General features: G+C 39.4%; 5 protein-coding genes, 2 long non-coding RNA genes and 1 other non-coding gene across 19 annotated transcripts; 5 read left to right on the top strand and 3 right to left on the bottom strand.

Moving 5' to 3' along the window:
• The first annotated feature begins 16896 nt into the window (after positions 1-16896).
• Positions 16897-18371, top strand: crhb (corticotropin releasing hormone b). Its single transcript, XM_032552113.1, has 2 exons — positions 16897-17104; positions 17491-18371. The coding sequence occupies exon 2, from the start codon at positions 17512-17514 to the stop codon at positions 18040-18042; it is 531 nt and encodes a 176-aa protein (XP_032408004.1). The 5' UTR covers positions 16897-17104; positions 17491-17511; the 3' UTR covers positions 18043-18371.
• Positions 18372-20631: 2260 nt separating this feature from the next.
• On the bottom strand, positions 20632-27365 carry trim55b (tripartite motif containing 55b). Of its 2 annotated transcripts, none has more exons than XM_032552111.1 (8): positions 27104-27365; positions 26471-26640; positions 25306-25486; positions 24037-24132; positions 21469-21702; positions 21357-21379; positions 20882-21006; positions 20632-20792 (listed from the first exon to the last, which is right to left on the bottom strand). In XM_032552111.1, the coding sequence occupies exons 1-8, from the start codon at positions 27221-27223 to the stop codon at positions 20632-20634; spliced, it is 1110 nt and encodes a 369-aa protein (XP_032408002.1). In that variant the 5' UTR covers positions 27224-27365. The 2 variants fall into 2 exon arrangements, with proteins under 2 accessions (XP_032408002.1, XP_032408003.1); XM_032552112.1 differs by having other exon boundaries at positions 25306-25483; positions 27104-27223.
• A 1219-nt stretch (positions 27366-28584) lies between these two features.
• trnay-gua (transfer RNA tyrosine (anticodon GUA)) lies at positions 28585-28670 on the top strand. The gene is given in 2 exon segments: positions 28585-28621; positions 28635-28670. It is a non-coding gene; the product is annotated as a tRNA-Tyr (tRNA).
• Positions 28671-38938: 10268 nt separating this feature from the next.
• Positions 38939-70097, top strand: pde7a (phosphodiesterase 7A). 8 transcript variants are annotated; one of them, XM_032551293.1, is made up of 13 exons: positions 38939-40055; positions 55841-55901; positions 58874-58906; positions 61865-61951; positions 64275-64438; positions 64540-64603; positions 66257-66453; positions 66543-66674; positions 66782-66873; positions 66956-67100; positions 67207-67303; positions 67421-67501; positions 68249-70097. In XM_032551293.1, exons 1-13 carry the CDS (start codon positions 39918-39920, stop codon positions 68458-68460), a joined length of 1503 nt encoding a protein of 500 aa, XP_032407184.1. In that variant the 5' UTR covers positions 38939-39917; the 3' UTR covers positions 68461-70097. The 8 variants fall into 8 exon arrangements, with proteins under 8 accessions (XP_032407184.1, XP_032407183.1, XP_032407187.1 ...); XM_032551292.1 differs by having other exon boundaries at positions 61862-61951; XM_032551298.1 differs by lacking the exon at positions 38939-40055 and adding an exon at positions 41600-41727 and having other exon boundaries at positions 61862-61951.
• Positions 49061-66813, bottom strand: LOC116711787 (uncharacterized). Its single transcript, XR_004337329.1, has 3 exons — positions 66700-66813; positions 60436-60447; positions 49061-49071 (listed from the first exon to the last, which is right to left on the bottom strand). It is a non-coding gene; the product is annotated as an uncharacterized LOC116711787 (long non-coding RNA).
• A 957-nt stretch (positions 70098-71054) lies between the features above and the next one.
• mtfr1 (mitochondrial fission regulator 1) lies at positions 71055-81335 on the bottom strand. Of its 2 annotated transcripts, none has more exons than XM_032551301.1 (8): positions 81240-81335; positions 80448-80553; positions 79163-79261; positions 73945-74078; positions 73238-73473; positions 72872-73109; positions 72597-72783; positions 71055-72055 (listed from the first exon to the last, which is right to left on the bottom strand). In XM_032551301.1, exons 2-8 carry the CDS (start codon positions 80481-80483, stop codon positions 72008-72010), a joined length of 978 nt encoding a protein of 325 aa, XP_032407192.1. In that variant the 5' UTR covers positions 80484-80553; positions 81240-81335; the 3' UTR covers positions 71055-72007. The 2 variants fall into 2 exon arrangements, with proteins under 2 accessions (XP_032407192.1, XP_032407193.1); XM_032551302.1 differs by lacking the exon at positions 81240-81335 and adding an exon at positions 80923-81195.
• Positions 81336-81987: 652 nt separating this feature from the next.
• On the top strand, positions 81988-91058 carry armc1 (armadillo repeat containing 1). Of its 2 annotated transcripts, none has more exons than XM_032551568.1 (7): positions 81988-82071; positions 83382-83593; positions 84159-84250; positions 85322-85514; positions 85977-86093; positions 86218-86292; positions 88182-91058. In XM_032551568.1, the coding sequence occupies exons 2-7, from the start codon at positions 83432-83434 to the stop codon at positions 88371-88373; spliced, it is 831 nt and encodes a 276-aa protein (XP_032407459.1). In that variant the 5' UTR covers positions 81988-82071; positions 83382-83431; the 3' UTR covers positions 88374-91058. The 2 variants fall into 2 exon arrangements, with proteins under 2 accessions (XP_032407459.1, XP_032407458.1); XM_032551567.1 differs by having other exon boundaries at positions 81995-82285.
• Positions 91059-117308: 26250 nt separating this feature from the next.
• On the top strand, positions 117309-119143 carry LOC116712356 (uncharacterized). 2 transcript variants are annotated; one of them, XR_004337518.1, is made up of 3 exons: positions 117309-117522; positions 117681-117742; positions 117823-119143. It is a non-coding gene; the product is annotated as an uncharacterized LOC116712356 (long non-coding RNA). The 2 variants fall into 2 exon arrangements; XR_004337517.1 differs by having other exon boundaries at positions 117309-117742.
• Positions 119144-121896: the final 2753 nt, after the last annotated feature.

Below are 121896 nucleotides of genomic sequence, written 5' to 3'. Positions count from 1 at the left end.
ATTCAAAACTGACCAAAACATCAGCCAGACAGCATAGGTACTGAGAAGTGGTCTGTGGTCCCAACTGCAGAACCACTCCTTTATTGAGTGTGTCTTGCTAATTGCCAATAATTTCCACCTGTTGCCTATTTCATCTGCACAACAGCAGGTGAAATTGATTGTCAATCAGTGTTGCTTCCTAAATGGACAGTTTGATTTCACAGAAGTTTGATTTACTTGGAGTTATATTGTGTTGTTTAAGTGTTCCCTTTATTTTTTTGAGCAGTGTATATATATAGGCTATATATATATATAAATAATTTTTCATTACTCAAATGAGAAAATAGCTTACACACTATTACACACTTGTCGTCTTTCTACGTCTCCAGCAGGAAATGCTTTTGCACTGTTTGGCTTTCATTCACTGAAGCGCCGTGTTCCATCTGATGTAGAGCACTTCACGCACCCTGAATAGATTTTGAAGAGATCCATGAGGGGGAAGTAACTTTGTTCCCCTGCCACTCAGCAGAACAACTCACAGATCAGTCAACGGGGATGAACGAGGCAGACGAAAGCTGCTCATTAGCTAAAGGGCAGAAGTCACCTTGCTCCACTCACCCTCAGGGCCACTGTCACACATTTCTCGCAGCGCGCCGGTGTCACCGGCATGCTAAGCGTCCCCGGGCGATCCGATTCGCGACGGATCAGGGAGTCCGCAATGAGGATGATCTGAACTCATGTGTCCCTCAAAGAGATCTTTGGCAGACTATTTGCTTTGTTCTCCATACAATGTTTCTGATTAAATGTTGCTCACGCACCGCTTGCCCCGCTGCCTTGACTCCCCGCAACAGCTTGTAATTGCAAGCAGCGTTCCCCCCCACTTGTTCTCACTTGTAGCTCGACAGAGGCCGAACTGCGTCTTGATTTCATAGGGGACGTTCCTACGATATAAATAATATGGGTCACATTTATCTGAGCCGCAGCCCTCGGGTCTGAGAGTGGCTGCTTTGATGTGCAGATCTCATCTCCTCACTTTTCCCCAGAGTGCACTAGAGTCTTATAAAAGAATTCAGGTGGAAAACACTCAATGTTCCTTTAAATCCTGTTGAGACTTTAAGTTTAAGCGTCTCTGCTGTTAAAAATGCGATTTATGCTCTGCTTCGCCGTGTGAGACAACTCCCAGGTGTCTTAACAAATCACAATGGCAAGTGACCTGCATGAATAAGTTGCATTAGCGGAGAAAAACCATTAAAGATAAGTGGTCGTGTGCCTCGAATATGCTGACTTGTGTGAAATCGCTAAGCGGATGCTGCGCCTCTGTCAGTCATTCTCAAGAGAAATGCAGGTTGTGACCTTCTTACACTCAAAGATCCGATGTATAGGAGGGAGGCCTTTCAGGAAGCATTTCTAAAGCTGTGGACAAATGAGAGAAAACAGGCGTAAGAAGCTCAAAATCGGCCCTCCAAGCAGTGGCTGTCAATATCCCTTTCTTCTGGAGCTTTGGATCTCGGCGTGCAAAGCAGATTTCCAACACCTTCCACCTTCAAAGGCAGCATTTCTTCCAGCGGATAACACAATTTCAAACTGATACAGCATCTCAAAAAGGCTTGAATCGGTTTTTTAGAAAGCGCTCTCCGTTTTATTGGGTCCCATTCTGTGCGCGTCTGCCGGGTAAGACGTGACGTTTCAGAAGGTGCCTCTCCTGCTGTTCTGCTCCCATTTCGGATTCACCAGGAAGAAGTGAGGAAAAGTCACAAAGCTCGACTTTGATCGCACCGACAATCTAGTCGGTGGTTCCTCCAAGGTTTATTTTAAACAAGCGTTTCAACAAATAAAGCACAAGTCAAAGCGGTTGTGTTAATTCTCCGAGTTATTTTGGGGGGAATCTCTCCAGAGCGCAGATTTGGTGGGGGTAATTTACACATCTGTTTCATTTGCCCTCTCTGCAGAGAGTTATGTGGAGCGAAAACCCACGGCGGCTTCAAAATAAAACAAGACGAGTCACTTTCACATGCTTTCAAACTTGCAGCGGATCGTTTTATGATTCTTTACGTTTTGTTGCAGCCAGGGAGAAGGAGAGCAACAAAGCAGCCTCCTGATGCAGTTGTGTGAAACACCTCAGGCTACAGTCTCTGCTTGTGGTTGGTTGGGCTCCTGCTCCCTCTGCATTGTTTGGAAGTCATTGCCTAACCAGGTTAAAGTGAACACTGTCCACCCTGCGGCTGTTTGTTATGCTGCAAAGCTCAGTCAGGCAGATCGCCTTGCAAAAAGTATTCATATCACTTAAAATTTGTTTACTGGGTGACGGCAAACTTTGACGTATTCTATCTGGATTTTAGGAGATAAAACCGACAAAAAGAAAAAAACTAAATTGTGGGATGATATAAGAAACAGAAAAATCTTTTTTTGATGAAGAGTTGCAAGATCTGGACAGATAAAACCACCACTTCAGCTTTTTGGCCAACAATCAAGACACCAGTTGTGGGGGAAAGCACTATCCTCTCAGTGAAACGTGGTGGTGGCAGCATGATGCTGTGGGAATGCGTTTCTCCAGTCTTGGATGGAAACTTGCTAGAGGCTGCAGAGGACTTCAGTTCGTCTTCCAGAAGGAAAGCAGCCTCAAACATTTGCATAGAGATGAAGTGGAGCAATTTAGTGTCCAAACTTTTTGTCACTTGGGCCAAATCGTTAAGTCAAAAGTATTATTAAAATTAAATATATACAGTAAAATCAAGCAAATAGTCTGGGTTTTTTATTTTTTGGTAGCAAAGAAACCAAAAGAGAGTAAAGACACTCCTTTTTGTCCTTTTACTCTAAGCAATGTTGACCCTTCAGGAGGTAAATACAAAAGCATGCCACACTTTTCAGATTTGTACTCATTTTGAATACCATGTCTCCGGTTCCTTCCACTTCACAATCACGCACTAAAATCACTTAGATTCCCAATAAAGTACTCCGAGGTTGGTGGTTGTAACGTGGCAAAATGTGATCCAGTTCCAGGGGTTGTGAATACATCTGCAAGACATTGTCAAAAAGACTGACTGGTGTCTCTGGTTCCTTTAAAAAGTTGGGCTGAAAAAGATAATGACTGACCTGGTAAATGGTGTCAAAGGAAACATGAGCAGCAGTTGTTTTGGGATAATCTTTAAACCCAGACTGCTTAACCAACCGTAGCATGTCCATGTGAGGGCTTCCTGCTTGTGCTGTATTGATTTGTTTGGGTTTTTGAAGGCGCCGTTAAAGCCCTTGCAGAGAAAGAGATCTTTGTACAAGACGGAGGAGAAATATTGATCTAAAAAGTATCCAGGGTAGTGTAGGGAGGGTTTGAATATTTCTGTTTTATGGGACGAGATATTTTAACCCTGGGATTCTTTAGCAACGCTAACGTGTTATGTGTAAATAATGATCTGGATGGCAGCATATGTGAACAAATTGTTCTGCACCAGTGGTGCATTTAGTCATACAAAATTCACACCGACTTCATTTTAGATGGCTGGCTCTTACAATATGCTCTAAAAAGCTATTTGGTTATTATTTTCAATGCAGAAGGAACAGGATGGAAACAGTTTGACTCACAAAATGAAAAGACAGCTTTCAATTTCCCATCAGGGGATTTCATGCTGCTGTTCAGTGCTGAATTTACTTTAGATGTAAATGTTTTGTGTAACAGATAAAATTGTTTGTGTTGCTTGTTTGGAATGTTGTTATGTTTTATCTATTCCTACAACTTTAAATCCTAAAAAACGAACTTTTGTGCAATTCATGTTGGGAATTACATCTTTAGTTAGCTTTCATTCTCTTTTTCTGCTTTTTGGGTGATAGACCAACACTAAGTAGCACAGCAAAAGTAAAAGAGAAACGATACATGATTTTGAAACAATTTTCTAAATGAAAATCTGAAAAGCATTTGCATTCAGCCCACTAAAGTCTCTCTCTCTCTCTCTCTCTCTCTCTCTCTATATATATATATATATATATATATATATATATATATATATATATATATATATATATATATATACAGTACAGACCAAATGTTTGGACACACTTTCTCATTGAATTCAATGAGAAGGTGTGTCCAAACACACCTTCTCATTGTGTTTGGACACAATGAGTACTGTATATATATATATATATATATATATACATACTACAAGTAGGGAAAAGTCTCTGAGGACATGCTTTGCACATCTAGAGTGTGAAATTTATACCAATTTATATTTGCAAAGTAACTCAATTATATGTTTATACTGAGATTAAATTACATACAGATGCACTGTTTATTAATCAGATTAGTCAGATGAAGGCAAACTGATGGCATTTTAAGGGTATTAGAGTGAAAAAAAGGCTGAACATACATCCACACCACAATTTTCAGGTTTTTAAAAAAAGTTTAAAAGCATACATATTTTCTTTTCTACATTGCAATTTTGAACCACTTTGTGTTGGTATGCTACATAAAATCCCAGTAAAATTTAGTGAGCTTTGTGGTTGTGAATGATAAAATGTGAGAAGGATATAGCAGTATACTTTTTCCAAAGGCATTCTACTGTATATTTAATGAAAAACAAAACAAACAAACAAAAAAAAATGTGACTAACATGTAACGCATAGTTGGGATGCACTTTTCAGCGAGAATTCGATCAAAGAGGTTTCTTACCTCTTAAAAAACCTCCCAACTCTTGTGCGGTTTGCAAAACTTGAAACTCACAGAGGGCGATGATGACTTCCAGCTTGTTGAGGAATAAAAGATCGGTGTGTTGCCAGTTTCCAATTCCCTCAACTAATTAACATTTACATAAGTGCAGGTAATGAAATTCATGCTCTGTGATGCTGAAAGGGGTCAAGGAGCTTGGGGAAGCCCATCTGAGTGGACCGTCGCCTGTGTGGGAGTGATGTGTACGGCCCAGTGAGCCGAACACATCAGGAGGGACTGAGCGGGGAAAAACACAATCTAATTACAAAACGCTGGTCAGGGAACAGCTCAGTAATCAAATTATAAGTTTTTTTTTGTTTTTTTTTTTAAATAAAAACTTCTACTGTTGATCACTGAATGTTTGCGTGCTGCATCTTGACCAATTGAAGTAGCAATTAAAACAATAATTTTGTGAAAACACATATATACAGTATATATGTAAGAAGTTTTAAAATATAATTAATCAAGCATTAGTAAGTTGGAACAATAATTAGCAGGTACTCTAATATAATGGCCCAATATTAATTTAATGTTTTCTTTTATCAGAGGATCTAGCATGAGAAAATAAAATCTCCCGTAGTCGAGCACTTAGTGAGTTTTTTGAAAGCAGCACTGTAATTTTAATTGCAGGGACTCATGAAAGGTAATGTAAATTGCTGTCTCAACGGGGCGAGACAACAAAGGCAACCTTTAGCCCATCTGACATATACTATTTCCATTTTTTATTTTCAAAAGAACTAATAAGGCAAACAACATCTCTGCCTGTCAAGAGTGTAGAAATTGCCATTAAAATGGAAAAAGTGGCAACAAAACTTAGTTTACTTTGCAATTTGATTGACATCGATATAAATAGAAAATACCCTGGAAAAGTTAAGACACTTAAAGATTTACTGATGAGAGGAATTTTTAGAAAATGTTAAAAGAAAACTTGCTGCAGAGAAACCGGAGAGGCGTTTTCAAAGTTTAGGAATGTTGTAGAATTTGGATCTTACAACAAAAAGCAGATTTAGATGTTGGAGCAGGATGCACTAAGCAGCTTATGTCGCACACAGAGGTCAGTGTTCGCTAGCTAAGTGAAACTGTTAAATGAAGAGATTCGTGGTTACTTAACTTATTCAGCATATGATTCAAAAGTGCAAAACTCGACCAAGAAAAGCCAAAAGTAGGGTGAGCAGATATAAAAATAGACCGACTTAGCAGAAAGATGCAGCCTGTGGAGCAAAGGGCTGCAGAGGAGCTAATGTATGCAGAAAAACATCGGCGCATCAGCAACATGACGTCACCGCATCTGCAAACGCAGCTGAAGCAGAGATGAGTGACGAAGTGGAGACAGGATGTGGAGAGAAGAGCTTCCTTAAGCTGAAGACCGTTATTTAAGCTCGCAATGCTTTCATGTCAATTTATTATTTTTATTTTACATCTTTTAAAATGACCATTTTTTTCTGCTTAGTAACAGTATTTCTCAGTTTAAAAAGCAACCGCTCTGCACAAACACGTATTTATGCAGATACATTTTATTTTGTAGAGTGATGAAAGAGCTTTGCCTTATGTCCTCTCATATGACCAACAGGATTGTTATCATGTTACAAGAGGTTTCAAAATTATTAATGCCTTTTTAATTGAAAAAAAGAGAAAAATTCACATTGCAAAATCCAGTGTATTTAATTGGAAATTAAACCACAGACCAGCACAAAGAAGCTCATGCTATAAACGTGTAGTCGAAGGGAAAGTATGCAAAGTTTTAAACACTTCATTTCCTGAGTCAGTCTCATATAAGAACTAACTACAGCTGCAAGAACTTGTACATCTCTAATAATCCCTTTACACAACCAGAGATTAATGTTTTAACCCATGTCTCTTTGCAATATGGGATGTGTCTGCAAACCTTTCTTTTTCTTTCAGCATGATGCTGCCACCACCATGTTTCACTGAACAGAGGGGAATTTTCCGAGTGATTAGTTAGGTTTTTTTTTTTTTTTTTTTTTTGCCACACATTATATTTTTGCATGTAGGTCAAAAAATTCAGTTTACCTCTCACCTAACAAGAATGCCTTCTTCTACGACTTGCTATGCTATGCTTGAGGAAAACTATTAACAGGACGTCTGGGCTTTTGTTCAGTAATGCCTTTCTTCCCCTAAAAGCCCTCTTCTATAAAGACCAGACTTGTGGAGTGAACAATAAACAAGAAGTGCATAAAGGCTGGAAATAGAGGGGAGCAGATTGTTCTTAGTTAACTGCAAATGGTTTCATTTGTAGAAAAAAATGACTTTCAGCAGATTTATGTCTTTTATAACATATAAACTTATTTTCCACATTGGAAAATGTTTAACGGTACCGTACTGGGAATTGTGTAAAAGTTGAAATGTATTCCCTAAAAGGGAGATGACTAATTTGACCCTGATGATGCCACAATTTCAAACATCTGCTGTGAAGAATGCTTATAAATATTTGCTTAAAAGGCCTTTTCCTTTAAATTGGTCTCGTCTCGCTCGTTTCTGCCTCCTGACGACATCAGGTTGTGCCTTCTGTCTACATTACTGGTGCTACAAACACATCAGATGTGCTGTACTGCTAAATGCTTGGACGACCTTTCATCGCTGCTTGATGAAGGTGGGTGAAGGGGGGGAAGTGAAGGACGCTGGAGCTTCTGGCACATCACCTATATGTGCTAGTTGCATCTGCTCATCCCAATAAACGATGTCACTCCTCAGTCAGCCAATACCTTCCCCTGATGTACTTCCTGCACCAGCTTGATGTCTTTGCGTCTTTTCTGCCTCGAATCACACGGCCCCTCGCTGCATCCACACACCACGGATCCCCTGGAGGGCTTAACCTGCCCCTTAACGGTTTCTGACAGAGGCAACCCTTAGATTAATGTGTGTATCTCCGATGATTGATTCATTACATTAGTTTTATTCAGCTGGCTCAGTAGATTGACGCCGAGCCCTCAAAGCTTTTAAATTACAGCCACTCAATTGAATTAATCACAAAGAACAAGGTGCGCTCCAACGATGACGCGCCGATGCAGTTAATGCTCTCAGCACCTGAGTATGTTTATAAAAAAACATATTTGTTGCACAAGATTATTTAAAGCACATTTTGATTTCGCTGTAAATCGTGTTTCCTGGCAATAATTCCTTTAGGGTACTTTAGAGTTTTGATGGTGCTTTGCTTGGTTTCTGTTAAAGAACGGGGGGATCCGCCTCAGACTGCTGCTTGTCAAGTGCAATCTTCTCATCTTTGATTTTGGCCCACTGCTGTTGTGTGATCAGTGCCTGCTAGCACCTTATGTAGGATCAGAGACAAACCAAAGCAGGAAGAATGACACCTACGCAAGCAATTATAGAAGAGAAATATACTTCTCAGCTTACAGTAGAAGACTCTCACCCATCATCTGAGCTCAACCAGATAAACAGACCAAAAAAAAACTGGCAAAGTATGAGTCATTCGCTTTACTCGTGATTGAAACATGCACAGATGAGGAGGTTAGTTATGTACAGTGTCTCTTCATTGGACAGGCGCCATCCCAATTACCCTCTAATGTCATAAACGGCAAAATAAAGAGTATATTATCTGCACTTCAGCTCTCAAAAAATGACTTTCAACCTAGTTCGCCGCTCCGTGGCTTTATCCTCATTATGCTATTGTAAAAATACAAAAACCAGAGTGCATCTAATCCATCACAGTTATTGCAGAGGCCACTGCATCTTCACTGGGCTGCATCCTGTGTTACACTGCGATGGACATGCATTCATTTAAAAGGCGATGAGGCAAATGCCCACCGAGATCGTCTTAGAAGTCTTAATGTTTGGTGCACATGACATAAAAATGAGAAAACGAACCCTTCTGCTCATGCACGTACATTGAATGAGAACCGAACAAACTTTCAGTCAGTTTTGTGAGATACGTGCGTTATTCAATGTCTGATTCCATCTAAACCAGAAAGCTAACTGCAAAAAACCAAAAAGAATATTTAGTTTAATAAAAGGTAAATGAGTCCACAATGGCAGGGAAAATAACGTTTTTCTTAAATTTCTTAGTGCTTAGCTTCCTCTTTAAACACAAAATAATACTTCTATAAAAAATATTTAGAATGGCAGCTAAAAATCACTGATATCAAAGCCACTTGTCAGTGTGAAAGACTACTGAATACAATGACTATAATAATTATTTGCCATGTGCATGCGGCTAAAACCAGTCACAAGTCATTAACAATTAATAAATTAATAAAGTTTCGTGGTGGTAATAATTTGTGACTTTTCTAGCTTCCTCCATAAGCTAGCTGTGCTGTAGCACTAACACACACTTTAACAAAACAAAGAGTGTGTTATTTTTATTTATAATAATGCTACACAATAATGGATGCTGGTCTTTGAAGATGACCACTAATTATATGATACAAACTATTACTGAGACACTAGCTGTGATGCGGTGCTAATGCTAGCATGAACAGAAACAACTGAGAAAATTAAGTTTTATATTTAGTGTTTCTATTTATTCCCTATTGATATTAAATATAAATATACTATTTATAGCATTATTCTGTTCTATAATGCTGCCAGGGTGAACTATGACAGTTTTATGACCATCTCTGCTTAAGTGTGTAAAGCTCGCCCAGGTTATGGGTTTATATCTTTAGCTACATCCTCATGCTAATGTAACTTAAAAGTGCTAAACCACTACTGTAACATTATGCTAAGATTTCCCTCTTACACTTGGTAGAATTACATAAATCCTCTATTTCCCAAGAATAAATGAATCTTAAAAAATGCCCCCATTGCCGTAGAAACTTAAATTTAACTAAAGAAAAGTACTAATTGCAGACAAAGCCGTGTGTTGTCTGCTGATCTTGTTTGCCCTTACATAACTTCTCCTTCGGAGCGGGCCGCAGATTGCTGTAAGACAGATCAGTGTGACAAACATTCACAAAGACAGGAGAAAACCCACTCAGTCATTACAGCCTTCACACGTCTGTTACGTGAACGAGGATCAGCGTGTTGAAGGGAAGCCAACGTCTTTAAGGTCACCGTTGCTCGGGGAAAGCTAAGTTTAGAACAAAGTTGCTTGAAAAGATTTCATGTTCTCTGGCAATTTTCTGTCATTTTGAACCACATGGTTCTGTCCCTGTCGATAAATATATTTTTTCTTTAATTTTGAAAGGAGGACAAAAGTTTTTCCTTTGTTCCTTTCTCTTTCTCTCTCTGTACGGCTGGATACATTTGATTAAATTATTCACTATGAATAAGAATAATGATATAAAGATGGGAAACCATGAAGGCTATTTTGGCATCCACAATTATACAGTTATGGTTTTTATAAAGAAGAAAACTAGGTTACAATCTTGCTAGAATGGCTTTGGCCTAGTTTTCTATGTAGTCTAAATTTTTTCCCCACACTAAACCAGTCTAAAAACAAAAAACATAAGATATCTCACTGACCTACTTTGTTTATATTTCCTAGAAGTTATGATATATTTCTAATGAAATCATGCATGGATCATATGGTAATTTTTGATTCATAAGAATCCTGTTTAAAAGGATCTTAAGCAAGAAAAATATAGCAGAGGAAAGGGACTTTTGCACATGGTGAGCAAAATTTTCACATCCTCTCCCTTTATTAGAGCAAAATGGAGTTCATTAAAGATCCAGCACACAAAACTGCGATCATGCAAATCTGATTTAACATTGTTAGGCTGCATTACAACAGTACAGAACAAGAAAAAAACCCCTCTAATTTAGAACTTGACCCATCTTTGAGCGATGAAATTATTATTGGATAATAACCAGTTTTTCATGATCAGGTTGAAATATATTCTGTGTTTTACATTTTTCTTAACAATAAAAAAATCACTATAGATATAATTTGTGAATCAAAAATGTAATGTGCAATAAATTAGAATATAGATATTTATGAGTCTTTAAGCAGGTATTAAACATATACCTTGTTTTTTTACATATTAAACGTTAAACATTTCTGTTCAGAAAAATGCTTATTTTGTTGGTTGTAATGATCTTAAATGTCATGTTTTCATTAGCTGTAATCAGAAGATCGGTAACATTAATAAATCCTCGAAAACATCCTTCTGTGTTTCATAATTAATCTCACTGAGGGACTTGAGTTGTAAAAGTAAACAAACTTTCCAATGTTTTTCTAAGTTACTGAATATGACCACAATACAATTGAACATCATCAAAAATGAATTCAATAATTTCATTTAAAAAGTGAAACTTGTAAAATAAATTGATAAAATGTGCAGGAGGTGATGCCTCGCTTGTTTCGGGTTGCTGAGGTGTTCAGGACGTCCAGCCTTCAGCTCGTGTGCGTCATTGGGTCTGATGTTTCTCATTGTCCTCTTGATGATGCTCGGTAACAAACTGGGTGTTCCGCGGTTATTAATACGGGTTGGTGTTTTTATCAGTGCGGGCGCACGCTGGCTCCTGATGGAAATTAAAATCAGGTTTTCAGGTTGTCATTAAAGTGGTTAACAGAGGAAAGCACGAAGCGCTCTAAACGTTGGCTGTGCTGATAACTCAGTGCTCCATTAACTGTGGAAACGTCATACTTTAGCTACAAGGATTCTGTGTCTCTCCACGCTTCCTGCAGACTCTGGGATCTTGATTTCCAACTGAAATGCTGAATTCATATTAATCTAAAAAGAGAATTTTGGACCAATGACAAACAGTCCTGTCTGTTTACTCCTCAGATGTTTCTGATGGCGTTCAGAAGTGGTTTAATACAATAATTCTTTTCTTTGCTGAGAAATTCTCTTAAAGCTGTAAATTTTTCACCTCTTTCAGACAGTTTTTCCATCCACTCAACATTCCTTTAACATAGACAGATCTCATAACAGCCATTTTGCTTAGCAACATTTTTTTTTTATTTGTCTTGAGTCTTTCCCATGATCTTATAGGCTTTACCATCACATTTCTATGTAAAGAATCTATAATTCATCTTGCATATTGTTCTTAAAGACTGAATTAGGGTTTTTCATCGGCTACCAGACAAAATGATTGAAACAGAAGACTTGAAATCTATCACTTTAACTCTGAAGTAAATTTTTAGATGTACCTGTATCCAATACCTGTATAGCTCTTGTTGAGGAAATTACCTAGAACATGATGAGGATACACTGTTTCCCTGTGCAACATGTTCCCTCATTAAAGCGACCACATTTACCACAGATACCATCCTTGTGTTGTACACAATAAAACTGGTCCTGAAAGACTACAACATTTAATCCTTTTTCAGTAACCTTTTATAAAACCGACACATATGGTCTTAAAATGACTGCAACCTTTATAAAATAAAAACCACCAGTTTAAGGCTTTAAAAAAAATTGATTGTTGTCTTTTTGGGAGCTGGAAGGTGGAAAACACCAAAACACATGTAGCAAAATGGTAAAGTAAAGACAAAAGGCATTGGCTTTGTTTGGTTTTTATTTTTAAAACGACTCTGAAAAATGAGAATGAGTGTACACGCTTATCTCTCTTTTCAGAAAATCCCTTTTATTTAAACTGAAGATTGATGTTTAGTTTTAAATAACTTTCATTTAGATTCCAAAATGAAACAATTCTTGCGCTTCCTTACATTTTCAAAAAAAAAGAAAAAGTTTTTTTTTTTTGTTTTAGCTCAATGCCTCCTCTGGGTATTCATGTGAAATAATTCAAAAGTTTATAATTATACTATTAACTGTGGTTTCAGTGGAAACAAGTATTGTTTTTTTCCTGGCATTAATTTCACTTTTACAACCTTTGTGCGACAGGATAAGCAATTGGTATTCTTGACAAAATGTCAAGGAAACCTCAGACATCTGACCTACATGATAGACTGTTAGAGGCTGGATAGCCTGCAGTAATATTGACTCGCTACAGACAGTTCTGGTTCTGATAAGGGGTGTGCACAAACTGCTGAGCTGTGTGCAAATTTACAGGAGGAACAAAAATAAACGCGCTGCTGCAGAACCATTTAGTTTGAAATCCTCTTTGCACTATTAAGCTCTGTAACAATATAATATGTTCAAAAAAAAAAAAATCCATCAGTTTAATAAACCGTTAAAATCAGTCTTAAGGATGTCTTAATGTGTTTTTGTTATATTATTATTATCATTACTGAAAGAAGAATCAAGATACTTGTCTAATTAGAATTTATTTAGAAGTATCACAAAGTTTATTCAACACAGACAACAGTCAGTCAATACTAAGATCAAGAATTTAATTCATAAGGCATCAACTAGTATCTTTTCGCTAATTATTACCTGGGAATAGTCATATTTAACCTTAATCTAATTTTGGGTTGAGGTTCCTTTAAAGGGCTTTTTTTTGTATAACCCTTAAAGCTTCTGGTAGATCAAGAAAAAACACAGTCGCTGTGTTCCAGCAGGTTTCCTGGTTCCTGGTTTAGAAGTGAACTCTGTTCAGACAGAAACACCTTTAGAGCTGAACAAAGACTGACTGAGGAAGAAGAACCATAAATCAGGAATGCAAGTGGTTTCTAGAAAATAACCACTGGTAAGTTAGTGTCTACCACAAGTTAGGTGGGCACTAACTTTTTACTGTTCACCCAGTAAGTCAGAGTGATTTCTCAATGACTGAGTCCCGTTCTTTTTACCACTCCCAAGCTTGCTTTGCTTTGTTTGACCTTTTCTATTAATGCACTTTCTTTAATTTGGTCAATTAGGATCAAGTAGATATAGACAAGTGTGGTGTGGGATTTTACTTCATTTAAATCTTTAGTAAATTGTTCATTTTCCTCAGATTTTTGTTTGTTTTGAAGATTATAGAAAACCACATCTGCTTAATGAATGCTATGCTAAACATCCTGGAAAGGTCAATAATTCATCTTTATATTAATCAATTAATGTCTTTATTGACAGATTATGAGACTGGTTCAATTTTTCATCGTCAGTGATTAGTTCATTCTTCACTAGAATGACCATAGTTTAAAATGAATTAAATTAGTCACAAGCTGTATATGACAGGTTAGGGGTTTGGTTTACAACCAGGTTTATAACAGTAAATTATATTTCTGGAAAATGCTCCACGTGTTTTTCTGTAATAAAAAAGGTCAAGTGTTTTGCTAAAAGTTATATGACTGGCCTATAAACCAGAGGGACACCTGAGCTAAAGGCCTCAGGTCAGGTAGTGTCAAGCATCAACTCTGCTGTCACAGTCACCATATGCGCTTCAGCACAAAGAGTGACTGGTTAATTAAAGTTTTGTTACAAAAAGTCGAGCACAGCGTTGGAAATATTCAGTAAAACACGACTGAATTCAGGTGGGAATGCTTTCAAAGTGAAAAGCTCTTGTTCTTGCATTAAATCAGACACAGAAAGGCAAATGACCGATTAATAAATCAGTCGCTTTGGGAAACTGAATTTGGAGATTTTCCTTTGTAAATTTGATTAAACCCAATAAAGTATCTTGATTGGGTTAGGAATAAATTAAGCTAAAAAAAAACCCATCCCTATTTCCCACTAAAGCATTTTTCTAACACAATCATCTAAGAGACTCCCACTAACTGAGGAAACAAAGGGATAAAAATTTAATCCTGAGTTTCCGGCACAGGGTGTCACAGGAGAGGATTTTTGTCGCAGTGATCAGTCCATGGACAGTGATTTGAAAATGAGGTGACATGAGATGTCCACAAGCAGCCCCTCCCTCATCTGCCGGTGTTTTATTTGTGTCAGGCAACATGTGCTTTTTTCCTGATGGGACTTGACAACAACCCCTTGAGCATGTAGATTGACAAAGTGAGGAAACTGTATGAAAAACAGTTTTACAGAAAAGCACGAGTTTTGGCTATTTGCCGGACTGAAGCACAGAGGTCTGAGTAAACAAGTCTAACAAGGAAAAACAGCAGGAATGACATTAGACGAGCAAGTTTTGCTCTCCGTCAATCTCTGAAGCATTGAAGGACAATTTCTAAACAATTCCAAATGTGTCACTTCATGAAGAGAAACATTATTCACGATCAGGAAACCTTTAGGATACCATAAGGAGTTAAAGTCCCAGTAAATCCGCCAGGAGATTATTGTTAGTTAAATTAGTACATGCTTATGGGGTGTGATTTGGAAAAAGTTTGAAAAATATAGAGTGAATATGAATTCGACCCCTGCAAGTAAATATTTTGTGCAATCAAATCTCATAGTTGCATGTCTCTTACCAGCGCTGCACAACTAGAGAACGACATTTACGTACATTTCTCCTTTTAAAACAGCTCATGCTCAGTCAGATTGGATGAAACAACATCAGTAAAAATTTGTTTTAAAGTTTTGTGAAAGAGGACTTTATCCTTTCACATTGTGCTTTTTTAGGAAGCAGACTGTAATCTGTAAAAAAAAAAAAAAAGCCACGAAGGTGACGACCATTGCTCCTATTGGACAGAAATGATCACAAACCCAGTAAGGGAAACTGTTATGACAATTGGTCAAAAGCAGCTAATTCAATGGAGGTTTAGTCTTGTGATATTTCTACTTCTGGAATGGCATCAACGAAACAGAGCAGCAAGATGCACTGCTAAGTAGAAATTGGCGGATTGCACAGAATGATTTCTGTATAATCAGTACTTGCATAAGCTGTGATAGCAACACCAAAGACCCCTTTTTTCCCATAATTCCCAGCAACGGTGGTTCATGAAGCTCCAAATGGACGCCCACGTCCTGTAATTTATTCAGATCAAGGCTGGTCTGCGTTCACTCCAGAAGCGAACAGCACCAGAGTTCATCTGGAAGCGGACCTCAGAAAGTGGGAATCAGTTCAGTTCTGGGTTTGTTTGATTGTATTTACAACTGAGCAAAAGGTCCGCACCGGGAAACAAACTCTGATCCGCCTAAAGCGGACCAAATACAGCCAAAATTAAATTTAGGTCAGCACTTTGACTAGGCCATTCAAATCAATGAACAAACTTTAATCTGAAGCCTCTCACAGGTTTTCATCCAGCACTGACCTGTCTTAAGCCTATTTCAGCTTCCCATCAACTCTAACCTTCTCCACATCATAATGCTGCCACCACCATGTTTAGCTGTAAGGTTGGAGAGTTCCAGGTGATTTGCAATTGTCCGTGTGGAGCCAAGCAGGTCGCTATGTACCACATACCACATGTTCAATGAATTATCAGTAAACTGTAAATGGGTCTCCTAACTCTTACTGACACTCTTTCATAAAGGCCTGATTTGCAAAATTATGCAGTACTTTGTGTTGATATGTCTTATGAAAATCTTGTCTTGTGCTACACGTACAAAAAAAAAACTAAAAATCATATTTCCTCCACAATTTTGTCACAGATTGGCTGCTTCTCCTTGAAAGCACAGAATCCATTGAATCACTTTAACCCCTGCATATATGTCTGGAACATAATTTTCCTGATCAAAATGTCTGGGCTATTCTTTAGGAATAATGGGAAAAGTTATATCACACTGTTAAGGTGACTTACTAAAAGGATTACATTTTGCTGAGGTGAAAAAGTGCCAACTTTTTCCAACTCTTTCGAAGCCACACACTTTACCATTAGCAACCGGGTCGAATCAGCAGAGGTATTACAACATAATCGAGAAGAAGAATGAAACAGCAACACTTCAGATCGAAATTATTTAACATTCAAAGCGAAGCTCCACATTTCGAAAGCAAGTTTTGGTGGCAGGCCCCCCCCCCCTCCTACCTTCCTCTAAAACAAGGTGGCCGAGTCAGGAAGGTGGCGAGGTGGTGACGTACATATGTGCAGCAGCAATGAATCACTGGAGCCAATGTCTCTCTGTGAGCCTGAGGTGTTTGCAAATGCACATTCATTAATTGCAGCTCAGGTCAATTGAGGAACTGCTTTAGAGTCATTATTTTAGCGCAACAAGCAGAAATAACCCAATTTGAATGCACCTGTTATATAGCAGGTGTTCGCTTTCGGAATATTTCTATCCATGCAAAAACGTTCGATTATCAAAAGCAGCAAACCAGCTAACTAAACGTTGAATTAATTAGATGGTTATTAAAAAAACACATACCCAATTTAGAGCTTCTATTGATCCAACATTTCCATTAACTTCTAAGCAAAGTGGTCTTAGAATTTCCAACTAACCCTTTCCAGTGAGAAATGCCTGTAGGTGTGGCACCTATTTAGGCCTGATCTTCAGGCGCAGAGGGGGGGAGGTAAATGCTCGTGCGCGCGCATGCTCACGTATGACTCATCCCATCCGAACTAAAGCACTTTGTCAGAGGCGTCCATTCACGTTCAACCCCTGCGAGGACGCGCAGAATCAATCTGGGGCTCTCAGCAACGCGCTTGTAGTGACGGCGGCTATATATAAGTCCATTCAGCATCTCTTCTCCCTTTAAGTAACTATATACTTGTCTCTTCGGAGAAGTGAAGGAGGGCGGCATTTCGCCAACTATACCTGGCAACCTACGCGGCTGTAGACTTCTGGACTACCTGTACTGAAGGTAAAGAAATTCTTCTGAGTTTTTTTTTCTTCCTTCTGCTTAATACTTAACTTGATATGTTTCATATTCTCATTTAAAACAAAGATAGATGCCTATCAACTCATTACCTCTGAATTTGTTTGGTTCTTTTTGAATTTTTAACATCTCAGTAGTAAATCTTAACCAATCGAGGTTACGCATAGATTTAAAAAAATACTTGATCATTTTTTTTTTTTACTCTAACATGAGAAGGTATGATTATTATTTAGATAGAATTTATTCACAAATGATAGATACATTAATTGGAACACCAATGGCTGTTTTCAGGTGTGTTTTCCGTGCGTAATTGTCTCTTTACGCAGCAAACAGGAATCCTAAATGCGTTTTTTTCTTCCCCCTCTTCCCAGATTTCCAGCTGAAATCCTGACATGAAGCTCAATTTATTCGGCACCACCGTTATTCTGCTCGTTGCCTTCTTACCGCGCTACGAATGTCGGGCTATTGAGAGCCCAGGCGGTCCCCTGCGCATCCCCGCTCTCCAAAGCCAAAACTCCGAACAGCAGCAGCGGCAGCAGCAGGAACAGCAGCAGCAGCAGTCTGGCCCCATTCTGGAGCGCCTCGGAGAGGAGTACTTCATCCGGCTGGGAAACGGGGACTCTAACTCTTTCCCATCCTTGTACTATCCCGGCGGATCCCCATCCATCTTCAACAGAGCGCAGCAGCTCCAGCTGACGCGGCGCCTCTTGCAGGGGAAAGTTGGCAACATCAGAGCGCTCATAGGTGGCTTCGCCGACCGCGGGGACGAGTCGATGGAGAGGGGGAGGAGGTCCGAAGACCCACCGATATCCCTGGACCTGACCTTCCACCTGCTGCGGGAGATGATGGAGATGTCCAAGGCGGAACAGCTGGCCCAGCAGGCGCAGAACAACAGAAGGATGATGGAGCTGTTTGGGAAATGAAACCATCTCTCCAGCCCGCCAAAGATCTCAGTTCCCTCTGTTTATGTTTTATTTTATTTTGTTCTGCATTTATTAGCACAAAAACATGCTGTGTGCAATATAGTGCTGCTTTATCACTCTATAATTCATAGCTTTAACCTAAAAATGATGGAGCGTAAACGGGCTGGACTGGTCCGGTTATACCTTGCCATTTTGATGTTGGTGTCGAATTTGTAGAGTTTCAGAAGACGCACTTTTCTTTTCGTTCAAATATAAATTTGTATTTTGTTTTAGATTATGAACCGCTGTATTTATATTTATGTTTGTTAATAAACTTACGTGCAACCAGCCATTTTTTTCTGTTGTGCAACGACACGTCTTATATTTATATTTTTAAATAAAAAATAAACAAATGCAAAGCTTACACTTCTCTGTCAATATCCTTGCAGGAGTAAAGCTCCAACGAAATGTGGGAGTCAAATCTATTTTCAAGATTTTAGACATGTGCAGCTTGAATGATAAATCTAAATTATACGGATTAAATAGTAAAACCAAAACACAAACAAAAGGCAACAATTTTCAGATGGGTGGGAGCTCCTGCAGGTGGAAACGGTAGAGTAATTCCCTCTGCAACCTCAAGAGGCATTTCTCATTATACCATGAAGAAGCAACCCGAGCTCAGATATGTACCACTAATGAATGCTAAGCACAATATGTGTGCCTGTGTTGATCTCTGACCTTAAAGAGGCAGGATACACCGAACAAGATCTGTGCACTGAGTGACTCATCCCTTATAGCTCACGTCTCCACTCAGAGCCCGTAGTGCTGCACTGGGCCCATTTGTAAAGGATCCAACTCACTGACTGATGCTGTGCAGTGATTAGATGGGATTCAGTGATGGACTATTTCGGAAGTGAAGCTATGTCAAGGTGAGACCACGAAGAGCCTTTGCGGTCTTGAGACGTGAGCACAAGCTGGACGGCCGTATAATCCCTTGAGCTGGCTTTGAGGTGGGAAACAAGAAAATTCAGACAGAAACTCCAGCTGAACAAGGTTACGCAGTGATAGACAAAAACAGTCAAATAAGAAGTGCAGGTGTAGCTCAATAAATCAGAACATCATGAAAAAGTTATTTTAATATTGCAATCCAAAAAGTTAAACTTATAAAAAGTGTTTATTTTTGCTAAATTGTTTATTGAGGCTTACAGCTAATTAAAACCCAAAGTTTAGTTTCTTGTAAAATTGGAAAATGTCAAAATCAGAACAAATAAAGGATTTTTAATACATAAATATTGGCCTGCTGAAAGTAATGTGCTGCACATTATAAACCATCAATATTTGGTTGTGTCTGCATTAGCATGAATTGGGGTGAAGGTCAGCTGAGCCAGCTGGTACTTGCAGGTTCCAAATCCTGCTGGAAAATTAAATCAGCATCTACATATAGCTTATCAGCAGAGGAAAACATGAACTCAAAAAAATTCCTGATTTTGTGATGCGGTGAACAAACACCATCAGCACACCAAATCATCCCTGATTGTGGAAACACCACACTGGTCCTCAAGCAATTTAGATTTTGTGCCACTTTACTCTTCCATAAAACTCTTGGACCCTGATTTCTGTCTGATTTCCCCCAGCTGCAGCTCACATCATGGGTACGTCTGAGTACAGACTTTTCTTCACAGTTAAAACTGCAGTTATTCTTGTTGCGTATGCAACTTTTTCTTCCACACTTTTTCCTTCCACTCAGTTTCCCATTAATTTCTTTGGAAGCAAGACTCTGAACAACCTCAATCTTCAGCAAGCCATAACAACAATTATATATATGTGTAATAATTTTCTCTTTTGGTCTAAAGAAAGATTTTTTATTTTTTTATTTTATTTTTTGCTGAAAGCTACAATCAAAATTGACACAAATAACTCGAAATATATCACTCTGTGTGTAATGAGTGCAAATTGGTTTTGAATTGAATTACGAAAGTATATTCTCATGTAATTAGAGGCACATGTAAATGTTACAATGAGAAATTTGAAGTACGGTGTCAGTAGTAAAGTGTTGAATACATTTTAATTTCACAATATATGTATAACAAAATGGCAAAATGACATTAAATACTGGAAAACATCCTTGTGCTATGTGACAAAAAATGAATAAATGGGCAGTAAAACACTGAAATGTCACAGTGATATTTTTCCGCACTTTTCTGGTGCCCACATAAAGTTATATCTGCCATAAAAACAACAAGGAAGGAGCAAAAAAGAGAGAGAACCAATTTTCTTCTTGCGTCTAATTACGTACTTTAACAGTGAGTTGTTAAAGGTCAGCGGCTTTAAAAATTTATCTCATTTCTAAATATAGCCAATAGCAACGCAACACCTATCAAAAATGAGCTGAACAGAGGAATTAAAACATATAAATATGATGCAAAGAAATAAGACTGATTTTTCTGATTATCTTACTCCTTTAGCTTCAAATCAGACGTTTCCTTTCTTACGGATCTAAAATGACTCTTGCATTCATTCGGCCGATCACAACTGATCAGAAATCAACATGAAGCAGCAGCAGCAGCAGCAGCTCTCCAGCTGCTCGTTAAGATGGATGTTTTGTACCAGTTAGGTGGAAGGAGTGCTCCTGGTTGGGCTCAGGGAGGGGTTTATTTGCTGGGGGGCATTGGGCTGTGCAGGGGGGGCTGAAACCGCAGCCCCTCCAGAAACAGTCCGTGCACCTTCTCCCGCCTCTCCGTCTCCTCCTTCTTCATTCTTGTCGTCATCGTCTGTGAAAACAAAGTGAGCAACGTTCAGACTAAATGCAGGTAAGCAAAGGAAAAAAGATGCACCTCGTAAATAATCTACATCCCTTCACCTGGCATGAAGTTGAGGTTGCTGAGAGCCTTGCGTTCTCTTCTGAAGTCGACTTTATAGTGATCCATTTTCTCATAGCCGAGCTCAACTTTGTCCAAGTGTGCCGTACTGGATGCGTCTTCGATTCTGAGGGCAGTTATTTAAAATAGCACACCCATTGACTAGATTCCAGCGTCAAGCGCTCAAAGTAACACGTCTCGAAGTGTATTTATACATTTGTGATTTTCAGCACTTCCAGCGGATTATTTCAGGATGCCTCAGCTCTAGATAGTGATTCGCAACATTTTGCAGAATTATTTTTCACATCAGAGAGAAGGTGTGAATTAGCTGCGTTTGGGTGCAAGAGCAGATGTGGATGTGGTGAATCATTCACGAGAAAATCAATGAAAAAGTTTTAAAACCACAGGAGCACACAGGAGAAATGAAGTTGTTGGCCTGGCAGTTGTATAACAATATGGATGTAAGCAAGTACTCACTTTTTAAGGAGATCCCTTACATTCTGGAAGAGACAAAACTTCACATTGTTAGATGATAAAGGCAGAGTTTATTTTAAACTGGCAAAGTTTAAAGTCAACTCATTGTCCTGACCTGAAGGAAAAGAGCCATTTCTGTCTCCTCCATAGTCTGAATCCCCCTCTCCACGATCTTGCAGCTCTCCTCCAGATGGTCTCCGTAATTCTTTGTGAGGCCCTGGATGTAATTCACCTTCTCTTCCTGCTCGGCCGTCACTTTCTGACTCATCTGCTTCTTCTTCTCCTCCAGCACGGAGTAGAGATGGTCAAACTTCTCGCACACCTTCGTCTTCTGCCTCCGACCGTTCTCCTGGGGTTGGGAGAGGGAGACGGGGGGGGGGATAAGAGACATAGGAAAATGTGTGAGAAAGATGGGAAATTCAATCCACATTAATAATTCAGGTTAGCTGAGTGAGTGTATGCAAATGTAATTTGTGGGAGAAAACAGCTTTAAATATTGAAAATCAAAGAGGTTTATTTTAAATATTTTTTTGTGTTTTTCGTTTTTATTTACATTACCTTGGAAAACCATTCATTCTCTTTCAACCTTGGTATAGTTTGTCCAACATTAATGTTTTATTTATTTATTTATTTTTATTATTTTTACACGCCTAGAGACTAAAATGTTGTTTCCTGTAGATCAAGCCATGTTAGTTTGGACCTTTTAAGAGTTTATTAGTTTCTTTTTCACAGTCATTTGGATGTTACTAGCTGAGTAAGTTTGTTGATTAAAGTACTTAACTGTAAGGCTAAATTTACTTTAATAAACTCTTGTTTATTTGGCTACTGTTTTCCTGAAAATTACAATTTTGATCTAAAGTACTAGTTTTATTCCCAACTGCTCCAGACAACTATTTAGTCATAGTTAACGTCTTTACAACAAACTAGGATTAGGACATATAACATGATTTTTACTGTGTATGTAGTATAAATAATACGCAGCTTTGCTGTTTCATACTTCTATTTTAAACATAAATTTAAAAACAAATGTGATCGTTTAGTAATGCCACTGACACAAACAAATTCTGTTATTTTGCATAAACTGCAGAACTTTTAACATTATGAACACATTTGGCTCGTTAAATGTGCTCAAAATACATAATTTTATGCCTTATTTTATTTTATTTTTTTACATGTTGTATTCCTAATAACATGTATTTAATGACACAACTTTGAATTTCTCCATGTCTTGGTACGTTTGTCATTGTGTAATACTCTTTCTATTTTTGGATGATGGATAGTACATTACTCAATAACACCTTCACTGATGTTCTCTAACACACATCTAAAGCCTTTAAGGAACAGATGTACAGTACAGACCAAAAGTTTCGACACACCTGTTAATTCAATGAGTTTCCTTTATTTTCATGACTATTGACATTGTAGATTCACACTGAAGGCATCAAAACTATGAATAACACATGTGGAAATATGCACTAAACAAAAAAGTGTAAAACAACTGAAAATACCCCTTATATTCTAGTTTCTTCAAAGTAGCAACCTTTTGCTGTGATTACTGCTTTGCACACACTCTGCATTTTCTTGATGAGCTTCAAGAGGTAGTCACCTGAAATGGTTTTCACTTCATAGGTGTGCCCTGTCAGGTTAATAAGTGGGATTTCTTGCCTTGTAAATAGTCATGAAAATAAAGAAAACCCATTGAATTAGAAGGTGTGTCCAAACTTTTGGTCTGTACTGTATTTGTACAAATAACAAATTATTAACAGGTGGACTCTTGTTTTCCTCAAGTGATTTCTGAATGGTAAATGGAATGAATTCAGAATGTGCTTTTGAACTCAGACTAACCCCTCAAAGCACTTTTTAATACAGCCAAGTCTGCAGAGTAAAAGGCAATTTGAGGTTAAGAGTCTTGCCAAGGGGCACATCAACATGTTGCAGACGAGAACGATGAAATTTAAGCTGACAAGTTTATGAATGGAAGACTACCACTCTTTGTATTGATTCATAGTTGCCAACAACCTGAAAGTAATAGGCTCTACTGGCTTTGACTTCATAATATTAGAGTGAAATGGGCTGAATACAAATGCACATCATGCATTTCAGATTTTTATTAGCTTAACCAGAAGTTTACTATGGTTTATTACATAAAATCCCAGTAAAACATAATGACGGCTGTTTCTCTTATGACGAAATGTGGAAAGGTTTAAGCAGTGCGATTAGTTTTTTAAGGCACTGAAAAGACAGTAAACCTCCTTCCTTATGCGCTATCTGAACGCGAAAGATGACACATGGGAAACTGGAACCAATCCAGCTTTCTCTGCGCTAAATCTGACGGTCACATATAAATCACAGGAAAGCTGCCTGTCCTCCTCTCCATCTATTACTCTGCTTGTTTTGTTGTCCATGCTACAGGGGCAGACCAGAAATCAGGTGTTTGAGGCAAGGGGAAAAAGAGGAAAATGAATGAATGGAGGGAGAGAACAGAACACAGTGGCACTGAAAATACCAATTTTCCTCTCTCTCCTTTTGTGTAAACCCCACAGAGGCATGCTGAAAAAAGCGAAAAGAGTGCCAGTGACAAGGGCACATTACACCAGTTTGTAAGTCTCTACAGGTGGGTTAGTGCATGCACAGGTTGAAGCCCACTGTGAGCAGCAGGATGCTGCAGTCGCTCAACACTGACCTCTATGACACGACAGGCTTCATCGAGCTGGCTAATGATGCCTTGGATCCTGTCGTTGTTCCCAACCATCATGGCTATCCCGTCACTCAGCTCGGACTGGACACAAAGGCAAGACGGGAGGGATTGTCGACTGAAATCAGGGAAACTTAAAACCAGATGCTGATAAACGCGGCATAAAAAGACTTACACAAAATAGGGTTACTATGTCTTTAAATAATTTCCTAAAGCCGAAGATGTTAAATGGTGGCACACCTGTAACTCTCCTACCTTGTATATAACATCACGAAAAAGTCAAAAGAAACCAGGCTAGGTATCAAAAGAACGGTGAACCTTCAGAAGTCTGGTTCATCACTGATAAAATTCAAACCCCAGAAAGGTTCCTCATCTATCATTTCCAACAGTGCAATCATAGGATTGTCCAGCAGTAATAGGTTTCACGTAAGGAGTAACAGTCTGTGTCTCAAGGATGAATGTGGGTTTTGTGCACAATGTCTGTATTGTGCACAAAATGCAGACATGCATTTTCAGGCAGCAAGTCGCTCCAGAACAAGAGCGACTTGCTGCCTGAAGTAGGTAAGAAAGATATCATCCAGAGAAAACTGTGTCCTGTCCTGACACCGGCTGGAAGGCCACTCGGCAAAGAAGCATAAAAAATCTGATTAAAATTTCAAAATGTTATCTGGAAGAACATGTTTGGAGACTCGTCATTTGGTCCTATAATCATAAAACTAAAATTTGGCTCTAATGACTAATGTTAAATTTGAAGAAAAAGGGGGGAAGGTCACAAGCCTAACAGCACCATCCCAAATTAGTAGCCCGCTGGCAGCAACATCATGTTTTATGAGTGTTTTACTGGAAGAGAGACTGTTCCACTTCATAAAATAAATATCATGAGGAAAGGCAATATTTTAAAAATATTCAAGATTCGTCTTTGTTTCAGTCAAACCTGTGAGCAAATGAGTCCTCAAAATGGAGGGTGACCCTAAATATTGCTCCAAATTAGTTAGAAAGTAACCTAGAACAACAAAGTTAATGTTTTGGAGCGACCAGGTGTGGCCAGAGCGATGTGGTTCGCAGAGTTCTGTATTACTTTCACCGAAGTATTACAGGTAATTTTAGCAAATATTGAGGCGATGTAATCTTCAGAATTTGAAGAAAGTCATAAATATCTTCTAAATATTGTGTGTAACTTCATTTCTGGTTTCAACTGTACTCATAACAGTTATTGTGATGAGGGAAGACCATTATCTAAAACCCCCAAGCTCTCACCCTCTTCGTCTCATAGACAGTGCCGAGGGGCGCCACCTCGCAGTCTTTGTGGGCTCCGAACACCTTACACATCGAACATGTGGGCACGGCGTGGGTTACACAGTAAATGTTGATCTTTTCGTCCTCGTGAACGTCGCACATGGGCGTTTCTTCCTTCCTCTCCTGTGTTGGCCCGCTGCTGCTGTTGAGGTGTGAGGAAAACAGCAACACCTTTCTGTCATTTCACTGCATACTAATGTGACATGTGACGTTGCTTTGATAATGTCACTGTTACACACCTCAGCAGATTATCGACGAGCCGTCAGGCCGCTTTTTTTTTTCTATTATCGCATGCAATGTCAACAAGGTAATCGATATAGCTGGATGCTGATCGGTGCACAGGAGTGGATGTGATAGTAATTCTACTGTAATAAGAAAGTTCATTCTTCTGATACCATAAAACGATCAATGATTTGATTTTCCAAAACTAGGTCACAATCTCCTTACTTTGTCTTAAGTGAAACATCTGGAATCTATGAGTTAGGGTTTTGTAGGTTTTATGCCACATACACCTTTTGGCTATTCAGTAGCGAATTTTAAGAAAACTTTTGAAATGTTGCAAATCAGAAAAAAAAGGAAAATATAAATTAGGGCTGTTTTAATCTACTGGTTTGGAGTGAATCAAACGCAGAGCAAGATATCAACAGAGTTTGACGATACACATGGAGGTAATAAACATGATGTAGAGGTTGCAAACTAGCACAAACCAAAAAATGTAGAGTTATTTTTATTTTACTGTTTCCATTACTGTTTCCAATTTTACTGTTTTCTAATGCAATTCTTCTTCAAAAAAAAAAAAAAAAGTTGATGGAAAGACAGCTAGTCACTGACAGAGCAGCTGTAGTTATCCTGTGATTCAGTTAAACTCCTGTGTAATTTATTTACTGGTGAATTGACTTTAGAAGGGAATTGGTAGGACTGATTTCTACTTAGAGGTACAAAAGTAAAGGTGGCTGAAGATGAATGCACATTTTTCATATATATACTGTTTTACAGTAGAAAACAATGAAAGTTTTCCATTTATTTTAAGTGCAAACTTGTGTAAAACTATCATAAAATAACAATAAAATACACTCAGATTTGTGGCTGTTGCATGACGACAGGCCCTGTATCTGCTTGGGCTCACCTGCTTGACTCCTGCTTGAACATATCAATAATATTCTCAACCAGCAGGTTTCTCTGCAGGCCGTAGACACCATGCCTGTCCAGAACCACCTCGTGTCTGCAGGACGGGCATCGGAAACGGCCTCCAGACGTCAGCGAACCACTTCTGGTTGGGAGATATGGGTTTGCAGCCTGGGAGCAAAAGCAATTCAGAATTTATTTTTAGTGTCTTAACAGGACTGTGATGGATAACTAGATCTCTTCAATAAACAGTTATGAAACGTTAATCTCAGAGATTAACAGGAAAGCAATACCAATGTGGAATCCATGCTGTGTAAAACTGCTAATTCCTTTATACACTTTGAGAAGAGTAAATGCAAACAAATAATACTTTGGAACAATTTTAAAGAACTTGCACCTTTAATTTATTACATTAATAATGTTCCAACAAAGCATATAAATATTTAAGTATTTTTAAATTGGCAGTTCACTTGTCATCTAGACACTAGCTTGTTAAGCTGTTAATATCTTAAAATTTTTAGGAAAGAACTTTAAAATATTAATATTCAAATGGCAGACATAAATAACAATGCTCCATAGTTGTCTTTTTGTCTGATTTAAAAAAAAAAAAATTAGATTTTATTTGTTTGCTTACCTGAAAAACATCATTGGCACATTTTCTGCACAGGTTGTGCTGGCAGGGTAGGATGACCACAGGCTTTGTAAACATTTCCAAGCATATGGGACATATCAGCTGCTTCTCCAAGTTGTCCATGGCGCTAGCTTTGGGGAAACAATTTTAAAATGCACCTAAACACAATCAAACCACAGCTTTGGTAAAGGTTTGCGCAACAAAGAAAAACACGGTCAGACGCTGAGTCACACGGTCAAGAGAAGAGGGTGTTCGGTCCAACCCAGTTGGTGTCAGTTCTTTTTTTAGTTTGGCTTGCCATTTTTACCTTGCCCATATTTGAAACAGAGCAGTTCAGTATTCAACAGCTGTCTAACAGCTTCTAAACACACCCTGTAGAGGGTGACAAAATGATGTTGAAGTTAACTTTCTTCACTTTAGAATGATAACTTTGCCCAATCACTAAGCTCACAAATCAAGATTTAATCTCCATATATCCTTTTTTGGTTTATACGAAAACTCTGATTGTGAATATTGGAGCATATAAATAAACAGATGAAGTAGCTGCAAATCTCAGAGCAGAAAACAAGAGGGATCGGCCAAGTCTTGCTCAGAAACTGTGGGAAAGTTTAAAAACAAGAGAAAAACAATACAAGGTTTATACCAGATGACTACAGTTTTCACAAAAAACGGTATATATATACAATAAGGAGAAGAGGTTGGAGCAGATGGAGAAAATAGTAAAAGTAATTCCCACTGCTAATATTTAAGAGTTATATTTGTTGTTGTCTTTATATGCATGATGGTAAAAAAAGAAAAGGATGCTAAATTACATGTTTCACAGATATGAATATACGTCTGAACAAGTGAAAAGGGAGGTCATAAAACTGTTACAAAAAGCTATTTAAACTGTGAAATAAGTTAACACATTTAAAATATTTTGTTAAGAGTATGAATAAAAATCTGGAAAATATTTCTTACAGCATGAAACATTTAAGGAATGACATGACTGGTCTTTCTCTAAACGCTAGGTAAAGATTACCTAAATATTGGCAATTTAAGTTGAGCATCCAGTTAAAGTGTACAACGTGTCTTAGCTGTTATTGGGCTACTCTTACATTTCAAGTTGCTGTGAACATAGAATTTAGATTAATAATAAAGAAAAGCTTGCAGAATGCGGGCATCGATTCCGCTACCTCTCACACACTAAGCGAGAGCTCTTCTATTTAAAGAAGAAAATCTTTATTTACAATACAGGGGTTGACAAAACAGCAAAAGCTAGCTATAGCTGATTTTGCTATAGCTAGCAAAAGCAGCGAATTAGCTTATGCTAACTTATGTTAGCGACACAGAAGACTGGTTAGCAAAAGTAAACGGACTCCGTAATCATCTCTTTGAAACGTTGTATTATAATGCGAGCTATAAAACTAACAGGACTTGTATAAATCGCTGTAACCACCCTTCTACACTTCCAATATTTTGAAATTTTCAGTTCTCTGTATCTCCCTTCGATAGCTCAGTTGGTAGAGCGGAGGACTGTAGTGGTTTCACGGGAATCCTTAGGTCGCTGGTTCGAATCCGGCTCGAAGGAGAGTGCTTTCTTTTCTTACAAAACTTTACATTCGTTTAAAATGGTGTGGTATGTATTTGTCAACATTTTACAAACCAGGATTAGCGTATTTGATGTTTTCTGTTTACTGTGAAGCAAAACTTTATTTTTAATTAGTTTAGTGCCAATGTTTTAGCAGAGTGTTGTAGGAAAATTCATGATTTATTTCTAAGAACCCCAACAATAGGCCAGGCACAGTTAGCAATGCTAATAATGTGCGGTATATATTTCCTGCAGAATAGTTGACCCTTTTTTAAGGATGAGATTTCTAAAAGACACATTTCCTAGTCCGGGATGTCCCATTATGGCGTGGATTTTTACTCATCTATACAATAAACACAAAAGCTTTTCTGTCATATATTTGACTTCCTATTATTTTCTCACATTTAGCTCACTGTTGCAGCCCAGAAGAACATCTAAAATATCTCTACCAAAAATGTTTTCCTTTTAGAGCCAAAGCAGGAATTCTGCTCCCATTTATCTTATTTTAAAAACTTCTCTCATCCTATAAATAACAGGGTGTCTTCACGCAATAACTGTCACTCAAACCAGCCGATTTCTCAGTGCAAATCCTTTTAAACCTTGCAATAATGCACAACATTTCAACGTTTAGTAAGGGAGCAAAGTAAACATTTTTAATCTCCAAACCAACTTTTATTGCAAACACTAGCCTGGGTAATTACAGCATGGCTCATCTCAGTAAGGGGATGCAACATGTTCTGCATTGTTGATCAGCATGTTAACTGATAAATGATCCCTGCTGTAAGCACCCCTACGAAAATCTAATTTAACAAAAGTTGTTGCCTGATTTGCTTGCTACTTGTGCTGACAACAAACATTATCATTATTTGATGAATGACTCAGTGGTGATAATTACCAGTTGTGGAGAGGACAGTAGCGTGCATCGCAGTTGTTTGGAGGTTTTTTGTAGTTTGCTTATTGTTATTTGTCATTTCTCTGTCACCTATTAAGTACTCTGTGTAGATACATGTTCAGAATTGTAAGTGAGTACTTAAAGTAATGCATCTATGCTTTAATTTAATGACTGACGTGTACCCATATATCAGAGCTACAGTGAATCTGTGTAGATCAAACCAAATACCGTTGTTAGAGCTGCCTAATTAAAGTTCTGAGCTAAATCCATTTGAGAATTCATGACAAATTCTTGATCATTTTAATTATGTATGTTTACTGATCCTCTTTGGTCTACATGATTAAACCTAAGCTATTTTGTATGGAAGAATTTGCAATAATTTCAACAGATCTGCAAAGCAAGTAGATACTGTACATACTCTGAAACTCTTGCTTCTGTAGATGCATTGTTTTGAAAGATGAGGAACATATTATAGATATATTTCAGTTTGTTGTTTCCCCCTGAGATATATTTAAAGATAAACACCTAAAGTTTAGAAACAATGATTCAATACATATTTTAAGTGTTTTTAGCTGGGTTTTTTTTTTTTTTTTGCTAACCTTTGTTCAGCAATTCATGTCAGATATTGTTTTTCAAATCTTTTATGTCGAAGGTTAATCGCCTTACATGAAAGGCTGATTTTATTCACCTGTTTTTAACCCATCGGTGCATACCTAATATGCCATTTTCCTCTGACTAATGTAATACGACATCCGCATGTTGCACCTCTGTTCCCTTTATAGTAAGGCCGCATGGAAATGCATGCAGTGCTTTTCACACAGACGCATCAGAGTCAGTGAATCATGTTTAACCATTTTAGACAGATGTTGTTGAAAATAATGAACGTCTTTTTCTTCCCCTCTCTCTCTCTCACTCCCTCTAATTTATTTCCCTTTGTTTTCATGAATTCATCCAGGGACACCAGAATGCAGGTGTGGAACCACAGCTCCAAGCATGTACCCAGTTAATGCCTTAAAGGTGGGAAAACACAGAAAAACAGAAAAAACACCACTTTTAGATGCAGCTCTTGAGTGTAAAAAGGTAAAAAGCTCGCACTGCCTCATCTGATCTGTAAATCTATTGAAATGTTTTTTGTTTTTTTTATTTAAACCATCTTCTTAATGTTTGCCATTTCATCCAAGTCCTCTCTTCAGTTTGAGTGCTTCTCTTATGAAGCACGATTACACATTAAGTTTCTTTTTGTGTTATTTTTGTGAAGCTGTGGGAACGCCAGTTTATTCAGTTTTAGTCATTAATCTTTAAAAAGCCTGAACTGGTCTGATTACGCATTCATTAACGAGCGAGGACTGCTCCGGTCCTCACCATTTAGCTGACGCCTAAAAGTGAATTCAGATGAGATCAATTAGGGAGATGTTCTGGGTTGTGTTTGTGTGACTAAAGTGAATTCATAATTCCAAAGCCATTACTGACTGACTCATAATATTGCAGCGCCGGCTGGCAAAACTCCAATAAAGATTGACAAATTAAGAGCAGTGTGGAGATTTCTTTAAAAGATGAAAGGCTAATATAAAAGACAGACACTGCTGCCTTTGAAGCTGAAAGATGCCGCTTTAAAGAGCGCAGTGTGAAACTCCTTGCTCAGCGGTAATGTGAGGATGCATAGCAAAAGGGTCTGCAGGCACTTCCAAGTTACACGAGTGGAGGTTACACACGTGTAGCGGCGCACAAGAAGCTCACTCACAACATAAAAGTGCACACGGGACGAGAAAAGGAAGCAAAAGCAAAGGGTGCCATCTGTTCTCTTGTATGAATATTTCAGTTAAGAGGAAGTCAGATGGCAAGCAATTTAAAAAGTCTTTGTAGAAGAGACAGAGAGAAACAGGATCTTTCTGTCCGAATTTGCAGAAGCTCAGTTTTGATTCTGGAAATTGGCTTTGGATTAAACCTGGATCTCTACATGTTTTCCTCACAGATATTAGAGATGATAGGATGGGAACTGGTTTTAACTTCTGCACATTTTATGCTCGAACCGGTTGCATTTAGCCTTTTTTTATTTGAATACCCCCAAAATTAAATTCCCTTCAAAATGAGTAAGTAGAATCCACTTGTGTGTAACATGTACTACATTAGTGGTTAGGTTTACTGTCTTGCTGGGAGGTGATCCTCTGCTCCACTTTTTAGTCCTCTGGATACTGTAACAGGGTTTCTTCCAGTTTCACATTGGGGATGATGTGTTCAGGGTGATGTGAGATGTTTGTTTCCCTTCATACGTACCACTTTAAAAAGTTAAATGTGGTCACATTTAATAGGAGTACCCTCCTCCCTCTAGGTTTGCAGAGACACATTGCTTGCAACAAACTATAAACATAACTTATGGTGTCTTCAACAATAAATTTCTTCTTGCCACTCTTCCATAGAAGTTCAACAAGTGACGCACATGACTACTTGTTCTCATGTCAACAGATTATCCCACCTGAACTATGTCTCCGCTTCTCCTCCAGATTCACCATGGAGTTTCTTTCTGTTGCTCTGATCAATGTTGAGGTGGACAGCCGCCACCTTATTTAAATTTGTATTTTGCATTATCAAATGATAGATTGAACAGAGCTGTGTGGGAACAAAGCTTCGGATATTGTTTTAAAATCTAATCTTGTTTTAAACTTCTCCACAACTTTCTCCTCAACTATGTTTCTTGGTCTTCTTTTCAAAGAGACTCATACACAGAAATCTTATACAATATAGAATTTGATTTATGCATTTTTGAGATCTAGATAAGTCTGAAAAAAAATTATATTTAATAGTTTTGTGTTCATATTTAAAATATAAAGGAATTGATTGGATAAAACAACAATTAAAGCAAAATACAATAAAAAAGGGGAAGCATTCAGAATGCTAGTTTTAAATCAGCCACATTTTATTTAAAGTAAATGCAGTCCAAATTCTGTCACTTGATGATTGTTCATTTACTAAAAAGTGCAGAGCACTAAACTATAATTACTACTACTGTTTTATTCTTCTTGTTTTATATGATATATTAAACCAATTACATATATATGTATATATATTATGTTAATACAGTAGGTTGAGAAAACATCACACTTTTGTAACAGCAAAGTGGAAATCCAGCAGTTCTGTTTCCCAGAGTGGTGTGAGAATCCAGCAGACTTCCTCAGATTTAATTCAGCTTAACTACAGATGGATATTCAGATTGGGTTGTACTATGAATAATACATGAGCCCTGAGTTATGTTAGATAGCCAACATCATATTTAACATATGAAAACTTGACTTTAACAAAGTTGAACTCCTACATGGAAGTTTATGTAACATCATCGTCCATGAGATGACGTAAAATAGACGTCATTCTGCTTTAAGGGCCACCAGTGCAACTCCTGGGAGAAAACCGAGATGCACTCAGCAGATTGCCTTAAACTTAATTTAATTTAAACCACAAGATGTTCGGTTCTTTACTTCACAGGGACGTGATAGAGGGATTTTATCACTATTCAGTCGGATATTTGCTTCCAATAGGCTGAAGGTACAGTTAGCAGGATGGCTGCAGTTCACAAAACAGCTACATTAAAATTAAATTACACACATGTGGACTCCATTTACCTCTGAAAGCAAATGGTTGCACTGAATTTGATTTAAATGGGACTGAATACAAACCCACATCAAATTTTCCAGATTTTTTTTATGTGCAGAGCCTTGTTTCTGCAGCAACTTTGAAGCAGACCTTGAATTTAATTTTATTTAATTTCCCTTTGGGATTATTAAAGTGTTTTTGAATTTGAATTTGAATAGAGGGTTGAGATAGTCTAATCACCTTCTCAGCTCCCCTCACCGTCCTCTGCAGGACCCTCTTGCAGCTAAAGTACTACACTGTAACGCTGTATTTCAATATTTTAACTGCAGCAACCTGCAGAAAATCAGGATGCTGGTAGGAAGTGATGTTGTTTCCTTTTCCTAACAAAGAACGGTTCCAGATGATCAGATATCTGCAGTAAAGCGAAATTAATTAGAAAATTTGTAAGATAAATCTCAATTAAGAGTGGTTCAAAAAATAAACTTCTGGTTTTGCAAAAGATCAAAATTATTAGGCAGGTTAAACATACATAAAACCTGATAAGGTTTTAATATGTAAAAAGGATGCCATCTAGTGGCAGAAAAAGAGCAAGCTTTGTCAAGCAGGGCCACAACTCTATACTGACTTTATGGCAGTTCTCACCTCCTTACTATCGTCCCGGTTTTTTTGTTTGTCATCCATAGGTTTGGGTTGAAATAGGTCGGTTAACCTTACATCATGAGGGGAGTCCTGGTTGTTCTCTGTGGCCCTTATGTAGCTAAATAAGTCCAACGTCTGGGGAGGAAGATCATGAACCTGGGAAGTCAAGGGAACACACATCGGCAGCTCAGGTGGGAAAATATGCTGTCACTACTATAAGTCATGCACGAAGCTAATCTGTCCTTAATTGAAGAGTGGAAAGAGAAAGCTATCATTTAAAAACAGTTTTAGGAAATCCCAACTGCTGTTTGCCACAAAATACAACCTCACCAAGGTGTCACACGGTGCTGGCAGAATCATGCTGAGGGGCTGCTTGTCAAAATTAAGATCTAGTCAAAGTCAAAGTTTGATTTCAATCATTTTTATGGGACATACAGATTATTAAAAATGGTAACAAGAGTAACTTGAGGCACACATCAAATTAAAAATTAAAAACTTATTAATAATGCAAAGAGAGCCTTGACCTTGATGTGGCCCAAAATGAATATTAGCTTGACGCTCGTGGCATACGTACTGTATGTATAACAGAGACTGCTATTGTAATTGCACTTTTTTTCCACAAGATGGCTCTGCAAGCAAAGAGTAACCATGGACTCTTTTTCTTCTTTTTTGCTTCAAATAAAACATAACAATATTGTAAAAATAGGCTCCAAAAATAATGTGGCATGGTTTAAAGATCAAATATTGAGAATATCAATGTGCACACATAAATGTGCTTCTCCATGAGAAATATTGCAATTTAGGGAGAACTATAATTTTGTGAATGACCGTAACACGAATCAATTACTTGTCAGTAGAAGTAGAGCCAATGTGAGGGTTGCACTGGGGAGCAGCACAAGCAGGTACTGAACCTGTGAAGAAAATTAGCAGCTCACCTGTATTTAAGCTCTGGAGACCATTACCCAAGAGTTCATCATACCTGCTGCAAATGTGTTCCCCTTGGCATGTTCTGTGTGTTTGCACTGCTGTGAATGGCAAAGCAGGGGTAAATTAATTAACTCAACGGCTTCCTAAACAATTTCCCCCATGAGAACTTGATGTAGATGGTGTAAAATATACACTGCTGTGTGCACACACCGAGACAGGCATAATACTGATTACGCCTGTCTTCAGGCAACAACAGAATTGCAGATTCTCAGTAGCATGGTACAACAGATATCTGAAAGTGCAACTTCAGATTAGGCTCGTTAATATTAGATTTAAGGATTTCATGATCTTTCCAGGAATTTTGAAAATAGCTTCTTCTTAATTGTCTGTGTAACCTGAAAAGAAGTATTTACTGTATTTTCACTCTGCTGAAACTTAGGGAGGGTTTGGAGATAAGAATGAAGCGCTCCTCTATTTTCAAGGTTTTGAAGGTGTTGTCAACATCCTAAGAGTTACACTGCTGCTGATCGGAGTCAGAAAGGCTGGTTCCCAGACACCCTGGGAGAAATCTCAAGGAGGCAGTGACTCTCTGTCTAGTTAGAACAGACAGACTGAACAAACACTGCTTGTTATTCTCCATCTTAAAAGAATTAATAAAGTGTTGTCTGAGTGAAAACCCCTGATCTCTTCTTGGTAACTTTTAATTATTTTTTTCCATTTAAACAATTCAAGGCTACTCCACTTTTACAGGGTATTCAGTAAATAAACAGTTAGGCATGCCGAATCCTTTGTTACTTCCATATATGCTTCTTTATTGTAGTACTACTTATTCATCTAAGACAAATAAAAACTTGCTTTTCTCATATCACATGAGAAAATGTTTTAAGAGGTCAAGTTTCAGAAATTGAAGACCTTCTTTTTAATGAAAAAAATAACAGTTCATCGTCAGCATAAGTGTCATGCAATTTTGAGCTTTAAAGACGCGCTTAATCCTTTCTTTTTCCACTGCAGCAACCTTATTTTGCATGCAACTTTAATTTTATTTAAAAATTTTTTTTTTTGTACAAAAATATTGTTCCACTTCAAAATTTTTAGCTGGATTTTCTCAAATCTACAAATATTCCTAATCATCATAATAAATGTTCCTCTGCAAGTTGCAGAGAAACCACATGTTTCTGTAGCTGTCAGCCAGGTCTTGGACTTCACCTAAATTGCCTGGTTTTCTAGATCGTACTCGGCTTTTAGACATGGTTCATAGACTTTTAGAGAATCTGAGGAAGTTCCAGAAACATAATTTTAGCCTGGGTTTTATGTTTATGCGTTTTACCCAACTGTTAGCTCCAAAGAAAAGAAAATGATCAGCATGTTCAAGTATGTGAGTAAATTGAGTATTTTACTCACCTTTATTTATCTTTTTAACCTAGATAAATGATTTTATTCTTAAAATTAGGATCATTTGCTTGACAAAACAATAATTTTTAGCAACACACATGTTTTGCCTAAAGGTAAAAGTCTAAAATAAAACAAACAAACTTTATTGTAGAAGTAATTGTTGGTGGATGTCGTAAGGACAAGATACTCTATAAATAAAATCATGCAAGAATGGACAAATAAATTATTTTACATTACTTGCCCTTAAATGTGTAACGCAGTTCACTTGGGAGGATGATGGCCGACAGCCATGTTCAGGGCCGTGGAAATAGGGAGCATGAGGCTTATGCTTGTGCTGACATTGGCCCTGGATGGCTGTTGCCATGGTGCACTCATTGTCCCCCAACACATGGATATGGCAGGAGAAACCTTGAGTGAAAATGAATGACTAATGCAATACTGGTGACACTTGGATAGTACAGGAAGGCAGCTATTTCTCTGGTGAAACAGATAATTATTCAAATCAAAAGGGTGTATGTACAAAGTGTAGGTAGGTATAAAATTAAAACAGTAAAAATAGTACAATATCAATGCATTTACACAACAATTATAAAAAAAGAAGTGCTTAGTATGATTTGATTATGTGGTTTTCTTCAGTTTCAGTTTTTTTGTGAGTTATTTACAAACAGTAAAATATGTTTTTCATTTAAGTAAAGAAAAAGTGTATTAGGCAGCTGAGTGGCAGCTCCTAATGAGAAAAAGGCAAAAGACTCATAGCGTTCAAGCTGCATTTTTAAAACATAATTACTTCAACAAGAGCGATAGGTTTCCTCACCAACACCAGCAGTGTCCTAAAAACAATGTAGGATCATTTTATTCCATGTCATAATTTTGCACATTGCGTTACTCTGCCAAATAAATGCTTGATGTTTTTGAATAAAACATGGGAGCAATAGTCCCATGTTTTATTAAAAAAAACATGATTAAAGACATTAGACACATTAGACACAATGATTCTAATGTGTTTTAAAAACATTTTGGTGTGCGAAAACAGTATAATGTTTACCAGTTGATATCCTAATTTTTAAAAATTAGGATATCATGAAAAATTTAATTTTTTTGTCTCTTATTTCAGAAAGTGAATATAGAGTAATTACACATTTAGTTTAATATTTTATGGCTTACTCTTAATGAAAACCCAACATTTAGCGTCTCAGAACATTAGAGTATCCTAAAAAGTTAAATATTGGCATCTCCACGTGTCACATCCTAATAAGATAATAATCTCTAAACATCTGCAACGGTTTCCTGTGCCTGCGAATAGTTTCTCAGTCTGGGTCAGAAGATTACATATCCTGGGGAAGACTGCTTTAGACTGTAGTGATGTCTCATTGACACCATCAACAAGGGGAGTAAACCACAAAAGTAATTGCTAAAGAGACTGGTTGTTCACAGAATGTCGTATCCGAGAATATTTGAAAAAAGTTGAGTGGAAGGAAAAAGTTTGGTTGGCAATCCCGCACCAGCAACAGAGAGAACTGCAGCCTTGAGAGGATTGTCCAGCAAAATCAATTTAAGGTCTCAGTCCACTCTTTTGTGAAGAGTGGACTGAGGCCAGAGTCAGTGCATGAAGAGCTACAATCCTGAAGTCAGAAGCTTCTTATCTGGCTTGAGGAGAAAAAGAACTGGCCTGTTGCTCAGTGATCCAAAGTTCTCTGAAAGTAAAGTTTGCATTTAATTGGGAAATCTATGAGTGGAGAGGCACAAAATTCACATTGATTGAAGTCCTGTGTGAAGTTTCCACAGCCAGTGATGATTTGGGTGCCATGTCATCTAGTGGAGTCGAGCAGCCATCTACTTGCACATTTTACAGCACTAGGTGCTTTCCTCTGCAGACAAAATTTATGGAGGGGTTGATTTAACTTTCCAGCAGGACTTGGCACCTTCACACACTGCCACAGGTACTAAAAGCTGGTTCAGTGACCATGGTGTTACTGAGCTTGATTGGCCAGCAAACCTGCCTGACAAGGAGAACCTAGCAGTTATTGGAGAAGAAGAGCAGAAACACCAGATCTAACAGTGCAGATGGCCTGAAGGTCACCATTAAAAACATCTGGGCTTCCATCACACCTCAGCAGAACCACAGGCTGATAGCCTTCATGGCATGCTGCATTAACGCAATAATTTTGCAAAAGGAGAGTATTAAGTGCATAGAAATGAACATGCTGTTAAGAAGATTGACATTTCAGTTTAAAATATCCTTTTTAAAATGTATCCTATGTTATATTCATATTTTCAGAGATACTGGATTTGAGGTATTCATTTTCTGTAAGCCATAATTATTAAAATGTATAAATATTAAGGCTTGAAATGTTTCACTCTATGTGGAATGAATGTATACAATATGTGAGGTTTGATTTACTGAAAAAGTAGTGAACTTTTTGATGGTATTCTTCCTTCTAAATGTGTCTCTATGGTTAAATTTGACATTTCTAGTCACCACACACATGCAGCAAAATTGCCATAGCTTAACAGAGATGCAACATTTTTGAAACGTTTGCTAAGCTGTATTTCAGCTCCCAAGTAGTATGACTCATGAGAGAAAGGTAATCACAGGCAATAATGTGGACTGCTGCAGGGCAAGCCCCGTTGTGGAGGAATACCCTTGAGAAAGTCCACGCCGTCTGCAAATGACTGCTCATATAATTCTAGGGATCGCCCTGGCTCCGCAGTCACTCACATGTGTCGTTGCATACAGCCCTGAAGCCATTATCCAATCACTGTTTGTTTTACAAACACTGCCTTCACGCTATTGGCTCACCGTAAACAAGGGCGTTTTTTGGGGTGCTCGCTCCAACAGCACCATCTCTGGCAGGTGTTGTGCGCTTTAAAACCACACAGTAGGGTAATTTTTTAGGACAATAGGCAGGTAGTTGTAGAGAATAAAGCTCTCTTTAGGTTATTTTTTGTTCCTTTTTTTGTTTTACGCGTTTATGTTTGTGCCATTCAAGCCGCCGCGGACCCCAGCGGAGCGGCGGTGAATGAGAGGAACGTCGGGGTTCCCCTCTCTCTGAGCCAGACACTTTGTGTTTTACAACCAGCGGTGAATAAGACAACAGCTCCTTCATCATGCAGCTTCAGAAAAAAGACGGAAAAGCCCCTACATGTTGAATATGTCTCACCACCGGCCGAGTCCTGAATGAGAGAGGAGTCCTTCACGACCGCGGCTGCCGTCAGGATCCCCCCCATTCCCGGAGCTGCCTCTGTTCTCCTTCGCCCGCCGGTGTTGGCACCAGAAAATGATATGTTGATGATATTTTCTGGAAGCGGTCGTGCCTTTTGTTTTCATTTCGGGGTTTGCGACATGCGGATCCGCGGGGACGCCACGGAGCCCGGACGAGCGGACGTTTTTGCTCTGCTTTGAAAAATGAGGAAGCGATTTCATAAAGACCCAGAAAATGGCAAGAAGGTCTCGTCGTCCGTGGGCCCGGATTTGAGCAAAATGAGAAAGAAAGGGGCGAACGCAACAGCGACGGCATGAATAGTTTCTCACGGAATGACACCGAGGGATGTAAAACGGCGGAGGTAGACGAGACGCGGCATCGATGAAGGCGATCTGGACAAGTTTTGAGTCGCTCATAATGAACAGAAACACTTCACAGCTTCGTGTCAGATCGTTTTCACCATACTGAAAGCTATTTCCTTTCGCCTTTTTGGGAAATTTTTCCAATTCATTAGTCATCTCTCTCTCTCTCTTTTTTTTTTTTACATTGCATGTTTTATTTATTTTTTTTCTTTTATATTTTTGATCCGGAACCAGCCCTGACTGTTCAATGGAAGTATGTTATCAGTTGCCGGTTTTGCCTCTAGACAGGCCGGTTCCCAAGCATGTCCTCAGCCGGAGGGGAGCCATTAGTTTCAGCTCCAGCTCTTCCCTTTTCGGGGCTCCAGATCCAAGACAGCTGTCACAGGTAAAAAAAAAAACACCAAAAAAATGTATATATACTTTCAATTTTACTTTAACAGTAGGGCATGCACTAGTCTGCAATGAGGAATTTCACAAGTGCATTAATAATTTGCAGGAATCGTGCAGGTGGTTGTTAGAGGTTTCCGCACACATACGCAAACTAATTAGTATCTCTATCCTTATGAGGACATTTAGTTGAATCCAATTTTTTAGTATTCAGATGGGAAGCTTTCAGACACATTCTACCTGTCAAGCATGGTGGTGGCAGCATCATGCTGAAGGTCTTTTTCACTGCCAGAGAGTTGGTGTCACAACAGCTAGCCTAGGTGCTTGAAAAGTGGACACGACTGGGTGTGTCCATCCCAAACACATCAGTGGGCAGATCAGATATCACAATTATTAAGCTTTTGGAAGTACCCTTACCCAAATCAAATCTCAAATGTTTGGTTAATGCCTAAAAACAGAGTCTGTCGGTGGAATCTCATAAGCTCTAGTTAGTCTGCCTATAGAGGAGAGGCCATGTATATGTCCAAAAGTATGCAGGAATCTTGTTTAAAAAGAAAATACTGTTGCAAAAAAGCAATTCTATCAAGTACTACTGATATGGTTGAATGTTTATATTAAAGCCTCCAGGTAACATTTTGGGGCACAGGATCCATAACATGTGTCACAGTTAATCTAAATATCTATGACAACTATACGGTCATGTTTGCGCTCCCACAGGCCCCTAATAAACATCTTTCCACAGAATGCATAATCTGCAAAAATATTGCAGGTGGTTGCTGAGTATTAACGTTGTTGCACACACAAAAGTTTGCATTTCTGTTCCTACTAGAACATTAAATTGACAAAGTTGTATAGGCTACAACTTGTCAATGGTAAGTTCACTTCTTACCACTAATCCGTACATTAAATGTGTGTTAAATGTAGTTGAAATGTAAAAATGTATTCATTAAAATCTGTGGAAACTGAAGATCCCAAATCTCAAACTATAGTTTAACAGTTTCAAGCATTTGGCAGCTCATTTAAAAAGGAATTATATGATGAATAATTAACATTTTTGACTTTTTAGAGCCTTTGTATTGTAGTACTGGTACTAGTCCACCCTGACACACACACACACACACACACACATAATATGAGCATTCAGTTGCACAGAAGTCCTTGCCATGTTCTTATCAGTTGGACCTTTTACAACAGACAAGAAGCTGACTCCCAACTTTGTATTTGTGCATGTTGACCTCAGATAAAAGGCCCCTCTTTCAGCGAGCGCTAACACGACGCTCGAGTTTCCTCCTGGGATTTATCAGAAGAAACGTGCCACTCTGTTATTTATGTTATCATACACTGACAAGTTGACGTAGCATAAATTTTCGAGTAAGACGTGAACTTCCTTTTTTCTTGTAGTGCTTTGAAAATATCCCTCTGGTTTGCGTGCCTCTATTTATTTCACCTGCTGTGTGGGTAAAGATAAAAAGTGTAGGCAGAAACAACAGTCTTCAAGTTGTAAGGTCACATTTCTGCCTTTTATGATATCTCCCTTGCATTAGCTTGTACTGAGTCATTTGAAGTGTTTGTCTTTGACGTGACACCCATTAGTTCTTTGTGCAGAAGGATAATGGGTGCTAGGTATTCCCTGTGTACTCAGGAAAGATGTTTTAGAGACAAGTCATCAGGTATTTATATGTTTTTGCCTTTTTTTAAAAATGTTCATTGCTGAGGATTTTTCGATTTTTCTTGATTTTGTTGGTTTTCTTGCCGTTTTATAATTGCATTGCGAGTTTTGTCTGTCATTTTTGACTACTAGTTTTTGGTCAAACATCCACTGTGTAAGTGTGACCGTTTTAGATGGATGTGCAGCAGATCCTACTGATAACCTTTTTATTCATGCTCACAGGCAGATCTGTCAAGATCCAATGTATGGTGTTGAGAAATGAAGCGTGTATTCATGTCTCTAATGACATCTACCGGTTGATGTTGTGAAATGTCTTAAAAGTTGGTTTAACAGCACTTTTAGAACAGTTCAGCCATCATATTTTAGTTTCAATTGTGAAATAAAAACTGTTAGAATACCATGTCAGTAGGTGACGTAAACCTTTATCCAGATGACACCATGCTTTCATATTTCAGAAAATGCTGATGTCTATGTTCAAGGAAAAAACTCCATTGACAGCGTATCTATACACATAATTTGACTTTTACCTGGACGATAACCTGATATGAAAAAGCTTTTAGGCTTTTATCAAAATAGGGCTTATCTTAAATATAGTCAGTCTACATTTTTCAATATTCATAACTATGGTGACATCATTTATGTTCATGCTGCTGCAACCAGCTGTCCTTCCACACAATCCAAAAGTAGAAGGAATTTTTAAGCAGTTTAGTTAAGGAACAATTTGGTTGCTAAGTGTAAAAACTGTTGGTGAGATATGTGAACAATTCTGCAAAAACAAGCCATAGTACATCATATCATCGTCTTCATAAAATAATGGCCTAAGTCATTTTTGTTGAAAGTGATTTATTTCATTTCTTTGCAAAAACAAAAAATGAGTTGGGCCATTACTTTAGGAGGGTGATGATATGAGAAATACTCCATACCTATCTGACTAATAGTAATGATGTCACAAAGGCCTTAAAACATTATAATATCTGACAAAAATAGAAAGAAAAGAAACCAAGCAACAATACACTAGAACTAAGTTTAGTAAGGAATGACTAAAACTTAAACTTTGGTCTGTTAGAGAAAGCAGTCACTACAGGATACTTTTTAACTACGCTAAATATTTATCTGCACGGTGATGGACTGTTCTGTACGCCTCCATGAGTCTTTCAGCTCTACAGTCTACTTTGTTTTAAAAATTTCCTTACGTGTTTCAAAGGATTATCAGCCAAAGTGTAGCTTTCATAAAATCTAAGCAATTCTTATGGCTTCAAGCTGCAGTCTCTCTTGTGCAGAAAGGTTGGCGGTGTTAAAATGTCTGACGTTATTTACCATTTCTTCCTCAAAACCAGTAAATGAGCCATAGCTGCTTTCCATTTCAAAGAAAGTCTATTAATTTAACATCTATGACACTGAAAATTCTTTCACTCTCGGTGCACGTTTTACTTTTCCCACAAACCCATCTCATCTGGTCAAAAATTTGTTTCAGGAGATGGTGGTGAAGATGCATCCAGGAATAAGAAATTGAGTTTCCACGAATTGAAAATGGTTTCCATTTTGGACGTCACATGGAACAACATTGTGACAAATTTAATAGATTTGATTTATTTCCCAGAATCTTCAGATTAGATTCAGTGCAACACTCCTTTTTAACTTTAACATCTGATTCTGGTGTGTAGATTTCCACTGTTGTACTTCATAATCTAAACTCCACACTGGCATGCTTTGTTTGCACAAACCTGTATTGAGTAAGCTTCTCTCTTATTTAAGAACATTTAACACCTTCAGACACTTTGCAGGATTTCTGGTTGTTGGGTTTGCTTGTCCTTGGTGTACCCAGATTTTTTTCTGAACTTGGAGAACTTTATTTTAACTATATGTTGAATAACCTTCAGAGACTACTAAAAGCTAAAAGGTTTTATCTCTTTAAGAGAATTTAAACAACATGCAAGTGAAGAGGTCAGTTACTGTTCTTAAGCTGTTTTGCATGCATTTATGTTAATGTCAGACATTTAGTAGATCTCAAAAGGTTTCTGGTGAAATGGTTTCAGTCAGTACAGTAAAATTCTCCCTTTGCTCTGTCTCAATACTCTGCCTCCAGCAGTTAAAAGACCTTAAATCGCTTTTTTCACAGAGATTCTTGGAACTTGGATCTCGGACCAAAACTAGGGAGAGTTCCCTGGAAAGGTCGCGACGCCTCTGAGTTGACATTGTTGTTCGGTTTCTGTGCTGCTCATCTGCTAAAAAACACAAGTTGTAACACTATCCTTCCAGTATGAGCTACATTGGAGGTTTTTTTCCTTTCTAGGCTGTTTTTGTTGCAGTTCTGGCATTTTACCCTTTTTTTTGCCATAAAAAGTAAAAAAAGGAATAATAAATTAGAAACATTAAGACATGCAGCTGAAATGCTTCACCTCTCCTCTTGCAAACATTGATAAAAATGGATGAACCTGCATGTATGCATGCTGCGGTGTCATTCAGCTGTTGCTGCAGAGCAATTACACTTCCACAAATATTATGTTTAGGCCTTATTTATGACCATAAGGGTGCGTTTTCCTTGGTGGCTTCTGTGTTTTTGTGTGTGGTTCAACAAGCCTGTTGTTTGTGGAAGCAGGGCAGGACTGCCATGGCAGAAAGAGGCAGTTAGGCATTTGCCTGTGCTCTGTGGGCAGTGGTTTGGCTCGCTTCCACATTCACAGATGGCCGGAGTCTCAGTCTCTTTTCTTTCTCCGGCTATCATGTTCCGCTCACTCACAAGCTCCCTCTCTTTCTTCCTCCTCTACCCCCTCCCGCTGCCTCTTCCCTCGCAGATGAAGACATTTCCTCTTGTAAACAGTGGACAAAAGAGTTGGGTTGAAGACACAACTTTGTCTCAGAAGGATATCTCCCTTAGTGACTGTGGAATGCTTATGATTTGGTCAAAGGGGAAAATAAAACCTTTGCCAATTAATGGATTTTTCTTCTTCTGTTGTCTTTGTATGCATGTGACGCGTGTTAGTCCTGAATTGTTGGAAGATAAAGTGAGGTTTTTGCTGGAATGCATTTAGGGAAGCTGGTTCCCCTGAAATATTCTTTCTTTGAAGAAAAACGATAGGTAAACACGAGCCAGCGACTAATTAAATTGGTGCAAATTGGAAAGTCTAGAAGCAACATGCAGGGAGAAGGATGAAGGAACAGGTCATGTGGTTTTCCATATAAACTATGAAGCACTGATGCCTCTGCTCTGCTTGGCATTGCTGCACATATTTTTTACTGACAGTTACTTGGAAAAAGTATTCAGAACCGTTGAACTTTTTGCAATTTTGTCAAAATGTAACCAAAAAACTTGAGTGTATTATTTGGATTTTATGTTGCCTACCAACTCAAAGTAACAGATAATTTTGTGTTAAAACAAAGTATAAATTTTTTTTCTTTTACAAATACAAGTATAGCAAAGCTCACAGAGCAAGCGACCCAAATTAAATTTTTTTTCTTCCCATTTGCGACCCATCTCCGACTTTTTTACAAAGCTGAAGAAAGAAAAATTCAATTTGTGTATTTTTCTGTGGAATTTAGTTCCAAGTTATTTGTGCTAAATTTGTCTTTGCAGATTTTTTCTCTAAAATAGTTGAAAGAAAATACAGTTTGTGGAAGCTGCAATACCTTGCTGCTATTTTACATACTATTGGCTGCTGTTTGCAAAGCAGCCAATCCAGGAGTGCTGTTCATTTTCCTTGGTGTTGATTGGCTGTAGCCATAAGAGCAGAGATAAGGAAACTGTAGATGCTAACTTCTGCAGTAGAGCTAAAATGGTTTCCACTGGGCGAATTAATATATGTTAAGTTATATTTGGTATTTGAACTATTAAAATAGACAGTTTATAAGCAGCAATGGAGGTAGTCTCAGGTATTTGTGGATTTTTAGTTTGTCATTAGCGGCTGTGGTCTCTATCTTCCAGGACTACCGGGAGGCCACTGTGGTATTCACAGCTGTTTTCCACTTATTGTTACTCTCGTGTAAAATATGAATAAATTCATTACAAAATGTTAAAAGTTTAAGCCATATGAGTACTTTTGCAAGACAAAATTGTAAAATATAAATCCAACAACTTGACGAAAACACATTTTGCTTCCCAGTTTCAATAGCTGCATTCATTCACATCCACATACCAACAATTCTGGTGAAAACACTGGCAAACAAATGGCATTGATTTGTTCTGTGTTGTCACGTTGTTTTGGGTGATAATGGGAGGAAAGCAGCTCAGGCTGTACGCTGTGATCTACTCAGTCTGTTACGTCACTGTCAGACAGGCCGTCAAGATTGTTTTGTCATCTGATTGCAGATAACCCCCTTCAAATTTGAGATGCTTAAGGAGACGATAAGCTTGTGCATGAGGGTAAGAGATGGGTGTGTTTGTTTCATGCAGTGTAGATTTGTCTCTGCACAGATTTGATAAGGGAACACGAGGCAGCGGTTTCTTCTTCTGGGAGTTACTTTGTTGATTCAAACTGCCATCAGATTGACGTCGTTTCAGGATGTGGTAAGAATGCTAGAGGAGCTGCTCAGACTCTGAGCCGGGCGTTTCACAATCTTTTGCAAACTTTTAACCCCCGCTGCACCAAAACCTAGGTTTTTAAACCTGCTTTGCAGAAGTGACCTGGAGTTGCGCTGAAGAGCTTTTCAGAATGTTTATTTTGTGGTAAATGGACAACATCCTGTCTACACTGAGACACTTTTCATGATTCACATCACGTTCATCTCTTTCTGTGAGGGGGGTGATGTCACGTGACAGCGATGCTTTTGTGCTGCAACGTCGAGTGCAATCAACCATGAAAAAGGGGTTTTACACATTGACACACTTTCAGACACCAATAACAACTCAGGCTGACTAATGTGTAATGCACATCTTAAAATCTTTTGTAGCTTTAAAAAAAAAACAACTATTGGTTTGATTTTTTTAACCCTTCATTTTTTTTTTTTACATCCCTTCAGTCATTGGCCCTAAAAATATTTTGCATTTATCACAATGTATTAAAAGGTGCATGCGACTTTTATATTTATGATTCTTAATGTAGTAAAAACTGCTAAAATATAATTTTGTTAAATAACTGAAACATTAACATGTGACTTAGAAAATTTTTCACATTTCTTGGGTCAAAGCAACAACTTTACACAAGCAGCTCCAGTGAGACACATTATCATAAAATTGCTTGTAGCCACATAATTAATGGACAAAAATATGCGTTAAATTAAGACACAGTTGAAAATTTGATTTATTTCAGTAATTCAGTTCATAAAATCAAATCTTTACAGATTCAATGCACACACAGTGATACATTTCAAGTGTTTGTTACTAATGAAAATTCAAAATTCACTCTTCAACAAAAATTAAATACAACACTAATAAGAAAATATTTTTAAAACAAAAATGAAATGTGCTTTATACCATAATGGAGCACACTGCTGACTCATCCTCCACAATAAGGGTAAGCCAAAAAGATCTTAAGTAAATAGGCTTGCTATTTAGAGTGCAAGTTAATGAAAAGTTTAGTGGAAGGAAAAAATGCAGTCGAAAAGTGCACAAACAGTAGGGATAACCTCAGCCATTAGAGGGTTGTGAAATGCTACTAGTAAAGCGTATATGTATTGTGAATTGTTTTTTAAGGGCATGGAGATGTTTTAGTAAAATCAACAAGAAACTCTATTGCAATGCAGCAAGATTTTTTATTTGCCAAAACAGCAACTGCATATTCAAGTTTTGATTTATTTTTTTTCTATAAAATAATATAGCACAAATGTAAATATTACCCATATTTATCCAGTATCTGCAAACGCATACATTTGAACCACTGAATCCAAAGAAGAAAGACGATGTGTCCTTAATTATATTTATTGATCATAAGTCTTATTGTTGCAGCTTTCACCAACACTGAGAACCGCGGCTTTGGTTGCCTTCCTCAGAAGGTTAAAAAAGGGGGGCAATTAGTTGACCCTGAGAGGCAATTAGTCAGAGGATGGTATTTAAATGATTGAAATTCCTGCACAGTGTTAGAGGGCCGGAGAGAATCTGAAGCACCGCCTCGTTACTCTGCTTGTTTCATACAGCAACGCTAAAAGCCTGGGTACACAAAGCGCAGTTAGAGCACTCTGTAAAGTATAAAGAGGCCTAAATTATTTTATGGCACTTTCCCTGCCAGTAAAAAAAAAAAAAAAAAAAAAATCATAAGTTGCCTTACGAGCGTGCAGCTTTGTTCTGCAGCCACGCTCATTGTCACTTGTTTGCTGTGTTGTCACCTGAGATATCGAGGGTAAATCCCCCCTTCACCATCCAGCAGCCTGCTCTTAAAATTCACAGCAGCTGAAGTGTGTCACACTGATCGCGGCGCTCTTGAACCACTCCTCCACCAGGTAGACCCCATGGAGGACTTCTTGTGCATGTAGCTGCTGAAGCACAAACACACAGACGGAGTCACTCCCCTCTCTCCAAGTCTGCCCGTGTTTATGGCTTAGCACTCGGTTGCTGGAATGTGCTGTCCCACACAGCAAAGCTCTGCTCCAGGTCATAACTCGGAAGGAAATGTTTAGTTTATGAAACGGCATTGAGTCTGTTGCTTTTATGTCAGAGGGAGGATTTTGCATGTGTCTGTGTTTTCCTTTGTTTGCGATATGTTGGTTTATGAGGTTACTGCTGGGGCTCATTTGCTTAGCCTCCACTGGCTGTCTGTAGTTATTCTACCTTCGGTTACACCCCATGTTTAAAGTGTAATAACACAATAAAAGCAGGTTTTACACCTGTCTTCGATACAAGGAAGCTGTATGGCTCTGATGTCATTTGAAAGCCGGCGGACTGAAACAGGAGATAAAAAAACAAAGCGAAGGTCCACGTTTTTATTCTTCTATTTAGTTTAAACTCCCCCAGTCTGCTTTTTCTTCTGAAATAAAACTGTTAAAATCTCACCAAACGCCTGTAAGGTCAATTTGAGTACATATACATGAACCTTTTGTTCCTTTTTTTTTCCTACTATCTCTGGGATTATAGGAGTCAGAAAATGACAGACACTGAAGCCCTGGGCTGCTTACTCTATCAGGAATTTTGACACGAGGTCCTGACCTCAGAAACCTGAGCGTTTTGACCTCAGGCTGTTGGACTAAGCCGAGATAAGGAGCAGAGACGTATGTAAACGAGCTTACATGGAATTGCAGAGCACAATGAGCAGACTGTTACGCTCGCAGCACACTCCAAACAAAACAGTGTTTAGTTTGTGTTCAAAGTGCTGCGGGCGAACACCAGCTAAGTGCAGCTCTGGGGGCCAGACGAATCAAACGTGGAGTACACGGAGGACTGCAAGGGAAAATGCACGCAAAAGCAGAAACTGACATTCTTGTTCCTGCTTACGGATGTATGCAGGACACATTTCAGCTCCCATAGCCGCATGTTCATGCAGGTCCGCCCTGAATTCAGTCTTCTTCTCACATGAGAACATTGTTGATATCACAAGCTGTTTTGGACTCTGCAGCTGTGGAGATTTGTAGTTTCACTGAAATTCTCAGGGAAAAAGAAAAAGAAACCAGACCAGTGATCAGATCACATGACATTTTTAAAGCACTTTGTATACAAAGGTGAACTAGGTCACCTGGAGCACAGCTTTAGTGCAGACAGTGCAATCAGCTTTAATTTGGCATTTATAAACTGTATACATTAGTTATTTGATTGCATTTAAATACTTTTCCAATGCAGAAGTGAGATGGATAGGCTTTCTTTATTTCAGAGTCAGCATTTGATGCTATTGTTCAAAACAACATCAAGTGGTCCAGTCAGCTGATTTAACTCTACATAATAAATATACCAGGGAGGTTTGACATATCGAAAATGCTGAACCTGACGACCGTAACAGGAAGTATTAAATGCAGATCGGTAGCTATTTAGTCTTTTGTTTTGCTGTGTTGTCTGTAAATGCTCACTCGTTTCAAGTAAACAGATGCGTTGGTTTCCTGGTGGTTATTTTATAACTGGGCTTCAGTGTTTGAAGTTACAGTTTGAAATATCTGGTGCGTAGTTAGTTACACACAGTCTTGCCTTTTATAATATATGTCTATTATTTGGAATATAAAAGCAGTGACGTAGCTCTTTGTATTTGGTTAGCTTTCTGCATGTATGCACTGGTATTATGAATGAGTATTATCCTTAACTTGCTTTGCGGATTTCTGTCAGATTCGTGTTTGGATTCTGGTTGGGGTGCCTGAAAATGTTAATTTACTAAAATTATATGATATTTTTACAAATTTTTCTTATTTAAATTCCAATTTCCCACCTAGACTTACTTATTCCAACTTCAAAAAAGGCTGACTACGTTTATGTTTTTAATTGTTTTCCCTTTTATAGTATTCAGTAGTCAAACATTTTCTTTTTTTTATCGTTAGACATAATGCATTTAGAAAATAGTGATGAAATTGTGTAAGAGAAATTGTCCTGAACCTTTAATTATCTCTCTGTAGAAAAACACTTGTTTTAAAATGGCTTCCTACATCTTCCGTGCTTTTTCTGTGACTTTATTTTTTAAAAACCGCAACAGCATCCACATATTTTGCCTGCCACATTTGTTTTGTGTTGCTCTCTGCTGGTCTATCACTTGACTCGTTCTCCGATGATCTCCTTAATCCAACCAAGTGTAATAAAACCAGTACAAAAAGAGTTTAATATTTTTAAGTTTCTCTTTCTTCAGTGAGTAAAACCCTGTCTTTTTTTTGTTCCTGTGGCTAATTGACTAACAAAGGTTGTGATGAAATAAGAGTTAACAGAAAGCCCCTATCTATCTTTGTTTTTCAGCCTGTGATCACCCGACAGATTAGCTTTGCTATGACACTCTAGTTAGCGTCACCGATCAAACGCTGAGATATAGGGACTGTGCCACCCATATTTCCTCCTACGACAAGCCTGAGGAAGAAGATTGAGCTTTAAGAGAAAGCAGTTATGAAATTAAAACATTCTAGATGCTTCATAGTGAAAACTTTAAATATCTGATGTTGGCAATAGATAGCTTTTCCAGGTACTAGCTGTGTAAAGTGTACATTTCTTTTGAAAAACTCTTATTTTTTACTTCAAATCTCTGATCCTTGCTGGGTACATTCTCTTTGATCATGAGATGTAATAAAAATGCAGATCATGGAACGAAAAGATTTTCTGAAATCTTTTAAGTCAGAGAAGGACGTTTACTGAATCTACTACAAACTCTTTACTTCACAATCCTAGTTTAAGGCTGAGGTTGGCTTTCTATGTTGCTTGTGCCACACTTTTTCCTTCCACTAACCTTTTCAATAATATGCTTGTGTATGCCGCTCTATAAACACCCAGTTCCTATAGAACTGGGTGTTTATAGGAACTGGGTGTGTCTTACCTTTCTTGTAGAGGGCATTTGCAGTCTTGCTTATGATTGTATGATTGATATGCAATGACATAACATTTCTGTTTTATTGGTCCCATGTTATATTTTGTTATTCTGATGAACTGAATTGTGGGTTTTTATTAACATTAAGCAATAATAATCAAAATCAGTGGAATCAAAAGTTTTAATAACAACTAAGGGGTTTCATTTTGTGTTTTATTAACAAATGAATTGACTTTCAGGTCCTATTTTGACTGAGATACACCTATAGAGCAATGCTTCAATGTGAATTTCAAAACTACTAACAAGTTTAACATGTGTGCTACATTTCTGCTTTGATATATTTATAAAATTAAAATAATATGCATTTTATTTATAGTAATGCAACTGTAAAATAAATATCTTAGAATATGAAAAAAATTGTTCATTTTAGACATTTTTGTGGCTTTTTTTTTTTTAAATAAGGGCATGCCTTCTAAAAAGCTGTAGCCCTATAAATCTGTTACTATTAGTGCTTCATTTAAATTAGAAATTCATTTTAAGGACATCATCACAAACATTTGAATGTAAAACATTTAAATTATTCTTGATTCTGATAATTCAGAACACTTTGTCCTCCTCGATAAATGTGTCTGTTGTTACACTTGGTGTAAACATGTCATACATTGCGCGTGTAAGAGATGTGCATCATTTTAGCTGAAATGTTAACAGCATGGGGCCCCAAATAGGAGCTGTGAAGAAGTTTCCTTTGTCTTTAGCTGACCAACATGAAACCTTCCGCTCTAATGCGCTGCTCCTACAAATCAGCACTATTTCCTGCTGAACCCAGACAGCGTGATGGGCGGGTGAAAGGGGTGTCTGCTTTCTGCCACTTTGACAGTAAAACTAAACCTTCCTGTTTGTTCAGGACATAAATCTGTTCACAACACCATGACTGCACATACTCATTGTTTAGATTTTTGTTTCTGTTCAAATTCTGATGAAAACTTTTGGTTTTCCACACAGATCATTCTCAACTCTAATCCCACACTTTACGTTTACCACCTTCTTGCACTCATGCACACACGAACCCATGCATACATGCACACAATATATAATGCCAAAACTAAACACTTGTACTGTATGTAAATACAGAGTCTTGTTGACACTAAAATACAGCTTTGCACACCCTGTCTCGAGGTGTTTGCTAACCAGTAAAATATTAGCTTTGGATTGGCGGCTGTCATGAGCTCATCGGACAGACGCTGTTAGGTGTGTATGTGTGTGAAGTGGATCCACGGTTATATGAAGTCATGAGCATACGAGCAGGATTATTTGTGTTTGTCTGTGTTTGAGGTTTGACCAGACAGTTGTCTTCAAATTATCATAGTAAACAGACAAGATGTCACAAGATGTCACTGTGCTGTCAGGTTTTATCGCTTTTTTTTTTTTTTTTTTACTTACAAGTTACTTTTCTTTTGCTTTTAGCAAAAATTCAAGTTTAAAGCTAACTTTGTTTTGAAGTTAGCAGACCTTTTACAAGAGCTGCGTGTCCAGTTAGACTTTCGTTGTTCACTCAAACATCCACTAACTCAGCCATCCATTAAACACGTCATTCCTCTTAACTGTATATAAGGGACGCCCCAGAAAGAAGAGTGAAGTGGTGGCCTGGAGGGGCGCCAGCATATGCAGAGTGCAAAATGAGGTGAGCCAACACCTCAGTGCAGCTCCAAGCAGCTGGTTGTCGACAGAGCAAATATACATTTAGAGCAGTGAAGCCAGCCACAGCTCCCACTCTGATTGTGACTCTCCTGCAGATGCCTCTGGCCTGGAAGGACCAGCTGGCTCTAGATACTGGTTTAGATAAAGAGTAGGGGAGGGAAATATGGCTAAAAGAGCAAGTTTTTTTAAATCACAAATTTTACTTTATTATGAAAAGACATAACAGTGCATTTGGCACAAAAGGGGACAGATTTTAAACTGCTTACCATACAGTTAACCTTTAATTACTAGAGTGAGACGTTTGCTTTATATTAATTTTAGCTCACTCAAAAGGGAAACGACAAGAAATTAAAATTCTGCTTTTTCAAGGTGATAAGGATGTATCAGGATGGAAATCTTATGATTATTGTGCAAAAATCCTTCACAGTTGTCAGTTTATCTTTGGTATAAATATTATTACCACAATGCTCTCACTACCAGCTTGAATCATGTTCTTTAAAAGTTCATAGCACAGTATATGTGGTGAAAACTTTTATTGTGAAGGCTTGAGGGAGGTTTTATCAGTTCATCTGTCATTGATGCTATAAAACAGACTCTGACTGAACTGCTTCGAGCAGAATGCCTCATTATTATTATTACTATTTTTTTGTAAACAAGTACAAGCAGCCACTCTGATACAAGGCTGGAAACAAGAAGACTATTCTGAAGGCAGATTACCTCTAACCAAAAGTTAAATGACTTTTACTAGCCACGTAGTAGCTCAGAGCTGCTAGATGGAGAGGATAACTTGTTTCCTTTTGCATGAAGCAATGATCTACATCATCAAAACATTTCCTGCACATTTATAAAGTCCATAACACACATGCAGCATTTCTAGTTGAGTTGCCATGTCTTTATTTTAGCTGGAATCTGTCTATTGCTTGACAGAAAATCAAACAGACCTGGAGTTTTAGTTGTGAAGCGCGGCAATGAGATTCAGTTTCAATGTTCATTTTAAAAACTGGGATACGACCTAAAAATTGTGACTGTTGATGGTTCTTTTGTTTGTTTTTTAATGTTTAACTAAGAAAATACAGCAATTAAAACATTGGCATTTAAAATGAACAGAGGAACTTTACACCATTATAGTTATAGGTAGTTGTGAAGAAAAGACAAAAATCTTTTTAAACCATGTTTGAATAATTTAAATGAAATTAGACTTAGAAAGGTAGAACACATTTCCGTGCTTGTAAATGTACCATTTTGTTTGATTTTTAAAATGTGTTCAGGGTAAAATGCCCCATAGCTCTGTACAAATATACATACTCTGTACAGAAGAGAATTTATCACACCAGCAGTTTCTGCATCTCAGCCTTACTAAGTTGCTATTGAGGTTAGTGAGGTAAAGAAAACGATGTCACCTAAAACCTGTATAGTCTTAATTGCTTGTTTCTAAAGATAAGACTCGCCACACAGAGCTGCAGTTGTCGGTTAACTCATGTCTTTCTCTCACTGACTTTATTTTCACCTGGATTAGTTTGCAGAAGACTAACACTGCGTACTCTCAGGTTTGATAAAGGTCTGGTTGTGGTAGCTTGTGTTGCAGTTCACTTCATTTTGTACAAAATCAGGGAATTTAGCTTTGGTTTCATATGCTCACAGTGTTCACTCAATTGTTTTTTCTATGACGGGCTAGAATATTGCACATGTAAACACAGATTAGCTGAGCACTCTGTAAGGTGTTGGGATTGGTTTTTGCAAGCAGCACCAATTCTCAGGCAAAGGTCTGAACAACTTGTGTCCAGGATGTGTGGGATCTGCAGAGATGTTAGCAGACGATTTCCTGATCCTATCTCCATAAGTCCTGGAGGAATATTTCAGCTCCCAGCACGCAGAGCAGATCATGCGATACTGCAAGAACGTTGCAGCAACTATTACAGTCTTTTTCACGGTCTGTGTCATAGTAAAGATTGGAAAAAGGATAGTCTGACTTTGTGTGGCCGACACAATATCAGGGTTGAGACAAATGTGCTAAAAAGGTCTAAAGCTACGGTAGATTTAGACTAGCTTTTTATATATCTCAGTTAACAATTAACATAAATTTTGGTCACACTCGATGGCTTTTTATAATGTTTAAATTATTTAAACTATTTAATGTCCTATTGGTTATTAGTGTTGACTCAATGTAAACAAACTTAGATGCATTTTAACTATTAATTTCAGTGTCGTTTATATTAAAACAGGAATGTGTTGAACATTTCCAATGTAAATATACATGATTGTAGCCAGAGGCAAATTTTGCGGACTACTTTGCATCACCGGCTGACGTCAGAAAAGGGAAGAGTTATTTATTTATTCCTTTTTAATCTGCACGTTACCATCTGTGCATTTACAGCAGAGCTGTGTGACAGGCTTTCAAAGGGAAGTAAATCCAAGCCTCATGGGTGGGGTCCAATTGGGACCGGTGTTTATAATTACCTTCATGTACAACACCGCGTGTTTGTGGTCGCATTTATACGTGTGTGTGTTTCATCATTGCACATGTGTTTTTCGCATGACTGATAGCAGCGCCGTATCAGGCTGGTGATATGAAGCAGGAACATGTTTATCAGTGTAGCAGTGATGTATGCGCACACTCATCTGCACACAGATTAGGAGCAAACGGAGCAGATACCAAGTACATTCAACTCTGAAAATGATGCCTGTATTTGCCTATCATTCTGTGAAAAAGTGCTTTACATTTATTCTGTCTTTTCCACATTTTAACTAATTTCAAATCATTAAAAATGTTAACGTGAAAGATAACTTGAGTAAAAACAAATTAGTTTTAAAATTATGCTATACTTACTTTAATTTGTAAATTAACAGTAATAAAGCAGTTTCGCTAGCCACAAGACTAGAAGTCACTTTAATAGAACCTGTCTGACAGCATGAAGTAGGCTAAAATATCTCAAAAGGCAACAGACAATGTGGCACTGATATGAGTCAGTTTGAAAAGGGTCAGAAAGTCATTTCTAGTGGAGAAAACCTGCAAAGTATTATCTTTTTTCATGAACTGCTGTTGATTACATCTCTCTCTCTTTGCAGAGACGAGGGGCCATCTCCTATGACAGCTCTGATCAGACAGCGCTGTACATTCGTATGCTAGGTAAGTGTTTCCCTGTCCTCACCCTCAGACACACACACATGCACACTTTGCAAATGTTAGAAATGTTTAGTTCCTCATGGTCATTGTGTATGCTCAAAGGCTAATGATATACAGTTTATATTTTAAATAACTTGATTCCTGCTTTTGTTTTTATCTCAGTCACGTCAAGTTTGGTTTGCATTTCTGGGAGTCTTTTGGGTTTTTATCAGATTTAAAGTACAGACTTTCTGCCCTAACCAGAGTAAGAGCTGGTGTGTAGCTGGGGCGTTTAGTGTTTTTCCACATGCTTTTGTGTACAAACTGTATGTGTGTAGCACCATCCATTTGCCCTGAGTAACTCCAAACAGAGTAAGCAGTTTAGAAAATGGAAGAGAGGATGGAGGACTGATAGATCTGCCAGTCAGATGGAGCGAAATGCGTCTCGGAAGGAGCTGGATCAGCAGCTGCTTCCTAATCAATAAGGTTATTGGGATGGATGTGATTAGAGGCTGGTTATACCACTACAGGCTGTCTATTTATCGTTGATGTGGGAGTGTAAAGGCAGCTTCTGTCACTTAGTACAAACACTTTTTTGAGTGGAAGGAAGGAAATATTGGAGTAGAGTTGCTCAAATGCTGACCTGTGAAGTTCAAACTGTAAAAGGATCTTACTGGGAAACAACTTTTTTATTTAATCATAAGATCCATATACTTTCATACTGTTATTCTCCTCTGGCTCAATCATGTTTTAACTACTTCCTTGTACATCAAACGCCTTCTTGCACAGTGGTCACTACCGTAGATGACTATTGAAAAGCTGTTTACGCGTGTGTGTGTGTGGGGGGGGTGTGTGTGAATGTGTGAACATCCATTAAAGCCACTTCACTGGTTTGTATTGTGTTACTCCTTACTCTGCCCCTATGCACTATGCAGCCGACCAGTGTAGCTGCATATACTGGCAAGGTATGTTTCTTCAAATATACCTTGCCAGTAGTCTTTTGTAAATGTTGAATATTAAGTAAATATCTTACCAGCCCTTTAATAGAAAGAAACCCTTGTTGTAATTAAATTAGCCTACATTCTAAAAAAGCAAATCAGAAGCTAATTTTAGAGATTCTGCTTTGTGGACTATGTAGATAAGGATACTAATATTTTACTCAAATGACCAGAATATTATAACAAAAAAACAGCAGAAAAGAATCAGGTAAAGTACTGAATTTACACATTAAAAAGTGTAAAAGCTTTTTACACAGCTCGTGTCATTTTATTTTGAAAGGTTGAACTGATATAGATCATAGACACCGTCATATAGTTTAGTGGAGCTAATATCTAAACATCATCTAAATGGAGATGATGTTAGACAGGGCCTCTGAATGTCTCTCAAGAAAGGAAAAACTGTAATATACGAGTTGTAAGTGGATTCTTAGGGTGTTTTAAAACCGGACAGTACAGTAAACTCGGTTCTATCAGGACCAAAGTAGCAACATTTACAATTTTAACTGGTGCGGTTCACTTTTACATTGCACTGTCAAATAAACCAGGTTCTCCCTGTGCCTGTGGTGGCGCTCCACCAAGAACCCCTAAAGGAAACAACATGAAAAACTGCCTTCATAATGAAAGAAGGCAGTTCTTTCATTATGTAAAGTACTGCCTTCTTTACATAATGTAAACAAAAATGGAGTGGTGTCAGATTTTAGTGGTTGTAGGATTTCTCTTTTGCCTTTGGCAAAAGACCACAAGCCATTTGTCCCGCTAGAGCTTGACTCGTACATTTGTTTTGGTTGTATTTAACCAAGATGTCCTACGCTATAGAGTCTGTTCTGCTTTTGGAACGGTTTTCAGTACATTTGACATCCACATATGCATTGCAACTGCGCCAAAGTTCACTTCAACTGAACCGAGACTTGGGTTTGCAGGCGGACCAGAGTTTGCCTGGTCAAACCGAAACAAACTTTCTAGACAAACAAACCGGTGTTTGATTAAGGCAGACCAAATAGGGCTGGTGTGTGCACCCTAGATTTGTTAACCTCCAATTGAGTTTACTGATGATGCTCAGCAGTGTTACTGTTGTTTTTGTAGGGAATGTACATTATTGAAATACACAGTTGAGCAATAAAACACCAAATAAGAAAAGAATGAGAAAGAGAAGCTCAGAAGTCAGAAGATGAGGTCACATTTTCCTTAAAGAGTCTTAGATTTGGGCTTGTTTTGTGCTCACTCAGTATAAGATATCCTGATATCAATTTATATTTCAAGTATATGTTGACCACCTAGGTAGACATGTGAAAAACTCTTTGAAAAGCAAATATTATGAAAAAGAAATAAAATAAAAATCATTCCTGTGGATGATTTAATCCACTTAATCCTAGTGAGTCTATCATAATTCATGCACGTAACGGCTACTGAGAGCTTTGGCTGAGCTGACTGAAGGAGCTTTTTAATCATTTTCCTTGGCCAAGTATGACGGCAGTCTCATACGTCATTGGCATAAAGCATCTGTGTCTGCAGGATTTTTTATTTTTTTAGATTAAGCGGAGTGTGAGCAGGAGAAGCACGCTAATGGAGACTGGTGTTTGCCTGTGCCCGGCTTTAGTCGGCTAACTTAATGCTGATGTGCTTTCAAATAGCAGCACTCAGAGCTTTTGCCACATCAGTTATAATGACCTGACCTATATCCACCCCAGAGTACCGGCACTAATGCACCATTGGGGGAAACATGGACTCTGTGACTCTCAAAAACACACTAATCTCACACACACACACACACACACACACTCGATGTTGACCCGAAGCACATGTATCTGCACATGTGACAGATGTTTATACATACAAGCACACACTTAGTGCCCAGGAATGCATGGACTCTTGTGTTTTTAGTTATCCATTGTTTCTATTTTTTCTTTCTTTTTTTGCCCAGATCAAAATCCTTCTCAACAAATTGTGAAGCATTGTTATGCCTTGAATTGTAATTCTTAGTTTTTGGTATTTTGATAGGAGCTTGTGTAGTGTTCAAACAGCTGTTTGCAAGTAAGTAACGTGCTGGTTGTGGGTTCACATGCGTGCGACTTTGCTCTTTAATTTTGATGCACACATGATACAATCTGACGTGCCATGCTGGAAACGTAACATTTCAATGTTTAGCCCCTTGATCAGTTAACTTCCATGTGCAGAGCCTTGTAAAAAGAAATACCCCTTAAGCTATTTCCACAGTCACAACCGCAAACATCAATGTTTTTATTGAGGTTTCTTGTGATAGACCAACACACACCAGTAAATTACTGACGATGAAGAAAAAAGATGCGAGATTGTAAACTGTTTTACGAGTAAGGATTTAATCCCTTTCTATAAAACAATGTGTCAAGCTTTAAATGTCTCCTGAAGCACTTTTTATTAACCATACGAAGATGATAAAAGTATGGCACAAACCTAAAATGGAGAACATTGATTAGAGGAATAGTGAAGGACTGAGGAGTTGCAGAGATCCACAACTTGGGTGGGTGAATCTGTTGGCTATTTCTTTTTAAGGGAGGAGTGATATAAAAATAATCTTGTTTGTGTACGAGACACGGCAAACATGGAAAACGATTCCTCCATCAGATGACAACAAAATTTTACTTTTTGACCTACTTGCAAAAGGTTTGACTCTGCACATTGCGCACCATCCTCATGGTGAAACATGGGGGTTAGCACCATCAGGCTGAGGGAATGCTTTCTACTGCAGCAACAAGGAAGTTGGTCAGTAGATTTCAAAGCAGTGACAAACCTTTAAGTGGGATATTAAATCCAAAGATGGCTCCAGAGCGCAAAAGCCCTGATTCTTAATGAGTCTCGAGAGCCACAGATCCCCCACAGTAAAAATCAGCGACTCAGAGCTAAGGCGAAGATTTTACAGCACTAGCTTGATTCTCTGCTAGCCTATTGCTGCAGGTTCTCGTTTAAACGTCTTATACAGTTCCTCATATTTTTCTAATTTTGGAATATTTCCTCTCTGTCTTACTAAGCTTACATACGGTGTGGCTCCTTTCCAACTCATTTTTCCTTTGGCACAGAGGGCACAGGATGTGGTACACATGACCTTATGTCCTTACTGAAAGTTTGCTACTGATTTCCACCCTCTGGCTTTCTCAAAATTGGCTTATAAGCCATTAACGTAATCGAGTATTGACATTTGATCAAGCCAGAATTCGAATGCATTCAAACTTGATTTTATCCCAATTCATAGCAGGACTTGAAACTTGTTACTCACACTTACGCTATCTGACTTAATCTGAGCTATTTTGCAAATAATTGAGTAATTCCGTCTCAAAATGAGTAAAGCTGGAAGAGATATACCTCAAAATACTTGCATCTGTTATTAAAGCAAAGGGTGGCTTGACAGTACATGGCTGTTTTTAAAAAAATGATTTTTCTTGCACTTATTTGCAAGTATGTGCTTCTTTGTGTTGGTCTATTGCACAAAACTTAATTTGGTTGTTTATTAACCTGACAACATGTGGAAAGGTTTAGGGGCATGGATACTTTTGGGAGGCTCTGTAGAGCCTTGCCTGGAATCACACTCTGGCATTTTGCTGCATCAGCGTCACAGCATCGTTCTGTCACCTCACTATAATCTCGCTCCTGACTGCAGTCTACATGCTGATCCGTCCGCCGTCCGTGGGGTCCAGCTTTGGAGCCCGCTCCTCTGCCTGACTACTAAAACCAGTCGTAGTTCAACTCTAGATTGCCCTCAGTGGCTCTGGGTACTAATAGTAGAGCAGACTGTCCTGACATGGCACTGCATGCTCAGCTGTTCACTTCTCTGTCTGTTTCCTCTTCTGGGACATGGGATTGTGCGTTTGTGTGCGACTGTTCTTGCATATGAATAGCACACACTAGACCTGGGTCAAATCGTACTTTCTGAAATCACAGCTTCTGCTTGTTTCTTAGTTTTCTGAGAATGCCAGCGTGATGGGTTTTACCATATTAGTTATTGACTTGGTTATAGTTATTCAAATAAACGGATGTATTAAAATTCGTCTTCTCATTCGAAAGGTTTTCTGTCAATCTCCAAAGTAAAGGAAAACTGTATTTTCTGACAAGAACCGAAAGGCAACATTTTAATAAATTTTTATTTGCATTTTCCCTCAATGTGTCAAGCTTCAAATTAAGTTATTCACACATTTTTCCTTTTTATTAACACATTCAATAGACATTTGAATGCAAACATCTGCAGAATAACAAAGCTTGCAGATTTATATTTGTGTGTGGAGTGCAGTTTTAAAAAACACCATTTAGTTAGACAATTTCAACTTCATCATGAAGCACATTGTCGCAGCCCCAGACTGCAGCCTAGTTCAGCATAATGTCAAAGACGTGACCCGCTTTCTTATGTTCCTCCTAAACTCTAAATTAAAACGATGATTATGACTACTAAAATGCTCAAATTTACTATGTACACACAACTACAGTGTGTCCCACAGTTTTTCTTACCACTCTTCAAAACGGGAAAACAAACTGTGACAAAATGGAGTCAAGTTTATCCTGGTAAAATGCAACAAAAGTGGTTATCATATTTATTTTTAGGTTTTTGTAAACTATTATATGCATATTCTAAAATCAAATAAAACAGACAAATGTAGTTATTTATAGTTATTTAACACTTATGAGCTTTTCTTTGGATGTTGCCAGAAACCCAGGATCATTTAGTTTTGCTTTCCTTCACAAGCTCTTTTAAATGACAGTAAAAAGGTTTAACATCCCACTGATTTTGTCGTTTAAATTTAGTGTGCGCTTGGTTTGTTCTCCTGCTCCGTGCATCCTCATGTGGTAAAGCCCGTCCTCATGGCACTTAAAAAAAGAGGATAAAATCATGTAAATCAGATCAGTCTTAAAAAATAACTTCTAAGTAGTTCTTTTTTTTTTTTAAAAAAAACAAGGATGCTTTTATTTATTTAATTTCTGCACGGTACGAATCTTGAGGAAATGAGTGTTAATTTCTTCTAGGAGATGTGAGAGTACGAAGTCAGGTTGGATTTGAACCGGAACGCCGAAGCTCCCACCCGTACCTTTGCATAGACTTCCGAACTCTTCACAGTGAGTATGGACCCCAGTCCAGTGTCTTTAAATCATTCCCACTAGATGCAAACCCATGACCGAACACCTATAAAATATGTTTCCCATGCATTTACGACCAGTTTACATACACTCTTCGTCGCCATGGATGCCGTAATTATTTAGATTTTTGGTGATGAATGTAAACATTGTGAGGCAGAATCACTAATGCGCGATAAACTTCAACTCTTTTTGTGAAAAATAATTTGTGTGCAGGTTTGAATTATTAATGTTCTGGGTCACACCAGAAGACTCGCGTTAAAACCAACATTGATGTGCTAAGCACCGCTGTCCAGTTTAAACACCCAACTGTGTCCAAGTTCCTCAAGCTACTGATTGGAGGGGAAGGAATTAGTTCTCTTCCCTGTGTGCCAAAACATCCACTCGGCATGATGTTACTCCCACCGTGCCTTGCAGTTTGTGTAATTGCTTTAGGTTTTAAAGTGTCACCTTGACTTCTCCAGACATTCTTGTCATTAAGCAATCTTTTTCTTCAGAAACGTCAGTCAGGCTTTACGGTTTTGGTTGTGGAGGAGGTGCTACTCTCAGTCCACAGTGATTTAAATCTTGATTAACTGTGTGGAGGATGACGCTGGTGATCCAGTTGTTTTCAGTTTGTAGCTGGTTTGACATCCTAACTTGGGCTGAAATAATTATTCAGATTAATCATGGTGACTTGATAATAAAAATAATCGCCAGCTAATTTAGTAATCAATTGTTAACTGGAGTATCCAGACTCAAAAAAAGGCCATTCTCAGCACAGTAATTTAACCAAAACTGTGTTAAGAATATACACATTTTGCATTAAAGATAAAAAGAACCACCTTCCTCTATCTAATTATTAATTGGTTAATCCAAAAAAATAATCAAAATATCAGCCTTACACTCTATTGATAAGTGAAAAAGTGTTGTGCTTTTCACCTTGATGTTAGAAGTATGTATTTAGCTGCAGATGTATCCTTTGCTACAAATGATGGAGCGTACACTAAAGGAATGCTGTTATTGCATTTTAGGCAGTAAAATGTTTATTTTTTTTATTGAAAATAGAAACTGAATTATTTGTTTGCATCTTTTAACATATTTCTAATATTGAATAAAAAAGGTTCTGGTGGTCAAAGAAATATCTGCAGAATGTGCCATTTAAACAAAGAAATCAGATTAATCCTCAGAACAATCGAAAGAATAATGGATTCCTAAAATACTTGTTGTAGTTGCAGTTGCAACTTGTTGCAGCTCTAATTCCTTTTCTTCTGAGGTAATAGTTTTGGTCTGATGGGTGAAACTTGGACATTGATTTTTCTGGTAGAAACATAATCCTAAACACACATCAGGTTAACATTGGGTATTTATTAAGCAGGTTAACAGTGGGTTTCTGTTAAAGCCCCGTCCTCAGTTCTTTAGAAAATGTATACGCTACACATAAAAGCCGGTTCTCCGCCTGGAAATTAATCTGCATAAATTAGCTCTACTATTCCTCTGATTGGTCTAATTCAGAGCCAGCCTGCAGTCTGTTAATTTCTATAAAAAGCATGTGGTTAACCAAACATTGGTGAGGTGAATGTCTATATTGAAGCCAGTATGCTTAATTTTGACCCTATTTGGATTAGAGAAGATAAATTCAAACTCATTCTAACAAAATCACTGAAATTAGTGTATATAAACTTCCAACCGACCTATATGTCTTCAATGCGTGTTACTTTAAATGATCCAAGCCTTTCAACTGGTCATTCAAGCATAACCTAGCATTAGGTCCATTATGGCATATTGACTGAACATGCCAGCCTCTGATAACAAGAGGTGTCATAAAACAGTTGGTTCCTCTTCTGGAAGTCTTAGTTAGGTGTGTCTTTGTTTAATGTGATTAAGAATTTTTGTCAAACCTTTTTCAAATAGATGAGTTATTAAAATTCCCCCCTCATTTGTATTTAATTATTATTTTCTCCTGTTGACATATTGACCCCAAAGTAATCCCACCTCCCCCTGACGTATTTCCGGAGCACAGCTGCAGTTTGTACAGACCCTTTTGCCTTTGCACAGTGTGTGTTTGCGTGTGCATGAAAAGAGAGAGACCACTGACAAAGCATGTCTACTGTGTGATCCCAGACGTAAGGCTTACGAGTAGGCGGCTGTGTCAGCAGCGACTGTTTGGATATCGCTGTGTTGGTGTCGGATCCCCACCAAGGCCGTGCCCAGCCAAATGCTTCTCCAAGCCTAATGAGCTTCTGGAGGGTTGGGGGCGGAGGGGGAAACACACCAACAGTTTCATTCATATGTTGCATCGTTTGAATGATATTTCTGTGTGCAGCGCGGCTGAGCTGCGGATCCTCGCCGGCTGACTCTGGTACTGAAAAGAGGGTCCACAGGCTACTCAGCTTCCAGAGATACCTGCACTCGTCCCGCCTGCTGCGGGGAATCCCCCAGCAGATCCCCCTCCACATCCTCGACGAAGACTACAGCGGACAGGCTAGAGTACGATGCCCACCGTTCATAGAATAACTCAATACAACGTAAAGAAGTATTTTTTTTCCCAGCATCTTTTAACGTTATGCCTTCTCTACCTCGTCTTTCAGTGCATGTTGGAAAAAGTTGGCAGCTGGAATTTTGACATTTTCCTCTTTGACAAGCTGACAAATGGTGAGTAGAAGATGTGAGGTTGCATAAAAAGGCTGTTTAAGATGTGTTGGTGCTGAAAGTTCTGCACCGACTCCTCAGCTCTACACCCGAAACGCTACCAATGCTGCCATCTAGTGGACATCTATCTGAAAAGGCTAACAGATCAATAAAAAAAAAAAAATCTAGAATTGTGTTTATCAATTAATCTTGTTTTAAGATTAACCTCCATATATGATAAAAGTCCCAGATTGAACATGGAAAAACATTTTTAAAAATCTTTAACAATTTTTTTAAGGTAATATGTAACCAAGGGAAATTGAATTTCCATTTTAGACACTGGTCCAAAAGCTAAGGTTTACATGGCTTAAGCAAAACAGTTTTTTTTTTTTTTTGTTCTTTCCTGAAAATTTCACACTTTGCTAAACCATCTCAGAAAATACAGTGACCTGAGGTCCTTTCAAATATGTTGCAGGTAATTTAGAGAAATGTCCCCTGAAAAGATACAAAGTTTAATTAACATTGTAAAAATAATTTTAACAGCAATAATTTAAGACAATAATGGGCTACATTTTTATGACGGGAACTTTTGAAGATTTGGTTTCACTCCAAACTTTTGTACAGAATGCAAAATAATCCAATTTTTTCTTTTGTTCATGTCTTTGTTTACTTTAGCCCAGATAACTTTGTTAGAGGTAATCTTCTAGATTAAAGTCAAGTGATTAAATCAGGCCAAGTGAATAAGTAGTCAGGTTCTAGTCACAAATTAAATCACTAGATAATATATGATGTGCAGGATGAGTTTTTATTGGGATGTAAAGTGACAGGTCAACACAAAGTAATGCATAACTTTGAAATGGCAATAAAATGTGTGGGTTTCATATTTGAAGGGTGTCACATACAGAAGTCACCTAATCACAAAACAAACACTGACTGTGTTTAATTTAATTTAATCTCAGTATAAATGTAGGTGTTCTGTGAGGTTTGTTAAAGAACATTAGTGAACAAACAGCATCATGAAGACCAAGGTACTCAGTAGAGAGACCCGGCAGGGACTGGATTAATAAGAGAAGCAGCCAACAGTCCCGTGGTAACTCCGGAGGAGATGCAGGGATGCACAGCTCAAGTGGGAAAATCTGTTGCTGCAACAACCATTAGTCATGGTCGCCACAAATCTGACGTATTATAAAAGAGTGGAAAGAATAAATTCATTATTGAAAGATATCTGTAGCTGCAGTTTGCCAGACCATCCCTGTGATGACACATAAGGGGTTTTTTTCAGCACAGACAGCTACTTAGAAGGCGACTAAAGCTAAGTGAAGTGCAATCCAGGAGGAATTGCACTTCAAAAGACTGAGATGCAGGATAACAACTCTAAACAATAAATATTGGCTAATTGTGGCAGAATATAAAGCCTAACTTTTCACAATTTTTACTTTCTTCTACTTTGCAATTTACTTTAGTTTGTGTCAATCACATAAAATCCAAACAAAGCACTGAAAACATATCCCATATCTCAGTTTCGGACATGAATTAAAAAAAAAAAAAAAGCTAAAATACCACAAGCATTTCCACAGAAGTAAGAGGGAAATTACTTACAGAGACATTACAGTTAATTAAATAAAGACTGAATGCTCACAAAAACCAGAAGCTAACAGTGCAACTCTTCCTGCACAGGAAACAGCCTGATCACCCTGACCCTCCACCTGCTCAACCAGTACGGCCTGGTGGACCTCTTTCAACTGGACATGGTCAAGCTTTGGAGGTTTCTGGTCCTGGTGCAGGAAGACTACCACAATGACAACCCATATCACAACTCCGTTCATGCTGCAGATGTGACACAAGCCATGTACTGCTACCTGCAGGAGCCCATGGTGAGACGAGCAGTCGAAGCCTTTCACGTTTTACTTGTTAAGAAAAACAAGCTAAAACAAAGACGCCTGTGTTACTGTTGTCCCATCAGCTGTCGAAGTCTCTAACATCGTACGACATCCTGCTGGGACTTCTTGCGGCTGCCACACATGATCTGGACCATCCTGGGGTCAACCAGCCCTTTCTCATTAAGACTGACCACTATTTAGCCACACTCTATAGAGTAAGATGCCATAAATGTTACAAACTGACCCGCCTTAGTTGCCGTTCAGGAAATGAGAACTAAAATGGTTGCAACTTTCCTTTTTTTTTTTTTTCTTGATTAAACAGAATACCTCAGTTCTGGAAAACCACCACTGGAAGTCGGCAGTGGGTCTCCTCAGAGAGACCGGACTGTTCTCTCACCTGCCGCCTGAGGACAGGTAACCTAGGCAACAAATACTCAGGCCTCTTGGCTGTAGCACTAAGATGAGTCTGATCGCGCGTTTCTCTCTTTAACCACAGCATGAACATGGAGAGGGAACTTGGCTCTTTAATCCTGGCTACAGACATCAGCAGACAGAATGACTACCTGTCCAGGTTTCGCACCCACCTGGACCAGGAGAGTCTGTGCTTGAGCAACGCCAGCCATCGTCACTTCGTCCTGCAGGTTGGATACACACCCCCCCACACACACACCCCCTCTACTATCGGGCCTCAGCCTGTCAGCAGACCGGCGAGTTCTTATCCCGTTTTTCTTTCCGTTTCCTGTGCAGATGGCTCTGAAGTGTGCAGACATCTGTAACCCCTGCAGACCCTGGGAGCTGAGCAAACAGTGGAGCGAGAAAGTGACGGAGGAGTTCTTTGAACAGGGTATCTGTTGCGTGCATTGTGTTTGGCCACTTTGTGCTTTTAGCTTTACTTTGTTCCAACTCTAAAACTGTTCACACATAAATGATTTGACTTTGACTTGTTGCTTGACTCATGCAGGAGACATCGAGAAGAAACACAAACTTCAAGTCAGCCCGCTCTGTGACAGAGAGACGAACACCGTCGGCAACATCCAGATAGGTAAGGGTGGTAAATACGAGTGATATTTAATTCAATTAAGTTTATTTATGTCACGCCAATCCACAACAAATGTCATTTTAAGGCACTTTACCGAAAGTTAATGTCAGGAGAAGAAAAACGTTTAGTAGTTGGCAGCATTACCTCAGCCGATGCCCCCCCCCCTCCAGGAAGGAATTAGACAAACAGAATGCCAGACTAGATGCAGCTTCAGTGGAGAGAGAACAGCAAATAATTAAAAGTAGTAGAAAAAAGTAGCAACATAAAGACAAAAATAGCTCAGGATAACCCCTTAGAATGTGTCACCAGCATGTCATATTAATTTGGGGATTTTAATGATGCATTTTTTTCTCTTATTGATGTATAGTCAAAATTATAACAGACTCAAAGATTTGCATCCATCCCTACGAATATTTGGTAAATGTGCCTTAGCAAGTTGCAAAGAAGCTTTTTGCAGACACCTACAAACTTCTAGTATAATTCTAACTGAATATGTCAACATCTTTCTGTCTGAAACATTGGAAGCATATTATTTACATGCTTGTGTTGATTAGAGAAAATCCACAGTAAATTTAAAATAATTCACCCATAAAATAAAGACCTGCTCAAATCCATCCAGCTGTCATGAGGTGAGAGGTCAAATGCATCTTCAAAAGCCTAATTTCCGTTCTGATGATGAGTGTCTATAAACATCTTGACGGGGGTCCGTAAATGTCCTAGCTAAAGCCTCTGCTGATCTGCCGCCTCCAGGCTTCATGACGTACGTGGCAGAGCCGCTGTTCGGAGAGTGGGCCCGGTTCTCGGACACGCGCCTGTCTCAGACCATGTTGGGTCACATGGGGCTGAACAAGGCCAGCTGGGGCGGCCTGCAACCGGAGCAAACCGCCATCTCCGAGGAGACGGAGACGAGCGCAGGAGGAAGCCGCTCCAAAGAAATACCTCAGGGAAGCAGAGAATCCTGACACTCCTTGTTCGCCCTTTCACTTTGACCTCCTGACCCCTGGCCCCAGGGCCTCATCCACACACTGAGGGCAAGTGGAGCTCCCACCGCTGGCCCAGCCTAATTTGAACACCTTGTTGATATGTTGTTGCTTTGGCCTCCCATCACAATAAACCACTGATTTTTCTTTTTATTTATTTAATAAATTTTTTTTGGCATAGAGCAATACATAGATACCTCATTTGGCAACTGCTGTATTTTCTCTTATTTGCTTTGTTTTATTTATTTGGGGACTGTATTTGAGGCATTAACGACTAAATATGCCACTTTTTTTGTTGTCGTGGAACGTTAAGGTGAAAGCAGTATAAACTGAAAACTTAATTTCTTTTTTTTTTTTTTGTTGGTATTTTTGAAGTGCCATTTGAAAACAAAAATTTAAAAAATAAATAAAAATTTTGACGGACAACTGGAGTATTCGGAGACCCTCCTGAGACTTTTTCAGTTTGCCGTGTTGCATTTGTACTGAAGATTCTTCCTCATGTCCAAAAAAAGAGAGAAAAAAAAAGAAATGTGACAAGCCCAGTCCTTCTGCTGCCTCTGAGACTGTTTACGCATCTCCATGTTTGTTGTACTTTTTTCTTTTTTTCCCTTTTGAACTGAAGCGACTCCCGTCGGCTCCACAGTTTGCCTTCGAAGCACAGGCATACGAAAAGAAGCGAACCACTCGATTAAACTGTCGTCCCACTGTTGAAGCCATGAGCTGAACTTTATTCAAAACAAACCAGATGCCATATTAACTCCACCTGTGCTGGCGTGTGTTCCCGCACGTCGTCTCCCTGACCCTCTCCTGGTGAAGCGAGGCGCCGACCGTGTTTCTGCATCGCTCCAGTCCCACCGCCGACCGGAGAGGGGTCGGACTCTCCCAGATCTCACCTGGATCGTCACTCCATGCAACTCCACTCGCTCAGGGTTTTTACCAGTCTTTTATTTTATCCAGCGAATGAGGGGGGGAGACGGCGGTGGCTACAGATGATGCAGGGTTGTTTCTTTTTTGTTTTTTCTTTCCCCTATTGGTTCGGATAAACCGAAGGAGACTCCCTCGGCGCAGAATGTCTCTCACGGCCACATGAAACCTGACGGACTGCTCGACTGATGCCTTATTACTATGCACAAACTATGCTAAGTGACCAAACCAACTCCTGTTCCCATCAAGTGCATGGTGTGCTTGTTTCTGAATGCACTGTCCGACCCCCTTCGCCTTTTTTTTCCCTTTTTCCTGTTGTGAGGAACAACTCCAGCTTTTTCTCTCCCTTCCTTTTTGTACGGATACAGAACCAGTCAAGTGCATCAAAAACATTCCATTCCTTTTTTTTGTTTGTTTGGGTTTGTCCGTTTTGATTCTGTACAGTGGCACAGGTTGTGTTTGTGTTGAAACGTTTGGAGCGATAACAGGTGCTTTTCTTACTTTAGCTGATTTGTATTTTGCTGTAAAGTGCTGTAAGACTGTTGATACAACTGTTTACAATTTGTTGCGACAGCCATTTTTGGGAAGACTTCAGTGTCGAGCCAGATTTTTGTAAAGGCTTTGCTGTATTGACCTTTTTGATACATGCCTGTTGCAGTTACGATTTGAATAATAAATCCTGTTGATGAATTTTCCATGAGTATTCAGTTTAATACTTCTGCCTTACAGACGTACTTATAGACTTCTCCAACTTTTTTTTTTAAACCAATTTTGTTTTTTATCCTTCCTTACTCTGACTTGAGCTGTTTTATGTAACCTTTATTTATGCAGCAAGATCCCAGGCTAGAAAACTTCTTTTCGAGGGAAATTTGGCCAAGACATGCAAGTATCAGTTACAAAGTTAAACAATCAAACCATGAACAAAATGGATTAAAATTTGATTAAGATTGCAAGTAGTCTAAAATTAGTTTCATGTTATGGAATTGGCCTCAAAGACTTAGTTTTGTTTTGGAAGCATTCATTCTCTCATTTTTCAGTCATTCTGCAGCTTCTCCCAAGCTAGGAGAGTCCTGTGAACAAAGACATTTTACCAAGTTTAATAAACACAAGTGATCTTACAGATGAAGATAACCTTCGCAACCTGCTTTTGGCTTTAAAATATATTTTTAATATGATCGCACCTTGACAAAAATGGTTAAGTTGAACCTCCAAACTCCACGGGTTCTGTGGACAGTTTTCATGATGTTGCCTCATGAAATGCAACATTTCTCTATTTTTATTGGCACAGCTTTTCACTTATGTTCAATTTAATAGTTGTAAAATAAGCACTTATTTTGCCATGCAACCATGTCACTTCTAGGTGCACTTGTACAAATCGTTGCAGAAGTATTATGAATAGCTGAAGCTCAGCCAGATTGGATGCAGTGAGGGAATCCAATGGGCCGGTTTTCTCTATATTTAAGAAATTTCCCTGATCACTTTTATGCCACTTCTACAAACTTAAATTGTAGCTTTAAAATCCTATTGAAATACAAATTGATGTTGTAAACAGGAAAATGTATAAATAGGGTAGTAGCTTTTTCAAGGCCCCATATGTGAAATTATCTACACAGAAATTATTAAAATGTTAATTATTCATTAGTCCTCTTAGAAACTGTTCAATGGAAATCATTTCTTGGTCAAACATTTTCAAGGATTGTTGACTCAACACCAAAAAGTCAAGAGACCAACTTTTATTAAAATGATTTACAGTTTCTTGGAGAACTCTTCTGCAAAACCAACAAAAACATTACTGACAACTTGTCTGCCTTCCCTTATAAATAAGCAGCTATGAAGTGAAATGATAAAGAGACTTACAATAGCTCAAAACATCAGTTTAAACCACAGTAATCATAACATAAGATTGTTTTCTTGAAAGCATAACCATTACTGAACACTGCTCATGCAACTACAGCAGCAATTTTAAAGAGACATTAACTTTCCTCACAGTTTAATAAAACAGGAACAAAATGCAGAATCCTGCAGGAGATCAGTGGAATGTCTTTGGCTTTTAGGAGATAAAACAAATGCTATAAACTAAAACACATTTTACTGGAACTAGTGAACCTGACAGAAGATAAAATTCTTTCAAATGTCAATCCACATTTGGTCGAGTACCTTGAAACAAATAACGGACGAATCTGTCGCATCATTCACTGTTAAAAACAAACTACAGCATCTACCGGGATCGCGATATAAATAACCTCCTCCCAATCAAATTAAACTACAATTTACACATGTTCTTCAACAATACTGCACCAAATGTCTGAAAGTGCTTTTTTCCCCCCCCTCCATGTTAAATGAGCTTGTCCAGCTTCACTCCTCTTCCATGTGCAACAAGTTAAAACAAATAATTACAAAATAAGGTTAATAATAATAATAGTTGTCTAGTGTTTGTGTTCACAGGAAAACCATGGTTTAAAATACAAAGCTGATATAAGTTATAAAAGTGCAACAACAAAAGAAAAATCCATAACCTTGGACTGAGATGATGGAAAAATTGGTCCAGCCAGGTCAGCAGAGAGAAGCTACAGATTCTCTGGATGAGCAGTTCAGGCTCCTCTGGTCAAAGCAGCTTTTTCCTTCCAGTTGGTTTCAGCATGTGCTGCCCAAACTGAGGAGACAAGACAGATCAGGAATCTGCTCATCTACAAAGCTTCAAAATGTTCACCTTCTTACAGAAGAGGATTAGGGCCACTGAAAAAAATATAAAAATTCTGACTTTATTTCCCCTCAGAATAAGAATTGTTTACGCATAATCAGACAAATGTAATGCTAAAATCAAATTCATCATAAATTTGGGACCGGCTCTCAGTGTGGTTAAAGCGCAGGTTTATAAATCCTACAGCAAGGAAAAAAATTATGTAATTATTCTTGTATGGTAACAACATAATTGACATCCACCGAAGTGCGTTTGGTTATTTGGATTTTTGACATAGATTAACAGAGTCAAAATTCTGAGTTAAATGTCAGAATTATATGGAGGAAAAAAAAGCCATGAATCTTGGGGGGGGGGGGGGGGGGCAATTCTGTGAATGAAAGTCAGAATTCTGAGATTAAAGTAACAATTTTATTTGCGGATTTTTTTTTCTTCCCAGTGGCGCTAATCCTCTTTGTCTAGTTGGAAATCTGATGGATAAATTTATCCGTCTCACCAGAGGGGTTTCACTTTGAGGTTTGGCTTCTGGGTCGGCGATGTTCACATCTTCTCTGTCGCTTCCTTCTTGTCCGCTGTTTTTTCGAAACCGATGGGCGAACTTGCGTTTCAGAGCTTCGGCGATGAGACCCGCAGGGTCGGCCGGCTCGTTGGACTTCGTTTTGTCTTCAACTTTGTCTAAGCGACTATAACAAGTTACAAAAAGAAACAATTTCGGATCAATGAATAAAACACTCGGTACAAGAAAACTGAGCCTGAAGGTGTGAGACGAACCTTTTGACCGACCGCAGCTTAACTTTGTCTATGTCCTTCAGGATATCCAGCATGCTGGGGATATCTGCTGGCTTTGAATCCACAGCGGCATGCTCATCTTTCTTCTTTCCCCTTCTCTCTTTTATCAGCTCGATGGCTGAAAATGTTCGCAGTAGTGCTGGTGCAGGAGGAGGAGGCGGTGGTGGTGGCGGAGGAGGAGGGACGCTGCCAAAAGGTGGAGGAGCCCCAGCAACAACAGCTGGGGTGAAATGGGAAGAAAAGAATAAAAGCTTTAAGTCGTGGAGAGGTCTGCTGCCATCTAGTGGAAACAATAGTGAATTAGAGTAGAAGATAAATGATCAGATTGGCCAGAAATAAATATTTTACCCGACTGCGCCGTCTTTTCCTGAGCCAAGACAATCTGAGCTATCTGCGCTCTGAGTTTGGCAAGTTCAATCTCCAGCGCGCTGATCTTCTGGATCGCCTCGTCGTTTGCAGCAGTTGGTCCACGCGGGTCAGGCGAGTCCTCCTGCAGAGGGGGCAGGGAGCGCCGGCGGGCGACCGGTTTCCTCTGAGGACGAGGCTGCTGTGCCCGAAACATGAAGCCCGGTGGGATTCCTGGCCTGCTTCAACCAGACCACAGGTCAGGAAGTTCCACCGCTTAAATACAGAGCTTCACAAACTTCTTTTTACTCCTTCAGCTTTTTCACATTTTGTCACAAATTAGGATGCACGTTATTAGACTTGTGTGAGATGGACCAACATGAAGCAGTGCACATTGGGAAGTGGAGGAAAAATTCTAACTGGTTTTTCACAACATTTCACTTGATTTGCAGGCACAACAGCGCCTGCAAATCTTTTTCAACCTTGAAGTCTTCTTGCAGGATTGTCCTATATTTATCTCCATCCGTCTTCACAAATAAGCTTCCCTGTCCCTGCTCAAGATCTGCACAGCATGACACTGCCACTACCATGTTCCACTTCAGGGATGGTGTGCTCTGCGTTTTCTAAAATAAACAGCGTTTCTACCATGTTTCCCTACCTGTCTCTGGAAATATGCAAACATAGGAAGACTTTTTGTTCAGTGCTTTCACCTGGATCTGCCAAAGTAGCCTTCATCATCCTCTTCATCCCCTTCGATCCGGGCGACGTCAGCGAGGGAGGGGACCAGGTTGGTCTGCCTCTTGGCTCTGATGAGAACTCCAGCCTCCTCAGTGTATGGGTAAAGCTGCAGGGATGAGGAAAACCGTTTAACACTGGGGGAAACTTCAGCAGTGACCATCCATACAATCATGGTTAGGACAAATGAAAATGAAAACAAAATGAAGTATTTGGAAATCAATGCAACTCCAACACTGCACAAAGGCAACAAACCAAATGCTAAAGAAAAAAAAAAAAAAAAAATCACCATTTCACTGTGTAATCAATACATTTGCATATTTCTTCTCTCGTGAGAACACGTATTTTCTGGCTATGTCAGATTTAATCACGCTAATGAATCATTAAGCCATGAATCATGTCCTTCTAATGGCAAAATGTGAGGCAAGCAGTACCTCTGCATATCTGAAGGGGGCGTTCAATAGCCTGTAAGATAATACTGTGTTGCTGATGCTCTTTTACTGATTAGAACAAACAGAAACAAAGACTCTAAATTCAAAAAGTGCTTATAATACATAACTTAAGCAGTTACTAGATAAAGGGTACACCTTGTAGCCTCACAACAGAAATTAAAAACAGATACTCCAATATGCACAGCCTCTTTTCATGAAGCAGGTCTGCGCAGAGTGCCGCTAATTTAATAACCTGTCACATCAAAATTGTGTGATGTGCTCCAAAGTACACCACATTTATGTACCACCGCATCATATTATCAAAATGATCAGAGCAACCAGACGTGGACAAACACGTCACACTGCCTAGCAGATACATCCTGGGCTGCAAGAATTAAAATCGCACCAAAATACTACCACACTCCCAAGAATAAAATCACAAATGCTTCAAACATTATACTAAATATTAGAAGTGATGAGCAAGAGGAGAAACTTGAACTTTTTTAAAAGCATGCTTCTGGGATTAAATCACAAATACAGAAAACAAATATCAAAAGTATTCACAACACTTGAACTTTTCCATATTTTATCTCATAAGAACCACAACCTTTAATGCATTTGTTAGATATTTGTAGTGACAAAACGTAAACAAAGTAGCAAATACACAGAGAAAATGTTCTTGCTTTCTTTTCAATAAATAAATAAAATCTTTACAATTTGGCATGTTACACGCATTTATTTTCAGTTTCCATTATTTTGGTGTCCCTAAAAAAAAATTAGTGAATTAGAAAACCTAGTCCATTTGTGTACTATTCAGTCTCGTACATATGGTTAAATAGAGAAAGTGTAGAAGAAGGTCTACAGCCTGACTATCAGTGACTCAGTGAGTCTTTAATAAGCTCAAGGTTGTTGGCGGTTGCTGAGCAAGACTGACCTAAAGCAGACAGACTGCATTCCTCAGAGAAAGGGAGGGCAGCTGCAGAAAGAAGAGAAAAAGGAGAAAGGGCACAGTTTTGAAAAGCGAAAAAGCAGAAATGAAAGGAAATCATCCATCCATCCATCCATCTTCTTCCGCTTATCCGAGGTCGGGTCGCGGGGGTAGCAGCTTCAGAAGGGAGGCCCAGACTTCCCTCTCCCCGGCCACTTCTTCTAGCTCTTCCGGGGGAATCCCGAGGCGTTCCCAGGCCAGCCGAGAGACATAGTCTCTCCAGCGTGTCCTGGGTCTTCCCCGGGGCCTCCTCCCGGTGGGACGTGCCCGGAACACCTCACCAGGGAGGCGTCCAGGAGGCATCCTGACCAGATGCCCAAGCCACCTCAACTGGCTCCTCTCGATGTGAAGGAGCAGCGGCTCTACTCTGAGTCCCTCCCGGATGACTGAGCTTCTCACCCTATCTCTAAGGGAGAGCCCAGCCACCCTACGGAGAAAACCCATTTCGGCCGCTTGTATCCGCGATCTCGTTCTTTCGGTCATGACCCAAAGCTCATGACCATAGATGAGGGTGGGAACGTAGATCGACCGGTAAATCGAGAGCTTCGCTTTTTGGCTCAGCTCTCTCTTCACCACGACGGACCGGTACAGCGCCCGCTTGACAGCAGACGCTGCGCCAATCCGCCTGTCGATCTCCCGCTCCCTTCTTCCCCCATTCGTGAACAAGATCCCGAGATACTTGAACTCCTCCACTTGGGGCAGGACACCCCCCCTGACCCGGAGAAGGCACTCTACCCTTTTCCGGCTCAAGACCATGGCCTCGGATTTGGAGGCACTGATCCCCATCCCGGCCGCTTCACACTCGGCTGCAAACCGCTCCAGCGAGAGCTGCAGATCACGATCTGATGAAGCCAAAAGGACCACATCGTCTGCGAAAAGCAGAGATGAGATCCTAAGGCCACCAAATCGGATCCCCTCAACACCTTGGCTGCGCCTAGAAATTCTGTCCATGAAAGTGATGAACAGAATCGGTGACAAAGGGCAGCCCTGGCGGAGTCCAACTCTCACCGGAAACGAGCCCGACTTACTGCCGGCAATGCGGACCAGACTCTGACACCGGTCATACAGGGACCTGACAGCCCGTATCAAAGGGCCCGGTACCCCATACTCCCGGAGAACCCCCCACAGGGCTCCCCGAGGGACACGGTCGAACGCCTTCTCCAAGTCCACAAAACACATGTAGACTGGTTGGGCGAACTCCCATGCACCCTCCAGGATCCTGCCGAGGGTGTAGAGCTGGTCCAGTGTTCCACGACCAGGACGAAAACCACACTGCTCTTCCTGAATCCGAGGTTCGACTATCCGACGGACCCTCCTCTCCAGGACCCCTGAATAGACCTTGCCAGGGAGGCTTAAGAGTGTGACCCCTCTATAATTGGAGCACACCCTCCGGTCCCCCTTTTTGAACAGGGGGACCACCACCCCAGTCTGCCAATCCAGGGGAACTGCCCCCGATGTCCATGCGATATTGCAGAGTCGCGTCAACCAACACAACCCTACAACATCCAGAGCCTTAAGGAACTCCGGGCGGATCTCATCCACCCCCGGGGCCCTGCCACCGAGGAGCTTTTTAACCACCTCGGCGACCTCGCCCCCAGAGATTGGAGAGCCCAACCCAGAGTCCCCGGGCTCCGCTTCCTCAGTGGAAGGCATGTTGGTGGGATTGAGGAGGTCTTCGAAGTACTCTGCCCACCGGCCCACAACGTCCCGAGTAGAAGTCAGCAGCACACCATCCCCACTATAAACAGTGTTGGTGCTGCACCGCTTCCCCCCCCTGAGACGCCGGATGGTGGACCAGAATCGCCTCGAAGCCGTACGGAAGTCTTTCTCCATGGCCTCTCCAAACTCCTCCCACGCCCGAGTTTTTGCCTCAGCAACCGCCCGAGCCGCATGCCGCTTCGCCCGCCGGTACCCATCAGCTGCTTCCGGAGTCCCACAGGCCAAAAAGGCCCGATAGGACTCCTTCTTCAGCCTGACGGCATCCCTCACCGAAGGTGTCCACCAGCGGGTTCGAGGGTTGCCGCCGCGACAGGCACCGACAACCTTGCGGCCACAGCTCCGATCGGCCGCCTCGACAATGGAGGCACGGAACATGGTCCACTCAGACTCCATGTCCCCCACCTCCCCCGGGACGTGTTCGAAGTTTTGCCGGAGATGGGAGTTAAAGCTCCGTCTCACAGGGGATTCCGCCAGACGTTCCCAGCAGACCCTCACAACACGTTTGGGCCTGCCAGGTCTGACCGGCTTTCGCCCCCACCACCGGAGCCAACTCACCACCAGGTAGTGGTCAGTGGACAGCTCCGCACCTCTTTTCACCCGAGTGTCCAAGACATACGGCCGCAGATCCGATGAAACGATGACAAAGTCGATCATCGAACTGCGGCCTAGGGTGTCCTGGTGCCAAGTGCACATATGGACACCCTTATGCTTGAACATGGTGTTCGTTATGGACAATCCATGGCGAGCACAGAAGTCCAGCAACAGAACACCGCTCGAGTTCAGGTCGGGGGGGCCGTTCCTCCCAACCACGCCCCTCCAGGTCTCACTGTCATTGCCCACGTGAGCGTTGAAGTCCCCCAGCAGAACAAGGGAGTCCCCAGGAGGAGCACTCTCCAGTACCCCCTCTAAGGACTCCAAAAAGGGTGGGTAATCTGAACTGTCGTTCGGCCCGTAAGCACAAACGACAGTCAGAACCCGTCCCCCCACCCGTAGGCGGAGGGATGCTACCCTCTCGTTCACCGGGGTAAACCCCAACGTACAGGCGCCGAGATGGGGAGCAACAAGTATGCCCACTCCTGCCCGACGCCTCTCACCTTGGGCAACTCCAGAGTGGAAGTATGTCCAGCCCCTCTCAAGGAGACTGGTTCCAGAACCAGAGCCGTGCGTCGAGGTGAGACCGACTATTTCTAGCCGGAACCTCTCGACCTCACGCACTAGCTCCGGCTCCTTCCCCACCAGAGAGGTGACATTCCACGTCCCAAGAGCCAGTTTCTGCAACCGAGGATCGGACCGCCAGGGTCCCCTCCCTCTGCTGCCACCCATCCCACACTGCACCCGACCCCTTTGGCCCCTCCCACGGGTGGTGGGCCCATGGGAGGGGGGGCCCATGTTTCCTCCTCGGGCTGAGCCCGGCCGGGCTCCATGGGTAAAAGCCCGGCCACCAGACGCTCGCCATCGTGCCCCCCCTCCAGGCCTAGCTCCAGAGTGGGGCCCCGGTGACCCGCGTCCGGGCGAGGGAACACCAAGTCCAAGGTTTTCCTTCATCATTGGGGTCTTCGGGCTGCTCTTTGTCTGGTCCCTCACCTAGGACCTGTCTGCCTTGGGTGACCCTACCAGGGGCATGAAGCCCCAGACAGCATAGCTCCTAGGATCATTGGGACACTCAAACCCCTCCACCACGATAAGGTGGCAGCCCATGGAGGAGGAAAGGAAATCAGATGTCAATCAAATCGCCAAAGTCTTGTATCCAAACAGTCAGAATTCTCACTGGTAAAATGAGAATTCATTTTACCAGTGATCATGAGTTCAGTGACGCTCTGTTTATAGTTCATAAGTGAAAACAGCCAAAGAAGAAAAAAAAGAAAAGAAAGAAAAACAAACACCAATGAGGGTGTGAGCTTTGTTGGTACTAGTTTGACATTAGTTTGGAGAAATGGATGGAAAAACGGTGAAAAACATGGCTGAAGCAGCCATTAACAACTTGAAAGAAAACTTCAAAGCCCCACAGAAATGTTAGATTTGGATAAAAATAAAAAGGCCGTTGCAGCACCTTACCTGAAAATGAACCCGGGGGCATGGCTTAATGGGAAGACTGGACGCGATTCTCCTTACCAAGCTTCTGGAAGAACCGTAAGACTTTCCTGAACCAAAAGCCTAGAAGGGGAAAATAAAATGCAAGCATCAACATGTCTGTTACAGGGACTCCTGTTCTCTTAGGGGACACAAGATAACTATTCCCACCAATCTGACGTCAAAAGGCACTTTACATGTTCATTGAAACAAACAGGGTGGTAGTTCCTGGTTTGGATATGAATAAAACGTAGAGCTGCTGCTGAAACAATGACAATGTTGATTGGTGTCAAATTTTTCTCACCACTATAATCACAATGTTCCCACCACACTCCCTGAGCTTTCCACATCTCTGGCCACAAGATCTGCAAAATCAGCCAAACATTTGGAAGCAATTTCCAATTTCTGTTTACAATACAATAATAATAATAATCATAAAAAAGAGCATGATTAGGCCTGTCACAATAGATCAATTATCGTTTATCAGCATGATAATTTACATTTGAATGATTTATTGTTTTACTCTTTTTCTTTCTACTGAACACTGGATGACAAAAGTCTTCAGTCTGGTGCTTTTGGTCTGAACTAGCCCATTTCTTTCTGTTTTGTTTATTTATTTTGGATGTTTAAAATGTCTTCCAGTTCCATTGATAAAATGTTCCTTATTTTGTTGACATTTGAGAACTTCTTCTTGCACTATTATTCTATTACCATATTACCTGACAATGGTTTGAAACAACAACATTATAATTTATTGCAGTAACGTCCTACAAAATGTGTTTTTGTGACAGGCCCAAGTATGACATCTGTGGATTTTGATATCCATTCACTGTGTAAATCAAACTCTTGACTGGCACTGGTTTACCTCTAGATATACTTTCATGTTACCAAATCATTAGACTACACATTAACAACATTAATAGCAGCGAGAAGAGCAGTAAAAGTCATTTCTCAAGTGCAAAAGTAACAGAAGTTTGAATACTGCATCTCTGCCATGACGTTAAAACCAGAGGCAATTTCTTTGAATAAATTTGAAGGAAATACTATGCTAATGAATTCTGATAAGCAGGGGGTTTTTTTCCAAGTGTTATTTTGAACAAAGTATATTGATGACAATATGAATTTAATCTTGCTTCCAAATCTTTGTCCTGTGCTGTAGAGATCAGGCCTCAGTGATTGAGATGTTAAGAATCTCGATATTGCAATTTCACATATTGTACAGCACTAAACCTCTCCCCCTCCCAAAAAAAACAATAAAGTAGTCACCCACCAGGTCCATTTCAATCTTTGCATGTTCTTTACTCATTTCTGTTGATCAGTTTCAAAAATACATAGGGAACATGTCTCCAGATCAGCATGATCCACAGAAAGAGGAGCTGGAAGAGACAAAAAAAAAAAACAGAATAAACAAACTGAAAATGCTTTATGCAATATACTCTATGCCAACCCTTGCTATGATGTTGGCTTTGTCCTCCAATGTCATCATTAAAGTAAATTTTGATCCAAAAAAAGAATTTCTTTATGAATCCTTCCAAGAAGTGGTGCAAGCCGTGAAAACTGTGAAAGGAAAAAAGAGGTCCAACAAAGAAAGTACAGCAAACATACTTCTGATAGCAATGCTTGTGTTCGTTTCTCAATTTTCTCATTTCTTAGAACGTATCAAAATTTCCCAATGTAACCTTGTCTATCCTTAACTGTAACCGTGGAAATAAACACGCAGGGCAAAGCTACATAGTGAAAGTTACCTTACACCGACGTTTGTTTCGATATTTGGCCACTTTAAAATGAACAAAAGTACGCCGGTTCAAAGTGGACGACAGCGGGTGGCCATTCTTTTAATGACATTATTCTTTAGTTAGCTGGATTTCCCAGACCTTCGATTAGCGGGTCACGATGCTAACTAATGCTAACGATAGCAGCGGTTGTTGGCTAATCCAAACTTTACGCTTCTCAAGATTTAAGCTTAAGTCTTAATTAAGTTAAACGTGGGAGTGTTATTGACTAATTAATTTTTACCGCTACATATGTAGCCGAAAATCAGCTGCATAAAAGTTAAACTTACTGAAAGCCGCTATCGCTAGTTTAGGCACCTTCCACACACGACGAGGAGCATGTAGTGCACAAGGATAAATAATGTGGGAAGAACTTTAGGATTGAGTTTTTTAACCAATTCGATTATTGGATTTACAGAGCACGGATTGGTTGTTTGTGTTGAGTAACTAACCACTTCACCAATCAGTACTAGCCCATCCTCCTACTTTACCGTGAGATGGACTAAATTACTTCCATATTTTGTATGGCATTAGGTTCTTTAGCTTAAACTTTGTGACTGTGTAGTTTGTGGGGCTCACCTGTTTAACATTTGGAGGTAAGTAATAGTAAGTGGAAAGTACAAAGCAGAAGTATGATCCTATCTCTTCGTCATTTGGTTATAAACCAATCACTTTCTGGCCTTGGTTCAAAGGTATATATTCCGTTCGGGTCAGCCGTACAAGTTTGGATCCATGGAACATCTCCAGCTTTATTTTATATATAGAAGCGACTAAATATAAAAATCACTCACATAAAATATTAGCAAAACTTTTTCCTAAAGTAAAAATGCCACTCACAATATGGCTAACGCTATGACGTATCGTACGGCATGTACGTCTACACTGTAGAGGCGATCAGGTTTCCCCGTCCAATCAGATTTCAGGGAAGTTTTCGACGTTTGTTTTATATTCCCGCACATCCCGGTTGAAAAATGACACTTAATACTGACATCCCGTCGGTGGCACTGGAATGCCCTTGATAACAAAACAGCTGCACCCTGTCGGTGTGCTTCAAAACCCAAACACTGTGCACAGCTGCTAGCAAAAGAAGCGCAGGGGAAGAAAGGGGACACAGGCCAAGGGGTGGTGAAATTGTTTTTGTTACTATTTACTTTAGGTAGTTTCGTAACATAGCTATCGGTTCAGGTGTCAATTTTGTATTCGTAGTGGCTGAGTTGATCCGGATTTGGCTTGGGACTTTCATGACCAACTGACATAAAGCTAGCTTTGGAGTACGGATAGTTAGCTTAGCCTAGCCGCTGCTGAATCGGCTGTGTACAACAGGGCGTGATTTAAGGTGAGCCTGGGGACAAAAAAAACGAGCCTTTACTTTCATTGTTACAAACCCTTTAATACGTAAGCCTTAATGTGCTGTCGTGGACGGTTTTATTTTTGAAATATTCTTCCAACCACATACAAAAATATATTTTGTTGCATATGACAGCTGCGGGTTTTTTTAGTGTGTCAATAAAATCAATCTATGTCCTGTCAGCTGGTGTAATATCACAACGATTAGGGCTCACAGAAATCCTATCAGACACCTGTCTGTAGGTTTTAAGCAACAAGCTAAGTATATTGACATATTTTAGGTGGTTGTTAACTCTAATTCAATGTGTAATTGAATTTAATACGAAAGTATAACACAACATGTATAGCTAATATTGAATTATTATAGTATATTGCATGTCATGTAGAATAAAGCAAGAATTATGACCTTTATTAGCTTGGTGTTTGTGTATATTTGATCATATAAATTACATACAGGTTTATTTTTATGCAATATATTTTTATTTATTTCATTCACAATCTAAATTCTTCTTTGGCATATTTCTATAAGTGACGTGTATTTGGTTTCAGTCCTCTTACTCTTTATCCAGATGTAGAAATGATTCCAAACTTTTTACAAATAATGGAAACCACATGCTTTTGTTACCCTTAGTTCTAATCCTTCATCTGTTTTATGCTTTTTTGTAAGTGGCCCTTAAAGGTTCACAGATACTTCCTTTAAGTTCAGTGTTTGGTTTGTGCTCTAATAATCACTGTGACCTTAATAAAAACAAGTTTGTTGCATTCCAAGGCATGTTCAAGTTACCACCGTTTTAATTCAACTAAGTTGTAGAAATATGTGAATAATTAGTGGAAAATTGATACACCCGAGCTGAATTTTGTCGTAAAATTATATAATTGTTAAAAAAACTTCTACTATGGGGTTTCTAATATTACTTTTTTTTGCATATAATAGGCCTTTTTAACTTTGCTAAAGTCATCTGACTGTTTTTAAGACTTCAGCTTTGACGATTCATAACATAATTGGCACAAGAAAAATATGATTTTTCATTCACCGTAATTTCAGGAAGTCAATTCCAAATTTTATCCCATTTTTCTTTTTCCAGTAAAGAGAACAGGTTGGTTTGATGCACGTGCCATCAAAGCCGGAGGCACCATGAGTGCGGAGGTGGATGCACTGACTGTGGTAAACCAGCTGAGAGATCTCGCCGCGGACCCCCTGAATCGAAGAGCCATAGTTGAGGACCAGGGTTGCCTGCCGGGGCTCATCCTTTTTTTCGACCATCCTAACCCACAGGTTGTCTACTCTGCACTGTTGGTAAGCATTACCTTAAACCTATAAAGCTTTTTTTTTACCATTATGCAAAGACGGAGATTGTTCAGATTTATATGAATAAAATAGCAACATAAATGGTGTTAAACAAAATGTGTCCTAACTATGTTTTCTAGCGGTTTCTGAAATATGTGAGTTTCTCTCTGGTATTAATAGAGAGTATTCATTCAGTTGCTGAATGAGTGGTTTAAATTTGTGTTTTTTTTTTTTGTTCCTTCCCCCCTTTACTGCATTGAAGCAGATTTTAATTGCAGCTGTAAGGTTATTTCTGGCACAAAAAACAGCCTCGTTTTTGCCTCGTTTTTTGTGATGCAAATACAGCCCAGGCTTCGTCTCATCCTCATATTTTAATTCACTGAAACACTTTTGTGCGGCACCACATGTTACTGCTGCTACGCATTTAGGTGGTTTGATGTAAGAGACCTATTAATTACGAACACAAAGTCAGAGTTTTGGTAATGTATGTGCAGCTGACCGTGGGTGCCTCTTTTAAAACGCTTCTCTGTGACGTTTAACAGCAGACAGATAAAAGCTGCCCTCTCCCTTGCAGGCTGTGCGCTACCTGGCAGAATGTCGGGCCAACAGGGAGAAGCTGAAGGGCGAGCTGGGCATGATGCTGAGCTTGCAGAATGTCATGCAGAAGTAAGTCTCTGTCTGCAGCATGTCAGAAATGCATGCTTATGGTGCACTTTGTTTTATAAACCTTAGTTTTTTTTTCTTTTGCTTGGACAGTTTCTGCAATATTTCTGGACACAATGTTGGTTTTTACTTGTCATCTCAGGCAGAGTGTTATTAAAGCTGAATTACTGTAGAGTGGCAGTAATGTAAAATGCTGCTTGCGCACACAGTCACCATACGTGTTTCTCACTCTTAACTGACGTGGAGATGAATTTAATTATTTTTACATTTAAATCCTAAACAAACCAATGAAAATAAAACAATACAAATGATGGCCAGTCGTTTGTTGTTAAATGGAAGTGTAGTCTGTTGAGGTGAAAGACATAACAGCTTTATTTAAGGGTCTGTGGTGACAGTCCCTTTATTCAGTCAGGATTTAATGGGATGTATGAAGGACAACTTCAGCAAAATTCCAAATAACTTAATAAAATGTTTTCCTTACAATTTTTGATGCCTTGTTGAATGCTGTAATCTGGATTTGTTAAAAAAAAAACTAGGGCTGGGTATTATGGGTTTAAAATAAAATCTCAATTTTTTTTTTATACCAGATCCAATTTCCAATTTTAATTGACTTTTTTCTTTCTCACTTTATTTTCTAAAAATTAAATTACAAACGACAAGAATTATTTTCAAAATGTGGCTTTAATTTCAATCATCCCTTCTGTGAGTTGCATGATGGAGTGTTGGGACCTGGCAACAAGAACGTTTGTTTCATTACAAGTGAATAGTCATAATGTAAGCAGAAAAAAACATTTTCAAGAGGATAATTAATTTCTTATTTTTCATGTTGGAGATCTCATAAAATTCATTTTCCTAATATTACAACTTTATTTTGGTGATATTAAGACTTTGTCCTCAGGTTACTGTGACTGTATTTCTCTATTATTATTTTTGTAAAAAAAAACAAAAACTTTTAGCCTGACTGATATTTATAGATCCACACCTCCATTCAGTTGATCGACACCGATCATTTCACTTCATTTTCACACGACTGCGTTTCTAATTGTTTTTCTTTTGTTCTCTCTGACCTTGAAGGAGCACATCCCCCGGGGAGACCAAACTGCTGGCGTCTGAGATATACGAGATTCTGCAGTCAGCTGGTAAAGAAGAGGCTGAGCAGGCCGAGGCAGCCGCTGCGTCCTGCCGCCGTAAAGCCCACTTCTTCCTCGGCTCCAACAACAAGAGGGCCAAAACTGTAGTTTTGCACATCGACGGACTGGATGACTCTGTAAGTGTTCACACGACGCGTCAGGACTTTACCCTGCCCCTGTCACATTGACACACACCCCTGGTGTCGGTTGATGTGCAAATATCCCCTTCAGATCAACATGTTTGCTGCTGTCATAATCACAGATATGCCACATCATCTTAGGTGCGTCTCCGCGGCTTATAAGAAGGTTAAGGGCACAGGTTGTAAATGTCAGCCATTGAACAGCAGGATGCTGAGACTGAACCTGAGTGTTGCTCAGCAGGAAGCTTGCATCGAGCCAGATTACATTACCGCAGACAGACGGCCTCCGGTGGGCTGCACTAACACACAACTCTGCAGAGGCTCAAAACTACATGCTCAATGTTTGTGCAGCATTTGAAAGCTGTTTCCACATTTAACATTTCATGCAAACACAATTATTGTTTTGTATGCCTTCGGGATGTGAACTCTTCTCTTTATCTGCATCTTTTCTCTCATCAGACTCGAAGGAGCCTGTGTGAGGAGGCTTTGCTAAAGATACGAGGAGTCATCAGTTTCACCTTCCAGATGGCCGTGAAGCGATGCGTTGTCCGTATCCGTTCTGACCTTAAAGCTGAGGTATTCTCTTTGAAATGGATAACAACTCAAGTTTACCCTCAATTTATGTGGGGGGAAAAAAACTGATTCTCTGCGTAATATCATTGGATAGATTCATTTTATGACGTTGAATGTCTTCTGTCAGGCATTGGGAACAGCAATTAACTCCACCAAAGTAATGAAGGCTCAGCAGGTGGTGAAGACAGAGGACGGCGGAGAGGTAAGGACAGCTGGGAAGTTGCACTGTTTACTAAAACTGCTTTACATAAAGTTACCCCCCCACAGAGGAAGTCAGATGATAGGTGAGTGTGTCAGATGTGGTGTGTATGTGTGGACAGGAGATGTAGTTTACTGGTGTTGATTCAAACTTATTCATGCTGACATGATTTGTCACATCTCTTCCTCAGACTGTGAGCTTGTTGTGTTTTATGGGAATTAGATTAAATCTGAATGTGTCATTATGTTTTTTTTTTTTTTTTTTTTTGCAATGGTTGTGTGCATTTGTACCACAAAACAGTGGAGAGTGGAAGGATTGCTGCTTCACACTCAGTGATCAGTGATCACATCAGAGTTCAGGATGAGACATAACAGTGAAATTAGACAAATAAAAATTAATCTGGGATGGTTTTATTTGTTTTATAGCGATTGCAGTTTAAAAACAAAGGGAAGTCACTCTAAAGTAAACAATTGATTTTAAATTAACTGGGATTATCGGCACTCCCAAGTGAGGGTTTATGAGTGTGAGGCGCAGCTCTGTGGTATTTAACATCAGTGACACAGTTTAAAATTTGTTTGCCAACAAAAAAAGATATTATTTAAACAGAATATCTCGACTGTAGAAAATATTAGACTTTGGGTAGAAACAATTCTGCGAACATTCATCCATTAGGAAATGTTTTGCACACTCTCAACAATAAAACCTTCACACTTGAGTTTCTTTTCCACCACAGGAATCGTATTTCCACGAACTGCAAAAACAGTTTTTAATTGCGTTCAGGAGGTTTCTGTTGTGTGCAGCATCAATATGAGAAGTTTTCTGTTTACATAAACATCTTGATTTTACACTTCACAGCGGAAAGGAACAAAACTGTGGATCAGGGTTAAAAATGGGTTTTGGGAAAATGATTCCCTAAGTAGAAAATGTTCTAGCGAAATACATAAGAATAAATACTATTATATCAATAGCAGGGCTGTTTTCTGGGGTAGATCTCCACCATGATATTTTTTGCTTCATGAAAATCATGAGATGGCTTTATTACTGGAAAATATTATCACTTATGGACTTCCACCTCGCTTTTGACTTAGTGTCACTGGTGGGCATCTAACAAATGTTTCTGGATGATAAATTGTCCCAGAAATTATTGAGTTAGCCAGTAGTGTGGCTTTGAAACCATTTTCAAGAAATATATTGATAATGGTATAACAATGCAAGTTCTCCCTCCCTAAGGCTAATAATTTTTAATTTTGTACAGAACATTTAACAGCAGAACTGGAAGATATTTTAAATACCCAAACTAAAACACAACAGCCAAAAGCAATCAATATAAAGGAAATAAAAACTACACATAACCGAAACCATGAATAAAATCAATAGATGTTTTTGTAAACAAAATTGTACTTCAAAAAAATATTGATCATCAGAATGGAAATTATTAGCTCATTTTAACTTTTCACCTGATTAATTGATTAATCTAATGTAATGTAGGATGGATGGATGGATAATTGATTAATTCCTTATCTACTGCAATTAGACTCTATCCATCCAGTATAATAGGGAACAAACGGTATTACAATTAGTCCTTTATGGTATTCATATTGTCCACAATGATATTAAAATTGTAAGTGATAACATAATGTTCTGGTAAACTGATTTGGCGCTGGTTCCTGCAGTTTAAACACACACAGAGGGAACATTTGTAACAATGCATCATGTGGCCAGCAGGGGTCAGTCAAACCTCAGTCATGTATGGTAAATACAGTTGAGGATTCTTGGCTTCACTGTGACCCTATTAAGCTATCAACTGTCTACTTTATTATTTTTAGATAAATTGCATTAATTATTGTAAACAAATCACTCTCTGTGCGTTTCGCTCTCTGTCTTTGTTGCAGCTGATGTTACCATTCCAGGAGGACGCGTCGGTGCTGGTGGAGGAGAACACAGACATCCCAGACTACCTACCTGAGGACGAGAGTCCATCGCAGGAGCAGGACAAGGCCGTCACCCGGGTGGGGTCGGTCACAGACGGCCTGGGCTGGCTCAGCACGGCCGCCAACTTCCTGACACGTTCGTTCTACTGGTGACAGCTTCCCGCGTCTCACTCAGCATAGTGTCGGTTTTCACCCTGCGTCACTAGTTTTAGGTTCCCCTCTCAACAGCACATGTGCTGGACTGCCAGTTGGAACATGCAATAACTTTAACATGTGCAAATATTAGGCTACAAATCCCACAACAAGGCTGTTTGTTCACAACTATAAACTAACTACAGATATCTAGAGGACATAGCCAAAGGACTCTATATCCAGCAGAACCAAATAGCTTCCTGGAAATGAGTAATGCTATGTTGAACTAGTAGATAAATGGGAGGTTCTGTTTCATTTCTTTCTGTGCATGAGTTCAGCTCTTCATTTCCTTCCATCTATTCCAATATTTTCTCATTAGATTCTTTATCCTTTAAATTTGTTACATTTTCAGTCACGTTTTGTTTGTTCTTTTCAGCATGCTACGTGCCAATCTCGCCCGTTGCCTACGTCCACAAATAATTTGTGCGGTTTTTGAGAGTTAGTTGTAATTATTTATTGATACTTTACTCAAATGATTTGAGAGCTCTGAGCAAACGCTGTTAGTTCACAGAAAAAAGTAGACACCAGCAGAAACCGCTACTCATTCAGCCGCCGGCTCCCGTGCGTTGGACTGAATTGTGATTTTTAAATCACAGCTTATGAGTGTTTTGGCTGATTAGTGCAGGGCATCCAGATACATCCAAATGTCATCTGTGAGTTAATTTAATGAAGTAATTCAGTTTAAAAAGTGAAGCTTCGTTTCACATGGCTCTATTTCAAAAGTTTATTTCTGTTGGCTTTGATGACTCTGGCTTACAAGTAATGAAAACACAAAATTCAGTTCTGTGGAAAAATATAATATTACAATAGACTAATTTTAAAAAATGCTTTTAAAACGGAAATGTCAGCCTCTCAGTTTGGTCATGGCTCGTTCTTGTGTGAATTACAGCATGAAAGTTCTGCTTTAAAATTAAATTAACGTTACACAACGTAGCAGTGGAAGCATGAACTGCTGTAATATTTCTGGTAGATGTCTGTGCTGACTTTGGACTTCATGAAACACAGAGGACCAACACCAGCACATGACTTCACTGACAGTCAGTCGTAGCTCAAGTCCTGGATACGTCTCTGTGTAAAGTTCTGACTCCACTTCAGTTCAGACCTTGTAAATATTCAAATCTAAGAAATGGGCTTTATTTTACAATACCCTCCAGACTGTGGTTATCCCTGCAACGTCTTCCTTCCTCTCAACTTTCCATTAACATGCTCTCTGTAGAAGAAGGGTTAGAAACTTTGTGCTTTACAGGATTTTTTTTCACAAAAATCAACATCCCACAGAAGAAATAAATGTATATATCTATATCTATATATGTCAATATATAGATATAGATATATAGATATATATATACAGTACAGACCAAAAGTTTGGACACACTTTCTCATTGAATTCAATGAGAAGGTGTGTCCAAACTTTTGGTCTGTACTGTATATCTATAGCTGTAGTCATCAAAATGAGGTGTGACGAATCCAGACACTATACAATGTATTTCACTTTTTAAATTGAATTATTGAAATAATTAAACTTTTGGATGATTTTTCAAGTATTTAGATGGCGCTTATTACACCCTTTTAATGTGTTTGATTGCTTTAGAAAATTTAAATCCATCCAAGGTAACCTTATGCAGGTAACCTCTCTAAGGTGAGCTCCTCTGTTACGGTCCTTCATTGATGATGCTACCTCTGCTCTCAGCCTCGCCCTTCACATCAACCTGGGCTGTGATCTGTCAGTAACACCACAGCTCTGCATGATGGAGCCGCCTGCTTGGTAAATATTTCCCCGTGTTTCCTAGAATTCCTCGGCCATTTTTTCGCAGTATTGTCATGACAGCTTAGCCAGCCAGCAGTGTCCTTAAAGCAGCGATCATGTTGGAGCAAACTCTCACATTCGAAGGACTCACACAAACGCTGTGGAGGAGATGTATATTTTATAAATGGTGCCTCATTCCCTGACGTGAAGGAACTTTTTTTTTTTTTTTTGGTATTTTACTTTTACTTTGAATAATTCTGGCTTTTTTTATAGGTCACAAATTACAACAAGAGCTCATAGCAGCTGGTGTTTCTTTTTAATCTCCTGAATTTCACCTCAGGTTTAATTATTCTGACTTGAGTCATTAACAGTTATTACATCCAGTGCTGACCGGGCCACTTTCCGTCTTTCATGGTACGGAGACGTCACGTTTGGTTGGGTTCAAACTGAGAAAACGGCAGAGAAAAGCAAAACTGGTGGTGGCCATGTTTTGAAAAGCAATAATTTTTTTTCTGTTTAATGTCATCATAGGTCAACAACACCTTGCAGACTAACGTCAGCGGGACGTGCATATGTCAGCAGTATTACTCTCTTCTTTATTTGCCCACGTTGCAGTTAATCTTTGTTGCATGTTTGTTTTTAGTATTTCAGCTCATTTTGCAAAGAAAATACTTGAAACCTGTTCAGATTTCGTTTTTTTTGTTTGTTTGTTTGTCATTTGCCTCGGCGGTAATATCGAGAAAGAGCCTCTGACAAAATCCTCGAAAATGTAACCTCTTGTGTACAAACTTGGCAGATGTAATATAACCTGTGCAGATTTTAAAAGCTGTAGATTCCTGTACACTGTTAATGCGAACGATGATAAACATTGAAATAAGAGAAACGGTGCCGGCTTTTAATTTCTGTTGTCTCTGTTGATCATTTGTTTTGTTTGTTTGGCATACTTTGACCTCACATCGCTGCCACCCAGTCGTCCTCTACGTCTCAAATCAGACTGCAGAGGGTGGCGAACGTTCCCCACGCAGAGAGAGGGAGGAAAGAAAATCCTGTTTTCTTTGCTGGTGCATAATCGCGGTGCCTTGGGGCAATCCTGTGGCCTGCCTACCACTCCCCCTACACCCAACACACACACACCACACAGCCGAGGTGCTGGTAAGCAGGCAGAGGTAGGCGCCAAGTCCAGCTGGAAGCCCTGGAGCCACTGATGCTGCTGATGCTGAGGCTCCAATGAAATCCTGTGCCAAGCTGTGGAGAAGGCCTTTACTCAGTTTCTGCATCATCTGGATGTTTGTTTAGTTTCAATTCTGACCCCTCTGGACTTCCAGAAGGGTGTTTTTTTCTAAAACTTTAGGCTTAATTAGGAAGTTCAACCAAAACTTAAGAATTTGGCCACTTTTTACATTCAAAACAAATGTGACTGTTCAGTATATGCAATAAAAGATGAATGTATTAGAAGACTTTACACACAGCAGTGCCAGCGATACCTTCAGAATCCTGAAGGTATTTATTAGCATGAAGCATAAATGAACCAGTGTACTCAAACACTCTTCTAAAATTTATTTCCTGCACTCCACCACTAGAGAGAGACAGAAAGATGGCAGAGGAGAAAGTGAGCCATCCAGACCAAACTCACGATGCTTGGCTATAGGTTTTTAACATGTTGGGTTGAAACTCCATTAAAAAGAATTGCCAAGTTGTAGCTATTTTCTGACTTTGTTCTCAATCACAATGCTTCAGTGGTTAATATTCTCCTCAGTACTTTGATTGTTTCAGTCCTTCATTCTCTCTTAAAGATTTCTAGCGATGTTCACACAAGGCACATGCAGCCCTCGCCTCTTATTTTCAAATAAAACCTTCATATAATTTCCCTCCTCTCCGACTCTCCGATAAGCAGCGATGCAGAGCCTCCTTTTCACTCTTCCTCCTGCTGATAAAACTCAATCAGCCTCATGCCTCCACCTCATATCAGGCCACTTGCATGCAGAAAGCTCCATGTGCATAAACATGTTTTCGGTATCACCCTCCCACCTGCGTGTATTTGCATGTTTAATCTGCACTCTGGGAAGATGGGGCCCTGATGTAGAGGAGATAAGGTGAGTCTCCTGAGGAGTTTTATTGAAGGTTCAGCTCCCAGTCAATGGGATCAGCCGTAAATCCTGCTCAGACTGTGGCAGGAAATGATGTGACTCCTGCAATTTATGTCAAATAACTTTTGAGGATGTGTGAGTGTAAGTGATCAGCCCTGCCAGAGCGGTGATAACTCTTCGACGGAGGGGCCCCGGTGAAGATTTAATTGAGACATTTTTCTTTATCTGCGGCAAGGCGCCGGGGCCGTGTTGTTGTGTAACGAGATGTAATGTCTCTCTTTATACGGGGGTCAACATCCAGGATGAGGGAAGGTCACGGACTGACTGTTTGAGCATCCAATTTGCTCACATAATACCCGCTCTACTGGGAGCTGGGTGAGTTACACAGAGCACTCTGCACATTCACACTGCAGGCAGCGGTGAGGGAATGCCATGCCTCTGAGTTTACAGCTAGATAGCCTTAACCTTAACATTAAATACAAATGGAGTGCAATAAATTAGAATATCTTCAAGCAATTCAGTAAATTAAATCCAAAATTAAAACTCATGAAACATATTTTGTCCCCAAAACCTTTGGTGCTTCATAGGTTAATAGAAGAATTTAAACAAACATGAAGCTATTGAAATTATGTAAGAACTGGTGTGCTTTGATAAATTTGTCCTGGTGTTGGTCAGGATTCTGGCAGCAGCATTTTGAATAATCTGCTGCTGATGATGATGTCGACTTTTTTTAAAGAGACAAGGAAAATCATTGTGGCGATGATCTAACCTGCTGAAAATACAAATATGAACCAGTTCTCTGTTTTTTTCAGAGGAACCTTTTTATTCCAACAATGATCTTTGAAGAAGCACCTACAGTGGCCAAAATCAAACTCATCACCGTAACTTTTGTACTCGATTTCAAGCAACACAGACTGAAGCTGTGATATTAACTCTGTGGCCATTTTGAACTTCACAGAGTTCAGTTTATGTAATTCAGCTTCAAAGTTGAAAACTGGATAACAAAACTGTGCGGAGGCGAACATCTATAGAGTCTGGCACTGACTTGTAACTCAGCATATTTAGTTTCCAACGACTTGATATAGGTTGACTTTGAAATATTGAAGTGCAACTTGAGCCAGTAGCTTTTGAGTTTGGCTGTCTTCCTTTTTAAAATTATGTCAAAGTATTTGAGTCTTTATCATAACATGTCATTCCTCATATTGTGCATTACCTCCTGCAGTTTGCATGGGGCCTTGATGAGATGCACACACACTCGCACTCGCCCTCACGCAATTGTGGCCCTAACTCATTACAGTCCCCTGGAAGATTTGGATCCTGTCTGTGGCAGTGATGGAAAGGAGAAGGGAGGGTGAGGGGGGGGGGGGGGGGGGGGGTCTCATCCTCTGACACCACTATGTCCGCCTGGCGACAACCACTCCAGGCGCTGATTGGTGGGATGAAATATTGCCGGTGAAAATTAAAAGGTCCCAGTGTCAAAATAATTCATGATATGCATATCTTCCCGGCTTGATGACATCGCTGGATTAGATGGATAATAAAAGCTTTCAGGCTACAGTGAAACAGTTTGAGCTGCAGCAATGAGGGGTGGGGGTGGAGGGGAGGGCGAGATAGCGTCTATGTGTGTCAAAGGACGTGGATTGCAGGGTCAAGATACAACAAGTGTGGACGTGCACATGTTCATGCATGTACTGGGTTCGGACTGAGCCTCTATCAAGACTGTGCGCGCGACCGTTTCTTCGCCACACACCCAGGACCTGTGATTTGAATATCCTCTGTAATTGTCCCAAAACGGCTCATCAGTGGATCTGCCTGCTGCCATTAGGGCCCAACAAAATGGTGTGACATTCAAATTCCCCTCAATGACAGGTTATTAGAGGCCCCCAAGCAGCCGGCACATAATTAAGCACCGCAGCGCTGACCTGTAATATGAAGAGATGGTTGAGTTGTAAAGTGGGAGAGAATGAAATGAGGCTGCTTTGTTAAAACACAGGAGAACTACTTGATTTTTTTTGGGAGAGGAAAAAAAAAAAATCAGAACAGCTGTCAATTCACAAAGACGATTCTGTGACACACTGGGAGCCAGATGCTGTTAAAGCAGCAACACTTTGTAAGAAGTGATTTATTTTCTCATGACACCACATTGGTCTATGAAATGCATTTTTTTTTTTTACATTAAGTGGTGCCAGAAAATGTCTCAGTTTAAACAAGATGGCAAAGAAATAAAAAAACAACCTGAGAAAAAAAAGCAAGAGCGTGATTTTTATTTGTGACACTAAGAGCCGATTACACAACTTAAGACATGCTGTCCGAGGCCCCCGCTTTCCCCTTTAGAACAAGTGGACATTGTGATGAGCAACGGGCCCATCTGCTGTGCCCTCTTCTCCAACTGGTGTGTGAACAGGACTGAATCTGAAGGTGCTATTTTCATCACGGTGGAACACAGTTAATACAAGTAGTACCTGGAAAATATCAAATCAATTTCATGTTTTATTGCTTATTATATACTACAAAAGTAACAACACAGCACTTCTCTTGGATGGATAACATATTAGTGAAACCTTTAGATAAATAGATGATGTAAAAGACACCGGTTCATCATATTAATGACTCCCTCTCAGCTCACCTTACTAATGGAGGAAAAAACTACATTTAATTTTACAGAAATATAGCTTTAGCAGTGCACTGGCCTTTTGTCTAAAAATGTTGGATTTGGTGTGGTAGCTGCAAAATACGCGATGATTTAAGGGTTAGCACCCATAATGCTAATTATTATGCTAATAATATCTACTCCCCCACTACCCTCTGCAGGGCCCCTTTGTTTGCTATACTGCAGCTGGAATACCAGCTGCAGAACACTATAAGATGATATGCAATATGAAAAAAGGGACACTATTTGATTCTTCTGAGCTAATTATAACTATAAAGCTAATGCTAAAGCTGATAATCACAGTTCCCCTCACAATCCTCTGCATGACCTCTTGTCTAGCATTTAGCAACTGGAGAGGATGTGTCAATATGCTATGCTATCCAACTAATGATATACAAAATTGTGGGAGAGTATAACAGAATAACACAGAATAACATCACTCGTACACTCCACTCCAGTTGATAACAACGGAGATGGCAAGCGCCATAAACATATTTTAAATCAAGCCCTCTGGTGGTCTGCCACAATATGACAATATAAAGAAAGAAACGATTCGTTTTCAATGGCACCTCCAATGGGAGGTCAGGGATGGCCATGACCCCTCCTGCAAAGCTGCTGGCCACACCACTGCCCCCCCCCCAGCAAATCATGTTTAGTGCATACAGAGGCACACAGAATCATCTTCTTTAATCAAGACATAAATGTAAAACCCAATATATGGATGGATTTTTTCTTTTGGGAGCACCAATGTTTGGTTTTACAATGAATCATGCTAACATTAATAATCATGGCTTCCCTGACCATCTTCTAAAAAGCTCTTTTTATCTATCAAGTCAATCTTAAATACGATTCTAGAAGTATATTTAATTTTATCTTTAGCAGTGATAATAGTAGTCATAAAGACAATACTATTAAACTCAGTTCCCCTCACTGGCCTCTGCAGGGCCCTTTTGATTGCCATGTTGCAGAGTGAGTACCAGCTATAATATACAATATGACAAAAAGACAGCATTTCATATAAGGACCTACGATGCCTCTCTATATTAAAGCTTGCGGTTTAATGTGCTCTACTGACAAGTGGAGGACTTCCTGATTTTTATTTGGTCTGAAGTTCACCTTCACATACGAGGATAAAGGAAGTCTCCATGATAAACTGGAAGCCAGAGGCTTGTGTAATGGTGGTTCTGTGGCAAGACTCCCGAACAGAAGGTCTGCACTTCCCTCCCTCCCTTTCTATCTCTCCACAAGCCCCCCCAACTCTCCCTTCATAACGGTGGCAGATGGCTGCAGATGAATCCCTCATAATCATGTCAGGACGGCTCCTCCGATCCCAATTCATCTCTTTAAACACATTTCATCAGACGGAGAATTACACAAAGATAAAGGCGGCCGGCAGACAACAAAAGCACACAAAGATTGTCCTTGCAAACAAGTGTTCCTGGTCCCTAACACCACTTAATCATTCGGGCTCCTGTTATTGCTCTTCACCCTGTGTGCAATCAACTCTACCTCATTTCCCCCCCTTCTGTCTCTCACTCCTTTGCTCCTTATTTATATTTTTCCATTCTGTTATTTGTCTAAAAACTATCTTCTGCCCTCGTTTCGCCTAAATCTTTCCAGGCTTTATTCATTGTGTACATTTCTAGAAAAAAAACAAACAAAACACGGGCAAAATCCTTTCCCCTCCTTGCTAAACCCCTAGTTTCCAATGGCTGCCTCTTTTCGAGGGGTGATAATTTCCACAAAGTGAACTGTGCGTTTCTTCCCCCTCCTCCTTCCTCAGTGTCACCCATCCGCATGATGCCATTAATTGTGGATCAGGTGAAGTTTGTCTCACCTCATTTCAGGGCCACGCTCCGGTAGGGCCATTCTCCCCACTCAAAGGGCACATAATTTCACAGCCTCCTACTTCTCATTAATCCCTCCTGAGTGGCTGCTCTCAGAGTTCCAGATCACAGATTTGTTTTGCTCTTGTTTTCTGACTCGCTGCCCTTCCTGCCCCACCCACATCCTCTCCCCCCGCCTTCACATTAACCCCTTTAGAAGGAGATTTCTCCCCTCAACTTCCTCGAGTCAGCCAGGATCTCCTCTGTCCACCGATCACTAACAAAATCCTGGCGCTCCGGAAATGTTTGACAGCCAGAGGCACATTTGTCTTCCATCTCACCAGTTTATCCCCCCCTTTTTTTGAATTTATATACTCTTCCTCTTTGGATACTTGTTGAGCAAAAATGGCGATGAACAGGCGCTTGTGCGTGATGCCAGTATCACCTCTTCTTCCAAAACTACTCAGAGCCGGCTGCCTTGTACATAAAAAATGTTGCCATTTCCAGAAGTATCAAGGATCAAGCTGAACAAAAGCAATAAGAAGTGAAACAAAGCTGTGCAGTCGTGCGTCTCTGCACACGTGTGCACGTCTGATCAACAGAAAACTTCCTGATTCGTTTCACACACACACACGCACCCAAACACACCCCCCCACACACACACACACACACACAAAAAAACTTTCTGGGCTTCTTTTATGAATTATTCATCGAGAAAAAGCTGAAGATCTCTCATTAACATGAAATAACAATTCACTAAATCACGGAAAGTCCTAATTACTCGCCTTATTTGCCATGACCGCATTAAATATTCATAAACATGTGATTATTACTTTGATTTGACTGCCGTTTAGTTTAATTCGGCGTTTTCCCTCAACAATACCCCAGGAGCCAGTTTTTGCTCTGTCCAAAACAAATAAAAGAAATCTCTGATAGTGAGAGTTTTTCAGTTTAGTTTAACTTTGTATTATCTTTGTGCTTGTCGTTTCTATTTTTATTTGGGTAATTTGCAAAACTAAAAAACAGTTACGTGAAAAAAATGCAATTTTCTTTGTCTCATTAAAATGTTTCACATAATCAAACATGTAGAATATCAGGTAAATATTTATTGAAGGAAAAATCTATTCACACTATCCTGGCAATATGTGAAAAAGTAATTGTCTCCTAACTTCTGCCACCCTGGACAGGAACAACATTCATCAAGCATTTGCAACAACTGGCACTTTTATTTCACTATGAAGGAAATTTCTACCACTCTTGTTTTGCAGGGTTATTTTATAAGAGTCACATTGAAGGTTTTGTTTAACTTTATTCCCTGATTGGATTGGATTTAAGTCCAGACTTTGACTAGTCCAGTCCAAAACCTTTGTTTATTTTTTAAAAATAATTCAGAGTTACTGTTGTGTTTCAGATTGTTGTCCTTCTGCATCGTCCAAGTGTGGTTAAGATTAAAGTCACAAACTGATTCTCCTTCAGGATTGTCTGCGTAGGATCAGAATTTAATGGTCTATCAGACGCAGCCAATAGATGCAATTTATTTTCTGTCCCTTTACTGTTGTTGAATCATGAACTCTTGTTTTAAGTGATGAAAGTGAGACCTGCCATGTTTCAGATGCTATTCTGGGATTTTTCGGAAACTTCTGCAAACTTCTGCTTTCTCCATTTGTGCACCAGAGACCCAAAGCCATAGACGTATTGTTGTAACCCTTTACAAACTGATAGATGAAATGAAATGAAATCAGGCCCATGTTTTCTAATTAACACTGATGCATGTTACCTACTTTTGTTTATCATTTGACACCTTTTCACATTTTCAGCAGCTTTCAGTTCATAACAATAACTATTCTATAATTTACCTCCCCAAAATGAAACTCATCTCCATTTTCTTCTATCAAATGCAAACTATCCACTTGAACTATAATCATCTAGTTTCAGCTGGACAAACTTTTGAATAGAAAAGGGAACTTTTTATTGTAAATCTAAAAATAAAACCTTTAAGAGTGATTTGCTTTTTTTTTTTTTTTTTTACTAAAACAGGATGCAAGTTTGACTTATTGTTGAGGTACTGCAGAAATATGAAAAACCTGTAACTGTATATACTTTTCCACCACTGTATGAATGCAACTTCACTTCCCTGCAGGCCGAAATTAAAAATGCACTCATTCATTTGGCTTCCATCCGGACGCAATCATTTCAGTTTTTATTCTGCATCCCCAAAGGTGGCTTTCAATTTAATTTATGTAAATGTTCCCCAAAAGACTTGAACAGGGAAGTAGAATAGATTCTGCCTCCGAATGTCTGCTCTTGTGTTTACTGTAGCTAACAGTTGTCAAAAGAAGTCTCAGCCAAGTTCTTGGGAGAAAGCGGACTCTTGGATCCCATCTGGGATGTCTAGATGAGGTCTCTTGCTGTCATCGCGTCTGTTGTCAAGGCTGCGTTTAACCTCAAATTTATGGCTTTGTTATATCAGAATTAATTACCGATTCTTCCCCCAAAGTGAGGGATGTTGACGAAAACGCTAAGCACAGGCAATTTAGCTCTATTTGCAGATTAATTTGGGCCCACCTGTGATGCTTGGTGCGCTAAGTAGGTACATCAGTTTTAATTACGAACCTCACAGAGTGGGTTTAGCGAAATTACAGTATTAATTATCACATTTACCAAAATATCAGTGTGACAAACGATTGTGGTGAATCGCTTCCTTTAGGCCTACTGTTTCTCCAGACAATGGCTGCACATGAGTCCTTCAAGCAACCTTCAGACAGGTGGTGATTTACAGTGTCAGGAGACGAGTGTTTTGATCTAGAACATCTAATTACCTGGTAAAGATATGTATTACTTCTTAGTTGTAAAGATAAAGCTTAAGTTTTTCAGGAGAGAACACAAGCTGTGCCATGAAAAAATTACAGATTTGCTTGGATTTTGCTTTTTTGTTATATTTTAAATCAAACAAATGTAGCTACTAGTAGACACCAGCTGTAATGGTGAAGGTAACTGGTGACTGGGAACTTCCTACCTGCTGACAGGTATCAGGAGGACAGAAGGACAGCAGCTTTTGCGGCTACAGAAGCCCTGGCCTTTGGCCATGACAGGAATTCAGGAGATACAGGAATATAAAAGACTTTTCAAGGGCTAGCTGGTTGTTATACAACCAATGTTGTATAACGACTCAGCACAAAGTCAAGCTTTCGTTTGGGGATTGAACTTCATCATTGTGCCTGATTCTGTTTGTATTCTTCACACACAGGATCTGAAGGTAATTGTCGTGGAGAAGAGGAACCCTCTGGTCTGGAAATCTCAGGGTCTCATCTTTGCTTTTTGCAAATGTTCTATCCAGAATAGGTCTAAGAATGTGTTTACATGAGACTGCTGTCTGGATAATGCCAGTATTTTCAAATGTTGATTGAAGAAATGTTCCACGTTTAGACAAGTCTGCCAAGACACCTTAAATCAGCCGAAGTTGTTATGCCAGGACACTATATACACTTTGATCCTAAACCTCCACCTCATTTTGAAAAAATACGCTTCACATCAAAAGATGTGGTGAACCGAAAAGATTAAGTACCATGCTACCCGCCATTTTTTTTACTATCTGCAATGCATGTGTTGAGCAAATCCTGTAGCTGTGTGTTCTGTGCATGTATGCTTTCATACCTGCGAAGTTCTTCGCACGTGCGCGGGAGATGTTCCCGAAAACTTTAACTTTGAGACCTGGTTTCAAAAAGTGCTGGTGTAAGACACTCTGATCACTTGAGACTTGCAACAAAAATGTTAGGGTTTCACTGAAAAACATCTCCAGGGCTAAGGGATCAACCAGAATGAGATGCAAAGAGTCACAGTGGAAAAAGAGGTCTGGTTTTCTTCAGTGACCTCTTACCCACGCAACTAGGTAAGCAGGACGATGGATGGATGGATTATTAATGTGACATACAAGTGCCAAATCAATGAAGGTGAGACAAATAGGCAGGAAAAAAACACATCTACAGGGAGCTAAAAAACAAGAAGTGAAGGTGATAAAACAGGACAAAAACTCAACATTGCTCTACAATCTTCCCCATGAACCAGTCTTACATATCCAATAGGAGGAATCACTCTGTTAAAGTACCATTGCACTGATCCATGTATTGTGAGTTATCAGAACAGGTACTCTCCAAAATCTTAAACTGTCTTTACAAAGCACTGAGCCGCAAGACGCTCTGCACTCTCTGAGCTAAGAGATCCAAGGCGAAGCTGAAATGTGTCCAGCACTGGAACCGAGGGAGCTGAGGTCCTCATTTAGCGGCTGGCTGATGCTCTCTCCCACCAGAGAGCCATATTAATCATAATCACAAAACACCATTAGACTTTGTCATTCTATTAAAGAAATCACATTATCATACATTTCATTAATTAAACTCAAACCCTGTCCACCCATGGACAGAAAACCTCTGGGGGGTGGGCGTGGAAGTTCGAAGGCCAGGACACTCCACCATGCCATGCACCACCTCTGCATGAAATTTGCATGTTACAAACTCCACTGGCTATAAGAGAGGTTTAAAGGTTTAGACAATAGGAGCTGATGATGGAGGTGGAGTGGGGAGCCTGAGAAGTGATAAAATCCTTGTGACAAGTACAGGAAGAGGAGACGGAGAAGAGGAACTCCAGCCTCAAATGTTAATCACTGTCTGGGTTAGAGGTCAGTCCTGTATGATATGATGAGGAAGCAGGAGGACCTCCTTCAACATTTGAAGAGTGCCTAAAATCCTGCACAAATAACCGACAAAGAAACACAAAGCAGAGAGAGAAAGTTTCTCAAATGTTTCCTGTTGTCTGGCATTTTTATCTTTAAGTTTGTTTAATCCACTTTCCTGCTCCACTCATCCTCCCGGCCTCCATCTGCCCGTCTCTGCTGCTCCCTCTCACCGTCTCTCTGGGTCTGATTAGCATGTGTAGTGTATGTTCCGTCACGCTGTAGTGTTGACCCGTGCTGTCATCTCCCTGATTACCTCCCTGATTCACTTTCCTTGTTTGGTAATGTGCAATCAATCATAATCAATTAGCCAAAATGTTGAATCATTAAAATCATTATCATTAATTAAAATAATTATCGCTTTCTGCCAATGCTTCATTACCAGTGTTGTCTATCGTGTCTGCCACACAACACACTTTCCTGCTGCTACTTTTTCCTTTCAGAAGTCAGATTTTCACATTTCTTTTAAGATGCTTCAGCTTCTTTTTAAGGAGACAGACTTTCCTTTCAAATACACAAAGTCTAAAGAAAAACTCAGCAAAACCAGCAGAAGTACTTTAGAATGAGGTTCAGGTTATTGGAATTAAAACATATAAAATGCATAATTTTCTAAAACTGTTGGCGGAAATTCATATATGGTACTTAAAAAGTACAATATCTTGCTAAAGTATGTATAGTATGTATAACTCTTTTGGTTTTGTTGCAGCCACAAACTTCAAGAAGATTTGTTGAAATTTTGTGACCAACACAAAGTAGTGAAGTAAAAGAAAATGCCTTCAGAACGCATTCAAAAATCTTTTTACCTATAAAAATATAAATAGTGCTGATGATTTCTATTCAGTCCATCTGAGACAATACCTTACATCTGGCTTTCACTGCATACAGGGGTGTTGTTCTTCTGGAAAATGTCTCTCCCAGCTTTACATTTCTGGAGATGTAAAATGTTTAGTTTTTATTATGTAAATAACTACATGTCAGTCTGATTGGATGGGGAGGTTAATCCTAACACATGAAAACACTTTGCTCTAAACAATTGGATTGTGTCACTAGCTGCATGTTTTGGGTAGTTTTCTTGCTGGACCATGACCTTCTGCTCCAATCTCAAGTCTTCTGTATCCTCCAACAGTTTTTATTTTTATTTTTAGCTTTTACAATTTGTCTTGTATCTGTTGAAGAAACTGCATCACTCTACTATACTTTACATTGAGGATCGTGTCATCATTGTACTTAGGAGTTTGATTAAAGTGAGATTTGTGGAGTACATGACTATTGGTTGTCTTTTAGGCTGATTCTCCCGTCTCCAGAGCTATGATGGGTCTGAAAGGTCTGCCTGCAGCCGGCCAGTTTAGATGGACGGCCATGTCTTGAAGCTTGCATTGTGTAATACCCTTGCCATTTTGGGATGGCATATTAAACATTGCTCTGTGATACATTCAAAGCTTGAAATATTCTTTTATAACCTGTCACTGCTTTAAACATTTGCACCAGTTTATCCCTGACCCATCTGCCTGGTCTTCAAACTATTTGCTCGCTAATGTGCTCTAACAAAGCTCTGTGGCCTTCACAGAACAGCTGGATTCATACTTAGATCAAATTGCCCACAGATGGGCTCTATTTGTTAATTATGTGACTTATGAAGGCATTTAGAAGGGCTGGATTTTATTTAGAGGTAATAGACCTCACCGAATACAAATACAGGCTGCATTTTTCAGACTTTCATGAAAGATTTCTCGGTATAGATATTTGCGGTAGGTGGCATAAAGTATGTATGACACCTACTGCATACATACAGTATGTATGTATATATATGTATGCATACATACATACTGATTGCAAAATAAAATTATTTAAAATCACAATGATAGGGTGGAACTTCCAGTTTATCTGCTGCATTGTTTCCTTTCTGTTGTTTGTATCACCATGGACTACATGGAGTAGAGATGAGACAGAGAGACCCTAATGATGCGTAAACATCCAGAGAGAGAGAGGGGGGAAGGAACCTCATCTAAAAAGCCCTGAGGGGAAGAAAACAGACACACAGCTCAGTTAGTTTGGTGGACTGGCTTAACTGGAGTGGTAGTCATCAGTCCGCTTCCACTCTGCATGCCTGCTTGAAACCTAGAACAGACCTGTCACTTCCTAACGCTCAATAATTGCTTATGTCAAAATTTCCTTGAAAGTGGGCATGAGACCCCGAGGGGGCTGAAGGGTGCTGCTGAGACTTGGTAAGCCCATGTGGACATCTATTTCTTCAGCCCAACCCAGCAGGTGAAGAGGGGTCTCCTCGGTCGCCTGCTCCTCCTCTGCAGAAGAGCATCGCTCACTGCCACCTGGGGAAAGCAGGCGTCTCATTGGGGTCATGCCACCCCCTTTGCAATGTGAGTCAAAAGGAAATGGGCCTGAACATTGCACAGTATCCCCAGTATGAGCTCCATTAAACCAGGCATGATCTCTCTGGAATGGATGTCCATTATTAGGTAGAGCACAAGGACCATCCATTGAGGGGATAATCTCACTCTACCAGTGAACTTTTTTCACATTTGATGTAATTGCAACAAATGCCATAAGAAGCCATTGCTCTATCCATATAAAATTCAAATAATTGAATAATTTTCCATTTGTTTCATACATATTTGCTCCCTTGTTCTCCTTGTTGTGGTTTTTCTCTCCCTCTCATCTCTAACGTTGCCCGGGATGCTTTGTGAGCACCTGCAGCGAGAAGCACAGAAAACAGGCTGTGACACAAGAGGGCTCTCAGAACATGCGGTATCCCTGTTTTCCTCCACCTAGGGGCCCACTAATCCTCCGCCGGAGCCCATCATGCTCAGCCTGATTGCATTACTCTTAAATGGCCTCAATCGATGTAATTGTGCCTTATTAAAGGCTGACAGAAAAGGAATAAAAAGGGTTAACTGAAAAAAGAAAGACAGTATCTTCTAAAGCAATATTCTGAATCCGACAGAGAGGAAAATATCATTTGCTTGCACGCAGGCTCTGCTGTAACTACAATGCACTGCTCTTGTCATCTGACGAAACAGCCTAATAAGCACAAGCACCCAGAAATAGACAAAAAGACATCCCACTCAGCCCCGGTTGCCTTCTCCTCTGCCTGTTTATGATGAACGGCTCCTCTCGGTGCAAGAGCGAAAGAGACAAGCCGGGCTGGCTGTCATGTCATAAAAGATGCAGTCGAAGAGAGCAGACATGATTTCATGGCTAATGATTCCCGCACTAATATCAGCGCGGGCTGCAGAGGGGATAACCAAGTTGAGCTGTCTTAGCTCAAATGATTCAATTAGGCCAGCTGTCCCTATTTGTCATGGCTCAACTGGCTGCTAGATTACCTTTCCAGAGTGCATACGTGCCTCTGCATTGAACTTACCAGCTCAACAGTTTCATAAAAAAAAAATATATAAAAAAATAAATAGAGAGAGGATGAAATGAGCAGTGGAGAGGAAGAAGTGAAGGAAGGAATGCAGTAATAACCACTTTATCCACCTAAATGCTGCGACCAATTATGGAGATAAATGTGAGCTTTTGTTTGGAAGGGGATTCTTGAAGAAATCGAAGTGGAGCTTCAGGGCATGCTGGATTGAGCTGAGAGATGCTGTTCATTGAAACAGCATCTCTGAGAAACAACAAGGGAGACATCTACAGACACGTATTAGAGGTCAGAAGCTACAGACAGACACAAGAAAGCAGGAAATGTTATTTTAAAAGTCTCCATTTATATAAAAACTGTAAGACTCATTTTAGTTTTCACCATATTAGATTTCTTTCCAATATTAAAAAACAAAATATATTAAGGAGATATCACAGTATCAAGTAATTCAATAAATAAGTGCTTTATGGTATATAAAGTGATAAAGTTTGAAAAATGTACAATAAATAAATGAGTAAATAGCAGTGTATGTGTATATATTAATTATAAATGTAATTAAGTGATAAAAGTATCTGAATTATTCACAGATTCACTTAAATGTGAGTGTGTGTAAAGGGCAGGTGGGAGTAAATTTAGATTGAACATTTCTAGGTGAATATATTTCTAATATGACTGTTTGGACTAAGTTTACACAATATGTTGGTTGCAACTCAAGAAAAGAAAACACACCTGTCCATAATTCATGTGTATTTAAGAGAAATAACACAGAGAATAAATACTGAACACATAAAGAAAGTTAGATGCTAAGACACACAGAAAGTCAATAAACAATAAAGTTAAATGTAAATGTTTGATGCAATATGGACATTAAAACTATACATATAAAACACGTTCAAAATTAATTTCACTTACTGTAAATAATTAAATAATCACTTAATGTGTCAGTAAATAATACAAATAAGAGATAAATACATGCACATTGTCTTCAGTGAGTAAATAGGTAAATCTATCTGTCTGTCTGTTCACCCTTTGTATTTACACATTTATTTTTACAGGGTTGTGGGGGAAATATAGGTAAATATATAATTAAAATAAAATAAATATAAAATGTAATTTTAAATATATATATATTTTTGTTTTTACCCCCCAAAAAATTATAATTACTTTTGAATCCGTTGTAGTACTGTGCTGAAGCAAATGATGGATTTATTTCTATGCTTTACCCATTAGTATCAATGAGTGGGGACAAAGGAACTATAAAATAATCAAATACTATCACATTCAGAACATATCATAAATTCAAAATGTCAAAAAATGATCTCATATTTCATAATTAATTATTCATAAATACAATCACAAATGACACATTTAAATACCTATGGATACATTTATGTATTTTCTCCTGTAGGAGTTATGACATGTTGCATTATTATTTTATTTGGGCTCTTTTAACTTACCATATGTCTGGTCAGAAAATGGTAAAACATCATTATCTTGCCTCTTTTATATAATTTTCTCCAGTCTTATTTTTCTGGGTTGAGCCTCAAGTAGATTTGTGTTAAATACTAAATTCAAGGAAGCATTACAGTCATTAGTGCTGACTGAGCTGATGACTCAGAGGGTGCGACATCCTCTTCCTCTCACTGTAACATAGTTAAATGTAAATTTGTGTCACCTAACCTCATCAGACGTAATTAACACAATTGTCAGTTTTGGGTCAGGGGATTGAAGACAACGATCAGCGAAGAAAAACCCTAAGATATCTCATTTATTAACAGCAATTAGTTGTGTTAAAGGTATTAATGCTGTCACTTTTGCCTTAATTTGACACCTACTGTATAAAGCACGAGAGGCCGACCGCATCGCTGCTCCACAACGAGAGGAATGTGAGATAGGACTCCATTAGACATGCCTCTTTACAGCTGTTAAGGAAATATGATTATTTTAGTGCTTAATACAGTTAATCTTAAAAGATATATGGAACACTCTTATTTTGAACAGGTTTGTGTTAAGCATTTAAAAAATTAAACCAGATGGGTAAGCATTTAGAGACACAGGAACCAAATGCAGATTAAGGGAGATCTCTCAATGGGACCCCCACTGTGAGGCCAGGCCACAGGCGAAGCCATAAAATTAGCATGTTCCTTGGGAGACAGAGACGTTAGATTTCTCAGGTATCTGTGAGGTCTTATCTCAGGATCGTTCTGTACTCAGAATGACCGTGGGAGCCACGGGGGGTCGGGGCCAGCTATCTGCTCTTTTGTTTCGGTAGAAGGCAGATGGTCCTTTGATCTTGGCCGTAGATTGAGGGGAGTTACAAGTTTTTCTGGGAGCTTCCAGTTGGCCAAAAAGGGGAACGCCTAGAATGCATAAATTAAATAGAGAAACACCTCTTTACTATATGATTTCGTGTTGGGAGAGAAAATCCAGAGTTGTTGCCACTTTTTTGCTTTTTGCCTTGGCTCTCTCTCCAAAGACGTCTTTGCTTTTTGTTTGTCCTTGTTTCGTGTTTGTCTGTCTCCCCTTGTGTGTCTTTATTTTTATGAGAAAAATGCATATCTCTGTTCCTCTGCAGCTTTGTTGTTGATTGCTTTGTATGAGATTAAACTCTGTGATCTGTGACGTCAACACGCTTTGTTGTTGCTTTCACTTTAACACGACGCCGCCACTCGCCGAGGATCCGGGAAAAATTAAAGAGGAAAAGAGCCAAACGTTTTGTCCAAAGTTAGCAGTAAATTATCCTCTTTTTTTTACACAGCTCACTTAAAAAGAAAACATCCCATTAAAAGCGGGGACATCCCAAGCATTGTGAAGTGCGCTCACTGCTCATGTGACCATGAAAGCACAAATAATGTTCATGACTAAACAGCGGCGCTTCACTGTTCTGCACAGAAAGCAACATGGATGTGAGAAATAAACAAGTCTAACCTTGCAGACTTTTTTTAGAATTAGGACATCCTCATCCCTGAGCCGTCACAGCTCAACTTTGCAACTTTGCAGCGCCATGGACAAAGTGGGATCAACTTTGTCCATGGCGCCATGGACAATGTTCCTCCAGAATGCTTTGGATGATCCAATGACAACACACTGGAGGTAAAGAGGGAACACAACAGCTTTTTGTTTCCTGTGGGTAAAAATTCAAAGAAACACGTGAAACAACTAGACAATTGCTTGCTCCAACTCACTTATTCAAATTTAAGTTGACAAAACTTGGTAACACATTATTTGAAGGGGTGTGCATAAGACTGACATGACACTGTCATAAACATGACATAGCAATGGTCATGAAAATGAAAGTCTTCATGAATGTTTAGGACTGTTGTCATGAAGTGTCACTTGGTAAATAATGACACTTTCAATGCAAATTTGCTCTAAAAGTTGCATTAAAAGTCCATTAAAGGTGTAAGCTTTGATTTATTTGGTCAATAATGATCATTTTAATGCAAAGTTCTATTAAAATGTGCAAAAAAAGTCAATAAAAAAAGAGTAAACTTTTCATGGAAGGTGTTATGTAATGCTTTTGACACTGTCTTGTCAGTCTTATGCACACCCCCTCAAATAAAGCATTACCCAAAACTATAATGTGAATTATTTCTTTCTTAAAAGTGAATCTTGATTTTTCCACTGATAAATCTCTGTTTCTCTTTTTATAGGAGAAAGATTTAAGCTTCATATACAAAAGGAGAATCTGTAATCACCAGATTTCAAGTTTAGGTCTAGATTTACGTGGGCCATTGTAACACATGAATATATTTACTATGAAGAATTACAAAGTGCTTATTAGGATTGTTGTTGAATTGACATATCAACAGATTCTTTGACCTGAGCTCTGGATCTTTGCAGCTCCTCCAGAGATACCATCAGCCTGCTGGCAGCTTCTCTGATTCAGAACTACAATGCCTTCTTAAATAAATCAACGCCTCAAAGCTTGGGACCTTAAACTGGTATAATATTGTTTCCTTAAATTGTCTGTATACAGTTTACTGGGCAGTAATGGAAGGATTCCAGTTTGTTAGCAGAATCGCTTTGTGCAAACCAGAACGAGGACATCCTCATCCCTGAGCCGTCACAGCTCCGACTGGGATCAGCCTTATTACAGTGATTGAGAGGACGAGCTTCAATCCACAGGGACCGGAAAGGACGGCTCTCAAAGAACCGAGTCAACACATTTGTCTTCATTATTTCAATTTTTCTCCCTTTTTGTCAGTTTGTTCATCAACAGAAGAGACAAAACAACATGATATTGACTGATATTGTAAGCATAACTTCTCTGTGTTGTAAGCGCCCAATAATCTCTTGGGTTATGTTGTGGTTGGATTTTTTTCATCAACAAAATGGAAATACGACAAGTTTAAAGCACTTTTTTCTGTGAATTTTTGACATTTATTGTAATTTGGGACTATATAAACAATCAAGTAGAGATCACTTATGTGTTATCGCATCTCATTATGAATATATGAGTTCCTCATAGGTTTGATAGAGACCATCAGTGAACAAAAACAGCCTCACGATGAACAAGGAACATATTGGACAGGTCAGGAATAACGTTTTGTAGAAGCTGATAGGTTAAGTCACAAAAGCAAATTAAAAGTTTTGAATGTCAGAGGGAGAACTGTTTGATCCATTCGAAGATGGAAAAAGTGTGGGACAACTACAAATCCACCAAAATATGACCGTCCACGTAAACTAAAAGGCAAAGACAGCATTATTCAATGAGATGATTTAGACCCATGGCAACTCTGTTTGTAGTACCATGCTGTGGGCATACTTCTTTTTTACAGAGACTGTGGCTTGTAAGAGTTAATGGGAGCAAGAAGCAGGTCAAGTCTTGGAAGAAAACCTGGTTGAGGCTACAGAAAACATTTACATGCAACACTCCTAAAAAATAGAACCAAAGCAACAGTGAAATAGTTTAGATAAAGTCCATCCCTAAATCCAATTGGAATTTCTCATCAAGATGTCGATCTCCAGCCAAACTGACTGAGCTTGAACTGGGATGAATTTTCAGTTTTCAGGTAATTTCAACAAAAGAAAGATAATTTCTATAAAGCATTGAAGAAGAAGGAATTGTATCAGCACCTCCCATTTTTCTGATTTTTATTTGTAAATAATGTTAAGCTATTTTCATTTGGATCTCTATTGCTTTATGAAAGAAGTGACAATATAACAAATTGGATTTTATGACTGAAATATGACTAAATTGAAAACAATGACTATAAATATGGTTATATTACATTGTAGTGAATGAATCACTGACTAGTGGACCATTTGAAACAATTTCAGACACATTTTTAACAATATAATCCTTTGAAAAAGAGGAACCTGTATCTAAAATGAATGATTTTTGATTATTTAGCCATATGCTGTCAGCATGCTAATTTTCTGCAGAGCTCTTTACCACTTGGAACCAATAATGACTAACACACACAGAGCCTGGGAACACTGAACGTCATAGCTGCCTTATCTTTAGAGATGGAGCGAGGTGTCAATGACACTTCTGCTGAATGCAGGCAGCAGCTGAGGTGTGAGATGTCCTGGCACACAGTCCGCGCTTGCTGGCTAGCCTCACAAAAAAAAGAAAAAAGAAAAAAAAGAAATCTCACTAAAAAAATGTAAATTATACTGCAACTTTACATTGGTTTTTTTATGTTTTAGAATTTCTGCATTTTTTATTTCTGTAAAAAATTTTTTTTGAATGTACGAAATTTAAAGGCTACTTTTATGATGAAAGAAATGAGATTTCCAGTAAGCAAAGGGAAACTTCCCTTCTGGTTTAGAAAGAACACAGTTTTAAGCCTTTAGATGGAAAATTGTCTCACCCTGATCATTAATCATCAGCATATTTACGCAAAATAGTGTGAAGCTTTCAACCATACAAAACAACATATATTGCTGCCTTTGGCAAATAAAAAAAGCCTCATGTTGCTACCGAGTGTAATATAATGATGTTTGGTAAAAGTTACATGCTCTTTTTAATACTTTTCATTGCAAATGAAGCCTCAGGATGAAGAGTCAAGAATGACTCAATATGGAGATATTTTCCCAACTGCAATGATATGAAACAGGCTTTAAAGCAAAATCCATTTATTAATTCAGAGATATTTTGATGTAAAATTTAGGACTGGATTATCCTTCAATTTTTGGGGTAGTACTTCCAACGAGCCAGAGTTTGCGACATTATTTAACGCATCTTGAGCCACAAGTTTCAAGGTTTTACTTTGCTTTTCCAGCAAACTCTGACCTTATCAGAGCTCTGGTCAGATAAGACCAAATAAAATGTTTTGACATATAAAGAAGGTGCTATTTTAGGAAGACTGTACATTACTCTTAACACACCATCTCAAAGGTGAAATATGGTGATGGCAGCATCATACTGGGGCGATTCCAGGGAAGCTGGTCAGAGTTGATGGGAAGATGAATGGTGATACTGGTTGAGAGAGGAAGAACACAACCTAAAACACAAAGCCAAAAATACAACAGAATGGTTAAGATCAAAACATACTAATGTGGTTGAATGGCCTAGTTAAAGTCCAGGCTTATTTCACTCATAGCAAGACATTTGTCCCATGTTATAAGTGAAATAATGTGCCAATGGAACTAATACTGTTTCATCAATATTAATATTTTCTCATAACAAGCTTGTTTTTCTTGCTGATAAGTTACTTGTAAGTTAGTTTTGTCTTATTTCAAGTATACTAAGATGTATCCACTAAAAACTGGAGCAAAATACTTAGCAAGATTTTAGGTTTTTGCAACATAAATTCAATCCCAACTAATCCTCTGCTGCTTCGCGTTGGTCTTTCACATGCAATTTAGATAAAATACACTGTAGTTTGTAGTCGTAGCAAACCAAAATGTGTAAAGGTACAACAGGTGTAAATATAAGGCTTTTTACATCTTAAGTTTCGTCTGGGTTTCATCCCCTTTGGCTGCTCTCATAAAACCCATCTCTAAGGGACCCCGTTATCTTCAGAGCAGACAGCGAGCTCATAGAAAACCTCTTCGCCACTCCTTCATGAATACCTGCGATATGCAGGGCTGCAGTGTGTCCCGGGTGCCGCCGGGGCCATGCCAGAACCCCAATTTGGACGCCGTCCAGCTCCTCATTGGAAAGTAATGGTTTTCACTGAACTGAGTTATGACCAGCTGTTTGCAGACAGTCTGTGACATACTGATGGAGCAGAACACCGTATGCTGCTTTCCAAATCAAATGATACAAGGAGTGTGACAGTGTGGAGAAACATCTGTCATTAGCAATTTTCAGCACGCTCCACTAATTCTGGACAAAATACAGCTAATGAAGTTACTGCAGGAAACTTCAAATATCGTCGGCGAGAAGACACAGGGAAGAAACCGGTGCTCCGCAAAGCTTGTAATCCGCTTCATTTGCTGTGAGAAAAATACAGATGGAGGAGGGTAATTGTTTTTGATCATGGCATTTCAAAATGCAAATGTTCTTCTTTAATCCTGGAACAACAACAAAAAAAGGAAATCAAGGACAAGAGGGTGGCTGCCTCTTTTTTATTGATGTCCCATCCCTTGTGGCACTTCATAGATATGGACGGGGGAACTCAAAGGCTTTAAAGGGTCTAGATACCAGATTCACTCACCATATATACAAGGGTTTGTTCTGTTATCTACAAAACAAACTCCTCTGACAAGAAGATCTGATTCCATTAAAGGTATTGCATGAGTTAATTCCTCGGTAAGTTTAAACCAGTGAGGCCAGTGGGCCATTTGATGGACAGTTTTGTTTTTAAATTCATGTTCATATTTTCACTTAGAAACTAAAATTATCCTAAAAAGTAAAAAATACGTACAAGACAAGCAAATTATTTGTCATTAACCATGTGTTTTGCTCTCACTTTAAGTGAGCATAACATAGCAGCTTCTGCTCAAAGCACCCTTTAATTAAATTTGACAAAATGGAGCACTTTTATAGAAAAATGATTCAGATCCACTTGTTTATATATTATTTATACTTTTTATCTTCGTGTAAAACAACACGCCTCAATTCCCTGTCACTTTGCTGCTGTGACGCCTCAATTTCCCCACCGTGGGACAATAAAAAATATTTCTATAATTTTTTTTATTGTTGAAAAGGATAGAGTAAACAGATTTTCCATCCCAAGATAAAATAATGGAAGATATTTCTCTTAATAAGGCCAGATGTTCAAACCAATGATGATGTACAGACCTCTTTTTGACAATATTTTATTAAAATATTGCCTGTTTAGTTTATTTTTGAGGAGGTGAAAATAATAATTTCACTAGAAACTTATTTTTGCATACTTTCAACCCAATTTTTTTAGTCAACATGGTAAAAGTTTGGACATCACTGGTTTAAATCTTCAAATCAAAAAGATAAAAGATGAACAGTGAATGTTATCAGCAACATGATCCGCCAATGTGGTTAGTAACTACTAAGTATTATTCCATATTTAAAAGCAAAATGGCCACTGTTAAGATGGCAGTGGTGTAAGGGATTGACGACGATCGAAGCAGGTGGTTGAGATGTAGAGAATAAGTCTACCACTAACAATATTCATTTGGCTCCTCTCACTTTGTAGTTTGCCATTTTCCTCGATTTATGCAGCCTTTGCAGCGAGGATGAGAGGGCTTGTGACAGGCAGCTCTGCTGAAAGTGGTCCTCTCCTGCGGAACAGTTGTTGCTGTGAGAAGTGTTGGAGACGGGTGGGCGTCTGGACCCGAGTACGGCTGCTCAAACATGAGGCCTGTGTCTATCTGGCAGCCGTCTCCCGGCGGCAGAAGGGCTATAAACCCGGCTGTGTTAATTCTGCCGTAATTATCGTGGGTGCCACATGTTAGGCAGGATGTCCTACCACTGCAGATCCACTCAGAAGTTTGCAGTGAAATCCTTCCACGCTTGCCGCTTAAAGCTGTGGCAGACGAGCCGATACGGACGGGGGGGGGTTGACAGTTGGCCGCTGCGATTAGGATGGGCTGCTCCTGGAGCCCTGCCCTGCGTCTCATTTCCTGTCGTGGCCCTTTGTAATGATATGTTTTATGCTGTGATGTTGGGGGAAACTGACTTGCTCTGAGATGACAATAATCACCCCTAATGTCTCGAGGGGAGGGGGCGGACTCTCTCGACAGAGGACGTTGATCATAAATATGCAAATTTCCTTCACAGGTCGACTCTCATATAAAACCCCCAAAAAACAAAAAACACGCTCTTTCTTACTGTTTTCGATAGCAGTCGGATATTGACCCAACAGTCCAGCCTTTTGTTGCTTTATGCCACTATCATGGCTCCTCTCCTCCGCGTCATCTTGAGTCCTCTCATCCCCACAAGCGGCCCTTGTCAGTTCGCCTGCGTCGTGCTTTGGCAGAGCTGCGCGGTTTAGCACCCTGAGAAATCACACGCTCTCTGGCCGTCAGTGAGAAAGGCTTTGTGTGTCTCTCCCATCTTGACCTTCTCCCACTCCTGCACTCCTGTCATCCATCTGTCAGAGAATGCTTCCTTCCTGTTGTCCTGCGATTCTGACAAGATCACCCGCATGTGCCGCTCTTGTTGGACAGCGATTGTTCGCAAAGCTGCGAAGTAATCAGATTATTAGCACTCCCCATATCTGCGCCTTGGAAAATTATTCAAACCTCTTCCATTTTCACTTGCGAATTCAAATTCCAATTTTCTGAATATGGAATTTTGTGAGACAAACCAACACAAGGTGATGCAGAATTGTGAAGTAGAACAAATAATGATCGTTTTTCAATTTCTTTTATAAAAAAAAAAATCAAGATGAAATGTGGCATGGCGGTGGCAGTATCATGCTACTGGGGTTGCTCTTTCTTAGCAGGCATATTCTGAAAATTGGGCCTTTATTTAACTGTGGTAAAAACAAAACAAAACCATAAGAAGATATATTTGCAATTTACAACAAGTCATGTAGGGAACACACCAAACATGTGGGACAAGGTCAGATTAGGCCAAATTAATTTTTTTGTATTAAATGCTAACCTCTTGTGAAAACAAACCCCACATATCTAACGGAGCTCATCATCCCTGCTGTGAAACATGGTGGTGGCAGCATCATGCTGTGGGGAGACTTTTCTTCAGCAGGGAAGGATCAGCTGGTTAGCGTTGATAGAAAAGTGCAACTAAATATAGAAATATCCTGAATTATGTGGTGGGCTAGAAATGTACGCCACACGTTTCAGAATATTACTTATAAGAAGGATTTCTTTTTTCTTATATTTCCAAATCATACACTTGTTTGTCATAAAATCTAATAAAATTGTCACAAAATGCATTGCAAGATACTTCTCAACATCAGATTGCACAGAGTGTTAACTAGGACTGTTGACTAGCAAACAGTCTTATTATCTGTGATTGTAAATCATTAGAACCTCTCAGTGTGCTAATCAGTATTAATGCACCAACCTGTTTCCAGGGGTCTACGCAGTCTGACTGTGGCTGTGACATCTAGACATGTCTGTCAGGTCAGCACATGTCTCCCTGCCTACATCTGCTGAAGTTGATTTGCAAGCATAATGCCTGATTATAGGATGGATGACAGTCAAATTTTATCAAAATTAAGGCACAATTAAACATTTCATCTCCTCTAATTACTAGCCGTAGATTTGGCGAGATGACCGTGTGCTGTAGGAAATCAGCAACCATAACACATTTTAATGGGGCACAGCTGTCTTACAGCTTGGTAATATTTGCGCAGCACACCAGAACTGTAATTTATGAGACATAAAGATGGGGAGAAAATATGCATTTGATTTGGTGCCAGATCAGATTTTGACTTTCTGTTGCTCAGTGAGGTCTGAATTTGCCTTTCTGCATCAACATAAAGCATGGAAACGATAGTGTTTAAGTGTTTGTGATAAAATTAAATGAGGTTGTTCTTTGTGATTTTGCATTCATAACATTTAGATTGCTTTAAAAAGCTCAAGGTTGCTGCTTTCTTTTATTTTTGAGCATGCAGACTGGGCAGGCTTGGTGGGTTCATGCTAAAGTAATCAGCCCCAGTGTCCCTGTCTGCCAAGGAATAAGCCTGGGAATTTCACCAAAATGTGGGAACAGCTTGGGAACAGATTGATGCAGAGGGGTGAAAAAGGCTGAGAGCAAGTGTGCGTACTGAATTTGTGGGTATGTGTGGATTTGCTCCCTGAGCCAATGCCAACGCAAACAAGAGGAAGCTTTCTCTAAGGAACTCAGATCTGCTGTTCTCCAATGGTATGTCTTCACTAGTGTCTAAAAAAGATTCCTCCGTTACATAGTCGTTTGGCCACCAAATCTTCTACAAAACACAGGCAGTATATTTGAGAAGCATCATTTTTTAAAAAATGACTGGGTCTCTCTCAGTCTGAAATTAGACGTTTGTGTCTAAAAACACTTCAACAGGTCCTGCAGGGAACAAATGTTGCTGCAGTTACCTTTACCTGCTTGACTGCTGTTGCTTCTTTATAATTTTTACATCCTCTGCATAAAGAGTCCAATTAATATGTCAAAATAGCAACTGTTATGGACTCATAGAACAATTGGTACTTGTCTGAGAACCTTCATTTACCAACTTATTTCAACACTGAAATTGTTTTCACTGAATCCCAGTGCAGTTCATGTTCACTCCTAAAAGTAGTAGTCTTACTAACAATATTGCTCTTTTAAAACTTTACCGAACTGATTGTCAAACCAAAGTTAGCGTTAGAAATAGACAACCTGACGAAATACAAAATGCATAGTTTTCAAGTCATGATTTAATTTGTTAAGTGAACAAAACAAACAAAACCAACTTCTTCCTATGTGAGAAAATAATCAACTTCCTTGTTCAATTATCATCAGTTGTAATTTATCTCTTTGTCCATTTTTACATGAACTAAAATCCATATGACATTACTGTGTGTTCAGTATAAACAGACTCTTCACGCTCACATTTGATTGGAAAACCAAAGACTCATTGTCACTGAAGGGGTTTTCTTGTCCACTGGGACTAGACCAGCAGCACAGGTCTGTACTTTTACCAAATCAAACCATTTTTTAAATCTGGGTGTTAAACTTTCTGCTGAACCTTTATATTCACAAAAATTTTGACTACTGTCAAAGAAAATTCTGTTTTTGGGACTGACACGCTGTGTCCCTTGCTTCCGGGGACCAGGCGGTGATTGAGAAAGAGCTCGGCTGGACTTTGCTGGCATGCTGCAGGCTGTGTTGAGTCGCAGCTCGCAGAGGTTAATTTAACTGCTGTTTCCTGGGTTAAAACCATCAGCGGGTGATAGGATGGCAAGGGTCAACTGCTTGTGGCACTTCCCAACGATACCCGACTGATATGAACTTGGGTCCTGTTCAGGTGCTGCTTAGAACAGCCCAGCAACCCTAAAGGCTCAGTTGACCTTCTTTGATGATCAGATACACATTTCTCTTATCAGCTTTTTGTAACTATGCAGCTTATGTTTTGCCATATTTTGTGATAAATGCAATAAGATAAACCAGTGTGTTGGTGTAACCCACATAAAGTGGGTATGCCACTTTAAGAGAAGAGGTTAAGGAAGCTGGGTGGTCTGCCTGGCCAATGAGAAGTTTGGTTTCCAGAGCGTCTGGACCAATCAGGGTGCAGGCTGCCGTTGTGGATCCCGCCCTTCTCCCCCGGGTCTGCAGTACCGTTGGTTTTGCTCTAGAGATCCGACGCGGTGAGACTGCTGAGCGGGGCAGCGCCAGAGTATGTATCCCGACAGTTAAAAGTATTTTTTACGTGCTGTATTAACTGTATTGTGGATAAACTCTTTTGTAAATAGATTTTATGTTGATTGTCCAGCTTTTGTGCTGGAAATTATTTATTAAATGAATACAAACTGAACTTCAGTTTTTTACCGTTAGAGCCGTTAGGAATCGTTGGCTCTTTCTGGCAGTTATTTCAGCTTGTTCTTCGTAGATAAAAGGTAAAATTTAGGCTTTAACATAATTTTATTTTATTAAGTTTATATTATTTAGATCAAATATGCCTTGTTACATCGTTTAGTGCCCCACGCATCCGGATTGAGACCCACTATACGGTTGTCTGAAGTGTGTCGCACTGAGATTGGTGAGCATATCCTGAACCTTTTATTTGTGTTTTTGTCGTTTGTTACATTGTTAAAAAAATATCCGTTGTTTTAGTAACTAGGTAATGTTTTGTTACTGTGTTGGAAAGAAGGATTAAAGCTAGAACGGCTTGGTAAAGTCCTGTATTTCTGCTGGTCCTGTCTGTTGACAGGTCAGGTTTTTTTTTATACTGGATCATTCCTGAAGTGGATCCCTCCTTTGATATTGATGGCGAGCCTTCCCACCTGGACCTAAAGAGAGAACCAGATTTCGTCTATCCCATTTGGAGTCATGCTGCACCCTGCGGTGTGGTAGGAGAGCAACATACATCTTCACACACGGTTATGTGTGAAACCTACAGCTGACATTCTCCATTATTATTGTTTTTTTTTTATTTATTGATTTTTGGACAATACTGTTTGGATTGTTTTATTTCGGACATTGTGACGCACAGCTGTGGTGGAAATTCTCCTGTGAATGAAGTTGAATCAAACCAAATTGGGATTAATTTGATTAATCTGCTGACTAATACAATTTGGAGTGCAGATTACCAGGGTGCACCCGAATTATTTGAAATTAAGAATTAGCACTTGGCCAAGTATTATTGTTATTTCTTTTTTTTTTTTCATTTTATTGTGTGTAATTTTATTTTCATAATTGTGTGTTTTGTGCAACTGTTAATTGTGTGTTTTCTGTCACTAAAACCAGTTCTTTAAATACACCCAACTGCCCTTGTGTGTCATTTAAACACTCCACTGTGCTCCGATAGCCGAACCTATTGGCCCATTTATCCAAAATATATGTAATACCCTTCTCTACTGTGTTACAGAGGAAGCTATGGCGAGCCAGCCAGGAGCATGAGTGTGTGTGTTTAAGTGTCAGACATCTTACACATATTGTTAGAACGTGCCAAGTACTTCTCCTTAAAAACAAAAAAAAAATAAAAAACCAAATATGGATGTGGTACTCCGGGAGTCCATCCAAATTCCCCATTCTGTGGTTGTTAGTGGTTTAACAGGGTCAGAGACAGATGAGGAAGTGTCAACCTTTCTCCAGAAGTATGGTTCCATTAACCGTTACATTTGCTTAGATGATCCTAAGTCAGATTACCATAAAAACATGATCGTTGAGTTTGCACATGAAACTGCCATGCAGACATTGGAACCATTGTTGCCTCTTCAGTTTCCAAGCATGACTCAAGCAGGCATTGTGTATGAGTTAAAGGCTTTAGGAAGTGTCTACACCATAGATGCCAGAAGCAAAGCTACTAAGATGTACATGGAACAGCTCTCTGAAATTGCCAGGCTGAGTGGAAATTCATTAGGAGAAATGTTGAAAGAAGAACTTAAAAATCTGGTTTCATCTGCAGAATGTGCCTTTTCCCAATCACTTCAGACTGATCCAGAATCCTCAGTTCCGCAGAGTCCGACCCCACAAAAAGATTCAACCATCAAAAGAAATGTCCCATCTTCTGAAACCCCTCAGTCAGTGATGCCTACAGATCCCATGACTTTGACATCAGCAAATGATCCAAGTAAGCCTCTCATCCCTTCCATTTTCAGAAAAAACCTGATTGATCTCAATCCCTCGCAGACTTTCTCTGTCTCATCTGAATCCACTGCTACGCCCCTAATCGATGTCAATCCACCTGCAGTTCAGCGAGTGGTGGTTGAGCATGTGGTGCGCAGTAATGATAACTCACCCCAGTTTGCTTCACCCAGTAGACTCAGAGCTTTTTCAGGCAAGAGTCCACGACCAAGCCATGAAGCAGATTATGATACATGGCGTGCAAGTGTCGAAATTCTTATCAGAGATCCATCTGTGTCAGACTTGCATTGCACACATCGTGTATTGGACAGTCTTCTTCCTCCTGCTTCTGAAATGATCAAACATTTGAGCCCACAGTCTAGTCCCTCAACTTACCTCAAGTTGCTTGACTCCGCCTACGGAACGGTTGAAGACGGTGACGAGCTTTATGCTAGGTTCATTAGCACGTTCCAGAATGATGGAGAATTACCTTCTGTTTTCCTGCAGAGATTGCACACTGCTTTAAGCAAAACAATGAGACGTGGTGGTGTGTCAGCTCAAGAGTTTGACCAACAGCTTTTAAAGCAGTTCTGTAGAGGCTGTTGGGAGAACACTTTAATAGTCGATCTTCAGTTAGAACAAAAGAAAGAAAAACCTCCTACCTTTGCAGAATTGTTGCTCCTTCTTAGGACAGAAGAAGATAAACAGGCTGCAAAAATGACTCGCATGCGACAGCATTTCAGCCATACTAAGTCTGGTGCTTGCAAGCAGCGTGCCATGTCACAAGTGCATCTTGCACATGACACAAATGATTTGATAAATAAGACTGACTTTGAGATGCTCAAGCAACAAATTGCTGACCTCAGCATTCAGGTGAAGAGCATTGTGTCAGGGAGTCAAAAGCCAAAACAACCTAAACAACAAAAAGCAAAGTCTGTTCCTCTAAGTGTCACACATGAAGCCCATGTGGTGAAACCAAAAACAAGCTATCCTTCCACATTTAAAGCAAATGGCAGACCACGTCCCTGGTACTGTTTCCAGTGTGGAGAGGATGGCCATGTTGTTTCAGTCTGTGATAAAGCACCAAATCCTTCCCTTGTAGCAGCTAAGAAAAAACAGCTGAGAGAAAAGCAGGCTGCTTGGGAAGCTTCCAATGCTTCTCAAAGTGAGACACATTTAAACTAGTGTCTGCTCTCATAGAGGGACATATGGGAGCGAAGTTACAAAACTCCAGTCCCGAAACCATAAAATCTGTTGTCAAGAGTGTTGAGGTAGAAGGGTCAAAATTGCCACATGGCCTTGTGGGAACTAAAACCACAGCTCAAGTATACATTGTAGGGAAAGACACAAACTGTCTCCTGGACACAGGTTCACAAGTCACAACTGTGCCCCTGTCCTTTTATGAAGAACACCTTTCTGATCTGACCATTCATTCTTTAAATGATTTGCTTGAAGTGGAGAGTGCTAATGGCCAGTTTGTTCCCTATTTAGGATATGTCGAGCTTACCATCACCTTTCCAAAAGAGTTTGTTGGTTCTGATATTGAAATTAACACTTTGGCCTTGGTTATTCCTCACCTCCGCTCTGCAGCCCATGAACAAGTGCTTATAGGCACAAACACACTAGACGTTCTTTATGCTGATTACCGGAAACGTTCATCTTTTCAGCCTTTGATGAATGGATATCAGGCTGTTCTCAAAATACTTGAGATACGACAAAGGGAGCTTAACTACAGCAGTCTTGGTTGTGCAGAACTAACGGGCAAGTTGCCTAGAGTTGTTCCTGCAAGACAGACCACTGTTGTTGAAGCTTCTGTTCATGTTGATCAATTGAACATTCAGAGAGATGTCATTCTTGAGCAACCATCAGCTTCTTCTCTACCGAATGGCTTACTCGTTTCAGCGATTGCAGTAACTCTACCAAGCAAACGCTCATGTCATATTCCTGTCTTACTAAGAAATGACACCAATCATGATATAGTCATTCCTCCCAAAACCATTGTGGCAGATGTTAATGCTATAGTACAGGTGTTACACAAAGAACACACTGTCAATGAACCAGATGGTTCTCAATTTCAAGCAAAGTCTTCCCCAGAACTGAGCTTTGATTTTGGAGATTCACCTTTATCCACTGAATGGAAAAGGCGAATAACAAAAATGTTAAACACCATGCCAAACGTTTTCTCTCAGAATGACCTAGATTTTGGCCATACTGATAAGGTGAAACACAGAATCAAGCTCAGCGATGAGACGCCTTTTAAGCAAAGAGCACGTCCGATACACCCCAACGATGTGGATGCTGTGAGACAACATCTACAGGAACTCCTTGAATCTGGAGTCATACGGGAATCTGAATCCCCATTTGCTTCCCCAATCGTTGTGGTTCGCAAAAAGAATGGTTCTGTTCGTCTGTGTGTGGATTACAGAAAGCTGAATATGCAGACCATTAAAGACGCCTACGCTCTTCCAAAACTGGAAGATGCTTT

The sequence above is a fragment of the Xiphophorus hellerii genome, chromosome 21 (assembly GCF_003331165.1).
Source record: "Xiphophorus hellerii strain 12219 chromosome 21, Xiphophorus_hellerii-4.1, whole genome shotgun sequence".
Classification (NCBI taxonomy): Eukaryota; Metazoa; Chordata; class Actinopteri; order Cyprinodontiformes; family Poeciliidae; genus Xiphophorus; species Xiphophorus hellerii.
This window is presented reverse-complemented; position numbering and strand designations above follow the sequence as displayed.

Coding starts and splice junctions, on each gene's coding strand:
- trim55b (XM_032552111.1), bottom strand. CDS start 27,223: ATGGACAACTTGGAGAAGCAGCTGATATGTCCCATATGCTTGGAAATG. Junction 26,641..27,103: donor GTGCCAATGATGTTTTTCAG/GTAAGCAAACAA, acceptor TTTTGCTCCCAG/GCTGCAAACCCATATCTCCC. Junction 24,133..25,305: donor CTGTCTATGAGACGAAGAGG/GTGAGAGCTTGG, acceptor CTTTGTGTCCAG/TCCGAGCTGAGTGACGGGAT.
- crhb (XM_032552113.1), top strand. CDS start 17,512: ATGAAGCTCAATTTATTCGGCACCACCGTTATTCTGCTCGTTGCCTTC.
- mtfr1 (XM_032551301.1), bottom strand. CDS start 80,483: ATGAGTAAAGAACATGCAAAGATTGAAATGGACCTG. Junction 73,474..73,944: donor GGCTACTTTGGCAGATCCAG/GTGAAAGCACTG, acceptor TGGTTGAAGCAG/GCCAGGAATCCCACCGGGCT. Junction 72,056..72,596: donor CTCAAAGTGAAACCCCTCTG/GTGAGACGGATA, acceptor TTGTCTCCTCAG/TTTGGGCAGCACATGCTGAA.
- pde7a (XM_032551292.1), top strand. CDS start 39,918: ATGGAAGTATGTTATCAGTTGCCGGTTTTGCCTCTAGACAGGCCGGTT. Junction 58,907..61,861: donor GTTCAAACAGCTGTTTGCAA/GTAAGTAACGTG, acceptor AATTTCTTCTAG/GAGATGTGAGAGTACGAAGT. Junction 67,502..68,248: donor CGTCGGCAACATCCAGATAG/GTAAGGGTGGTA, acceptor TGCCGCCTCCAG/GCTTCATGACGTACGTGGCA.
- armc1 (XM_032551568.1), top strand. CDS start 83,432: ATGAGTGCGGAGGTGGATGCACTGACTGTGGTAAACCAGCTGAGAGAT. Junction 84,251..85,321: donor TTGCAGAATGTCATGCAGAA/GTAAGTCTCTGT, acceptor CTGACCTTGAAG/GAGCACATCCCCCGGGGAGA. Junction 86,293..88,181: donor AGACAGAGGACGGCGGAGAG/GTAAGGACAGCT, acceptor TCTTTGTTGCAG/CTGATGTTACCATTCCAGGA.